This window comes from Spermophilus citellus, assembly GCF_964194105.1.
Source record: "Spermophilus citellus genome assembly, chromosome: 13".
Taxonomy (NCBI): Eukaryota; Metazoa; Chordata; class Mammalia; order Rodentia; family Sciuridae; genus Spermophilus; species Spermophilus citellus.
In genome coordinates, this window is record NC_138193.1 from 2,400,696 (window position 1) to 2,544,874 (window position 144,179).

At 41.6% G+C, this 144,179-nt stretch overlaps 1 protein-coding gene across 1 annotated transcript; it reads left to right on the forward strand.

Moving 5' to 3' along the window:
• The first annotated feature begins 8,009 nt into the window (after positions 1–8,009).
• On the forward strand, positions 8,010–108,564 carry UXS1 (UDP-glucuronate decarboxylase 1). The gene is made up of 15 exons (XM_081265176.1): positions 8,010–8,206; positions 37,751–37,778; positions 39,405–39,453; positions 40,519–40,562; positions 46,417–46,477; positions 59,524–59,704; positions 69,526–69,630; positions 74,183–74,242; positions 79,619–79,740; positions 88,541–88,660; positions 99,041–99,084; positions 102,549–102,609; positions 103,732–103,789; positions 104,956–105,059; positions 107,596–108,564. The coding sequence occupies exons 1-15, from the start codon at positions 8,113–8,115 to the stop codon at positions 107,725–107,727; spliced, it is 1,263 nt and encodes a 420-aa protein (XP_081121302.1). The 5' UTR covers positions 8,010–8,112; the 3' UTR covers positions 107,728–108,564.
• Positions 108,565–144,179: the final 35,615 nt, after the last annotated feature.

The following is a 144,179-nucleotide window of genomic DNA, read 5'->3' on the forward strand; positions in this document are numbered from 1 at the left end:
ATAGGTATGTGCCACCATGGCTATCCCAAGTTGGTTTTGGGGACTCATGTTAATGGGTTTTAACCCTCCTTTGACTATTTTAGTCCATAATACAAGACTGGCCTTAGATTAGCTATGGCCAAAATTTGCCTCCAAAATTCGATGTGAAGACTTTTGATTAAAATTATTTCTTCCATTGGTAGTTGTTAGTACTTAAAATTCAATGTTATGGTTTGGATATGAGGTGTCCCCTAAGCTCTACAGGAATGTTCAGAGGTAGAGGGATTGGATCGTGAGAGCTGTCACCTAATCAGTCCCTCCTAATTTTTGAATGGACTGACTGGTAACTGTAGATGGAGGAGGTGTGTCACTGGGGACATAACCTGGAGAGGTTGTTCTTCCTGTGGCCCCATGCCCCCCACTTCTTGCTCTTTGTTTTCTGACTCCACCGTGAGTTGAGTACCTTTCCTCCCCTGGGTCCTTTTTCCATGATGTGCTGCCTCATCTTGGGACTAGAGCAATGGAGTTGGCCATCTATGGCCTGAGACTCTAAAACCATGAGCCTCCAATAAATTTTCCTCATCTAAGTTGTTCTTGTTGGGTATTTTCGTCACGGTGAAGCAAAAGCTTACTAAAACATTCATCATAAAATTTCTGAATTAGACAGACCTTTAGATGAAATCAGAAATACCCAAAACAGTCATAGTCCTCCAGTCCTGACCCTCCTTGCCTCAACTATGCAGGTATTACCAAATCACTACACTTTCCCACCATCTATATGATGGAGATTTTCCTACCTCTGAGCTTCAGGTATCCTCTATGTTTCTAAAGAAAATGGCATGCATTTGAAATTTATTTGTCTACTTTGGATTCTAGTCCAGGAGTCTCATTAAAATGCAAACACTAGAAAGGAAAAGTACCTTTATTGTTCGTTGAATAATACCTCCAACTGTCACCCCAGCATGAAATATGAGAATCCTATTTGATTAATCTTTGCCCCTTTTGATCTCTACAATCAACCAGAACTTCTAGTGTTCTGCTTCTGAAATAACTCTCCAATTTATTTCCATGCCCTTTCCACCATGGCTAGGAGCTTATCCCTGCTCCTGTCCACCTGCCCTGTTGTACCAGCCTTCTATGCCAGGGTCCTGTCCTATCCTGCCTTGCCCTGTCCAACAACTTGCCTGCACAGTGGGAGTTTGGGACCTGTGATTGATAGTCATACCCCACTATCTTAGAAGACCAGACTCTTATCCTGATAAATCTTATGACCCTATTTTAAGGTTGACAAGCAAGGACTTTTAAGGGAGGAAGCTAGATATGCTTAGAAAGATGCTTTAGTTCGAAAGTTAGGTGAGAACAATAAGTTATTTGGGAATGGACTAAACAAGGAGAGACAAAATGACCCAGAGAAATAAACAGGAATTCCAGGATTGGGATGGGATGGGAGGTCGGGGGAGGAGCAGAGAAGAAAGGAGAGGAAAGGTCTGTGTGTGTATGTAGGAAGAGGGATGGAAACCTGCACAGATGCCATTCCAAGTGGTGATGTAGCCAAACACTCAGGTGACACTGGTATGCATGTGTACTAGAACTGGACAATTTGGTAAATGGATGGCAGATGGTAGGAGCCAAGTTTCTAACCACTGAAATGAGAAGTTGTGGGTATGCAAGGAGAAGGCCAGAATGATGCCTGTGGTGATAGAATTGTATTAGAAACAACAGCAAGAATTCCTGTGTATAGATACAAATGGTTACCTATAGAAATATCTATCGAGATGTGTATCAATGTATGTTTGTACACACATAGATATTACTCTGCTCTATTAGCCAACAAGGCCAAGAAGCAATGACACCCCGTAGTGCCAGCACACCTCACTTCAGATCATGGGTGCTAATAGCACTTTTCAGAAAAATGGAACCAGGGATTCTTAGGGAAATGGCTGGTTCTAGGACTGGGGCAGAAAATATATAAGATAAGCTTGGAGTATTTTATAGTACTAAAAAATAAAAGAATACCTAAAAACAAAGAAAAGGAAAAAAGAAAAAAAATCCCACAATGATTAGCAGTTTTTCAAAGGGAAAAGGAGCCAACTGAAAAAACTCCCAATAAGAAAAGCTGAAACAATCTGAACAGAATAATAAATATATTACTATATTTTAACTTGAAAGTATAAAGTAAATATTCATGAGTTCATATTGACACAAATGACTAATTAATAAAGGGAGAGAAGAACTAAACCCCTGGGCGATAGAATTCCAAGTAATTTATGTACATTTCTCGCCCATGAGGAGAGCATCCCTCCCTACCCTACAGACATGGGGGCTGCAGAGTGAGTGTCCTTCTAAAGAGTACAGCATGGAAGAAGGGAGAGTGACTTTGCAGTGGAGAAACCTAAAGTGGGTCAAGGTCACTTCAAGGGCAACATCAAAATCACAGATCATGTTGATAATGTGAACCCTGGATAGGAAGTGATGAAAATCCCATAAATGCAAGATGTTGATAATAGAGGAAAGAGAGAGCGGGGTATATGGCAACTCTCTGTACCATCTTTTCAATTTTTATGTAAATATAAAATTGTTCTTAAAAATCAATTTTAATGACAGCAACTCGGGAGAAGCCCTGGCCCAAGCCTTCTTTATCAAATTTCCTAGAGGAAGATATATTAGGTCTAGTCAGGAAAATTATTCTAAGTACTTCACATAGAAAAATTAATATAAGGATTTGGTTCCAAAGATGTTCACAGGGTCAACAAAACCAAAAGAAAGAGGAGGTATTAGGGGGAGCAAAACAGAAAGAAGCAATCTCCAGAAACCTAAAGCTGCAAAGGTTTGTGAGCTGGCAGCTCTAATCAACCCAGAAAAGAGGCCTTGATTATGGGGAGTGGACCTCTGAGAGGAAGCGGCCTCCCACGGGGCTGCTCGAGTCCAGAATCACCCCCACCCTTTCTGCAAATGCCAGCAAAGGCCTGCAGCCACTAGCATCAGGCAGAAGCATCTCTCTTCTACCCACTGATCTTCCACCAAAGCATCCTGTTGGCAGAACCTAACAGGAAGCCAGAAGACACAGTGTGCACCTCCTTAGCCTCAGCAGAGCTCAGAACATGGTACAGAAGAGCAGGTGGATGCCAAGAGATACTGGTGAATAGTTAGCAAACAAAGTAACCCTTGACAGGGCATGAATGATTCCTAGTTGATAATTAACACACAAGGTCTTTCAGGATCTTACCTTTTTAACTTTTTTTTTAATACCTTTGCTTCTTGTTCTTCTGTTCCTCTACCCAAAGGTGCCCATCATTCCTTATGGAGCCTTTCCTTCCCAGGCTATTTCCTGAGGATGTCTGTGCCCAAATATGATACATCCGAATCCTACACATCCTTTCAAATTCAGCTCAAAGAGCTCCTGCTCTGCAAAGCTTTCCCTCACTCACTGTTCTCACCTGGAAGCAAACATGTGATATATTTTTTTAAAAGTAAACACTGCCCATTTTCACAGTATGAATACTTTCACAAGAATGTTGCTAATAGCAAGTGCTTGTGAGCCTGTACCACCTGGTCTCTGCATGACAAGTGACATTCTACAGCCTGGAAGCATGTTTCCTTCTTGCAAAGTTCCTTAGCCATTTATTCAGCTCTATCCCAGTGTGAGCACTCAACACATCCCACCATTGAGGGAGATGTAGCAGGGTGTAGGCAGCCAGGGCAAGATGGCCAGTAAGGAAGTCGGGGGGCAGGGCCAGACCAAAGGAGCATGGAGAGAGTCTTTCAATGAGGTCAACTTCTTGGGTGATGAAAGTGTTTGTGTATACAAGCAGGAGACCCAATCAGACAGATACTTCCATACTGTATTCCTAAGCAGGGGATCCAACAGAAAAACTAAAATAGATATATGGAGAGGAACAGGAGCACCATTGAACAATAATCAGGAGAGGGTAGATCAGGGGAGGAGATAAGGAAAGAAGGAAATTTCAGCGACCAGAAAAAGGCCCCTTCTCTTTAAAGAAGTCTGTGACTGTCACTTTGGCAATATGCCTCTCTCATAGAAAGGGTCCTCACATAGGGAAAGCTGTGGCTTAGAACCCCAGCCCTGAAATCCCAGCTATGTGAATGGTAACAAACTATACATTTACCAGTTGCTTAGAGGCTCAGTTTCTCCATCTAATAAAAGCAGCAGTAAAGTAAATTAAAACAGCCATTAAGAAAAATAGTATGGGGGCTGGGGATGTGGCTCAAGCGGTAGCTCGCTCTCCTGGCATGCGTGCGGCCCTGGTTCGATCCTCAGCACCACATACAAACAAAGATGTTGTATCCGCCGAAAACTAAAAAATAAATATTAAAATTCTCTCTCTCTCTCTCTCTCTCTCTCTCTCTCTCTCTCTCTCTAAAAAAAGAAAAGAAAAGAAAGAAAGAAAGAAAAAAGAAAAATAGTATGGAGATTCCTCAAAAAATTAAACAGAACTATCACATGATCCAGCAATTCCAATTTTGGTATATGCCCCAAAGGATTAAAAGTAGGGTCTTGAAGAGATATTTGTACAAATATCTCTTCAAGACCCATACTCTTGGCAGTATTATTTGCAGTAGTCAAAATATAGAAGCAACACAAGTATCCAGTGACACATGAATAGGTAAGGAAATTGTGGTGTTTACATACAATAAAATACAATACTATTATTTCTTTAAAAGAAAGCATACCATTTGGCACAATGTAGATAAACCTGGAAGATACTAAGAGTGAAATAAGCCAGGCACAAACAGACAAACACTGCATGATACTCAGTAATCTAAAAAAGTTGAACCCATACCAGTAGAGAGGAAAATTGTGATTACCAGGTGCTGAGGGGTACAGGATTTGGGGGCTGGGAATTCAAAGGATAGAAAATTTCACTAAGACAGGAGGAGTAAATTCAAGAGATCCATTATACAACACAGTGACTATAGTTAGTAACAATATACTGTAAACTTGAAAATTGTTGAGTAGATTTTACATGTTCTCATTACAAAATTAAGTATACAGGGTACAAGAGATGTTAATTTGCTTGTTTTAGCCATTCTACATTTCATCCTGTATTCCATAAGTATATGCAATTTTTATTTATTAATTTAAAATTTAATTTAACAAAGAATGCTACTGATGAACCCAGCCTAATTCCATCTTAAGATTGGGATTCATCTCATCACAAAGTCATGAAAAGTTCATTTCTGTTTTACTATAAAATACTAAGATTTCTATTTGGTCTGACCATAATTTGATGTTTTAAAAATTTGTTTGAAATTCCTGCCCATGCTCTGAACTCACCCATGCCTGGCTCTCCTTGACCAGATAACAACCCTCCCTAAAAGCTTAGTGGCCCCTCATAAATTCTCCTTGACCAGATAACAACCCTCCATAAAACCTTAGCAGTCCCTTATAAATTCTGATATTGGAATCTCAATTTACTCCCTACCTTAAAATGTTAAGCTATGTAGATCATTAACTTGCTATCTACCTTTGTATTTTGCTTGCCAGAACCCTGTTAGCTGTAAGTTCCCAAGACACCCCTCTTTGTAACTTTTTGTGCTATAAAAACTTTTTTCCCAGTGAGCTGTCCCTGTTCTCTAGACAGGCTTCGGGTGAGACAGTCACTGGCCAGCTCTCTTGTGTACACAACATAGGCTTGCTTTAATTTGATTTAAAATTGGAGTTGGTGGTCTTTTCTTTGCATGGGTTCAACAGCTACTATCTAAAAAAGGATAGTGGCAACAAAGAAACTCTATCCCATAGAGAGTTACAAGAATTAAATGTGATAAATTGCAAAAGTTCCGGATGTAATAGTCCCTGGAACATTGTTAAAGTTTAATAAATGTTAGTTTTACTCTTTTCCTTTGATTTTTAACACTTCAGAAGAAGAGCCATATTATGATTCATTTTTTAATTAGCATGAGTGTGAAGAGCACTGCCTTTTAACTAGTAATTGCTTTAAAATATTGTTGTTAACAGATCCATGGGAAGAATGGAGAGGGTTGACAGCAAGAGCAACGTGGGGGTAGGGATGTGAACCCAGAATCTGTTCCAGAATGTGGAGGGCTAGGATGAGACAGGGAAGCTCAGGGGTATCGATGGGGTGCTGTCTAAGGCCAAGGAGAGCTTGGAGGGTCTCTTTGGCAGCTGTTTCCTCAGGCCTTCTGATCTTACCGGGGCCACACTTAGTATTGCTTATGCCTGAACTCTGGCTGAGTTCCTTGGGATACCAACAGTCTTTCAGATGGCAATGACAATAGCAGCTACTTTAGTAGCAGCCCGTAATGGGATTTCCACAGGATTCATCCAAGAAGGCAGAAGTTGGTAATAGTGTCTGACAGCATGAAAAACACTCAACTAGGAAGGTTGGATTTAAAGAGTTTTGTGCAGAAATAAAATGTATTTCAATTTCTGGTCTACCTGAACTAATACATACCTATAAATTAAACCCCACTTACAAACTATATGCTTAAAATTTGCTGGAATCTTCAGTCTAATTTTTCTGGCAGGACAGGTGTCAATAAAGTCTTTTCTCCCATCTCTGCTCCTCAGTTGTAATATAAAAACCACCAGATCATAGAATGGGAGGTGATCAGGACACCACCTATTCTAGATACTCCTCTTTTCAAAAACCATAGATTTAACAAACCCCAAATGTCCAGTGATGAGGAAAGGAAGATTCACAGACAAAAACTAATTTGTTCCAAAAAGGTCTGCTCTGGGACCTGATCACTGTGGGACCCAGGCCTCTGGCTCCCATGCCAAGTGTTGTTTCACCTGGCAGCCTCTTTGGACACCTCAGACACAGGGAACTGGGCTTCTGGCAAGGAGGCAGCATGGATAATAGCAGGGTGGTTCTGCCCTGATGGGAATTTGCTCAGCTTCTTTCCTCAATCCCATGATTCTCAACAGTTCATGGGGAGGGATCCAATGGGGGAATGTTGCATCAGAATCCCAGAAGGACAGGATTTGTGCTCTGTAGTTTGAATGATGGGCCACATTGCTGCTTTGATTTATTGCTAGTTGGGCTATTTATTTTTGTTGGAGTTTCCTAATAAAGTCAAAGGAGGTTATTCAATGACTGAGTACAGCAAAATGGTCCGGAGGTGGCAGGAGGTCAGAGCTGTAGCAGTCTCCTGGCAGAAACTTCTTCCTATGGTCAAAGATTAGCAGCTCCCAATTACCTTGGGAGCGTGGTGTCACACAGGCCTGTGCAACTGTCTTTTCTTCTCTACCACCCAGCTCTCTGTGAATCTGACCATGAACTTCTGATTACAGTAGACCCTTTGACTCACCGTGTTTATGGTCCCCATCACAATAAATGCTTATCCAAGACATAACTTCAGGTCCTCATGAAATCATTGCAGCACAGCTATTCACCCCGTAGCTACACGGAACAGGTAAACTCCACAAAAAGGTGGGGATGAAACGCACACGATGAAATGTTTTATTTTCCCCTCTCCCTGATTTATCCTAAATCCATGTGATCAGCATTACTTTTTAATAATCATTGTTTTTAAAAGAACGACCTCCCAGTGGCTCACAACAGAAAACGTGCTGTGGTTTGGACGCTGGCCGCTGCCCTGATCACAGAACAGCCAGAGAACCCTTCAGTCCACTTTCTGGGAGAAGCATTCCAAGAACTTCAAAGACACGTCAAATTCGGCATAAATATGTGTTTCCTTTCATGTCAACCCTCCAGCGCCCACGGCGTGCCACCCGCGGGGCTGGGCTCGGAAACTCGGAGCCCGCGGTCGAGCCTTCAGTCAGGGAGACACACCTTTCTGACTGCGAGCCTTCCCCACCTCGGCTCCAGCCCTCCCCGGAGCCGGGAGAAAACCCGCCAAGATGCGCATGCGCCGCGCCCTCCCTCAGCCACCTTCTGGGAAAACCCCGGCGCGAGCCTCGGCCACTGCGCCTGCGGGAAGAAGAGCCGTCGGGGCGGGGCAGCGGGGGTGGAGCCGGAGGCGGGGTCGGAGTGACGCGTGCGCAGGGGGCCCGCGGACAGGAAACCGAGCGTGGGGGCGGGGCTGCGCGGGCGAAGGGGGCGGGTTCTTCCCGGGCGGCCGCCGCCGCGCATTGTGTAGCAGGCGGCCCCCGCGCGGCAGCGTCCAGGACCCGCGCGGCTCCTGGGGATGGTGAGCCAGGCGCTGGTGCGCCTCGTGTCTGCCGTCAACCGCAGGACGATGAAGCTGCTGCTGGGCCTCGCCTTGCTCGCCTACGTCGCCTGTGAGTACCCGGCGCGGCGGCCCTGAGGACCCCATTCATTCCCCGGCTCCGCGGCGGGCGGTGTGGGGCCCCGCGGCGGGCGGTGTGGGGCCCCGGGGTGGCTCTGCATCCCGTGTCCCTCCCTTCCCCGGGAGCGACTGGTTCTACCCGTTTGCACTTTAGCCGCCTAGCAGCCGGCCCACTTGGGCGCAGACCCTGGGACGCCTCGGCCCAGGCGAGGAGACCCGGAGGCCGAGTGGAAGGGCCTTCGCCCCGGTCTCGGTGACCACGGGCTCCGCGCGGCGGAGATGCCACCGTCCTCCGCCTACCCCGCGGCCCCGCACTGGGTAGCACGGGACTCGGTGGCAGCACTGCTGTCCACGTCGCCCTGGGAGCCGGTGAGGGTCCGGCCGGCGATTCCAGAGAGTGCCGCGCGGGGACACCCTTCAGGACGCCCGCGGCCGCGCTGCGGTGTTGGTCAAAGTAGGATAAAAATACTGTGGCCATTGGCGGAGTCCCCGCTCCGACTGTTTGCTCCACAGGAAAATTACTCAGCATTTAACTCTGGGGGAGCCAAGTGCTGCCAGCCCCTGCGACCGCGCCCAGGTGTCCCAGCGCAGAGGCACCGGGTTGCCAGGTGTCCCCCCGGGGCTCCGCGCGACTTCAGCCTGGCCCAGCAGGGAGCCCCACACGAGAGACCTGGCGGGGCATTCCCACAGCTTTGGCTTGTGAGGTTCTGCTTTCTGCCTTCACTCGCATTCTCCTGCCTGGAGAGAGGACAGGAGGACCAATTTGCAGACAGGTGGTGGGTCCTCTGCTTCTCTTAAGAGAAGCAGAAGCTGTTATTTATTTATTTATTTAAAGATCTGTTTGGTGGGAAAATATTTGCTGCCATTAATACTTTACCAAGTACTAAAATTTGACTAAAAATAGCTCCCAACGTGAGGTCCGTTTGAATCGCAGCATCCAGACAGTTACATAAATGAAAATACTCGCTAACTGGTTGAGTTACTTAGATCTGATTCCCAAGTGACTCGGTACTCCGGAAAATGGCTTCAGCTGATAGGAAGGCAAGTGTGAGACCCATCCTGTCTGCTACAGCCCATCTGCTCCAGGAGGTGGAGTCCGGAAACTCCAGCAGGGCTCCTGGTTGCTAGAAGTTTCAGGGATGGGTATTAGATGTGAGTAGTTTTGCAAGGAAGTAAGAACTAGCCTGAAGTGTGCATGGTCAGTATTGAGAAAGAAATTTGAGACCCAAGAGAAAGACACCACTTATGATTGAATTATTATTAGTAATACAATAACATGACAATAATAATACCTAAGTTTGTATATGCACGGGTATAATTCTTAAGACCATTGTCTCAATTATCTTAACAACCCAAAGAAGTAAGTACTATGATTGTTCCCATTATAGGGGTGAGAAAATTAAGTTCAAGAGAGATTAGGAAATACATGATCACACAAATGCAGACTATGGAGAGCAAAGGTTTGAGCCCTCAAATGACACTGGGGCCATTGGACTGCAGATTTCAATGTTGATTTGGAGGTCAGAGGGGAATATTTTGTGCTTCACTTTTAAAGTTAGACCTGGGAGTTTAGAATTAATAAGTCAGGGAATTTATGGAGCCATAGAAAATTTTTCACCATTCACTTGTTCAGCAAATCTTACCTAGTCTTTACTCTTGTCTCTTGCTGAACTTGGTACCAGGGTACACTAGGGAGTGCAAAAACATCTAGTCTTTGCCAAGATAACACTGAATCTAGACCCAGTAGCTTAACAGCAATGGTCTCATACTTTCTGAGTATACAGAAGAATCATCTAGAAGGTGTTGCTTCTTTTTTTTTATAAATATTTTTTAGTTTAGTTGTCAATGAACCTTTATTTTATTTATATATGGTGCTAAGAATTGAACCCAGTGCCTCACACGTGTTAGGAAAGCACTTTTCCACTGAACTACAAACCCAGCCCTTGTTTTGGGTTTTTGTTTTTTGTTTTTTTGGTTTTTTTTAAACACAGATTGCTGTCTCATATCTAAAGATTCAGATTCAGTAGGCCTAGGATGTGTCCTGAAAATTTTGCATTTTTAATAGTTTCTTTGTGATTCTCTTGCTATGGAATAGGGAACCCCCATTTGCCAAGAAAGAAATGGGCATGAATCAGACAATCATCGAAAGGAAAGTTATATGAAGGAAAATTGCAAACTGATGTGAATGAAGGAAAGGAATGCATGAGAGCTTGTGAAGGGACTCCTGAATGATAGCATTAGGGGTTTTTGACTATGCATCAGAATCACCTAGAGTTTGGTTTTTCTTGTTTTGTTTTTTTAAGCACAGATTGCTGCCTCCTATGTGAAGTTTTAGGTTCCCTGGGGAATTGAGGTGTGAGCAGACAATGACAAATCTGTAGGTGTTCATGAGAAAGTATAGAAAGTATATGTTCCAGAAGAAACAGTTATGTGCAGAGTCCTGTGGCAGCCAAGAGCAGGGACTATTGTACTAATGCAAAGAAGAGTAGTGTCATTGGAGTGTGGAATTATAGCCCAGTGATGAAGTTTCTGAGGCAGATCAGGGTCAGAGTAGATAGACCTGGAGGCCTCAGTCCAGCTCACGAATTGGGTGGTCATTTTAGCCAGGATTTTAAGACTGGGATGGAGGCAATGTTAATAATGAATGATGATGGTAAATGAGAGCAGCTTTGCCAAGGAAAAATGTTACAGGGCTTCTCTGCTTGATAGTGTTTGAGGATTCTAAAGATGTAGACTGGTTACAATAACTCCTGTGATTTCTGTGTTTCTCCTTGTTAATAATATTGCTGTCCTATTATGAATAAAATCTCAACTCTGTTTAAAAAAAGAAAAAAAGAAGAAGAAAAGCGTGTACATTCTCCTAATTATACATACCTTCACTGTGAGTCTTCCTTTTAGAAACTTCCTCTCTGTTCCTCAAGCTCAAGTTCTGTGAATCTTTCTACTTTTAATTCTCTCCCAGCCTTTGTTGCTCACTGTTACCTAGAGTCTCCCTTCTTGCTGTCGTATAACTTCTGCACCAGCTAGTGGGTGAGTGTGTGAGAGAGACCATAGTCCGACTTACATTTCACTTGAATTCTTTTCCATGCACATGTTCTTTTCTCAATGAAATCCCTAATCCTTGAGGGCAGAGATTGAGTTATCTTCATTTCAGCCTGTATAGCATCTAAGGCAGTGCCGTTAATGCATCAGAAGACTTCAGTAACTACAGAATGGATTGAATCAAAATGTATGCCAACCTACTAGGAAGCTGCTAGGTGTAGATCCAGCTTAAGTTATCTTTAGGGATTTTTGTTTGTTTATTTTAAACACATATATGTAGTTTAAAAAGTCAGATGAATCTCTAGCAAGGTTTGCAGTCATATATCCTTGGCAGGCTTTGTTTAGGTTTCACAACCTCCCTGCTCCTGTTTCCGCCTACCCAGAAATAAGCCCTTCGCGTCTACCTAGCTCATTATTTGATTATTTTCATATTTATCATTGTTTTGCTGAATCAGGCTTTCTGATTTTTCAGTCATAGATAAAACATACCTGTGACTTTGTTCTTTGGGAGATGATTGAGATCAAACTTTAGTATTTATGTATGACTATTCACAGTGAAATGCTATTCACAGTGAGTCATGGTGTATATTTCTTTTTACTCTCTCTAGAGCTAATTGGCTGTTTTGGCCTTGTTTTCAATATGCTTCGCTTTCTGCATACTATAACTGATCCAACTCCACATATTTTGCCAGTTGTCCACGCCTTTGCCCAGGGGGGTTTATAATTTTTAAGCATCAGAACAACCCTTCATTGGCACACCTTTTAGAAGGAGCTGATCACTAGCATCAGGAGGTAGATTTGGGCATTTTTTTCTTTCTTTTCTTTTTTTTTTTTTTTTTTTTAGTTGTAGATGTTTAGTTGTAAAATACCTTTATTTTATTTATTTATTTTTATGTGGTGCTGAGATCGAACCCAGTGCCTCACACATACTAGGCAAGCGCTCTACCACTGAGCCATAACCCCAGCCAAGGAGGTAAGTTTTGAAGCTTTATCCATAAGTGTCTTTTCTGCCATCATACTTGATGGATTGATAATGTAGAATTCCAGAAAAAAAGTCCCTTCAGGATTTTAAGGTATTGTTGCATTACTTTCTGGCTTCTAATACTGTTGAGGATTTTTGAGTCAGTCCTTCTTTTTGGAGATTGTGGGCTCTGTGTGCCCCAGGTAGTCAGGACTCGCTACCCATTTCCAGCCTACGGCCCCTGCTTTTGATAGCACTGCCTTCCTCACCCTTCGTGCTCCAGGGCCTCGTGTAGTCGCTATGCCCAGAAGCTGAACACACCTGCCTCACCTCTCCTCTGGGCCCTTCATGGTGCTGTGGATGCAGGCAGCTGATTTTGGTTTTCTTTCCCTCTGGTCTGGTAATAACAGCATTCAGGTGATGGTACTCAGTTAAGAGAACAGCCTCTCCTTTGCTTCAGTCCACTGAAATAACCTAAAGAATAAATCTTGTGGGCTAGGGTTGTGGCTCAGGGGTAGAGTGCTTGCCTAGCACAAGTGAAGCGATGGTTTGATCCTCAGCACCATATAAAAAATTAAATAAATAAAGATACTGTGTCCATCTACAACTAAAAAAAACAAAATTTAAAGAAGAATAAATCTTGTTTTCAGCCTCTGAGGGTTCCCTGGCAGCTGATGGCTGCAGCATAACAAAGCCTGCCCTGACTGATGTATTCCTAATGTTGAGAAATGTGAAGGTAGGCCTGGGTATATCTTATCTAGCACACTAGACATTTTTGAGCCCTTGCAATTGAGAAACACATATTCAGTACTGAGACTATTCTTAAAGTATTTGGTTATTTTCTTCCCTGCCCCCATTTCTTCTTTGGAACTACTTATATTGATTGGCTTTCTGTTGCTGTGACAAAATACCTGAGAAAATCAACTTTCAAGGAGGAAAAGCTTGTTTTGATTCATGGTTTCACTGGTTTCATTCTGCGGTTTGCTTGTCCCTGTGGCTTTGGACCTGTAGTGGTATAGTGTATCATGTGCATGATGGGAAAGGCTCACCTCATTGTGACCAGAAAGCAAAGAGACAGGAAGGGACTGAGGTCCCCATATCTGCTGCAAGGGCATGTCCCAGTAAAGTTACTTACTTCCACTAGATTCTACCTCCTAAGAGTTCTACCACTCCAGTAGTGCCATAGGCTAGTGACCACACCTTTAGCACAAGGGTTTTTGGGGGACTCTCCAGATGTACAAACTACAGCACTACCATATTCTGATATAGAATTGCTTAGACCAGTTTTTTATTTCTAAGTTTTATTATCTTAAAGTGTAGCTCTACTTTCTTAAATCATCCTCATCTTTGTATTTATTTGTATTCTTCCAGGTTTTTTTTATTTTATTTTTTGCTATTGTTTATCACTTAGAATCATTCTCTTCTGTTCTCTGAATTTAAAAAAAAAAAATGTAGTCCTTGCTTCATAGTTGTATTCTCCTAATGATAGTTTTATTTGCTGACTTTTTTCTGAATAGTTTCTCTCCTCCAGGTTTCTTTCTCCCTTCCTGAGTATCCTCAGATTGTCTTTCATGTTTTAATAGTGGGAGGCCCCTAGAGATGATGAGGAACGCCCGATGACTGTGAGCTTCGCCATTTCTTGTTGAAGCCTTCCGATCTCAGTGCTGTAGTTCCTCCTGGGGTGTCATGACCAGACTCTGCCCAGCCTCTGCTGGATGGGGCGGCCTGGCTGTCCACATCCTGAAGCTCAGTGGCGAGAGGACTGCAGGCCTGTGCAGCACCCTCCTTATCCCAATTGGACTGGGGCGCCTGGATCCAGAAAGTGTTGGTCTTCTGTCAGGGCAGGACCTAGACCTGGAAGTTTGTCCTACTTCTTAGATTTATTTGAAAGTCATACTCCTTGTCTTAGCTGCCTTCTCATCTCGTGCAGATGTGCCAGGCTACACCAGTTCTTGCCCCTTTGTGGGTGTGAATTAGCTGTTCCCATTGCTCACTTGGGTCCTGTCTTCTCCTTTGCCCTTATCCATGTTCTTTCCACCCTCCAGCAACATTTGGGGGCTAGCTTTCCTTCTTCCTGTTCACAGATTTATTCCTTAAACAATAACAAAAAAATTAAAGGAAAAAGAAAGTTCTGACATTCTGTAGAGTTAAGGAGCCATTATCTTTTCACCTTCAGCTCTCGAAAGCTGGACTTGTGACATCCAGTAAAATTCTTGAACTTTTTGGTGTATCATGGGGTTTTTATTGTAATGACATCTTAGTTGGGTATCTTTCTTTCCTGTCACTGTTATTCTGCTGAAAAGAAAAGACATAAAACCCCAAAATCATATAACTTTGTGTTTATGAACACAGATTGCAGACTTCTTTGTGGTTGGGATGTTTGTTACTACATGATTTTGTCCTTTATATATATCCCTCACCCATGTGACCAGAGGCCACCCTCACAAATTCTCTCAAGAAACATTTCCTGGCTGGTTGCCGTGGAAGATAAGCAGTGAGTGAGACATTGTCATGATGCCGGCAGACTCTAGGGAGAAAATAGCTAAAAACAAACTACATCAGTGATGTGTCCAGTCTCACCTGAGTGTGAGAATCAGCCTGGGTTTGTTGGATGCAGGTTCCTGGAACCCTCCTCACACCTCTTCCATAGCAGCCTGGTGGTTGCATGTGAAACTTGGAAATGTTTTGATCCTTCAACATTTGAGTTTGGAAAATTTCATACCTATTTTCTGCCCTTTCTTTATTTTACTTTATTTTTATTTTTTTAGTTGTAGATGTACACGTACGTTTATTTTATTTATTTATTTTTCTGTGGTGCTAAGGATCGAACCCAGTGCCTCATACTTGGTAGGCAAGTGCCGAACAACTGAGCCACAACCCCAGCCCTCTGCCCTTTCTTTTGAAAAAGAATTTAGTGAAAACCCAGACACCCTCCACCTAGATTCACCAGTTATTTACATTTGCTACATTTGCTTTTTCTCTCACTCTTTTTATATATGTATTTCATGTGTACTTTTTTGGTTGAAATGATTGAAAGTTAGAGTCATAACACTTTAAAGATTTTAACATATGAACCTGAAGAATAAAGGCATTCTTCATTACCATTATAGCACCCTAAAAATCAACATAAATAATATCATCTAAGATATAGTCCATATTTCCTCCATTTATAGCATAAAAATCTTTTGTAGCCTTTCTGTGTTTTTTGTTTCATTTTTATCATTTCAAGTCTAGTGTCCAGTCAAGATTTACACATTGCATTTCATTTGGTTGCTATGTCTCTTAAGTTTCTTCAGCTATAATATTGGTTTGTTTTTTTTCCTCCAGAACATTTACTTAAAAAAACAAAAACAAACCCAATTCAGTTGTCCTAAAAATATCCTGCATTCTATATTTATCTGATTGTTTCCTTGTGATTAAATTTGGCTAAATATTTTTAATAATAATGAACATTGTACCATGGGATGTGCAATGTTGTGGTGTTTTGTTTTATAAAACTACTGTTCACAGTGCTTAATTTGAGGCCCTGGAAGGGGTGGCCTTCATGTTGCTTCCGTGTGTGTGTGTGTGTGTGTGTGTGTGTGTGTGTGTGTGTGTTTTACTGGGAATTGAAGCCGGGGCTCACTACTACTGAGCTATATCCCCAGCCTAGCCCTCTTTTAGTTTGACACAGACTCTCGCTAGGTTGCCCTGGCTGACCTCGAACTTAAGTCCTTCTGCTTCATTGTCCCTAATAGCAGGGATTACAGGTGTGCACCACCATGCCCAGCTACATTGCTTCATTTTAAAGGTATATTTTCCCAGTACTTAGTCTGCATGGTGATTCTTCAGACTATGTGTGTATCTTCTCCAGTTAGTGCCTTCTACATCCATTGACAGTCCTTGCCTGGGCCACTTTCTATATCGGACATTGCAACTGGTGATTTTCAAATCCTTTGACGTTTACTGTCATTCTTCTGAAAAGAACTTTCTTTCCCTCCCTTTTCTCTCACTTTCTATATTAGTTTCTTGTGGCTGCCATGGTTTATCCCAAACCTGGGGGCTTTAGAACAAGAGAAATTTGTTCTCACAGTTCTAGAGGTCAGAGTCCAGTCAAAGCTGGCAGGACTGCATGTACTCCCTGTAAGGCTCTTTATGGCTCCAGGTGATCCTTCCATTGTGCCTACATCACTTCAGTCCCTGTCCCTGTGTTGTTCACATGGCCTCCTCATCCTCCCTCTATGAGATCTTTACAAATTCCAGTAGAAACCAGGCTTGGAATTTTGATTTTGGATCTCTCCTAGGCTAATGATATGCAGTTCCATCCTTTTTTTGTGAGGTTGGGCAGTGGCAGAGAGCTCGGCTCCCAGTCAGCCTCATAGACTCCTGCAGCATGCAATGTGACTGATTAGCATGTGCCAGAAATAAGTTGGATCAAATGCATCTTCGCTTTATGATCGTCTATCATGATGTAACACCACTAGAAGTTGAGGAGCACTTGTAGTTTCAGAATCACTTCATCAATGTCACTGTCAATAACAAATTTGAGAAAATTTAGGATTTCTTTGTCATTCTTTTTGTCCTTAGGCTACATTGCTTTAAGGAGATGCAGTTAGATATTGTGTCCAAAAGTTAACTGAAATGTTCTTTCTATGCCTGATACAAGTTAGGTTCATTTTAGTTTTTTGTTTGCGTTCAGTTTTAGGGTTTGCTTTGTTGTTTCTCATTGTTTAAAATATGTAAACCGTTGGTTCAAAAGTTAATACTCAGATGTCTCTCACTGCAGTCTCTTGCCTCCCTGCTTTTTTTCTTTGTTTTAAACAACCCATATTTTACTTTGCAAATGTAGGCATGCGTCTGTATCTGTGCATCTTTTATCCAGAAGAAAATAAAGTGCTGTATAGACAATTTTGCATCTCTTTTTTTTCCTGCTCATTATGTCCTGGAAAGAACTGAGTATGAAGTTGTAGACATCGCCTTCCTTCTTTTCTCACCTGGATCAAAATCCTGTGAGTGTGGACTGAATTTTACTGGACACGTCTTCTAAGAAAGGACATTCAAGTATTTCCAAACATTTTGCTATGATAAATACTGTTACAGTAGAGACTTCTGCTCAGGCTCCCATCAACCATGTTTAAGATCCTCTTTTTCCTCCCTCCCCAACAAAATGTAGTGACAAATTTTACATTTTCACCTGTGTGAAAAATAGTATCCCTTGTGTTTTGATTTGTGTTTTGCTTACTGTGAATGAACTTAATCATCTTTTTAAATATTTAAGGGTTATTAGTAGATCTTTTTTTCTGAACTGCTCATATTTTTGTCCTTTTTTTTTTTTTTTTTTGAGTCTTTGGTCTTAATTTTTAAGAACTCTTTACACTGGGGATGTGAAGTGTCCATTGTGATGTCAATTGCAATGATTTTCTTAAACCTGGTGTGGTCAAATATTAGAAAAAAAAAAGTTTGGTCTTGTTGTCTTCTGTATTCATGAAAGGTGCCCATTTTGATCACACCTGAGTTAAAGCAAATGAGGTGCCTTAGCCTGAGGCTCTAGACAGCCCCAGGATGGGGTTGGTCATTACAGTGATTACATTATCAGAAGGTTGGAACATCAGCTTCAATACCAAACTCCAGGGAAGGGTGTGTAGTGCTGAAGACTGAGCTCTTAAAACCTGAACAGTAAGTTTTGAGGAACTTCTGGTTTGGATGAACCTGCTGGAAGATGTCATGCCCAGAGAGGGCCTGAAAGCTCTGCACCCTTCCTCCAGCCTCATCCTAGGCTTCTCTCCCGTCATCCTAGGCATGGCATCCATTGAGTTTTCTCCAGAGTTGTAGTCTTTATTTTAAAAACCTAATAATTATAAATAAAGTGTTTTCTTAAATCCTGTGAATTATTCTAGCAAATTTTTGAACCCAAGAATGATGAGAATTCCTGATTTGTATCTGGTTGGTCAGAAGTGCATGAAGCCTGGGACTAGTAGTTGGCCATAGTGGGGGCTGTCCTATGGGATGGAGCCCTTAGCTTGAGCCTGCACTCCATATGGTTGATATCAGAATTGAATCAGATTGTGGGTGTGGGAAAAGCCCACACATTTGGTAAAAGGAGTGTTCTGTGGTAGAAGCAGGACTTAGGACCTGGGAATCTTCATTTTCAACAATTTTCCTATTTCCCCATGTAGTTCTTAAGAACTGGTCAAAGTAAATTGCCAAATACTGTGACAGAAAGGAGATCCTGAACTTTGAAGGAAGGGGATACTCTTGAGGCAGCTGGCATTGAGTGGGCATTTTGTGGCTCAATAGGGATTGGACAATGGGGTTGACAGTGAAGGGGAGTCAAGGGCAGGCAGCAGGATGCAAAGAACAGGAATCCTTGGGGCCTATAAAGTACAATGTGAAGTCTGACTCAGTACTTGATTGAGTGAGGTGAATAGATATTCAGTGAGAATTCATGTGTGAGAAAGGAAAGTCTGATGGACATACATACCCTAGGGATTAGGGCAGGACAAAATATAATGGATTGTGCATTTGGGGGTGTCCCATTTAACTTGAGTACTATGCTTTCCTCTGTACATTTATCTGTTTGAGATATGCTGGTGGCTTTTAGCTCTGGCATAGGATGCTGCTGTATAGGTCAGTGCTGTGGTCTGAAGGTTTTTGTTCCCATCCAAACTCATATGTTCAAATCCTCATCCTCAAGGTGATGGATTAGGAAGATGGGGCATTGCGAGGTGATCAGGTCAAAGTGTGGAGCCCCTAGGAATGGGACTAATACCCAAAGAGCTCCTTGCTCTTTCTATCATGTGAGGACCAAGCAAGAAGATGTCCTCTATGAACCAGTATGCAGGCCCTCATAGGACACCTAATCTGCTGCTGCCTTGTTTTTGGACTTCCCTGCCTCCAGAGCTAGGAGAAATTAATTTCTGTTGTGTATAAGCCACACAGTCTATAATATTTTGTTACAGTGGCCTAAACCAAGAAGTCGAGAGCATGTCTGTTGTGAAGATGCGGGACTTTCATGAAGAGGTGTTCATTCATAGGTGAAGCCAGTTCCCCAGTTCTCCCTGCATATTGAACCCACATTGCATGCCTCCTTCAATTGTCTTTTCTTGCTTTATATACTACAGATGTGATGATTTGTAGAATCACCTGAGGAAAAAAATGCTCAGGTTTAGCTCTTTTTTGAAAAGGGTGGTTTCACTTGTCCTGATTGAGCTGCCCAGTAACTTAGGGCGAGCCATCTGCCTTGCTGGGGCTTCTAGGTTTTCTTAGGCCTTGCAAGCAAGAATAACTTTTAAAAAATACTATGCAGAACTGAAAGAATTTATGTAAAGACATGATAGCTCTGACGGACTGCCACATGGGAAAAGAAGACACATGGGTCTTATAAAGTAACCTGTGAGAGGAAGGAACTCCAGGCAGGGAGCATGCTGACAGCCACTGAATGGGAGTGGTTCTGACGTGGCCCATTGCTTTAAAAGGGTGAGCAGTGAAATTAATCTGTCAGCTTCTTTTGACTTCCTGACTAAACTTTTTAGAGTTGTTCTAACCAAGATAAATAACTGAAGTAAAGCAGCAACAACAACAACAAAAACATTTGAACTTCTTCAAAGTAGTCTTTTTTCAGAGGGAGTCTAAATGTGCTAAAAAAATGAAAATCATTTTCAGGGTGGTGAGATCTTAGAGTGTTATCCATGGTGTCTTTGAATGTTTTTGTAGCAGTTTCAGAAATTGGAAACAAAGCATGGGGGTTCTAAGTCGACTGTACATACTGCAGTACATAGTGCCCGACTTTCACTTATTTGTTTAAAGGTATCTACAGGCAGCTGGGTTATATCAGCAGCAGGAGATTAGAGGTGTCGGACAGCAGAGTTGTGATAAATAAAAGAATCTGAATAATCTGATTCTCATCCAGGGAGCCAGTGGTAGTTCTTGTGGAAATGTTGTGGGATGTGGATAAAGGATCCTCATGGTGGGACTCTCAGCAATTCTGCTAAGGGGACAGATCAGAATCTTTCTTCCTCTTAGTTTCTTTTGCTGTTGTTTAGAATTTGACTAGAATTCATCTTAATTACCTAAAAGACAAAAATTTCTCTCCCTAGTTTTCAGTGCAGTGATACTCCCCCACCCACTCCAGGCCTTTTCTGTCCTCCTTAGATTGACTTCTCCTTGCCTGTGTCCCTAACCCCAACCCCCGCTACCCTTGTAGATGATGAATGCTGCTCTGTCCTTGGGCAGAGGAATGACCTGCTGCAGTCACCTTGATGTCCTGCAGTGAGGGGTTGCAGGGGGGTGCCTTCTGCATTTTTTAGATGGGAAGACTGAGGCACAGCACATTTAAATCCCTGCCCCAGGTCTCAGTCTGACTGCAGTGATTTTGTGATGGCATAGAGGGACCTAAGGAACCCCAAGACTGTTCCTATCCCATTTGTTGCATGGATTAGGCTTTTTCTTTTAATTGTGGCAAAATGCACACAATATAAAATTTACAATTTTAATAACTTTTTCTAAAACTGGGAATCGAACTCAGGACCTTGCTCATGCTAAGCATGTACTTTATTACTAACCCTATACCCCAGTCTTTATTTTAACCACTTTTTAAATGTATGGTTCCGTAGTGCTAAGTACATTCACACTGTTTTACAATCAATCTCCAGAACTATTTTACCTTCCCCAGCTGGTGAGCTGCTGGTACTTCTCTCCCCTAGCCCAGGCAACCATTTTACTTTCTATGAATTCACCACTGTAGGGACCTCATATTAATATTAGTGGAATTATGCATATTTGTTCCTTTTGTGGCTGGCTTATTTCACTTAGCATAATGTCTTCAGAGTTCCTCCATGTTGTGGTATGTATCAGAATTTTCTTCTTAAGGCTAACTAACGTTCCACTGTATGTACATACCACATTTCTACTCACTCATCTGACCATGGATATTTCAGTTACTTCCACCTTTCGGCTATTGAGAATAATGCTGCATGGGTGCACAAATACCTCTTCAAAACCCTGCTTCCAGTTCTGTTGGGTACAAACCCAGAAGTGGAATTACTGGAGCACATGGTAATTCTGTGTTTAATTTTCTGAATTAACTGTCATAGTGTTTTACACAGCACCTGCCCACCTGCCTCCCACCTCCTTTGTATCTCTCCACCCTTATGTGCCCTCCGTTCTCTCTCTTACCTATAACCCACCCACCTCTTCAGTCTCCTCACTCCCCACTCACACCCTCTTCTCTTCTCCACTTACCCCCTTAGTCTCACTCTGTCCCTTTTTTCTAACTCTCTGATTTCTACATACTTGTAGACTCTCCCTTCGTCCTCTGAGAACCTGGCGATAGGCAGGCAGGGCACATTAGGCTGACCTCCAGGAACAGCATGTCACAAGGTCTGACCATGTGGATGACCACACCACCATGGAGAATAAGCCTAGAGCACCATCTCAGTTGGAGTGCAGAATGCCTGCCAACAGTCACGCCCATGGTCTCAGGTCACGACTGTATACCCAGGTCATGCCCCTGAGCACTGTGGATAGAAGGTAGACCTCCTAGATCCCTCCCCTTTTTCTTTCCCTCTCTGCCACTTTTGAATACAAAATGAAAAGGCTGACCTCAACCATCATTAAACATTTTAAAGCTCCATTTTAAAAAAATTACAAAATAATGTGCAAATAGGAAAGTAAGGTGCTTGCTCAGCGTGGAAAGACTAGATTGAAGTGCAAAGAAGAATTTTAAAATCACAGTAGTCGTAATCTGTGCATATTAAAATGTCTTTCAACTCCAGAATAGTGCATTTCTTTATTTAGGCAGATCTTTCTCTTTGATACTCAGGAAGGTTTTGTAATTTCTTTCATGTAAGTTTGTACCTTTTTGTGTGATGTTTATTTCCATCAACCTTTTGCATGAGTGTTCTACTTAAAGATTCAGTATCAGTTACTAAGAAAACTTCAGTAGTAAGCAACAAAATTATGTCCCAAGCCATAATCTGTTTTTTAAGCAAATTTCTCCTTCACCTTTTATTCTCATCTTTAATGTATCTACATTTTTTCCATCTTACTCATAAATATAGTGTTATTTTTAAATGAAATGAATGCAACTTTACATGTCAGGTCATATGGGAGCATTCTGGCTGTGGTTCCAGGGTAGGTGGTAACCCATTCCTCTCTTAGTGATACAAAGTTGTGATGTGAGATCTGACTTGACTTTTTCCTCCTGACTGGCACGTCCTGTGCCCCCTCAGAATAGATTCATCAATGGTTATTCTTAGACTTGGCAGTTGTATTCATGAGAAGCCAGTGGAGGAGGAGAAGGCAGCATTTGCAGTAGGACCTGCGTGGGCAGCAGTTTTCTGCAGGGCTGTCACTGACTTGGCAGCTGGTGCTTGAATGGGTCCCTCTGCACAAAGGCTTGGCATGCACCCACATGCTGCCCTCTCACTGGGAAGTGAATGGTCAGGGGGACAAGAACAGGGTGCATTTCGGTATGTACCTGTGAAAAATGAGGTTTCTGATGCCATTGGAGCTTTGCTGGGGAAGGTGAAGCTCTACTTAACTGTCATTACTCTTGCAGCTCTTCTTGTCTGATGCTGGGTGGGGGAAGCTTCTCCCTTCTTCGCTTTTTCTTTAATGATTCTATTTCCATCAAAAATCTGAAAGATATATTCATTTGGTAGCTTCAGGGAGGTCTGTTTCATTTTCTATTGTTTAGAGAAAATATTGCTACATTTCCCTAGGTTGACCTTACATCTGGGTTTAAGTAGGAAAAAAAAAAAGCAAAAGAAACAATGTGGCAACATGTCTTTTACCACATCAGGCACCTATTGGTAATTTGAGAAGTCTAGGGGAGGGTAGAAAGGAGATTTCTTAGTTGCTTAACCTGTAGCTCTTTGCAGAATTAGAGTACAGCTTTGCTTTTCTGAGTTGAGAAGTGGAACTGGCTGGGTTTTTGTTTGTTTGTTTGTTTGGGGATTTTTTTTTAAACTCTTTTTTCCTCCCCAGATTTGATTCTGTCCTGTGGTATTCAGATGGAGATTTTTAAAAGAATATTTGTTTATATTTTTCTATAGTGATACCATAAGCTAGAACCTTGAGTGGTGTGTATGAATGAAACTTGTTTATAGACTTATTGTTGTCCTGTGCCATGGTAGGAAAAAACATGATTTTTCTCAGGTAAAGATTTATGGACAGAATGAATCATTCCAGCTCCAAGAATTAGTCATGTAATTGTTATTAATGCATGTTACACAGGAAGCTTGCTTTCTATGGGGTTGTTGCTGCCAAGTACTAAGTTAAGTTGAGTGACTTGGGAACCAGGACACTTAGTGGTTAAGTCATTTACAGTTTGTTTAGACAGCGAGGTGCAAGAGTTATTGAGATTGTATGTGTGTGTGTGTGCGCGCGCGCATGGGTGCGTGGGTGTGCTGGGCATTGGAACCCAAGCCTCCTACATACTAGGCAAGTGCTCTACCACAGAACTACAACCCCAGGCTTGAAGGAAGTCTTTCAGTGAGAGAGCTACCTCATTCATCTGAATGGTTGCATCGAGCTTAGGTAGGTTTAGGTTATATGGTATCCTCCTGTAGATGAAAAGAGGTCTCCACACAGATAAGGCTTTCTTTGAGAGAGTTTTCTTCCTTCAAATTTATTCTTACAGTTTTCCTCAGTGAGGACAGAACTCAGTATTTAGAGCTTTCAAGTTTTACCTTAAAGCCAGCCTGTCTTGAGGTTGTAAGGTCAGTTGTGTTAAAGTTGCTTCCTTATTGCAGTTTCCACTCTCTCTAATGTTCAGTGTGCACAGTAACAGACAGAATGGTTAGAACTGGGACCCTGGCCTCTTTATGAAGGCAAATAGAGTACTCACATCGTTGAGGTTCTCTGGAGGTGAGTAAGGGTGCATCTTTCCTAGGTATAAGGTCTGTTTTTGGTTCGATGGGGCAGCAGTCATGCCAGGGGTGGGGCATGTCAGGATTTCCCCAGCACTACAGATTTGACTCTCTCCATGCGAAGCTAAGCCTCTGTCTTGAGGGGTGCCAGTGCACTTGGTAGGAAATGCTTTGGGTGACTTGATTTAGGATGGATCTGAAAAGAGGACTAAAGACCCAGCTCTGTTGTTCCAGTTCTGGTTATGTTTCACTGCTGAACCAACCACTTCTAAATTCCTTGTTTAAAATCTGCTCTGTTGTATTATGCTCATTGGGTCAGAAGCTTGAAGGTGGGATGGCTCTTTGTGTTTCCTGATGTCGAGATCCTCCATTGGGATGAATCAGCCAGCCAGGATGGAGGATTCACCTGTACATGATTTCTTCACTGCCCCAAGAACAGACTTGCTAAGTACTGGCTGTTAGAATGTCCATTTGGGAAAAGGGAAATTGCATGGAAATGGAGGGAGACCCTCATTGTTATACAAAATTACATATAAGAGGTTGTGAGGGGAATGGGAAAATAAATAAGGAGAGAAATGAATTACAGTAGATGGGGTAGAGAGAGAAGATGGGAGGGGAGGGGAGGGGGGATAGTAGGGGATAGGAAAGGTAGCAGAATACAACAGTTACTAATATGGCATTATGTAAAAATGTGGATGTGTAACCGATGTGATTCTGCAATCTGTATTTGGGGTAAAAATGGGAGTTCATAACCCACTTGAATCTAATGTATGAAATATGATATGTCAAGAGCTTTATGATGTTTTGAACAACCAATTAAAAAAAAAAAAGAATGTACATTTGGCACCTGTCCACATTTGGTGTGGTCAGACTTTTTCCATGTTGACCGAGGGTACTAAGATAGAGTGTCCCAGCGAATGAGACAGCAACCACAGCTCCTGGCTGTCTGTGACAGCTTTGAGAGTCACAGTGTCATCTCTGATCTTCCCTGCGGTCCAGGCAGCACAAGCCCACGGGATTCAAAGGGACAACACAGAGACCTCATCCCATGGAAAGTGTGTCAGCTAATTTTTGAACAGGTTTTCAAAGCACCATGTTTGAGGCTCCTCTGTAAAAAAACAAGATGACACTGCAGAGCTTTGTAGGAACACGTGCAGATAGACCGAGTTACAGGTAGGTGAGGCACTGTGGTGCTGTTGAACACCCTCTGAAGAGCTCAAGGGGAACAGTAAACAGTCCAGCAGCACAATGCACAGCAGCATTGTTCTGGAACTTTGTCTACTGATCTTACTCACTTTAAATGTGCTCAAGGTACCATCTGTTTGTACAGGGTTTCTATTTCTCTAAATTAAAGTGTTCTTGCCCTGAGCAGTGGAAGGTTAGGTCAGTATTCGTTCTCCTGAAATGCAAGTGTCTACCATCTGGAATAGCTTTGTTGCCCACCTAAGGATTTCAAGAAGGTTAGTATCACTCCATTTTAGTTTGAGCACATGCCATGTGGCATCAGAGGTTGGGGGTTAGCTTAGAGGACAAGTTTGGAAATGAACAAGATACTTTTCTTCCATGCAGGTGGGGGCAGCTCTGGAGCCCTCAACAGATCACACAGGACTAGGGATGAGGCCTCACTCATGGAAGGATGGCATGAGGGTAGGGGGTCATTGGCTCTCATACCTTGAGCAAGTCACGGGACATCTGTCTGCCACTGGCTGTGAAATGGCACAAAGCTGTGACATGGCCTTGTAATTAGACATCGAGCATGACAGCCCTGTGTGGAGCAGGTGTGTGGTGAGCCTCAGAGATGCTGGCACTGCAGATGCTCGCCTTGGTGTTGTCACCAGATCCCCCAGAGCTGTGGCCACCACCAGGTGGCAGGTAGCAGTCACTGTCACATTACCTTCACTGCATTCAGCACACAGAGGACCCCAGCCCACAACACTGGCTGACGCTGGCCTTCTGGGTTCCAGGCCTCAGTTTCTCTGTGCCTGTTGACACTTTGTGGATCACTGTAGGGTGCCTCCAGCTGAGCTTATTCCAGACCATGATCCCTTCCCTTTCCAACTCTGCCCTCCTGTGCCATCTCCTGACCTCAGAGTCCTCGCCCCTGAGCCTCTGTCCCCTCAGTCCACCTTTTCCCTGGCTTCTGCTGCTCCCAGCTATGCTGAGATACAGGCTGGAGCATCTTACTGGCCTTCATCACACTCTGAACATTTGTGCCTGCTCCTCCTAACTGGAGCCCAGCTTTCTGGGAATAAAATAAAACATGGTGGTGCCCATGTTTGGTTCATTAGCAGAGTCTCCAGGGAAGCCGCATGAGAAAATTCTGGCTCATCTTGATGTTGAAGCCTCTCCTACCATTGCCCCTTGTATCCTCTTTCTCCAGGAGCAGGTCCTGAGCCTAGAAGTCCTCCCACCCACCTGTGTGTATACTCCCCACCACCAACCCCCATGGTCTTCACAGTTCAGTGACCTGCCTCCTCCCTGCTCCTAGGAGTCTGCTGACTGCAGCCATTACTTCTCTGTATTTTATGTAGGTGGCTGATAGCTGTTTTCTCCTCAAGAACACAAAGTCCTATGGACCACAGGCCAGGTCCAACCACTGCTAGTTTTTGTGGGACCTAGGAACTGAGAAAGTTTTAATAATTTTTAAGTGGTTGAAAAAATGTTAAAAAGAATAATATCTCATGGCTCTTGGAAATTACATGAAATTGAAATTTCTGTGTCCTTGATGTGGCCTGGGAACACTGCCATGATTTTCCAAAATTATCAGTGTCTGTGGTCACCCTACAGAGGCAGAGTTAAGCAGTTGAGATAGGGATCATGTGTGCTTTTAAAGCCTTAAATATTATTATCCAGCCCTTTATTTTAAAAAAGGGTTTGGACTCTTGCCTTGGTGCAGCTATTCTTAATCATTTGAGGGAGCTGTTTATTCACTCATTCATTCATTTATTCTTTCAGCAAATGTTTAATGAGTATGTATTATGTTCATCTGTCTTGGTGTTCTAGAAAATAGTGCTATATGAAAATTAGAAGATCGTTGCTACTTTGGAGCTTAATATTTTATTGGGGAAAGGGAATTAGCAATAACTTGAGATCACAGATAAATAGATATACAGGTTGAGCATCCCATCTGAAAATGAGAAATCTGAAATGTGCCAAAATCTTGAACTTTTTTGGTACCAACATGACACTTGGTTATGCTGAACCCGCTATTTTTCACTGTATAAATGCTATGTCGTGTTTTTACTGTCAAGTCTGTAAGTGTAAGAAAACGATTGCTCATCAGCAGCCTGTGTATTTAGACTTAGAAATGATGGAGGTGCCACACAACCCTGTCCTCCCTCTGTGGGTGACTGAAATAGTGGCACCTTAGCTTCCTAAGGATTCAGCATGCAGAAGTTTTGTTTCATGCACAAACTTATTAAAATGTTGTGTAAAATTACCTTCAGGTTGTGTTGATAAGGTAGATCTGAAACATAAATGAATCTCATGTATAGATTTGAGTCCCATCCCCAAGATTTCTAATTATTTGCACATTCTCTAAGTATTTGCACATATTCCAAAATCTGTACATTTCCAGTCTCAAACATTTATGCAGCCTGTACAGATGTATACAGAAAGAGCAGGCTTAATGGGGATGGGGTGTGGAGTGGGTGGCCGTGGGGGTGTTCTCACTGATAGAACCCCAGAAGACCTTTTTTGACTAGATAACTTCTGAGTTGAGACCTGGATGAACCGAGAGACAGGCAGAGGAGGCAGTTGAGAGAAGTACAAATTCCCTGAGGCCAGGTGAGGGGAGCAGGCTCAACAAGTGGGAGTAATTACAAGGGCTGAGTAGCTTGAGCCTGGAAGTGGGCAGTAAGTGAGGTGTTGGAGTGGCTGGTTCCCAGATTGCTAGGGATGAGTGTCACCTAGGGCACTTAAAAACTGTATCTGCCAGAGCCCTCTGCAGAGATTGATTCAGTAGGTCTAAGTAAGTACACACTGGGTAGGGCCTGGTAGACCATGTGAAGCTTTGGTTTTTTTGATTGAGTTGGAGATCAGATTCCCACTATTCCATTCCAGTCCCATTCTGAGCCAGCATCAGTCTGGAGAGCCTTTAAATGCTGAGGGGCAGCCTGGATTAGGAACCTTGGCTGTCCCACTTCACACATATCTTGGCTCCTAGCAGGGGCTCATTAAATAAATGTCTGAGTTTTTAAGGACACCTGCATTTATGCCTCTTGACTACCCTCTCTTACTTTCTATTTGAGGGGAATGCCATCTCTCGCTGTTCATCCAGTAACCTGGCAAGTTCCCCTGCTTCCAGCTGGTGGTGGTTGCTCACCCTTTCACTGAAGGACATTCACAGCATCACACCCCCACACCCCTTCCAGATGCGAAGGAGGCAGGGTTTTCCTCCTGGAGTTTCAGGCACTGAGTTTGTTGAATCAGTGGCTGGTGGGTTGTTACAGGGCTGGGGCATTCTGGGAAACCCAGGAGAGACCTCCCTTTCCCTTCAAACCCTGATTCTTATGATCAATTCAGAAAGATTTCATTCATGTCTCAGAGTAAGAAGCATGAGTTTATTGAAGGGATAGAAAAAGAAAGGGGACACTCTCCAGGGAGACAGTGGGTCCTCAGAGAGGAAAGGGACCGTGTGCCTGTCCTGCACTCTGCTTTTATGGGGGATCCCAGAGAAGTTTCCAGACAGTCCTGCCCAAGTCCACCTCTTGACTTTTGACTGAGGAGGATGACATCAGACTGTCATAGCAACTTTGGTCACTTTCTCCATGATGACTGGTTCTCATTGGATTCTAAACCATAAATTCTCACAGATTTTTATGGTTAGGAGGAATTGTCCTTATCTCCCTGAGTTTTAGAATTTGTTGTATGAAAAGGGAGACAAAAGTTCCCCCCTTCAGGGTAACTTGGGTTCCCCTTATCAACATTATTTTGGGCTTGCATTTCTCTTGTAGATAACAGGTAGCTTGCTGAGGAATGTTACATAACCACTTATGCCAGACAAGGCTACAGTAATTGCTCCTTGGAAAAGAATGCATGTGGGAGGGTGAGCATTGCACACCCATTTTATAGAATTATTCTTTTAAGCTCCACCATTTGCATCTGTCTGTCCCCTGTCAGCATGAGCGAGGAAGTTAGGAAAGATCATGAAAAGAAGGCAAAACCTTCACGGACGGAGTCCCTCTGTGGTATGTGCTATCTAAAAATTAGTCAGTTGACTTAAGCGCCCAGCATGCTGGTTTATGGGATGGGTTGTTGTGTGAGAACATGCCTCAGCCAGAACACTGTTTCCTTAAGCCACACTTAGTGTAAAAGTACATAACACTTTCTGGCTTAAAAAATGACCAGAATGCCTAACAAAAAACATCCTGAAACATCTTGCAGCATTTTTTTAAATAGATATATTCTATTTTTTTTTTATGTACTTGTTGATTGATTGTATGTCCTCCTCTGAGAAGTGTCTGTTCAGGTCCTTGGCCCATTTGTTGATTGGGTTATTTGTTATCTTATTGTCTATTTTTTTGAGTTCTTTGTATACTCTGGATATTAGGGCTCTATCTGAAGTGTGAGGAGTAAAAATTTGTTCCCAGGATGTAGGCTCCCTATTTACCTCTCTTATTGTTTCTCTTGCTGAGAAAAAGCTTTTAAGTTTAATTAAGTCCCATTTGTTGATTCTTGTTGTTAACTCTTGTGCTATGGGTGTCCTATTAAGGAATTTGGAGCCCGACCCCACAATCTGTAGATCGGAGCCAACTTTTTCTTCTATCAGACGCAGAGTCTCTGGTTTGATATCAAGCTCCTTGATCCATTTTGAGTTAACTTTTGTGCATGGTGAGAGAAAGGGATTCAGTTTCATTTTGTTGCATATGGATTTCCAGTTTTCCCAACACCATTTGTTGAAGATGCTATCCTTCCTCCATTGCATGCTTTTAGCCCCTTTATCAAATATAAGATAGTTGTAACTTTGTGGATTAGTCTCTGTGTCCTCTATTCTGTACCATTGGTCCACCCGCCTGTTTTGGTACCAGTACCATGCTGTTTTTGTCACTATTGCTCTGTAATATAGTTTGAAATCTGGTATCGCTTTACCGCCTGATTCACACTTCCTGTTTAGAATTGCTTTTGCTATTCTGGGTCTTTTATTTTTCCATATGAATTTCATGATTGCTTTATCTATTTCTACAAGAAATGCCGTTGGGATTTTGATTGGCATTGCATTGAACCTATAGAGAACTTTTGGTAATATCGCCATTTTGATGATGTTAGTTCTGCCTATCCATGAACAGGGTATATTTTTCCATCTTCTAAGATCTTCTTCTACTTCTCTCTTTAGGGTTCTGTAGTTTTCATTGTATAAATCTTTCACCTCTTTTGTTAGGTTGATTCCCAAGTATTTTATTATTTTTGAGGATATTGTGAATGGAGTGTTTTTCCTCATTTCCGTTTCAGAAGATTTGTCGCTGATATACAGAAAAGCCTTTGATTTATGTGTGTTGATTTTATATCCTGCCACTTTGCTGAATTCATTTATTAGTTCTAGTAGTTTCTTTGTAGACCCTTTTGGGTCTTCTAGGTATAGAATCATGTCATCTGCAAATAGTGATAATTTAAGTTCTTCTTTTCCTATTTTTATGCCTTTAATTTCTTTCGTCTGTCTAATTGCTCTGGCCAGTGTTTCGAGAACTATATTGAATAGAAGTGGTGATAGAGGGCATCCCTGTCTTGTTCCAGATTTTAGAGGGAATGCCTTTAACTTTTGTCCATTCAGAATGATGCTAGCCTGAGGCTTAGCATAGATAGCTTTTACAATGTCAAGGTAAGTTCCTGTTATCTCTAGTTTTTCTAATGTTTTGAACATAAAGGGATGCTGTACTTTGTCGAATGCTTTCTCTGCGTCTATCGAGATGATCATATGGTTTTTATCTTTAAGTCTATTGATGTGGTGAATAACATTTATTGATTTCCGTATATTGAACCATCCTTGCATCCCAGGGATGAATCCTACTTGATCATGGTGCACAATTTTTTTGATGTGTTTTTGTATTCGATTCACCAGAATTTTATTGAGGATTTTTGCATCTAGGTTCATTAGAGATATTGGTCTGTAGTTTTCTTTCTTTGAGGTGTCTTTGTCTGGTTTTGGAATCAGGGTGATGTTGGCCTCATAGAATGAATTTGGAAGAGCTCCCTCTTTTTCTATTTCCTGAAATAACTTGAGAATTATTGGTATTAATTCTTCTTTAAAGGTTTTGTAAAACTCCACTGTATACCCATCCGGTCCTGGGCTTTTCTTGGTTGGTAGTCTTTTGATGGCTTCTTCAATTTCATCCATTGATATTGGTCTGTTCAAATTGTGTGTATCCTCCTGACTCAGTCTGGGCAAATCATATGACTTAAGAAATTTATCGATGTCTTCACTATCTTCTATTTTATTGGAATATAGGTTTTCAAAATAATTTCTAATTGTCTTCTCTATTTCTGTAGCATCTGTTGTGATATTGCCTTTTTCATCCCGTATGTTAGTAATGTTAGTAATTTGAGTTCTCTCTCTTCTTCTCTTCGTTAGCATGGACCTTTATTTTATTTATTTACTTATATGTGGTGGTGAGAATGGAACCAGTGCCTCATATGTGCCAGGCAAGTGCTCTACCACTGAGCTACAACTCCATCCCCCATCTTGCAGCCTTTTAAAATGGACAGGTGTTAAATGGAAATGGTCACTGTGTCCAGTCCAGCCTTGTGAAGGTTCTTCAACAGGGCAAGGGAAATGGCTTACCCCAGACCTGGATTCCCAGAGAGGAGTCTGAGCCTTCAGTGGCCTTATTCCAGAACTCTGATTCATCCCCATTCTAAAACAAATGTACCTCTTAAAATTTGAAGCTTTTGTGACTTTGAATTGGTGGTTTATAATTTGTTTTGAGTCTTGAACTCATCAGAGGACTTTTGAAAGCTGTGAACGCATGATTTTGCAACTTTTTCAAAAGTTTTTCTCCCCTTCCTCAAAATTCCTGAAAAATTTTCAGGAATCCATGTAGACCACAGACTTCAAATTGAGAAATCATGTTCTAAAGGGATTTATCTCACAATAGCTGATTAATATTTAAGAAACCCAAGTTAGACTAAGAGAGACTACAAAGGTGTTATGTTAGCATTTTAATTTTGTCCTGTGTTGGAAAAGGATGCTCGTTTCTAATTATACATGTAAAGATAACTCAGGTGTTTGCCCCAATGAAATTGTATGTGATAAGATTTTCTTGAAGCAAATTTTCCTGGACACCACAAAGTTTATATACAAACATAATAAGAACTGTGAAAACCAGTTTCTTTATTTGTATTTTTGTGGCAAGGGCCTTACCACTAACCTTCAGCCCTGGTGTCAAGAATTGTGAAAATTGATGTGCCTTAATTTGCATGTGTAGTATTTTTAAAATTTATATTAAAATTAAAATCAATTATAATATCTAGAAATCTATGCAAGGAAATTTGGATTTAAGCCCTTTATCAATAACAGTCAGTAATTAGCTCTCTCTTTTTTAAAGCCACATGTTGCTTAATGATGGGGACATGTTCTGAGAAGTGTATCATTAGATGGTTTTTGTCTTTGTTTGACCATCATAGCATGTACTTATAGAAAACTGGATGGGGTTACTCAGTCACTCCATGTAACCTTTTGAAGCAGTCAAGAGACTTGGTAAACATGAGATGGATGAGGCTGTTGCCATTGTAAGAAACATACCATAGTAATAAATAAACCAGAAACTTAGTTGTTTGTCACTGTGAAATATTATGTTCTGTACATAATTGTATGTGCTGTACTTAGATGTGTCTGTCAGTGCAGTAGGTGTGTTAACACCAGCATTACCAAAAAAAGGTCAGGAATGCCTAGAGTACAACATTACAATGGCCTTGATGTCACTGGGCGATAGAACCTTTCAGCTCCATTATAATTCTACAGGACCACCATTGGTAGGTGCCATCTGCCATTGACCACGGTGTTGCAGTGCAACCCTTGACTGTACTGACTTTTCATGATGTTGACTCCTGGTATTATGTGTAATGGATTCAGTTCATTTCAGCTTAGTTCAGATATTTATATTTATAGAGTATATTTCTTAGCAATTCTCAGCTGTCCCTCTGAGACACTATAAGGTGGGTCAAAATAACTCAAACAGATTGCAAAGTTCTACAAGCAAGATTAATTTTTTACCATTTTAACTTTTAAAGTCTGTGATGAGCTACTTAAAACCACCAGAGCCAGGCTTTGGAACTACAGGAAACTGCTGTGTCTTCCCTCAGACCAAGTGCACTGTGTCAGGAGGCTTTGTCCTGCCTGTGTGTGCCTCTCTTCTTTTGTCTGTGCTGGGTGCCGAGTTCCTTTCTGCTCTCCAGTGAGAAGCAGGCACAGCTTTTGATCATTTAAAAAGAGGTCCAAAACCCTTGACATGAAAATATTGTAAAAACAAATTGGTTATAACACTCTTGAAAGTACACAATAATAAGCAGAAAATAAATATTTGTAAGAAAAGGAACAAAATTCTGTGACATACACAACTAATTTTAGTGCTTGAATGGCATGTGCCTGGTGTTGCAAATGTGAGTAAGAAAATACCTCATCTTGAAGAGGGACCTCCTGCAAACCACCAGTTAGAGCAAATGGAAAGTGGGCAGTGTGGTGACACGGGGCCATCAGTGTCACTACGCAGGAGATGAGAGTAAGGACGCTTTCCTGAGGATGGAGTGCTCCCATGAGCTTGGCAGCGCTTGGTGGTGGCCGCTTCTGGCCCAGACATCACCTGCAGAAGAGCCAAGAGGGTTGAGAGTGGTGAGTGGCTTAGAGAGGGCAGAGAGTGGGCTGCTGTGAGGTCTGATTGGGGAGGAGCGGAAGAACACCCAGGAAGGAGGGAGTACCTCTAGATGAGAGCTGCAGAAACAGATCTAGTCCGTATTCATTCACCATTTATAAAGGTTGGTAAAGCTGGAGAGTCGGGGCTAAGGAGGACCAGTGGGACAGGAAAGAGGGCTCAGGGAATAGGTGTGTGGGAGGGGAGGCAGCTTTTGATTCTCTGAATGGGACTAAGTGGTGATAGGACTGAGGGTGTCTGAGAAACCTACATTTTAAACTGATTCGAGCAAAGGTTGAAAGAAAAAAAGCTAAATCAACCAGGAACCATAGAATGATTTGAAAAGTCATCCAAAGGTGCTTCCCACCCAGAAGGCACATTAAAGAATGATTTTCCCTTGTACACACAGTGCCGTAGCAGAGCCAGAAAAGGCCTCTCCTAGTCTGCTTGGATAAGGAGCTTGATCCTAAAGCCAGAATGAGCCCATTTACTTGAAATGTACCCATTTATTTAAGAAAAGTCCCTGTGAGTTGACAACAGGCGCCTCCCCTGTGACCTCTGCAGGCTCCGTCAGGTGGTGACAGTGCCTTGTGCCTGAGGTGAGGGCTGACCCAGGTGTTCACAGGGGTCTAGGAGGAGACAGAACAGGGTAACAGGTACATGGGGATTGGCAAAAGAATCTCTCCCCTCCTTTTTTAAAAGCAAGGCAAATTCCTAAATCCAAGAAGAAACAAACAATTTCTCCTGTCAGCATTTAAACTCAGTTTTTTGAGAATTTCTGTTTTTTCAGGGTATTTTGACAGTGCAAGTTAGGCTGTGTTAAAGGGTTGGTCACCAGCCAGTGATGTTGTTGGGAGGTGAATCCTCATTCCTGGGGGGAGGGATGTTTGGTCATTGGGGATATTAGGACCCCACCCCTTTCCTCTCTCCTTTGCTTCCTGTTGGCCATGAGGTGAACAGCTTTGCCAAGTGCTTCCTGCCACGGTGTCCTTCCTTATCACAGGCCCAAAGAAGCAGAGTCCAGCGACCACGGACTGAAACTATGAACCAAAATAAACCTTTTCTCCTCTTACGTTGTTTATCTCAGGCATTTTATTAGAATAATGGGAAACTTACTAACATATTGTATACATATATTTTCATCATATATATTCATGCTGTCATAAGAGCATTAATATGTGTAGAGGCTCAGAAAATGATACCCCAGAGTATAGTGCTTTGGTATGCTATGCTAAGTATTTTGAATACTGGACATTGGAAGGCCTTAGAAGCAGACTTAAAACCAAGATCTCTCTGAGACCCTCCTATCTCTTGCTTCCACAGAACCAAGTCATAGAAACCAGAATTCCTCTTCTCCAGGACAAGCCATAGAAACTAGAGTTTCTAAAGTCAGCCATAGAGTCTAAAAATAGTCCTCTCACCTTCCCAGACTTTTCTGTCTCAGAACTGGCTATTAAGAGATTCTCTGATCTACCTTGTCTAATAGTAGGTCATCAGACCTCCATTTCAGAAGGGGTCCTGCTGCATTCCCAGGAAGAAGGAATCCCACACAGAGGGGCCAAGAAGAATCTGGCCAGACAGGCCTTGCTGGACTCCCTGGCATCATCCCTGTTAGCCACACCCTTTGTCCAGTCACATCTTTACAGAGTTGTTTCTGCTTCCTTCAACTGAAGCATAAAATAGACATTTTCCTTTATGTCTTTGGGTCTCTGTTTTGAAGGCTTTCGTGTCTTATAAAACTGTGGTTAAATACGCGTGCTTTGCTTTTCTCTGTGAACCTGTTGTAAGAGTGCTGACTGAGACCCTGTGATGGGGAGGAAAGGGACCAGCCCCTTCCCCTGCACAGGTTGCCATATCGTCGAATGTGCTTGCCCTTTCAGGTTGCCTTGAATGACTCTACTGCCATTTGTATGGGAGGTTCCACTTGTGGGACTTTGGGATGTATTCCTTTTTTTGTGTGGGTAAGTTTATATTTTTGTGAAGATGACTTTCCTGCTTCTATACTTATTTCCTGAAAATAGTACATCATCCAAAAAAATACTTTTTTAATGAATAATAAATCTAGTATAGCTTTTTAATTTTCTCCCAGTTCTTCTTTACCACTTGTTTAGTTATTTATTGCTATCTTTTCTAGTAATAGTTCCTCCTCTAAAAAAGATGTGCTTTTATGGAATCAATTACATTCCCCTCTTGACAATGGGAATTTCTTATTGGGGATGACTTTGAACACTGAATTCTATTCAGTAAACATTTACTAACCCATACTAAGTGCCAGAGATGGTAATGTGACAGTGCCTAGGGTTATTAGATACTAGTCTCAAGGCCTTCCCAAATACAAAAACTTCCCATCCCTATGGCATCTGTATTTGCTGTCTATTCAGCTCCTGCACCTGGAATCATCTAAGAATACCAGATACGTTGTAGGCATGCAGTATATGGTCAGAGACCAAATTGGAATGCATATAAAGTATTAAGACAGGGCTGGGATTGTGGCTCAGCGGTAGAGTGCTCGCCTTGCATGGGCGGGACCCGGGTTCGATCCTCAGCACCACATAAAAATAAAGGCATTGTGTTGTGTCCATCTACACCTAGAAAATAAATATTTTTTTTAAAGTATTAAGACAGACCATGTATGTATTCATGGCAAAAAGTGTCTATGAAATAATGTTCTGCTCACTAATTTAAGGTGATTTCTTATGGTCTAGTATGGTTCAGTATCCCTTATTTCAAATAATTAGGACCAGCACTGTTTCATATTTGGGATTTTGAGGGATGTTATTTTGGATATTTGCATATACATAATGGAATGGGACCCAACTCCAAACATGAAATTCATGGTTCCCTAGACATGTAACCTGAAGGTAATTTTATGTAGTATCTAATGATTTTGTGGATAAAACAATATTTCATGGTAATGGAATTTCCCACTTGTATCATATCAGGATAATTTGGGGACATTTCAGATTTTGTATTTTCAGATTCAGAATGCTCCTTCGCATTTTATTTATTTTTTAAATTTTATTTATTTATTTAGTTAGTTAGTTCTAGATGGACACAATATCTTTTTTTTTTTTTTTTTTTTTTTAAGTTGTAGTTGGCACAGCACCTTTATTTCACTTATTTTTGTATGTGGTGCTGAGGATCAAACCCAGGGCCTCTCACATGTGAGGCAGGCAGGCAAGGCAGGCACTCTACCTCCGAGCTACAGCTCCAACTCCCCTATTGTGTTTTAAAATCATCCAAGGTCCGGTTTCACTGTTGGGTCTGAAGACATGGGGTGTCTGTAGCCAATGGCAGAGACCTGCAGAGAAGTCATTGAATGAGGTGGATTAAGTGCTGAGAAATGTTGGCCACCTAGTGGTGGTCAGCCTCAACTGCAGGCCATTATTTAGCTTCTGTGGTTTGTTTTCCTTAATGTTTAAAGGGAGAGTTTGGATTGAACGCTGGGTTCTCGTTGAGGCATACAGTTCTTTAATTTTTGTGACTGACTCTTCCAGAAATGCTATGTTGAGGACATACTGTCATTCAAAACACATGCACCTTTGAACTCTAAATGCCAAAACTGTGAACCTGGGAGCAGGGATAAATAGGATCGTTTTTTTCTATTTTGCAGGACTTAATTTTTCTGAAAACAAAGTGTACATTTATTGTCTGCATGAGCTGTAGTCCAGATTCTCAGTGGTTAAAAATCAAAATTTTGGGGCTTGGGTTGTGGCTCAGTGGTAGAGTGCTTGCCTAGCACATGTAAAAAAAAATAAATTAAATTAAAATTTTGTTAGTTGGAATAGCAGAATGTTGCAAACTTAAATATTGACTTTTTTTTCTCTCTCCCTCTCTCACAGCTGTTTGGGGCAACTTTGTTAATATGAGGTAATTGTTTTTAATTACTTGGGTATTGTGGTTGGGTTTTATAGACACGTTTTAGTAGTTACCTACATCCTATTGTTTTCATGGGTTAGTCGAATAATTTTAGTATTTTGCTAATTACACATTTGGGCTGTTTCTTTTCTGCTGTGGATATTTTCAAGGAACACAACTGATTTGAATGTTACCCAGGGAAATTCCATGTAAACAATGGTCAACTCCTCTCTTCACCTCTTCACTACCCCTTCTTCTGTAGGTGATATAGGTGTGACCCTAACTTTTGCACTACTGAAGTATAAACTGTATTTCTGGGTGGCAAGAGCATGGCACAGGGGCAAAGCCTTTGAGAAAGGATTTGTTCCAGGGAAATGATAGTCTTTTGGTCCCAGAGCAAACTACAACTTGTGTAACCCTTATCCAAAATACTAGGGACCAGAATATTTGGATTTTGAATTTTTTTCTTTGGAATACACACACACACACACACACACACACAGAGAGAGAGAGAGAGATTCACACACATATATGTACACAATAGAATAGGATGAAGGCGATGGAAAACTATTCTTTAATTTTAAACCTGATCTTAGTTGTTATTTTTGTGTGTGTGACCTATCACATGAAGTTAGGTGTAGAATTTCCCATTTGTGTTATGTTATCTTGTCAGCTCTCAAATAATTTTAGATTTTGGAGTATTTTGGATTTTATGCTTTTAAATCTTCAGATTAGGGATGTTTAGCTCACACTAGATGTGGATGCTGAGACCACCTGTCAATCCCAGGGTTAGGCTTGAGGAACCCTCTGACTTGAGTATGCATTATTTGTGCCAGTTAACAGGGCAGGAGGGACACTTGCAAAATCCTTATGTTAATTATCTCTACAAAATTAAAAAGTAGCCCTTTTTAAAAAGTCAGCAAAAAAGTAATGAGTATTCACTGTGAAGCAAATTTGGCACCATTAATACAGATTTCCATTTAAAGAAAAGTTGCTTCACTTTGTTATTGCATGGTGTTAAGAAATGTAAGAATGACACGTTTGTGTTGGTGAAGCTGGCACGAGAAGCTCAGTCCTGCTGCACAAGGGTACAGGGTAGAAGGTTACTGGGCCCCCAGCAGGCTTTCCATGTGGAGTTGGTTTTGCAAGGTGGGTGGGGCCATGTTGGTCTGATTCCTACTGCTGGGTTGTGTGTTTCCTGACAAAGGCTGCTGTGTGTGGCTAGGTGGGGTGCTCAGATCCCATTTAAAGGAGCTTTGTTTTTACTTGGAGAAACTCCATTTTGTGTTAATTCCCTGAGAAAGCCCTGCAGAGAAGCATATACTTTTATATAAGACATGGCTTCCTGCTTCTAATTTAAAATCCCATGTTGTAATGCAGAGATGAAATTAGTTTGGTTTGATACAAACAACCAGTTGGGTAAAACTGAGAATGTTTGCATATGCACTTAAGATTTCCTCCTCCTGGTGTCCTACTTTCCCCTGGCACGCCCCCTGTCGGAGGGAGTCGGCACAGATCACTGTGTCAGGGAGGATACAGCTGCAGCCTTGGGTTTGTTGTGGCAATTTGTGCAGAAACAAATCTTGAAGTCACAAGTTCTTTCAACTGATTTCAGTGTTATAACTTTCTGCTCAACAGGTCTATACAGGAAAATGGCGAATTAAAAATTGAAAGCAAGATTGAAGAGGTTGGTTTCTTTTCCATATTTTCTTTTGTCTTAACTATATATTTGTCAGTTTCACTTCCTTTGCTTATTCTGAGCTCTTTATTTTGGCAGCTTTATGTCATTCAGTGATTTTGAAATTATCTCTCAAACAGTCATTCACTTCTTTAAGATACAATGTCTCTGTCACCATTTGCCCATTTTTATAAAGGTCTGGCATATTAAAACAAATTTTGCCCTGAAGGAAAAATATATTTAAGACTTTTATGTGACTTCAGATGACCCTTTCTTAGAGGAAGGGAAGTGATAACCTGTGAGAGGTGGAGGCAAATGCCAATACCCAGTCCCTGAGCAGATGCTCAGAGGAAAGCTACCCCAAACCACATGCAAGGACTTGAGAAATAAAAACAGCATCCATATGCACACACCCACCTAGCTGAAGGCAAGCACCTCTACTTGATCATATACTTTCTAGTTTAAGACAATTGCCTATAGCAGATAAGTAAATAGAGATACAGCTAGACTATTACAGCATGGGCTGTGGAAGGGGCTAGAGAGTTATCCACTTTGGATTTGAAGCCAAATGCCAATGTCCCAGGGAAGGCCTTGGAATGCTCTCTTTTCGCCTGAGCTCCTGGTGGATGGTGACACACACGAATGTGGTTTGACTCGCAGTCTGCGATTTATTTGCAAGAGCTGATAACACAAATATAATCACAAAAACAAAATGTTAGGATTGTGGGGGCCACACTTTGGGGATTCTTTGGTTCCTGAAAAGATGGAAAGTGTTGATCTGCTCGTTTTTATGAACCTGAAACACCTTTCACATTCTTCCTAGTAAGGTGGGTGAGTAAAGAGGTCGATTTGCTCAGATGAAGACCTATGGAGTTAGTGCCAACATAGAGTTTATCTGCTTGATTCTAGCATTGTGGCTCGAGTGGTTTATTTTAATTTCAAACTGGAAGTGAATTTGTAGATGGAATTAAAATCTATTTTGCACTATTTCATGCTTGTATGAATCATCAGAATGGAGTGAGAATAGTGGAAGACTGCTTTTGTTTTAAATCTGATTTTGGTTGATTTTTCTAGATTGTTGAACCACTCAGAGAGAAAATCAGAGATTTGGAGAAAAGGTAAGAGCACTTTTTGTTTTGACTTGAGGAAAATGCTTGTATCTTAGTTACATGACAGGAAAGGTCAATATCAAATACAAGTTTTTCTCAGTTGAACTTATATATGAAACTTTTATAATAAGAAAGATGTTAGGCATCCTCAAGAGAAATCCGTTTCCATAAGAACATAAGTTTTTACTTTAAAATCTAAATGCAGGCCTAGGCATACAGCTTATTTGGTAGAGTGCTTGCCTTGCATTACAATGCCCTGGGTTTGATCCCCAGCACCACATACACACAAAAAAATTAAATGCAGTTTTTAAACTATTTTTCCACCTTTTGTCTTTAAGGACCTTTTCTAATGAAAGCACTAGATACTCTCCATTAAGAAAGATTTATATCTATTTAATTCATTTTAAATTTATTTTTCCAGAGGTCTTGCTGAAGTGCAACCACAAATGCTAAGCTAAAAATCCTAAAATCACTTTGCTTTGCATAAACTACAGCAACTTAACTAAATTACAACATAAAGCTTTTTTGGTTTTGCTTCCATTTGAGTGTGATATTCCAGCAGTCAACACATGAGAAGAAGAAAGGATCTGGGTGTGCTGAAGTCCTTGCTCTAACCCTGTGAATTCCTGGATTCTGTAGATTTATGACAAGTTGAAGCCAAATAAGCTTTCACCTCCTTTGTATTTCTGCAAGGTGGTCAGATGGCTTCTGACATGTGTTCATTAGTCCAACAGTTCCAACCCAAGAGAGCTACCTTGAGAGTGTAAATCAAAGCACACCCGGTGATCACACTTAAGAAACTGGACACAGAGTCAGTTATTTGTCAGGTTTAGTCATGTATCTGCTTTTGCCACCAGAGTACATCAGGAGATTTGCAGAATTTAGTCCAGGTGAAGTGGCTGGGAGAGAAAGCTTGAATAGTATGGCAAAGATTTCATTTGAATTAGATTTTGGCAAAATATCCTTCTCCTCCCTTAATCTTCGGGCTTTCCCTCTTGAATGTGTGAAGCTGTTGTGCCTGTGTCCTCTATCACTTGCATTTCCAGTTGATGAAGTCCTAAGCACTGGTGCTTTTTCCTTGGGTGTACATATGTGAAGGCATTATGTGATAGTTGAGAAATTTTAAAAAGAAAATGGAAAATTAATTAAAGTTATGCAATTTTTTTCTTTCCTTGGGATGAGTTGGTGATTCATGTCAGCATCCTATGCCAAGCTCAGAACAAAAAGGAAGAAGTGAAGAGTGGTTTTTCTTTGGTTTCCATTAAGTGATCAAAGAGAAGTAGGGATCAAGAATTTTCATCAAATGTGTTCATTCATTTTCGTTATTTTCTTCTTATCCTCTTATCCTGAGCAGTCAGGCAAACTATTTTCAACTCTTACCGAGGTAGAGGTGTTTTTTAACAAATTCCCTTAGGAATGTAAAGCAGAATGAATGAATCAGAAGCAGAATGAAGTATGAAACAAATAATTCATCTTTTCTTAGTCCCCAATTAATTATTTATTATTTGGGCTTTAAATTTTCCTTTCCAAAATTTTGTGCTGAAATTCTGTTGCATGTATCAATTTCATTGGATGGGAGCCAGAAATTCTGCCCTCAATAAATCTGCATAATTTCAAAGTATTTTCTTTTTTCAGTACTGGGGATTGAATCCAGGCATGCTGAACCACTGAGCTACATCCGCAGCCCTTTTTATTTATTTATTTTTAATTTTGAGACAAATTCGCACTAAGTTGTTTAGGGTCTCACTAAGTTGCTGAGGCTGGCCTCAAACTTTTGATCCTCCTTCCTCAGCCTTCTAAGATGCTGGGATTACAGGTACACACCACCATGCCTGGCTACTTTGAGAGATTTTAATTGAAGATTTTTTTTTAAATAAAATGTAAGAAATATTGCACTAAATTTTTTTTTTGGTTCAAGAAAAAGTCTGTCTACTGGTCTTTTTCTTGAGACAAAAACATTCATTTATTTTTGAGGAAAATAAGCTATTGATAGCTTACAGATAATATCTCTTAAAATCTGAGAATCCATGATTTCTTTTGATATTTTTGTGATGCTTTTTGTGCCTTTGAACCAGAAAAAGAAGTATAAGTCCAAACTCAATCTTAAGGATTTGCCAGTAACGTATTCTTGTCACACTGGGAGAACTGTCTCTAATTAGGGACGGAGAGTAAACATTTGCCTCTTGGATCTGCTTTTTGGTTTCTCATCTAAAACTATTTTGTTTTTCAAGTTCGTGAACAAGTCAAATGATAAAAAAGAAAAAGCCCGAGTTTTGTTTCAGTTGAAAAGCCAAGTGCAGATGTGATTGAAAAGGTTTGTGCTTATTAATGGATTTCTGTCTAGTTTTATTTTTCCTGACTGCAATAAGAATCAAACAGCCACCTCGATACTGGCAATACATGAATGTTTCTGGAGCCAGGCACTGAGGTGCACTCCTGTAATCCCAGCGACTTAGGAGGCTGAGGCAGGAGGATCACAGTTTGACATTACCCTCAGTAACTTAGCAAGGCCCTATCTCAAAATAAAAATTAAAAAGAGCTGTGATATGGTAAGAGCACTCCTGGGTTCAATCCCTAGTACCAAAAAGAATATGTACACTCAGAAAAATGAGAAATTATACCCATTTGATTCAAATGTATGCTATGTCAAGATCATTGTATTGTCATGTCCAACTAATAAAAAAAATGAAAAAAAAAGAAAAGAAAAAGAATATATCTAGAAATGTTTTCTTGAAACGCTTGTCACTTTGAGCAGAGTGGCCTCTAAGAAGTAAGGATATTTTTCAAGGTTGAGGGTTATATTTATAGAGAGAGATAGGAGGACAGTGCCATTGCAGAAGCCTGAGTAAGTGGATTATATATGTTCCTTATCGAATTCCCACTTAATGCTTTGATTATACATTTGTCCCTTGGAGTCCATAGGGGATTAGTTCCAGGGCCTCCCTGTAGATATTAAAAATCACAGATGCCTTATATAAAATGGTGCAGTATTCGCATAGAACTTACAAAATGCCCTCGTTTATACTTTAAATCCTCTCTAAATAACTTATAATGCCTATTTAGTGCCAGTGGCATGTAAATAGTTGTTACACTGTATTGTTTAAGGACTAATGACAAAAAAATAAGCCTATACATGTTCAGTAGATACACTTGTAAAATATTTTTTGATCCATAATTGAATTCATGAATGCTAAACCTGCAGATATGCCTGCACATCTCTGTCTCTTTAAATGTTCTTTGAATAGGTAGCTAGTAATGTTAACTGAAATTCCAAGCAGGAGTACTTCTTGCAGGCTGTCCAGTAAGCAGTAAGATCTGAAAATAACATAAAGCACTTATGATCTGAAATGGCCTAAAACCGTTATGAAAGGATTAATTTGGGCAGGTGTAAGAGAAGACCCATCATTTGCTTCATACTTCTGCCTCTTCTTGCTGGCTGGTCTCCCACACTCAAGGATGCAGACCTTGTATGGTTAGGGACCGACCTGTTCCCATATTTACTGCCGTATCCCCATGCCTAGCATGGAACCAGTGTTCCACTAAGGTTCTAAATTAAAAGATGAGCCAATACACTGGGTGAGATTTCTACCCGCTGCCCCAATTCAGGCTTTGCCCCGATTCAGGCACTGCCCCTCTGCTGCCCACTGTCCAGCACTGAGTGCAGCAGATGCTGGGGAGTGCTGAGCTACTGGCTGAGAGAGTGGCCCAGCCATGGGCACCCAGCAGCTGCACCCTGATCATCTTGCCTACAAGAAGGCAAACGTACAGGGGAGGACCCTGACGGCTCTCCCATCCTGTCACTGCTTCTTGTGTGTGATTTCTCCAAGGAAGAAACGAGGGTATAAAAAGGTTTTTAAGAGTTGAATGACTTGGTACTGTGTTCAAGCTCTGGAACACAGTTGCTGCATACTGAAGAAAACCAAAGCAGGAGACCCAAACTATTTTTTGTTTATTAAATTACAGGTTTCAGCACACAGTGTTGGAAATATATTTTAGTCCATCCTACATACACTAACTGACTGCATGGTGGATAACTGTGCTTCTCCCTCAGATTTTTGAAAAATGAACATAAAAGTTGTATATATTTATGGGGTACTATGTAATGGTACATGTGTGTATTGTGCAGTGTTCATATCTGCTTCACTTTTATTTAAGTACATTTCCTATAAGAAAACACATTTTCTTCCTGGTATAAGTATTATACTGTTTCATTTTAAGCTTTCAAATAGGGGCTGTAGTTGTCCTTCCATTCCTCAGGTTCTGCATCAGATTCCACCAACCAACCATGAACCAAAATATTTCAAGGGAACCGGGTGTGATGGCACACACCTATAATCACAGCAACTTGGGATCCTGAGGCAGGAGGATTACAAATTCAAAGCCAACATCAACAATTTAGAGAGGCCCTAGAAACTTAAAATAAAAAAGGGCTGGAGATGTGCTCAATGGTTAAAAAAAAAAAACACCACACACCCTTAGGTTCAATCTCCAGTACCCAAAAAAAAGAAACCAATATATATGGATGTGGGTGGGTGGATGGGTATGTGAGTGAGGGGGAGGAGAGAGAGAGAGAGAGAGAGAGAGAGAGAGAGAAATGTGCCCATACTGTGTACCTGAACGGACTCTTCTTTTTGTTATTTCCTAAACAATGAAATGAAATGACTGTTTGCATAGCATTCACATTGTATAAGGCATTGTAAGTAACCTAGAGATGAATTAAGAATATGGGAGGATGTACACAAGTAAAATGCAAAGGTTTTACCACTTTATTTTAGAGGCTTGAGCATCCTCAGTCCCGAGGAGAGGTTCTCTCTGCAGCCTTCTGCCACTGGCTCTCACTGAGTGGAATTCTCTGTCCTTCTGCTTCATTTGCCGGGGCGCAGCTCCACCTCATTCTGCTCAGGCTCTTACTCTAAAGTCATGGGGAGGTAGAGAATGAACCTCTGAGCTGGAGGATAGCTCCTGGTGGATTTCTTGCCTAGCAGGTTCTGGCCCAGGTTCTGTCCCCATCACCAGGTGGTGGGGGAGGTAAACTGTCACAGCAGGTAAATACCCAGGCCTGAGGCGGAGCACATTATGGATTCCAGCAGTCTGAGAGCTACGGCCAGGCACAATGCTGCTGCGGGAAAGAGTGCTTTTCCTTGATGCCATGCCACTAAGTGTGGGATGCCAGGGTGCTGTTGCTTAGTGAAGATGAGGGAGAGTGCAGCTGGTATGAGGGGTGCCCTGGACCACCAGAGGTTTACGTTGCTAGCCCCACATGAGAAACAGAGGAAGGAGATGGAATGACTCAAAGTTTTATTTGACAGTCATCTGTCTAGCTCCCTCAAGTCCTGCAGTGTGGTCCCAGACCTAAGGCAGAAGGACCCTGTCCCCAAGAAGTGTTGATGACAGAAAGGGGCTGCAAGAAGTTAAGACTGCTTGTAACGGAAGCCAGTTTTGTTAATATCTCCTGTTTTCAGCTTGTTTGGCAACCTCCTGCCTGGGGCCTGACCTCATGCAGCAGCCACCCTCCATCTAGATTCCGACGGACTTCCCCCAGATGCCTCTTGCTCCCACATTTTGTGTGTTTACAGGTCTGGTAGAGGTAGGGCTGCCTCTTCTTTCATGGCTACTTGCAGCTTCTTAGTTTTCACCTCCCAGGGATAGAAACTTATGTTGTGTCTTTAGCTCGATTCTAAACTAGACCAGGTGAGATATTTCTTTAACTGAAGCTGGCTAGGGCCTCAGGCTCTCCTAATGGTGGTGAAGAGAGTTGGAGCAAATTGCAAGAACTTGAGAATCTGGTGTTTGTTCTGATTGTCAATGGAGAAAATGCGGGAGATATTTGACTTTTCTTTTTTAATCTCTTCATATTATACAGCTTTACCCAGAAATACCCACCAGTAAAGTTCTTATCAGAAAAGGATCGAAAAAGAATTTTGGTAAGTTTGCACATCTGATTAATATTTGTAATATTAAGACGCTTTTTTTTAATGGAGAGATAATTCATATGCCACAAAATCCAACCTTCTCAAGTACCAGTTCAGTGGTTTGTAGATTGTATAGCTGCAACAGCACCACATAAAATTCCACAGTATGTTCATCACTCCAAAAAGAAACTCTGTACCCGTGAGCACTTACTTTTTCTCACCTCTCCCCCAGCTCCTGGTGACTAAAACTACTTAGTCTCTGTGGATTTTCCTTTTATAAACATTTCATACAAATGAAGTGATAACATATGTGGTCTTTTGTGACTAGTTTCTTTCACTGATAATAATGGTTCTCAGGCTCATCCATACTGTTTTATGAAGCAGTACTTAGTTCCTTTTTATGGCTGAAGAATATTCCATTTTGTGGATGGACCTCATTTGTTTATCCATTTCTCAATTGTTGGACATTGAGAGTTGTTTCTGCTTGAAGGGTGTTATGAACAATGCTACAACAAAACATCTGTGTGTGTAGGTTTTCAGTTTTAGGGTATACTTAAGAGTAGAACTACTGAATCACGTAATCCTATGTTTAGCTTTTTGAGGAAGTGTGAAACTTCTGGACATTTTCAACTTTTTCTGGTTCAAAGACCACTTTGGTAAATACAGTGATGGCTTCCTTGGCTAATAGTCTTCTTGTTAAACATCAAAACAGGGCTGGGGCTATAGCTCAGTGGTAGAACACCTGCCTCGCATGTGTGAGGCATGGGCTTAATCCTCAGCACCACATAAAAATAAATAAATAAATAAACAAACATCGATACAAATTTCACCAGTAAAGAAGCCCTATTTTACTATCCTATAGAAAACTGAAGACATTATGCCTTTACACTTTTTTAACTAACAGCTTTATTAAGATATAATTTGCTTTTTAAAGTGTACAGTTCCATGATTTTTCATATAATCCCAGAGTTGTGCAACCTTCATGTATCCAACTTAGAACCCCCAGAAACCCTGAAGCCAGCTCTACGGTCACTTGTTCTCCCCCCAGGTCCTACCACGCCTCAAGCCCTAGGCAGCTATCAGTTTACTTTCTGTCCTATAGATTTACCAATTCTGGATTTATTATAGATGAAATAATGTCATATTTATCCTTTTGTGACTGGTATCTCTCACTTAGCATAATGTTTTCATGCTTTATTCATATTGTAGCTTGTCTCAGTATTTTATGTGAATAAAACATGTTATTTATACGTACATATTATAAGTCAAATGATGATTCTATGTTTAACCTTTTGAGAAACTGCCAGACTGTCAAAACAGCTGCACCATTTCACATTTCCACCAGCAATGTGTGATATTCTGGTTTTTCCACATTGTTGTCTGGTTTTCTTGATTGTAGGTGTGAAGTGATTTCTGTTTGTGGTTTGGATTTGCATTGGGGGGCGGGGGCATGTACTGGAGATTGAACTCAGGGACATTTAACCACTGAGCCAGATCCCCAGCCCTATTTTATATATATATATTTTTTAGAGACAGGGTCTCACTGAGTTGTTTAGCTTCTGGCCAGTGCTGAGCCTGGCTTTGAATTCTTGATCCTCCTGCCTCAGCCTCCTGAGCCACTGGGATTACAGATGTGCGACACTGCGCCCGGCTGATGCTGGCTTCTTATCATGTGCTCATTGGCCATTTCTTATCTTTGGAGAAATTTATTTTCAGATACTTTTATTTTTTATTTTTTTTTATTTTTTAGGTGTAGATAGACACAACACAATGCCTTTATTTTTATGTGGTGCTGAGGATTGAACCCAGGTCCCACCCGTGCTAGGCGAGCTCTCTATCGCTGAGCCACAATCCCAGCCCCTTTCAGATACTTTTATATTGGATTATTTTCCTTTCTATTATTGACTTATAAGAGTGCATTAGATAATCCAGATGTAGATTTTTTATCAGGTATTTAATACACAAATTTTCTCCCACTCCATGAACTGTCTTCACTTTCTTGATAGTGTTGTTTAAAGCACCAAAGTTTTTAATGCTTGTACTTTGGTGTTATATTTAAGTCATTGCTTACCCTAAAGTCATAAAACTTTACTATGTCTTCTACTAAAAGTTTTATAGATTTAGTTCTTAAATTTAGGTTTATATCCTGTTTTGAGTTAATTTCTGAATATGGAGTTACATGAGGTTCCTTCATTCTTTTGCATCTGGCTGCCCAGTTGCCTAACATAGTATGTTGAAAAGATTCATAACTGCCCATCAGATTATCCTGGCACCCTTGTTGAAAACAGTTGATCATAAATGTAAGTATTTCTTTCTAGAGGTTCATCTCCATAGATTTCCTTGGCTGTCCTTTGCCAGTATCACATCGTCTTGATTACCATAGGTTTACAGTAAGTTTTGAAGTCAGGAAGTGTGATTCCTTTAACTTCATTCTTTTTCCAAGATAGTTTTGGCTATTTTGGATCTGTATTAGTCATATTTTCATAGCTATGACCAAAATGCCTGACAAGAACAACTTAGAGGAGGAAGACTATATTTTGGCTCACGGTTTCAGAGATTCAGTCCATCATCAGCCAGTTCCATTGCTCTGGGCCCATGGTGAGGCAGAGCATCATGGCAGAAGGGTGAGGTGGAGGAGCACTGTTCCATTCACGAGGCCAGGAAGGAGAAAAAGAAAAAGGAAGGGTCTGTAGGAGATGAACCCTTCCATGGTGTGCCCCCAGGGACCCACCTGCCCCAGCTACAGACCACCTGCCTACAATTTCCACCCAGTTAATCCATTCAAACTCGGAGGCACTAATTAGGTTACAGCTCCCACAATCCAGTCATTTTACCTCAACATTTTTGCATTCACACAGGAGCTTTTGGGGAATATCTTATATCCAAACCATAATGGGATTCCTTGCAATTCCTTATGATTTTAGGATTGGCTTGTCAATTCCTCTAGACAAGTCATCCGAGAATTTTTTTAAAAACCACTGAACCTACAGATCATTATGGACAATATGGCCATCTTAATAGTAAGCTTTGTAATTCTTTTTTTTTTAATATTTATTTTTGTAGTTAGACACCATACCTTTATTTCACTTATTTATTTGTATGTGGTGCTGAGAATCAAACCCAGGGTCCCGCACGTGCGAGGTGAGTGCTCTACCACTTAGCCACAACCCCAGCCCCGTAAGCTTTGTAAGTCTTTCCATTGTTTTAGGTCTCCTTTCTTTCAACATTTTATTATTTTTTAAATTTTCGAGTACAAGTTCTATACTCCTTTTGTTAAATTTAAAGTGTTTAATTGTTTTTGTTGCTATTTTAGATGGAATTGTTTTATTAGCTTTATTGTAAGTGGAAAGTATATTGAGACCAGTTGATTATTTTGCTGTATCCTGCAATCTTGTTGAATTCATTGGTTGGCTTTAGTAATTTTAATTGGATTTCTCCATGTTTTCTAAATGCAAGATAATGTCACCTGCAATTATAAGTAGATTTATCACTGGAGAATGTTCCAAAGAGAAGGACTTCAGAATTAGTAGGGTTCTTGACAAATGTCACAGAAAAGACTTAAGGATACACCAGGTAGAAGCACAAGCAGAGAATTATTTAAGAAAACAAGGATTACACCCTGGGAGGGCAAGAGAGAGGGTGCAGACTATCTGGCATTGCATTGGTCTGAGGTTTTAATATTCATAGAGGGATGGTGGCCAGAGGCTAAACTAGAGGTGAAATTGGTTACATAGCTTCGCCTCAGTTGCCTCAGTTGTGCTGTTCTGTGGAAGGGAGAGGGCTGGTTTGCTCGTGCTTTGCATGTTTTCATCAGTGTTTCTTATATGCTGACAGGTGCTTCTTTATTCCAGTGGGATTTATGGGTCTCTTTGAGACTTGGTTTTAATCCCCAAATTTCTGCCTCAGTTTAACTTCTGCCTTTTCAATATGAATATCTTTTATTTCATTTCCTTGCCTAATTGCTTTGCCCAGAACTTCCAGTACAATGTTGACTGTATGTGGAAACAACAGATGTTCTTGCCTTGTTTCTGATCCTGAAGGGTGGGAAACCTTTCAGTCTTTCACAGTTAAATATCATGTTAGGTGTGGCTTTTTTGTGGATGCCCTTTGTCAAGTTGAGGAAGTTACCTCCTAATTTGCTCAGTTTACAACCAATATTGCATATGTGAAATAAATCTCAATTGGTTATGGTGAATCTATATTCAAAAGGAATATTGGTCTGTGACTTCTTTTTTTTTAATAAAGTAATACTGGTCTCATAAGATAGATTGGGAAGTATTCCCCTCATGCTTTTATTGATTGATTGATTGATTGATTGATGCGTGTGTGAAGACTTGGTTTTGATTGTTCTTTACTTGTGTACTGAAATTAACCAAAGAAGCCCTCTGGGCTTGGACTTTCTTAGTAATTTTTTGTGGGTTTTTTTTCTTTCAGTTATTAATTCAGTCTTAGATTTTCTGTATCTTAAATCAGCCCTTATAACCTTGTATATTTCTAGGAGTTTCTCCATTTTACTTAAGTTGTCTAATTTGTTGGCAAATAGTTGGTCACACTATTGCTTCGCTATAATTTATTTCTGAGTTCGGTAATATTTTCCCTTTTCACTTCTGATTTAAATAGTTTGAATATTTTCTCTTTATTCCTTAGTCTAGTTAAAAATTTGCCAATATTGTTTTTTGTTTTTTTTTTGTTGTTGTTGTTGTTGTTTTTTAAGGAATTATCTATTGGTTTTCTTGGGTTTTCCTAGTCTGTTTTTATGAATTTATGTTCAAATTTTTCTTTCTTCTGTTGAAGGGTTAGTTTGCTTTTCTTTTTCCAGTATCTTAAGATAGACGTTTAGATTATTGATTTAAGATCCTTCTTTATTCAGTATAGGCACATGCAGCTATAAATCTGACTTTAAACACCACTGTAGCTGCATGCCATAAGTTTGGGTATATTCTTCTTCATTGTCATTCATCTCAAAAGTATTTTCCAATTTTTCTTGTGATTTCTTCTTTGATCCCTTCTATTCAGGAGTGTGTTATTTAATTTCTACAAACTTGTGACTATCTCAGCTTTCTGTGTTTTAGTCAACTTTATGTTGCTGTGACCAAAAAAGCCTGACCAGAACGAAATAGAGGAGGAAAAGTTTATTTTGACCCACTGTTTCAGAGATTCAGTTTATTTTGACCCACTGTTTCAGAGATTCAGTTTATTTTGACCCACTGTTTCAGAGATTCAGTTAATGGTTGGCCAACTCCAGAGCTGTGGAGGATATGCGATGTAGGACATCTGTGATGTAGGATATCATGGCGGAAGGGTGTGATGGAAGAAAGCAGTGCAGAACATAGCAACCAGGAGGTAGAGATCTCTGCTCACCAGGGACGAAATATAAACCCCTAATGCACAACCCCAGTGACTTACTTCCTCCAGCCACACTCTATCTGCCCTACCATTACCACCCAGTTAATCCATCAGCGAATTAACCCACTGATTAGGTTGCACCTCTCATAATCTAATCATTTACCTCTGAAAATTTTTGCATTGTCTCACACCTGAACTTTTGGGGGACACCTCATATCTAAACCATAGCATACTGATAATTTGATTTCATTCTGTTGTAGTCAGAGAACACGCTTTGTATGCTTCAAATCCTTTCAAACATATTAATGCTTGTTTTATAGAATGGGATGTGGTCTAACCTGAAGAATATTTCATTTCTCTTAAAAAGAATCTGTGTTATGACAGTGTTGGTTGGAGTATTATGTAGCTGTTTTAGGTCTAACTGGTTTATAGTGTTTTCTAAGTCTTCAGTTTCCTTGCTAATCTTCTGCATAGTTCTGTTATAAGCATGGAAGATTGAAGTCTCCAATTATTCTTGTTGAATTCTCTATTTCTTCCTTCAGTTCTTCCCATTTTTTCTTCAATTATTTTGGGTTATTCTTGTTAGGTACTTAAATGATTATAAGTGTTATATCTGCCTGATTACCCTTTTGTCATTATAAAAGGCCTCTATCTATTTTAATATTTTTAAAGCATATTTATCTGACATAGTTGTAGCCACTTTTTCTGTTTCCTGATTGTATACTATGTTTTAGAACTTTTTGTGTTCAGCTCATTGTCTTTAAATGTGAAGTGTGCCTCATTTAAATATTTATATTATTGGATTTTTTTTTGCATTCTTATCATCTCTGCCTTTTGATGGATTGTTTAATCCTTTGACATTTAATGTTATTGAGATAGTTGGATTTATAACTGCCATTTAACTTTTCTATATGCTTCATGCTTCTGTTCATATTCCTCTATTACTGTTTTCTTTTGCTTTAAATATATTCTTATATAACACCTGCGTTATCTTAATGATTTTTTTAACTTTTAAAATTAATTTTATTACTGATTCTGTAGTACTTATGTATCTTATATCTAATTCATTTTTACTAATTGAATTTCACTGACATATAGAAAATTTGCTCTTATATAGTTCTGTAACACCCTCCCACTCTTGTATTATTGTTACATATATTACTTGTGTCTGTCAGTATTATAAAACCAATACTGTGTTGATGTAATTATCACTTAATGTAATTTAAAGAAGCTGAGAGTAAAGGAGAACCAGGGTAGCTTTATAGAATTGGTTAGGTGAACCTTTTTTGTTACTAAATTCCCCCATTTCTTCCTGAGAATGAATCAACTTTTGGTTTTATTTCTTGCTGCAATATGCACAACTTGGCTGTTTGTGCTGCTATTGTCACATTTATTCATATATGTTGTAGGACTAATAGTACAATTGTACATGTCATTTTGTTTTATAAACAATTAAGTTTCTTTTTTGTTTCGAAAATATATTCACATTGTTGTATTAATATGATTGCTTTTAAATCAATTAAGAACAAAAATGAAAGATATGCAATTCATGGTTTTGGATAATTATTTTATTCTCTTATTGGTCCATTTCTCCCCTCTCCTTTTTCCTGTGGATTCCCCTTACTTTCTGGGATCATTACCAGATGGTCTTACCTGAAGATCATTTGTTAGTATTTCTTGGGTGTTTGCTAGCAATGATTTCTATCACTTTTTGTTTGCTCTGGCAATGTCATTTTGTTTTTAGAATTGTTTTTGATTATATATAAAATTCTTTACTATCAGTTTTTTTCTCCTTCCCACTTTAAATATGTCATTTACTGCATTCTCCATTGTTTTTTGCAGTAAGTTAGCTATTAACTACATTGGGACTTCCTTGTATTTGATAAGTCACTGTCTTTCTTTTGCCGTCACTTCTAGGGCTGCTGTAACAATTATTACCAACTCTATGGCTTTGAAAAAAATGAAAATTTAATCTCTCACATTTCTGGAAGTTCAAAGTCTTAAAACAAGGTGGTAGCAAAGCCATACCCTCTCTGAAGGCTGTAAAGGAAGAATCATTCTGTTCCATGACTTTCTCCAGCTTCTGGTATTGTAACAATCCGTAACATTCCTGGGTTTGTGGAGAGGCATCACTCCAACCTCTGCCTCCATCATCACATAGATCCTTATGTGCCTCTCTTGTGGGATTAAGATTCCACCCTAATCTCATATGACCTTATCTTATCTGATCACATCTGCAGTTGCCAAATTTTCAAACAATGTTACCTTCTGAAGCCCTCTGAAACAAATGAATTTTGTAGTGAATTTGGTATAACTGCTTTCAAATTTTTGTCTTTATATTTGGTTTTCAACACTTTTGGTATGATTTATGTATGTGTGATTATTTTTGTTTGGCTTTATCCTACTTAAAGTTGAGCTTCTTGAATATTTAGACTGATAATGTTCATCAATCAAAGCTCAGGAAATTTCATCAATTATTTCTGTGAATATTTTTATCTGTTCCTGTCTTCCTCCTTTTTTATGTTCCATTTGCATGTATGTTGGTGCACTTAACAGTATCCCCTTTTTGTCTGAAGCTCTATTTAATTTCCTTTCTTTTTCTTTCTTTTTTTTTAAATTTATTCTGTGGGTTACAGAAGTCCTCTTAATCTGTCTTAAATTTGCTGATTCTTTTGGCAATTTTGATCAGCTATTGAATCCGTTGTTGAATTTTTCTTTTCAGTCTTGTTGCTTTTCAACTCCAGAATTTTCACTTGTTTCATTTTATATCCTCACTTCTTTAAGCATGGTTTCTATTAGTTCTTTACACATATTTGCAATGGCCACTTTGAAGTCTTTGTTACATCTGACATCTGGGCCCTCTCACAGGCAAGTTTTTTCGCCTGGTTGTTTCTCTGTGTGTGAGTCACACATTCCTGCTTCTTTATCTGTTTGGTAATTTCTTGTAAAAAAAAAAATGGATATTTTAAGCAGTATATGGTTACATTTCTGGGTGCTATTCCCCTGCTTCTCCACAACTTGTTTTTATTTTTATTTGCTCTTTTTATTTAGTGTCTTTGCTGTTCTATTTTAGTGAAGTCTGTTTTGCTATGCAACATCATGATATTTCTGCCTTTTGCTCCTCATGAGACTGTATCCTTGTCCACACCTCCTGGGATGGTGGTGGCTCTAGCAGGTTGTCATTGACAGTCTCTTTCCCTGATTTCTTGATTAAACTGTCTTGTTTGGTATCACACTCAGCTGTTAGGTTCCAGTGATTGCTGACTGGATTGCACTATTCTGTCAAAAGTGCTCTGTTATAGGAGGGGAGGAGGGATAGTAGAGGATAGGAAAGACAGCAGAATACAACAGACACTAATATGGCAATATGTAAAAAAGTGGATGTGTAACCAATGTGATTCTGAAATCTGTATACGGGGGGAAAATGGGAGTTCATAACCCACTTGAATCAAATGTATGAAATATTATATGTCAAGAGCTATGTAATGTTTTGAACAACAAATAAATAAATAAATAAATAAAACCAAAAAAAAAGTGCTCTGTTATAAATTATGCTACTATTTGATTTAATCTACCCTTTAAAGTGGTAGATTTTTAGACCAGTCTTTGGGGTTTGTTCTGATTACAGAGGGCTCTTAAGTATTTCTTTTTCTGGTTCTCTATGTTAAACTAGTTGTCCAAGACTTTGACTTTTTATTCTCAAAGCAACCACTTCTACCTTCATCCTACTACCCGTATCTCCATTGTTTGTTTGGTTTTTTTTAAACACCCTTATGCTTAAACTTCACCATTTTCTCTTTCAAATAAAGTCAGTTCCTCTGGGGATAACTTTGGCATACTCTATTTTTATTGACTAACTTTGTCCTCAGGGAGCAATCCCTGAGCTAGAACTGGGAGTAAAATAACACCTCTACTCTATAATCAGGGTTCTGGGTAGGAGCAATCGACTTTGATCTTTCCTGCCTCTCTCACCATGAAATTACCAAAGGTGACCAGAATCCATTATTCTTGGCCTTTTCTGTTTGGAAAGTGCCAGTGATCTGTCCTGTCTAATGAGATATCATCTCTTTTGATTGGTGCCCAGGTCTGGCATTGTTGTTAAAAACTTATATACCTTTTCAATAATTGTTTAAGCCTTATAACAAAGAAGAGATTTATTTGGAAATATAATTTTCTTTGCTAATTTGCTGAGCAGCCTGAGATAGAATGCTGACCTTGAACTGGACAATTTTAATTGCCTATTAGCACTCACTAGGACAAAAAGTATAAGCACATTGAGATGAGCTCATATATTCAGAGTCATGCAAAGCTGTCGAAGTTCTAATCTACTTCCATGTAAGAAGTCTTGCATTTTGCTTTCATTTGAAACACTTCCCTAAGGGATTAAAAAATTACAACTATAACTATTCATCTGTTACATAAATTCTTAAGTATTTATGTTAGAAGTTACTTTAAAACAATACAGAATTCTAGTGCATTTTAATCAAGACTAAGGTGCTTCCAAGGATTTTGTATATTACTTATGAAATATTAGAGGAATCATGTAATGTAATATACTATATTTGTGTTTTTGCAAGCTCAGGCTTTCAGCCAGGTATTTTGAATGCAGAGATAATGTTAGGGTGCCACAGAATATCTTCCTTTCAGAAACACTTGCATATGACTATACAGAGTTGCATTAAAAGGGGTTAAGGAGCTGGGGTTGTGGCTCACTGGTAGAGCACTTCCCAGCATGTGTGAGGCACTGGGTTTGATTCTCAGCACTGCATATGAATAAGTGAATAAAACAAAGATTCATCAACAACTAAATATATAAATATGTGTGTGTATGTGTGTAATTGTGTAATTTTTTTAAAAGGGTTAAGTTTTTTGTTAAATTTTTTTTATTTTTTTTCTGATTTAAAAACTAGAGAGAGATTGTAAAGAGGTACAGAATAAAGTTAAAATGAAATGAAATCTCATCCCATGAGTTAAACAGTAATGGTATATCAAATTTTAATATAGGATATTTTCCAAGAAAATAATCATTATGCAGGTACATAAGTAAAATGTAAGTGTGTTTTTGTAACGTATCTGAAGATCAGGACTTCATAAAGAAAAAAGGCTTACTTAGCTTTCAGTTTTGTATACTGAAGATCCAAGGTGGGACTGCCCCATTTCTTGGCCCCTGGTGAGGACCTCCTGGTAGATGGTATCATGGCAGCTGTCTGTGAGGAAGAAGATATCATAAGACCAGGTAGGAAGCCAGAGAGTAGGCAGAGGCCAGGTTCGATCTTTTATGATAACCCTCTTGTGAGGGCTAACTGGAATCCCATGAGAACTATATTAATATATTCCAGGGGCTTCCCTAGTGGCCTAAACTTTATCTCTAAAAGTCCCATCTTCCCAGCATCACCACACAGGGGACCAGGTTTCTACCACAGGGACCCTTGGGGGACATAACATATCCAAGCTATAGCAGCAGGGGTGCTATAGGTTTAAAAAAAAAAAAAAGCACAAACTAGACAAATTGACAGGTAGTGTAGAAAGCCTGTAATTAGGAAGAGTGTAGGTCTATTTTGCCATGACTTGATCATCTGAGGATCTTAATAAAAAAATTAAACTTCTCTGCATCATCAGCTTCTTATCTCTAAAGCAAAGGGGGTTCAGAAAATGATGCTCTCAAGCTAGTTGAAAACTATTGAAAATCAGAGTTTCTTTATCAACCATTCTGTCTTAAACCATTTTGTCAGTATTTTCATCAGAACAAATGGAAATATCTAGTTAGTGGTTAGGAATTGGTTCTCCTTGGAATCTGCCCAATACTGCCTCCTTGTGTTAGTCAGTTTTATATCACTGTGACCAAAACACCTGACAGGAACAACTTAAAAGAGGAAAAGCTTATTTTGGCTCACAGTTTCAGAGCTCTCAGTACATGATTGATCAAGTCCATTTCTCTGGGCCTGAGGTGAGACCAAACATTGTGACAGAAAGTCATGGTAGAAGAAAGTTGCTCAGCTCATGGAAACCAGGAAGCAGAGACAGAAAGGAGCTGGAATCAGTGGATTAAACTGGCTAATGGATTAATCTACTAGCAAGGTCAGAGCTATCATGATCCAATCATTGCCTGAAAGCCCCTCTTCTTAACCATGCTGCATTGGGGATCATGCAGGGGGACCTTCCAGATATAAACCATAATATTCTCCCTTCCTGCCCATCTTTTTTCTTTGCTTGGGTTTACCTTCTCTCGCCTATGGCTAATATCACATTGTGAGATTTCAGTTGAGCAGGTGATTCTTGGAAAATAGAAGTTTTACACTATAGACCTAGGAACTTAGGTTTGTAAGTTGAACTTGAAGTAAGGAGACATGTTTCTTGCAGCTTGAAGCAAGAAGGGAACTAGAATCATGATGAAATGGCATCTAGACAGAACATGACAGGAACGTGGCTCAATCGCAAATCTATTTCCCCAGCTGGTGCTTTGCACTCGTACTTCTCCTATCCCTCTGGGAGAGGAAGCCCTTCTCTCTTTGGTCACCTCCAGTTACACAGTTCAGTTTGAATAAAATCTTCCTATTCATTTTTAAGAACTTTTTTCAAACAAAATTGACATTTGAGATGGTTTCGGGTTTAGGACACATTGTTGCTTAGCTCCTGTCCTGATCCCTCATGGCTGACATTTTGCTTTGGGCTGTTAGTTGACACTGTGCAGTGATCATGTTCTCCCTCAGACATTAACCCAACAGGGAAACTTCACTTTTATCTTTGGTTCTCAAATGGCATCAATTACCTGTTCTCACAAACAGTTTGAAAGATAACATTTTTCTTGACATGCTTAGTCCAATTTAAATATAATTCTTTTTTTTTTTTTTTTTTTTTTTTACATTTTGCTGATTACTCTTTTTAGTTGTAGTATTGGAACCAAATGTACTTGTCCCTATTATCCCTGGGGTATTGGTTCTAGACTCCCTGAGGATAAAGGAATCTTGAGAGTACTTAAGTCACTTATATAAACAGCTTAGTATTTCAATAGAACCTATTTACATCCTTCTGTATACTTTAACTCAACTCTACATTACTTATCAAAGCCCACTGTAAATGCTATATAAATAGTTGTACTGTATTGTTAAGGAATTAATGACAACAACAAAAAGTCTGTAAATGTCTACTATGGACATAACCATCACAGGCCTACCTAGATTTTCAGTCCATGGCCAGTTAGATGGGTGGATGTGGCACCCCAGATATGGAGGGCCAACTGTAAGGGATGTTAATCATTTCATCTGTGGTAAAACAAGAAACATTTAATGTAAAAAGATTCCTATGAAGACATTTTGAAACATGTAACTGATTTTTCTGTGTCATTCACTGAGTGGTAATTCAACATTTTATGCTTTTTGGCAATTCACAGTGTCACTTCTTTGTTTTGGAGTGAGTGTAGAGATCCTGCCTTAAAAACTTTTTCCTCCTCTTCCCTCTTTTTTGCTTTTTTAAGTTGTAGTTGAACACAATAACTTCATTTTGTTTATTTTTTATGTGGTGCTGAGGATCGAACCTAGTGCCTCATGTGCGAGGCCAGCGCTCTGCCACTGAGCCACAACCCCAGCCCCTCTTCCCTCATCTTAAAAAATTTTAAGTTGGGGTGCACCAAAGATGTGCCTCCATGATGTCAGTCATCACAGTGTTATCATGCGCCTTTCTCGGGGGATCTCACACGCTGTGTCCCAATGCAGATTACCGGAGGTGCAGGGTTCGTGGGCTCCCATCTAACTGACAAACTCATGATGGATGGCCATGAGGTGACCGTGGTGGACAACTTCTTCACAGGCAGAAAGAGAAATGTGGAACACTGGATTGGCCATGAGAACTTCGAGCTGATTAACCATGATGTGGTGGAGCCCCTCTACATAGAAGGTGAGAGAAAACTGCACATGAGCATCATTGACAGTTTGACAGCCATTCTCCCCAGAGCAGCCAGATCCCCATGGGTTTGCCTGATTTGGCCACATTGAATGTAGTGTTATGTTTTGTTTTTGAAATGGTCTCAATGTGCACAAGGCACCATCCTTGTTCCTGTGGTAAAGAAGGGTTTTCACAGTGTGAATGTCTGTCTCCTCCATCACATGGCCTCCTCTGGTTTTGAACTTCTTGGATTTGGTGAGTAATGTTTGTGTAATGTACATCTGTTGTGGTCTGAGTGCATATACCCCAGGTTCATATGTTGAAATCGAAACCCCCAGGTGCTAGCATTAGGAGTTGGCATCTTTGGGAGGTGATCAAGTCATGAGCATCTTTGGGAGATGGCAGGTCATGAGCATGGAGCCCCGCCCGTGTGACTGGGATTAGTGTCTGTAGAAAAAGCCCAGAGAGCTCCCTCACCCTGTACCAAGGGCGGACACAGTGAGAAGCCGCCATCTGTGGACCAGGAAGTGATGTTCACCAGACAGTTTGCCAGCACCTTGATCTTGGACTGTGAGAGAGACATTTCTGCTGTGTATAAGCCACCAGTTTATGATACTTCATTATAGCGGACTGAGTCAACTAAGGTAGCATCCCTATTGCCTAACAAGTCAAATTCCTGAGCTACTTGCATCTAATTACTTCTAGCTTCCTGTAGAAAGTTGGTGATGTAGAATACTGCTATAAGTTTGAATCTTGAATGTCCCCCAAGAGTCTGTGTATTGAAAGCTTGGTCCCTGGGGTTGTGTTATTGGGAGTTGTTAGGGCCTTATGGGGATCCTTAGGATATTGGGGGACATGCCTTTTAAGGGTGTTGTGAGACCCCAACTTTTCTCTTTTCCTTTCCTTCCTGGCTTGTGGTATAATTGATTCTGCTTCACCACAAATTCCTGCCATGATGCATTCCCTTATCAGAGGCCCAAAATCATGGCATCACTTGATTTTGAGCTGAAACCTCCAGAACTATGAGCCAAAATAAACCTTTCCTCTTTATAAGTTAATTGCCTCAGGCCTTTCATTATAATAACAGAGAGCTGACTAATATAAATATTGAATTAATAATAAAATCTCAGTTATTAGTGTTTAGAGCCCTTTAGTAACTTTGCCATTTTAAAGGGATCATGGTTTGAGCCAATAATAGGTAATATAGTGACTTCAAAATGATTCAACCACATATTAACCTCCAGAACCTGTGAATATACCCTCTGTGGAAAACTGATATATTAAGGATTTCCTATGAATCTAATGAAGATTACCTGAATAGACCATACTTCAAATGGCAAGTGTCCTTATAAAAGAATTGGAGAAAACTCAGACTCACAGGGAGAAAAGGAGAAGGTGGTGTGAAGAATGAGAGAGCATAGTCATGCAGCCCCAGGCCAAAGAGTACATGGAAGAGGCAGGGAAGGCTTTACCTGGAGCCTTTGGAGGAAGTATGGCCTGACCCCTGCTGTGTTGCCAGACTTCCAATGTCTAGAGCCGTACAAAAAACACATTTTAATTTTTGTGGTTTTTTAGTTAAAGCAACCTTAAGAAGCTGATTCAGGGGCCTTAGGTGCACTTTGAAAGGTCTCCTTCCTCTAAAATCCTCTAAGGTATGCTGAGGTGAGCCATCACGAGCTGGTAGGAGCTCTGAGCTCACAGACTTAAGGTATTCTCGTTTGCATCTGATGGCAACCCTGTGAACTGAATGGTATAAGACTGGAGTTGGACTGGAACCTGCCCAAAGCCATGGGGTTATTAGTGGCAGACCCAGAATTCATCCTGGTTCTGTGACTCCAGGGCTTCTACAGTTACCCATACCCCACCCCCACTGCATGTAGGGTGCAGCATTCTGCCTTCCCCAGTGTTGCCGCGCTGTGAGATTTCCCATGTCCAGCAAACTGTCTTGAGCAGCCAGTGTAATCACTGAGGAGTACTGCCCCAAAGTTTATTTCATCTTATTTAACATTCTGCAGGGTTTTGTTATAAATACATTTGTTGCTCCTCAGTAAATATCAAAAAGCGAGTTGTTTGGCTGGGGTTGTAGCTAAGTGGCAGAGCGCTTGCCTTGCACATGTGAGGCACTGGGTTCAATCCTTAACACCACATAAAAATAAAATAAAGGCAGGTTGTCCATCTACAACTACCAAAAAAAAAAAAAAAACAAGTTGTACCAAATATTTCCATGTCTTCTTCATTTTGAGGGGGTGTCCATCTTACTTTGACATTAGTAGCACTAAGTGTTATATGTTAACCATTTGGCTATATTTATCATCTTCCCCCAGTCTGGCTTTTTGGCCTTTTTGTTTCATCAAAACTTTGTAATTTTAATATACTCTCATCTGTTCATTTCCCCTTTGCTATTTTTTCTGTTTATTTTATGTTGTAACCATTTCAAGATTAGATGAACGTTTAATCTTTTAAAAATAGCCTTGGTGGGGTTTTTTGGTTGATTGGTTTTTACCTTATTTTAAACATTTAATTATTGAATCTGCTTTGGTTTGACTTTTGGACTGGGCTTTGGTTTTTGTAGAGTGAACCAAATTTGGGATAACATGGGTCAGACGTTCCACCTTCTGCCCCCGAACTTACTCCTGAAGTGCTAAGGGTCAGCTGGGTGTTACATGTGACAGGGCTCTGCCAGGCTTCTTCCAGGAATCACTCAGAGACCCAGCTAGAGACTGCTGTAAAGGGACTCTGACTAGCATTTAAGAACCACTTGTTATAAAATGGAGACTATGTTGGATTATCTGGGAGAGCAACAGGATAAGGAGAAGAGGCAGATATATCCTGTGGAAGAGAGGCCCTGGGGAGTCCCAGCAGAATGGAAACCATGAGATTTGTGTGGGAGAGGCACAGCACTGAGAGCAACTCTTGGCCAGCAGGCGGGACCTCCATCCACAGCCTCAAGGCATATCCTGACTCACCCTCTGAAGAAACGACACAGCCCCAAGAAAGCAGAGCTGAGCACTGACTGAGTCACACTGTGCTGACCTCGGACCTCATGGCTGGGTAGTTTTTAAGCCTCTAAATCTGTTGAGACAGGGTCTCAGCACTGCACCTGGCCCACAGCTGCTGCTCCCCAAAGGATAACTATTTTTCTTCTTATTACTCTTTGTGTTCTACACTTGGCAATAACATTTAGAATAGCATGAAGCAGTTGATTAGATGATTTTAGTACTACTGAGAAATGGTAAAAATTTTGTTAGTAAGTATGTGTTTAACTGTAAGATTTGACCCAAAGCCACTGTAGGCCATTTCCACCACTGCTGCCCATAAATCTAGCCTAGAACACATCATACACACAGGCATGCTCCTGCACTGGTGGGATCATGATCAATGAGGAATGTTTTGTCCTGTGCTCAGAGTATTAAATCCCTCAGTTGACATGTATCTTGAGGCACAAGACGTTTCCCCTCGTAGTTAAAGCCCGCTTTTCACTTCCTCCTTCCAAGGTTCCCAGCCTTGGCCCAGGGTTCTTCCACATGCTTGATGGTTCCCTCCCTGTCCTGCAGCAGCCCCCACACCATCGCTTCTTCTCTGCCCACCATACCTGCTTCATTGAGCAGCAGCTGAGCACGGCTTCTCAAGCTCACAAGGAACACTCTACAAAACTGACCACTTTCTGGGTCACAAAACACACCTCAACAAACCTGAAAGAATAGAAGCCAGATAGAGTATACTGTCAAGCCACAGGAAAATTAAACTAGAAATCAATAGCAGAAAGACAGCTGGAAAACCACAAAATACTTGGATGACATACTTGTATGTGACACTTGGGTCAAAGAAGAAGTCTCAATAGAGATTAAAAAGTACTTTGACCTAAATAAGAGAATTAGGTTTTTCATTTAGCATTTGATAAAGATTGAGATGGGAGAGAATCTTAAGTGTGTATGTGTGACCTAGCTAATACAAATAGGTATTCATAATCTCCCTTACAGAGACAGCAGCCTGTTACATATTGCCCTGCACCTCGTTTTCTTCTCATACTGTATCCTGGTGATCTTTTCATAGTCAGCTGCTTAGCATTCTGTTGTGTGGCTATTTTGGATCTCTTGACAAAGATACATTTTTTTCCCCTCAATATTATTTATTGAAAAGCCTCCATTGTGTAAATATACAACAATTTTATTACTTCTTGTTATTGAGTCTTTAGGTTCTTTGCAACTTGGGGCCATCATAAACCATTCTTCAGAGAGCCACCAGTATACACTTGTATGTCCCTTTCATCATTATCTAAATATACCTAGTCAGAGCCTTGTTCAGGCTTCCACTAGATACATGGAGCCTGTGTTTTCCTGAAAAGCTGTTCTGATTTGCTTTTCAATTAACTGCATGAACAGGAATCTTGACCAGCATTCCTGTAGAGAACTGAAAAAGCAATAATGCCCATCATGTCCTGGGGAGACTGATACCTGGAAATTGCAGTAAGAAAGTTCAGGAAAATAAAAGAATCTGACCTCAGGTAACACTCACTGCACACATCCTGTATTTGAAGCAGCGTTCTGATCATAGTCTGCGTAGTAAATTCAGTGCCCTCAGCACTACATGAAGTAGGCAGTAGTTGTACTCACTGTGCTGGTGAGGAAAGCAAGGCGCAGAGTTCTGTTACCCCTCTTCTACCCAGATACTGAACTCCTGTGAAAGGCCATAAGGAGAGGTGTAATCAGAGGGAAAAGAGCAGAAATTGGGCTATCAACCCTGATGTCCACTGAGGAAAGGTATGTGGAGGGAAATAGGGTTTGCCAAGGGGATTGAGTCCATAGTTATGTGCTGGAACACTGGGGCTTCCTCCAGAGCAGCTCAGGATACTGGAAGTCTCCCTTACTGTGGTGGCATCTTGAGGCAAGCGAACCCTCTATATCTTGCCAGTAGCACTGATGGGCAACCCCAGGACTGGGGCTGAGCCAGATGTCTGGCATGTGCGGCCTTTTCATTATGTAAATACTGTTTGACAAGAATCAAGGCAAAATCCCACTCTTCTTTATGGTGAAAGAAATTTTAGAAGTTCTGCATCCTCTGAAATCCTTTTTTCCCTTATAAATGCTGGGGACAAGGGTTAGGGCCATGCTGTGGGATGCCATGTTGCAGAATGACCTCTCCTTGAGCAGTACAGTCATCCCTCCATACCCAATGGGGACTGGTTCCAGGACCCCTGAGGGTACCAAAATCCACAGATGCTCAGGTCTTTCATATACAGTGGTGTGGTTTTTGCACAGAATATACGCATATCCTTCTATGTACTTAAATTCCTTTCTAAATGACCTGGAATGCCTAATAGAAAGTAAATGTTATGTAAACACTTATTAATACTGTGTTGCTTAGTGAACAGTGATGAGACAAAAAGTCCACACATGTTCAGTACAGACACAGACTTTTGGGGATATTTTTGACCCATGATTGATGGACTCTGTGGGTGTAGTGCCGTGGATATGGAGACCTGACTGTATTTCTGCCAGGCCTCTGACTTGAAGTGTAGAAAGAAAATCCTGTAGCAAGTGTATCTTTGTGATGGGATTTCATTATATGCTGAATAATCACAGGCATTCACAGAAAGAGCTAACCCTTTTTAGCTGTTTCATTGTCCATAGTCTTCAGTTTTGAGGTACAAATTCCTTACTGGCACTCCACAGTGCTGTTGAGCATGGTGGGAGAAGTTGACACCAGGTACCATGGAAGTTCTGCAGAAGTGATCAGCAGAGGCGTGTATACGTGCAGTCTGTTTTTATGGGGATTTTCCTCTGGTAGAAGTTAACGCTTGATTTCTCTGAAAAGTGTTTTTGGGTTCTCCCAGGAGTTGTTCTGTTTCTACTGTGTTCTTTTCTTCCCCGGTATGACCATTAGAAAAGTCCATTTGAAGAATATAGAAAGTTCATTTGTGGCAAAAGATGGGGTTTTGCATCATCAGGATTCATGGGAGGGCCGAGCAGGCTGTGGCTTCCTCTCACCTGCCTCTTCCCTTCTGGCGGGGCTGCTATTGATAATTAATCAGAGCTATTTATTTCTTGAGGCTCCTTCTTTTTCTACCTGAAATCATGGCCCCTGTGACCTGGTAATGAGAAGGGCCATGGCAGGGTCACATGGCAGTCACCACATGTCCAACAAATAGGTGGACATCCCTTTCTTTCCCCACTTTAGCGCCTTTCCACTCGCAGCAGGGGTGTTTTTTGGTTTTGTTTTGTGGTACTGGGGATTGAGCTCAGGCACTCCACCACTGAGCCACATCCCTAGCACTATTTTATTAGACACAGGGTCTCACTGAGTTGCTGAGCGCCTTGCTAAATTGCTGAAGCTGGCTTTGAACTCGAGATCCTCATGCCTCCACCTCCTGAGCTATTGAGATTACAGGCGCACGCCCCCGGCCCCCAGAAGGGGCTTTTGAATGCCACACTCATTTTTTATATGCTTTGATGCTTCATGGTTCACATGTCTGGGGGACTCTTTCCCTTTACATTCCAGAGCTGGTTGTATTATGTGGCTTCTCATCCCTGTGTGTTTATCTCTACTCTGAAGTTTCCCTCTTCTCTCCCCTTCATGATTCCTTACCAGATTAATTAAATCAACAGACTGGTGCAGTGTCCTTTTTAGGACAGGAACTGGAGTTACTGTCATCAGTGTTACAGGCCAAATACTTCCTCACAGGGAAGAGGAGCTGTAGAGGACTTGGCTTTTCACAGGGCTCTTAGGTTTCTAAGTGGGATGCTGCACCAGTGTTCTACTTAAATAAGATCATGACACAGTTTTATGGGGCATCCTTAACTTTTCAGGAACAGTACATTGGCAAAACTGTCAAATGATGGGGTGGGGGGAGAACGGATGGAATACCCTTTTTGAATGAAAAAATTCCAAATTATGGCTTCACTCAGCTAACTCGGAGCACTGTTCCCATAGCACCTGGGCCCGAAGGGCTATTTGTCTTCCACTGAAGGTTTCCAGGTCCATCTACATACAGTTTATGTTCGTAAGCCCTGCAGTGGGCTCAGAATCTGTGTTTGCACATACCAGTGGGCCACCAAGGAGGGCTGCCTTCCCTGAGACCAAAGCTGTGTGGAGATAGGAAGGGGAGAAGGCATTTTAGTGCTCACTGAGGCTGCTGAAGACCAGTGTAGCCACTTGAAGTACCTGAAGCCATTGTGAGCCAGCCTTATAGCCCCCCGGCAGCAAGAGGGTGCTTTCTAATGGGGCTGCAGGAGGCTTCCCAGAAACTGATGGAGACTTCACAGAAACTGGTGTCTGAGTTAGCCTTGAAGAAGAAGGCCTGGCCTGGAGCCATGAGGGGGAGAGAGTACAGGTTGATGGTTTCTGTTTGATGTCAAGGAAGTATCCTGGGCTCTTCAGGCATTTTGTTTTTTAAGATGAAATGCATTTATTTAATTTTGTGAGTGCGTGTTGTGTGGTGGTGTTGGGATCAAACCCAGAGCCTTGCCCGTGGTCGTCAAGTGCTTTGCTGCTGAACTGCCATATCCCCAGCCCTGTCAAGGCTTTCTTCCCCTTCATTTTTAGTGCAGTTTTCTGTCTTTCCCCACAGATGTTGTCTCCACAGGAGTAAAGATGGTTCTGAACAGCTTGCTCTGTAAGATCACAACCCACGCACACTGGCGTGCACTCTCTGCGTGAGAGCAGAAATGCCAGTGGCCTGTGAGGTGTGTAGCAAGATCCAGTTCTTGGCCTACCTCCACGTGCTCTGGGGTCACTCTCAGCTCTGGCTCTGAACGTCTGTTTGACACATTCAGTTTTCGATGACCTGGTCTTGCCCTAGAGTGACAGTGAGTATTGAGGGCATGTTTTAGGGAAAGTCTCAGTGCCCCTATCTAGGGTTAACCATCTGCCACTTACAGCTAGAGCCCCAGAATCTTTAAGCACATACACAGGAACTATGCAGTATGTTAGTCACCTTTCTGTTACTGTGACAAATACCTGAGATAATCAACTTACAAAGAAGAAAGGTTTATTGTGGTTTATAATTTTAAAGATTTCTGTCCATATTCAGTTTGCCTTATGGCTTTGGGGTTTGTGGTAGGGCAGCACATGGTAAGCGTACCTGGTGGAACAGAACTTCTCACCCCATACAGGGAAAGCGAAAGGCGGGAGGGGAGGGACTAGAGTCCCATTATCCCCTTCAGGGGCACACCTCCAGTGACCATAAAACCTCCCACAAGTTCCCACCTCTTACGGTCGCATTTCCTTCCACTAATGCTAAGCCGAGGACCAAGCTTTTGCCACAGGACCTTTGGGGGACATTCCAGATCCAAACTGCACCACACAGGACATGCTGGTCCTCTCTGTAAGCTGGAAAAGACAGGAGACCCAGGGTTATTTCCAGTTCATGTAATAGATTTTTTTTTTTTTGCTTGCTTTTTATTTTTAGCAACTTATCAGGTTAGAATGATTTGTGGGAGTGAGAATGATAAGATTTTCTTGTCATTTGGACACATCCTTTCAATGAATTTGCATATTGGCAGGTGCTCAACCATTTTTAAATGTTTTGTGATTTATTAGTTCTCTTGAAAAAAAGATTATTGTTTTATCAAGCGTTAGTTCTGTTTTTAAATTAGGTTGATATTTTTTGAACTTTGCTTTAAATACGTGTGTGTGTGAATACACACACACACACACACACACAATACAAACACACAAAAAAAGTTCCAAAGTGTACCCACTTGCAATTCCTATATCAGAGTGTTATCAAAGCATGGCCCCATTGGTAGCTCTGCGAGTGTGTTTGTGTTACTGTAACAATACCTTAGGCAGGATAATGCATACTAAAAAGAGGTTTATTTAGTAACAGTTCTGAAGGTCCAAAAGTATGGCATTAACAGTAGCACATACAAGGATGAGAGAGAGAAGAGGAAGAAGAAATCACATGCCAGACAGGAAGCAAGAGAGTAGGGAGTGGCCAGGCCCACTCTTTTATAACAGTTCTCTCTCTTGAGTATTAATATAGCCCACAAGAGCTGGAACTCGAGAGATAGCATTAGTTCACATTAATCTCTTCTGCGAACAATCTGTGGAACCCCCTATGAGGCCCCACCTCTTATGGGATCCACCCCTTCTCGACACTGCCATACTGGGAACCAAGCCTCCAGCACACCATCAAACTATAGCACTCAGCCAGGGTCAGGTATGGGAGTGAACAGTGATCCCCTGGTCAGGAGGTGGGCCGGAAACCATGGGGAGGAGCTGGTGTGTCAGGGTAGAGGTATGCCCTGCAAGCCTCTTCTCCAGGATGAACCCATGTGCAAAGGATGATTGGTTGCTGCAGTTGGGCTTTCTGATCCCATCCTCAACTTCTCTGTGAGCGATGGGTGTTTCCTTACAGAGCTTAAGAACCACCCTCTTCACCTGTCATCTCAGGGTCTAGTTTTACATGTTTAGGATGCAATTTTCTTCCCTAGTTTTGTATTAAATTTGCTCTACAAGCTAAAAACATTCATTTTAGATATACATGCTTAATTCTGTGTCTAAAAATCAGTCTTCCTTCTGATATCATTACTGTATCTGGGACACAAATCAGAAAATGTTCAACTCCGTCATCAGACTTCAGTCAGAGGAGGACAGACTCCACTTACTGGCCTTGCACAGAGGTTTTTTCCAGATAACTAGACTTTCTATTTTTGTTCAAAGTTCTTCTAATTACAAATGTAAATTAGTTTCTACAAAGAATAATGTGCTAACAACTAGAATTTCAGTGAAAGATACACTAACACCTTTATTTCACAGTGTAATCAATAGAAGTTTGAAACTTTCTAACGTGTTTTACTTGGAAATAACATGCTTCCCCTTTTCTCCTTCAGTTGACCAAATATACCATCTGGCGTCCCCAGCCTCCCCTCCAAATTATATGTATAACCCTATCAAGACACTGAAGACCAATACAATTGGGACATTGAACATGTTGGGTAAGTGGTCATTTTCTCATTTTGCTGCCTTTGCTGGGAATATTTTGGGCAATTCCAAGCATAGATACAGTTGTCCTTCCTTGTCTGCAGTGGGTACATTCCAAGACCACCAGAGGATTCCTGAAACACCTTTTCTCTTAACAGAACATTTATGGCTGTAATTTTGCAGAGATGCAACTACAAAAATAGCTCAAAGATTTTTTTTTTCCTTTTTTGCAGTTTTAGCTTATGATTAGTTTTTTCTTATTCAAGGACTATCACCTTTCTCTTAAAGGAAATGCTTTATTGCTTCTCTTTGGCATATCTAAATTTCATTCATCTCTACTCTTAGGCCCTGGGAATATTATTAAATAAGGTAAGAGTTTCTTAAACATAAACGCTGCCTTATCAGAACAGTTGGTCATTGAGATGGCCACCGAATGGCTGGCAGGTGGGTGGCAAATACAGTGTGGATACACCAGAAAATAGGATGTTTCACATACTGAGCAGAATAGAGTGGCACAGCACAAGAGTTTGTTCTCTATTTAGAGCAGTGCATAGTTGAAAACTAATGAATTGCTTATTTCTGAAATTTCCTATTTAATATTTTCAGATTGAGGTTGACCACAGGTAGCTAAAACCATGAAAAACAAAGCAGGCTATGGGGATCCTCATCATTGAAAGTTAATTAGTTTGACTTTGGTATTTATATACCTTCTTCATCACCTTGCCCCTGTTACTTGACAGTTTCACAGTATGTAGCATTTATGTCATCAGAATTTGTCATGGGGGACAAATTTCAGCATAACTTTTTTGTGCTATAATCACTGGTATTTGATGCCTCAGGCTAAATCCCCTGGGAGTGACCACAGGTGACCAGCATTCCTCTTTCAGTTGGCCAGTGCCTAGGATTAATGGCACATCTTGTCCTGGAAGGCTCTCGTCCCAAGATTTTGTGGAGTGGCCTTGCCCAAAGAGGTAGTTCAGCAGCACTCCTGGTAGATTGGGGCCAAGAGGCTGCCCTATGTGGGTGATGTGGAAACTGAACTCCTGCTCTAGGCTAACCTTAGGATTCACATTAGAAGTGGAAGATGAAAGGGTTGGTGACATTAAAAATGGTCACGTGTATTCACAAACAGCATGCCTTAGATTATGGCTGTGGGTAATATGTACTTGTTAACATTTAAAATTAGAGGCATACTTAAGTTTGGTACTTTTTTTTAAGTAGGTGTTTTGATTATTTGCAAAGTGGAAGAAAGGAACCACTTTTTAAAATGTCAAGTGAAAAACGGATTTAATTATAAGAACATTTAAAGCAGGTTCTAAAAATGGATTTAGGAAAGACAGTTCTAAATATTAATTTGAGTGGAGCATGGAAACAAGGGTCTACAAGGGCAGCCAGAGACTGGATTTTAAGTCTCTAAGGCTGAACATTTTGGAGGATTGTGTTAGGGTACTCAAGAGGAACAGAGTAGGAATATAATTAGATACGTAGAAAGGGTGTTATTCGGGTCTGAGGACACAGCTCAGTGATAAGCACTTGCCCAACATGCATAGGGCCCTGGGTTCAATCCCTAGCACGGCAATTTAAAAAAATAAATAAAAAAGGAAGAATAGGACTTATGATGGATTGGCTCCTGTGATTATAGAAGCTGAAAATTCCCACCTTCCCTCTGCAGGCCGGAGACCCAGGGAAGTGAATAGGGTAGTTCAGAGGCCTGAGAACTGGAGAGCACAGGACAGATCAGTGTTCTACTTTTTTATTCTATTAGACCCTAAAGGGATTAGATGATGCCCATCTCATTTACTTAATCTATAGGTTAAATGCTAATTTCTTCCAGAAATACCTTCACAGACACACCCCCCCAAAAAATCTTCAACTAGATATTTGTTGGGGTATGTCCTTTAACCTATCTAGTTGATACATGAAATCAACCTTCATACGGGTCAAGTTCCGAGTGAAGTAAGATGATCTATTCTTTTAACCTAGAAAGAACATTTGCCCTCTGTTATTGTCCCCTGCCCTGATCACCAGGCAGGAAAGGATGTCTATCTTCCTACTTAGAAACATGGTGTGCTGTACCCAGGTCTTGCCACCACAATCTCCCAGTCACTCTTTTGGCCCACCATCCCCCTCCATCATACCATAACCAGACACCATGGAGGAAAAACTCCCTGTGATATCTGATCTTCTATTTAGGGAATTCAGCTACTATACCTATGGCACTGTACCTTGCACTGTGAGGGGATTTGGAGACATTTACCCAGGCTCCTCTGCCAAGGACCTTGGCATCCCCTGAGAGGATGCTCTGCAGGCACAGGCATTGGTGATGCAGATGAGGAAGCGGAATGTTCCAGGAGAAAGGCCCCAACAAGATGCTGTTAGAGTTCAAGGCAAAAGGACTCCTGAGCTGCGGCTTGAGTCAGGAGTAAGAGTGGATGTGGAAGTGTTGCAGGAAGGATGGGGGATCTTCCAGGAACGACATGGACAAAAGTCAAAGGAGACCATCACTAGAATGGGGAGAACTCCACATGGAACTCTGCTGTCTGAACCGAGACATTTTGCACTTGAGACAAGATGCACTGCACTTTACCGACACTTCAGGGGAGGGCCCTTCCCTCCACTGCTTCACCACCTCTCAGGTCCTGTGTTGACTTCATCTGATGAACCTCTTTGTTCTTTGTCCAGTCTCAGCATAAACACCTTAGCTCTGCTGCAGCTGGGTTAGCTCCTCTGACTTCACCCTGGACGGTTGCCTCTGTTTCAGAATCTTTAAGCTCAGTTTCTCTTACATCAACACATTGCATATGTGATGTATATATTTTACCAAAGTTTAGAGAAAACTAAAAGCTAGTTTATTCCCCCATAGTGGAAATATGAAATGGTACAGTTACTCTAGAGAACAGTTTGATAGGTTTAAAAAAAAAAATGAATAGATGGGCTGAAATTGTGGCTCAGTGGCAGAGCACTTGCCTAGAATGTGTGAGGCACAGGGTTTGATTCTCGGTATCAATAAATAAAATAAAGGTCCATTGACAAATTATATATATAAACTGAATAGAGCAGGAAGGCATAGTGGCACACATGTGTAAGTTCATCTACTCTGGAAGCAAAGGCAAGAGAATCACTCCATTTTTTTATTATGAGACCCTGTAGCTCAGTGGTAGAGCACCCCTGGTTTAAAAAAATAAATAAATATGATAAGTAAGTTAGTATGTAGCTGCCATAATACCCAGTAATTGTCATCTTGGGCATTTATCTCTGAGAAATAAAAACTTATGCCACATGAAAAACCTGTAGTAAATGTTCATAGCAGCTTCAGTCATGTGGTGAAAAACTGAATACAACTAAAATGTTCAGTAATGGATAAATGATTAGATTATATACCCATTTTTTTCTAGCAGAGTCCTCAGGACAAAACAGGTAGGAACTGTTGACACATACAATAACTTGGTAGACTTCCAGGGAAATGTGATCAGTGAAGAAATTTAGTTCTAAAAGGTAATATTGTATGATTCCATTTATGTGTCGTATTTGACATGACAAAGTTACAGGAATAGAGAGTGGATTTGGGGTCACAGGCGTGGGAAGGAGAGAGGAGGTGAGGTGAGGTAGGGCCTTGTAGAGATGGAATGTTCTGAGTCAGTTACATCAGTGGCGGACTCTAGCAGTGGGGATGGTCATTGCGTCAATGTCACCATGACATTGTGAGATCTGATACTTCAGTGTTGCAAGTTTTTACATTGAAGAAAACTGTGAAGAGGTATGTGGGATCTTTCTGTGTTATTTCATATAGCCGGATTGTACAAATATCTCAAAAAGTTAACTTTAAAAATAAAAAGACCTCAGGATCCTTATTGAAGCTACTACTTCTGTCTCTGCCATAACACTCTGTGGTGATCCACCTTACAGGTTCCGTGGGCCCATGGAGTTGTTAGCCTATGGATATGATCTGATGCAAACCTCCCTTTTAACATTTTTCCTTCCTCCTGCACACTGTGGAGTTGGCAGAATCCATCTCCAAATTCTCACCTTTTTAGCAACTATATTCTCTTATTCTTATATATTCGTGGCTCTCTGCTCTCCTCTAGATCCTCAGATACTCAGACCCCTGGCTTCCTCTCACTTTAGCCTTCAGCCTCCCCACACTGCCCCTGGGTCCTGCCTGCACACCTCACCTGGTGGCTCCCTCCTGGCAGTGCTTCCTGGACAACAGAGGCCATTTTGGAGACTAAGGTGAAAAGAGCCTTGCCTTCTGCCTACCAGGGTGAGGTCAGAAAATATGGGGCAATATTTTAAGCAAAATAATTCCTGAAATCACGCCTTAGCAAACCAACAGAGTCTGCATCTGGTCTTCCTTACAACTCTAAGAATCCAACTAATACTGTTTTTCTAAGAATCTATCTGATTTTTCTTACTGCTTTTGTTTGGTCCAAGGCATATGCCATCAGAGTGGATAATTTGTTGGATCATCAGATATCTTTTATATTAAAATATGCTTAAATTAGCCACATAAAGTGTGCCTATCCATGAAAGTAGATAGTTTCTCTGATCATGACTCTCTTTTTGCAGGATTGGCAAAACGCGTGGGCGCCCGTCTGCTCCTGGCCTCCACCTCGGAGGTGTATGGAGGTGAGTGGGTGGAGCCCTGGCCACAGTTGCTTCCACTAAACCTTGGTGCTGTTTGCCTCCTGTCCTGGGTGAAGAAGGAATCAAGCCCAGGACGTGGTTCTGAGAAGGCCTAGCCTGCTCAAGCTCTTCTTGTGTGTGGTGGCCCCGAGGCTTTCCATCCCAGCCTCTGGGGTCACCAGGCTTGTCCTCTGAGTGAGATTAACTCTCTTATTGTATATTCTTGGAGGGCTGGATCGTGTCACCTGGCCAATAAGACTCCACTGTTTTTGGTTGCATACCAGTGTTTTTTACATTCTGCTCTTAAAGTATAACAAAATTGCATTCCATGGGGATTGTTTGGCCTGTTCAGCTGGCACATGTTAGTCTTCCCTGTGAGCAATGTGTGCTTCATGTCTGATCCACCAGCAGCCCACAGGTTGGCCTGCCTTACCTTTTATAGAACAGTCTCTGGAAGAACTGTAAGTGGATAGTGCCAGAAAACTCCAGAGCCTGATTTAACAGCTATAGCCTTCATCATCCCTCCCAGGCCCACCAATGCCTGGGAATTCATGTTGGTGGTAGGAGGAGGATTTTGTTTTCAATCCACCTTGGCTTCTATTCAGCCCAAAACTACCTGGGTGCAAGGTTTGGGAGAACTGTTTAGTCAATGCAGTGGGAGCCAGACCCTGGCTCCCCCCTCATTTTGTATTATTGTTCTGGATGAGAGAAATGAGGAAGCCAAAGGGTAAATTGGAAGACAATTTTTTTAATGTAAGGGAAGCAAATGGAAAAAAAAATGCACAGAAATTCTAATTAATGCAGTTATAATCTTTGTAACCCCATGAAAATGTAGCACATCATCATCTTTGAAGTCCTGCCTCATCTATGTTTCTGTCCAAAAAATGGAGTGACGTGTTTTTCCTTTATCCTCACCGCCCCATTTATTATCTGCATTTTTGATAAGAGCTGGTGTCCTTTAGTTCTTAAATTAACTTTAGGGCGTAATCCTTGCAATTAGTTTGCCAGTTGCTCTACTCTGACATTTGATAAATGAACCACTTAAGTTTTGTGGAGCATTTGCTTAGTCCATTAACCTTGCAAAATATCAATAAAGTGGGAAGCAATTAGAAATCATTTCTGACTAGGCCTTTACTTTTCTAATAACAAAGTGGTTTGTCCCAGTTTTTCTCCAAAGTGAAGTTGTGAAGGGACTTTTTCAGAATCTTGGTGCCTTGGGCATTTCAGCCCAGACTGTGCCAGTGCATGGTTGAATGGGTATGCCCAGCCCTCTCTTTCTTCTACTTTGTCAGAAATTTATGACCATCTAATTTGTTGTCTGGCTTGCCCAGCCCTTGTCAAAAATCCCTGGAAAAGGTTCTAGTATCAGTCGTCTGTGAATGTAAGTCTTTGGTTTTCCTCTCTGGGAGTCTTTGCATCAATCTTTTCTACCAATGTGCAGTGAAAGCTTCACCTTTTCTTAAGGGAACAGTAAGCCACAGCCCCAGACAGAGAGACCTTACTCTGTGCTGCGCAGCGGCTTCGTGGGGGCTGCAGGGGTGGTAAGGAATCAGAGGTTTTTGCCAGATGTGTGCATGGACCCTTCCCAGCACTCACTCAAGGCCATCCTGAAGAGCCTGAAGTCAAACTTCAGGAGCAAGATTAACAAGATGTAAATTAGTAACACAGAGTCCCCGTATCTTTTTGTCTAGATTTCTTAACAAAGATTTATAGGTTTTCTACCCTGATTGTACTCAGAGAGTATAAAGTTCTTGATGTACTGGATAAACTAGGTCGTAATTCACATTCCAGAAATATACTTGTACTTAAAAAGGAATTTGTTACTTGGTTTCTTTATATTATCTATTTCTCTGGTAGATCTTAAGGTGTGATTGATTTATACACTAGAGAAACAGGAATTGGGAATTCCATTTGCTGGTAGACACTGTATCCCTGTGTTTACCCAACAGAGGGCATCCAGCTTGTCTCATCACGGGTCTTAGATTTGTTCTGGTGACAGCAAATGTGAAAATTGTATGTTCCAGAGATGATGTTTGTTTGCTCTTTATTGGTACATTATAATTATATATGATAGTGGGATTCGTTATGCCATATTTATACATGCACATAATTTGATCAGTCTCCTTCCCCAGTACCTTTCCTTTCCTTCCTTCCCCACCCTTCCTGATACTCCACTCCACTGATTTCCTTTCTATTATATATTAGTATATTGTCATTAACACACATACACATGATAGCTTGTGTAACAACCTAAAAGTTAAGGACAATTTATGGAAGAGAAGGGAGATTTGAGAGACTTTGATATTTTATTTTTTTCTTCTAAAATGCTATCATTAGGTCTGGGGCTGTGACTCAGTAGTTAGAGCGCTCGCCTAGCATGTTCGAAGCCCTGGGTTCAATCCTCGGCACCACATAAAAAGAAATAAATATATGTTCAAACATTAGAAAAATTAGGGATAACAGGAACTTACCTTGACATTGTAAAAGCTATCTATGCTAAGCCTCAGGCTAGCATCATTCTGAATGGACAAAAGTTGAAGGCATTCCCTCTAAAATCCGGAACAAGACAGGGATGCCCTCTATCTCCACTTCTATTCAATATAGTTCTCGAAACACTGGCCAGAGCAATTAGACAGACGAAAGAAATTAAAGGCATAAAAATTGGAAAAGAAGAACTTAAATTATCACTATTTGCAGATGACATGATCCTATACCTAGAAGACCCAAAAGGGTCTACAAAGAAACTACTAGAACTAATAAATGAATTCAGCAAAGTGGCAGGATATAAAATCAACACACATAAATCAAAGGCATTTCTGTATATCAGCGACAAAACTTCTGAAACGGAAATGAGGAAAAACACTCCATTCACGATATCCTCAAAAAAAATAAAATACTTGGGAATCAACCTAACAAAAGAGGTGAAAGATTTATATAATGAAAACTACAGAACCCTAAAGAGAGAAGTTGATGAAGATCTTAGAAGATGGAAAAACATACCCTGTTCATGGATAGGCAGAACTAACATCATCAAAATGGCGATATTACCAAAAGTTCTCTATAGGTTTAATGCAATGCCAATCAAAATCCCAACAGCATTTCTTGTAGAAATTGACAAAGCAATCATGAAATTCATATGGAAAAATAAAAGACCCAGAATAGCAAAAGCAATTCTAAGCAGGAAGTGTGAATCAGGTGGTATAGCGATACCAGATTTCAAACTATATTACAAAGCAATAGTGACAAAAACAGCATGGTACTGGTACCAAAACAGGCGGGCGGACCAATGGTTTAGAATAGAGGACATAGAGACTAATCCACAAAGTTACAACTATCTTATATTTGATAAAGGGGCTAAAAGCATGCAATGGAGGAAGGATAGCATCTTCAACAAATGGTGTTGGGAAAACTGGAAATCCATATGCAACAAAATGAAACTGAATCCCTTTCTCTCGCCATGCACAAAAGTTAACTCAAAATGGATCAAGGAGCTTGATATCAAACCAGAGACTCTGCGTCTGATAGAAGAAAAAGTTGGCTCCGATCTACAGATTGTGGGGTCGGGCTCCAAATTCCTTAATAGGACACCCATAGCACAAGAGTTAACAACAAGAATCAACAAATGGGACTTAATTAAACTTAAAAGTTTTTTCTCAGCAAGAGAAACAATAAGAGAGGTAAATAGGGAGCCTACATCCTGGGAACAAATTTTTACTCCTCACACTTCAGATAGAGCCCTAATATCCAGAGTATACAAAGAACTCAAAAAATTAGACAATAAGATAACAAATAACCCAATCAACAAATGGGCCAAGGACCTGAACAGACACTTCTCAGAGGAGGATATACAATCAATCAACAAGTACATGAAAAAATGCTCACCATCTCTAGCAGTCAGAGAAATGCAAATCAAAACCACCCTAAGATACCATTTCACTCCAGTAAGATTGGCAGCCACTATGAAGTCAAACAACAACAAGTGCTGGAGAGGTTGTGGAGAAAAGGGTACACTTGTACATTGCTGGTGGGACTGCAAATTGGTGCGGCCAATTTGGAAAGCAGTTTGGAGATTCCTGGGAAAGATGGGAATGGAACCACCATTTGACCCTGCTATTGCCCTTCTCGGACTATTCCCTGAAGACCTTAAAAGAGCATGCTACAGGGATACTGCCACATCGATGTTCATAGCAGCACAATTCACAATAGCTAGACTGTGGAACCAACCCAGATGCCCCTCAGTAGATGAATGGATAAAAAAAATGTGGCATCTATACACAATGGAGTACTATGCAGCAATAAAAAATGACAAAATCATAGAATTTGCAGGGAAATGGACGGCACTAGAGCAGATTATGCTTAGTGAAGCTAGCCAATCCCTAAAAAACAAATGCCAAATGTCTTCTTTGATATAATGAGAGCAAATATGAACAGAGCAGGGAGGAAGAGTAGGAAGAAAAGAGTAACATTAATCAGTGACATGAGATGGGAGGGAAAGGGAGAGATGAGGAAAATTGCATGGAAATGAAGGGAGACCCTCATTGCTATACAAAATTACATATAAGAGGTTGGGAGGGGAATGGGAAAATAAACAAGGAGAGAAATGAATTACAGTAGATGGGGTAGAGAGAGAAGATGGGAGGGGAGGGGAGGGGAGGGGGATAGTAGGGGATAGGAAAGGTAGCAGAATACAACAATTACTATTAGGGCATTATGTAAAATTGTGGATGTGTAACCGACATGATTCTGCAATCTGCATTTGGGGTAAAATTGGGGGTTCATAACCCACTTCAATCTAATGTATGAAATATGATATGTCAAGAGCTTTGTAAAGTTGTGAACAACCAATAAAAAAATAAATAAATAAATAAATAACTCATACAAGTGGGAAATAGAAAAAAAAGAAATAAATAAATAAAGGTATTGTGTCCAGCTACAACTAAAAAATAAAATATTTTTTAGAATAAATAATTAAATAAATAAAATGCTATCATTAGCCAGGCACAGTGGTACACGCCTATAATCCCAGTGTCTTGAGAGGCTGGGGCAGGAGGATCACAAGTTCAAAGCCAACCTCAGCAACTTAGCAAGGCCCTGAGCAACTTAGTGAGATCCCATCTCGAAAAAGAAGGGAGTAGGGGATGTAGCTCAGTGGTTAAGAACCCCTGATATCAAAAAAAAATTAAATGCTATCATTACTTAATCAGTAGTAAGAATGCTAATCCAACTTAGGAGAGTAGTATATAGAACACTGTTTCCTCCCCTCTTTGATGTTTCTCTCCATTTGAAGATGTTTGTACATCAAAGATGCTCTATTCCTAGTGCAGATGAACTGGTTAAAAAGGAAAGATGAAAACAGTCTCATTTTCCCCTGACCTATAGATCCTGAAGTCCATCCTCAAAGTGAGGAGTACTGGGGCCACGTGAATCCAATAGGACCTCGGGCCTGCTACGACGAAGGCAAACGTGTCGCAGAGACCATGTGCTACGCCTACATGAAGCAGGTACTTAACCAGGTTCTGGGGCTTACGTTCTAGCACACAGAGCATCAGCATATCAGAGGTAAAGTGTCATAAAAGCATTAAATGCTGCCATTAATTATGCCTGGGGGCAAGTGTAGGGAAGTCCAGTTGCCCATTATTACTAAGGAGCAGTGTTGTGCACAGCTTTTTTCATGTTTCCTTATTTTAAAAATAATTTCCCAGAGATGAATTCTTAGGGTTTGGAATACCATGGAACAGTATGCTTCTGTATTGCCAGTTGCCTACCAGTGGCTCATGAGTGCCTCTTTTTCCTGAAGCCTCCAAATGGATGGATTACCTTTCTTTTTTCCTTTTTTAATTTTTCTTTTGGTTTTCTCAATAGTAAAAAAATTGATTCACTATTGCTTTAACCTGTACTTCTCTAAGAATTGTTCTTCATATTTGCTGTCATTTCCTGCTTTCTCGTTGTTTATTGTTGCTCTCAGTGCTTCTGCCATGGATATCTCATAATGTCCACATGACGTAGCAGAAGTTGCCCACAGACTGAGAGGCTGAGGTTCCCACACAGGTTCTGCTGCTGTGTACTTGCTGTGCCTGCCAGTGAGCTGTGCAAAGGGGTCCCCACAGGCTCAGGCGGCAGCCCAGGCTCTTCCATGCATTTTCAAAGGGAGTACGACCATATTCTCTCAGATCCTTGGCATAATGTCCTTTATTAAGTGGAACATGCAGGGAAGTACCTGCAGGCATGGAATGTTGTTCCAGGACAGGTTGTTAAAAGATGCAGTGTCAGTGGGAACAGTATTCTCAGGCCCAGGGTCCAGCCTGCAGGCAAGCTCCGGGCCTTGAGAGAGAGGAGAGTGGCGTATGGGTGCTCAGTGTTCAGGGAATCTTCCTTATTGCCTATCTGAGGCACTAGGGGGCTGGGCAGTGTGGACATATGCCACATGGGGACTGTCGTGGCCTTTCATTACATGGTGTTGCACAGATGGCGTAGCTGAAGCCAAGCAGAAACATGCTGCCTCTTTTTGTGGCACGAAGGGCTTGTCAGGGTCTCTCTTGGTCCTCATACTTTAATAAAATACCATTAAAAGTAAAAGAACCTGTGCTGGTTTCAGTATTTAGGCCTGTCTGCTTTATTTCTCTACCAGCAGTAGACATAATGCTTTCTAGCCCACTTTGGGCCATTGCCTTCCTTGTATTATCCATTTATTCTAAGAAATGTTACCAGTTTTAAAAGAATGTGCCTTTGTCATTTCTGAGCCCAGAACATCTAGACCCCAAAATTTAAGGTGTTTTAAATATGTAGAACAACCTGTGTCCCTATAAAAACTGGCTAGGGTATGAAGGCACATAAATGCATTTAATCTAGTAATACATTTCAGGAATAATATGTTCTCAGCTTTTTTTCTTTTGCTTTCAGCCTTACAGCTGTGGTGGAGAAGGGGTATGAGGAATTGAACCCAGGTTACTCTACCACTGGCTATATCCCTAGGCCTTTTTATTTATTGTTTTGAAACAAAATCTCTCAAAGTTGCCCAGGTTGGCCTCTCATTTGTGATTCTCCTGCCTCAGCCTCCCAAGTCTTATAGGTGTGTGCCATTGTGCCCAGTGTTTGGTTGTATTTTTTACTTAGTGAATTTTTATGTAAGTAAAACTGGTAGGTAGATGGGAAATGTTAAACTTTTAGTTTTTATTAAATAATTAATAAAATAGCCTCAAACATTCAGTGAGTATGTAGACATGATAATGATAGAATTTAATAACCATGGAGCCAGCATTTGTTGAGCACGGTCTATATGCTGAAGCCCTGTTCTTGGCACCTGGACGCTAGCTGATTCTGCATGTTACACCACTGAACCATGGATCCATGTATGTCATGTATGCAGGAAGGTGGCTTCTAGATAGATCTGAACTGTCAGCATTTCAGTTTGTGCTTGCACTGTCTCAGTTTAGTGGCACGAATGGCATGGGCTGAGAACTGTAGAGGGCGTGCCTGTTAAAACTCCCCGTGTGGATAGCTGTCCCGCACCTCTGTGGCTGAGCACCCCTGCCAAGAGCTCTGCCAGGTGTCCCCACACGGCCAGGGATGTCCTTGTAAAGAACCTCTGTTGCTCGTTTGGCACAGTGCCTCCTCTGTGCATTTACCAGGCACATACCTCACCCGCAGGAGGCGCCACAGACAATCGTGGGATGTATGCAAGAGTCATGCCCCAGCCAGCCTCCGAGTACAATTCTTACCAGGGAACAAAGCCTCAGTTACCTCCTGGCACCTTCTGAGCAGGAGACGGTGGAGTCGTCCTCTCGGCTGACAAGTAGCCTGTAGCTTGTCAGTGCTCCTCCCTGTGCTTAGCACATCTGGCCAAGGTGCACATCTGCCCAGGGGAGTGCTGCCGTCTGTGTCATTCCAGAGATAATTCTGAGGAGAGCCTGCCCCTGGTGACAGTTTCTTGTGAGCAGGTGTAATGTAGCTGCCTGTCCCTAGAACCCCTCACCTGTTCCACAGAATGACCATGTGCCTTGCCCTGGGTATGCCAGAATCCTGACCAGCTGTGGTAGCTGCAAAGCAGAAAGGTAGAGGTTGTAGCTTTGAGAAGGGACAACATGGCCAAGAGTAGAAGTCACTGTGATGTCACCTGAATTCTGACAAGCCTGTGAAAAGGGCCTGTGGTAAACTCCCAGTCCCCTGCCCCCATTTTTCCCCCCAGTTAGAGGAGCTGGTACTAAGGATTGAACCCAGGAGTGCTCTATTGCTGAGCTACATCTCCAGCCCTGGTTTTATATTTTGAAACAGGGTTTCACTGACTTACTGAGGCCAGCCTTGCATTTGAGATTCTCCTGCCTCAGCCTCCTGAGTAATTGAGATTATTGGCCTATACTGTCATCTCCTGTCCTCATTTTTTGGGTTACGAATGTTTTGCTCCCTCTTTCTGAATTAGTGCCAAGTAGGAAGAACAGTGAGACACGTTTCTGTTCCTGCTGTGGCAGGATGCTTTGCAAGGTGTAGAATCATAAGAAATCAAGGATAAACCAGAAGGAAGTTTTCTTCCTCATAATACCATAATAGTACTCATAATCCCATCTAGAAACAAATTTAAAAATGGAAAATAAATGAACCAAAAACTATCATGTAAACAGTGAAAAGGCTGTAAAACATTCAAGGCACAAAGACCCATCTTTAGCTTGGGATGTCATGTTAGCATCCAGCTAAGGTGGGTGGGAGCACCTGCTGCCCCTACTGGGTTGGTCCACTGGGTGTGGCCTGGTCTGGGGCAAGTTACTGTCCTTCTTCAGGCCCTGACTCCAAAGTGACATATTTTCTGGGGCTATGACTGCTGCTTCTTATTTTCTTCATTTCAGCATATGTACTCCTGTGGGTCCTACATACTGAGCCCACTGCTCTGCAAGGTGCCATGATATTGTACCATCTGTGCCACTTTCTGGAAGTGACATTATTCAGTGATGCCCTTCATACTTGCACGGTGGTGCTAAGGAGCAGGGAACCAGGGCTAGAGTACCAGCCATGCACTTGGCCTCTATTAGTGCTGAGTCTATTTCATCTTCCCTCATTTCCCACAGCCTTTTTTGCGGTGGGTGGTTAATTCATTTTACAGATGGGAGGGGGTCCCAAGACTTGTCTCCAGCTCTCTGGACCGTAAGTAGGACTCAAGTCCTTGGCAGACTCCCTGCAGGGGGTGCCCCTTCCCCTGTCTGGCTGTCCCGTCAGGTTGCTGCAGGTCAGAAAGCGTTGCTGAGCAAGAAAGCAACTCCTGGTTCAAAGGCACGAAGGCCCAGAGCAGTGTGTGCAGTTGTGTGGCACTACCCAGAGCAGGCAGCCCATGTGGCATTGCTTTGGAATTGCCTCTCCTTCCTCTGCAGGTAGAGGAAGCCACAGTTGTCAGTTCATAGTTCTAAATGTGCAGCCTTTTGAGATAAAAAGATTTAGGAAAGACTTTTAATATTTTAGTGGTGAGGACTTATGCTCTCTACAGACAAGTGGGGATAAAAAGATCAGAAATGATAAAAAGATCGGAAATGAAGAGCCAGGTGGAATGGTGTACCCTTCACGCATTTTTATTTCATTATTTTAATAACTTAAATTTTTTATATATAAGGACATATCCCCTCCTTGGTGTAAATTATCATTTTTTCAAGATGCTTTATGGTATGTAGCTGTGTCTTACTCTAACTAAACCTAATACATAAAGACTGAAAATATATAAACAAGTGAGTAGAGGTATGGATGATCTCTTTATAAAACTTTCCCCATTTCTAGAGGATTCACATCTGAGTTTCTTTCAATGAACGAAATATCCTCTGATGTATTCAAAATAAAGTTTGATTTCCCAGGAAAAGCTTTTGTACATCCCTTACAGAAAGAGAGGCCTCTTTGAGTTTCTTTTGGAATGGAATGAAGTGGAAGTTGGGGTGAAAGGGCATAGCATCCTTCATGAATAATTCAAACTTGTCAAGAATTAAATTGCACCTTCTGCATGCTTGACATCCCAGTGGTTTACAAATATGGGGCCTTACCCTGTAAGCTGTGGTCAGGGTTTAGTGTACATTTGAGCTCACTGCCCCTTGTGAGTCTGCCTTGGAGATCATGGTCCACCCACCAGCTGCACTGGGTCTGCAAAACAGGCCACCATTCATAAAATCATAGACCAGCACAGCAAAAAGAAATCGCCTAGTTCAGTGGCCTTCAGGGTGTCTTTGTTTTATTTTTTGACCTCGGATACTTTATTAAAAAAAAAGAAATCAACAAGTTGGAATGTACATTATGCTTATTGGGAAAAGAAATCAACCATATCAAGTCCAGTGTCCCTCAGTAAGCCTCACACTCTAGGCTTCCCTGCCCGAAATCAGCCTTGTTTCCTGGCCCTGCAACTTGCCATTAGGTGCCTGCCCTCCGTATTCTGCTGTCCTGTCTAAACTTTGGATGGTGAAATTTGCTCTTGCCTGCCCTTGCAGTGATTGCCTACTGCATAGTGGATGTTAATAACCTACTGGTTATTAATGTAGTACCCCTTATCCTTGGGGCTCAAGGGCAAATGGCTGTCCCTCCTCATCTGTGGGTTCATTCTCCAGAGATTCAACTAATCACAAATTGAAAATATTTGGGGGGAAAAATTGTACCTGTACAGACTTTTTTCTTGTCATTATTCCCTACACAATACAGGGTAAGGGATACTAATATTGCATTTACATTGTACTAGTTATTGTTAGTAATCTAGAGATGCGTTAAATTATATAAGAGACTGTGCCTAGGTTGTTAGCTCATACTGCACCATCCTCAGATTTTGGTGTCCAAGGGATCCTGGAACCAATCCTCTGCAGATACCAAGACACATTAGTACTGGGTTTTAAACCATGATGGAGAGATAGATAATAGCAAGGACATGTTTTCAAAGCAGTTTCGCCTTTTCTTTTAATCCCTGTGACATGGGCAGAGTGGATATATTTCAAAGATTAGGCTCTTCAGCCTTAGAAAATGAAATGACTTCCCCAGAAATGTACAGCTAGCGAGTGCCAGGATGAGAGTGCAGTATTGCTGTCACACCCCCATGTGCTCACATGTGCCATGTGCATTCAGATACGTTCTCCCCATGTGGATTTCTATACATCACCTTTTTTTAAGTTTCTGTTCATTTTATATTGATCTAATTCAAACTCCCAGGAGTTGCTCTTGTCATTCTTGATGCTTGGAGTCAGATGTAAATGATTCACAGTTCACCACAGGGGTAGAGCCACAGAGCACAAAGTGACACACAGCTGTGACTAAGAACAAATTGGCAGTTTTGTGAAATCCCATCATGAGGATGGGCGATGGTGTCAAGAGGACTGTGCATGTTGAACAGGGGTTTCCTCTGTGTCAAGGCAGAGGTTTGCTGATGCTGTCTGGAAAGAGACAGGTCAGTACACACAATCTAGAAGACACCAATATCCAAAAAGAGAACAAGTCTTAACTGGAGCCAGCCTTGGGTTTATCTATTTTACTTAAGAAGCTTAGACTTAAATATAGCAAATCTAATAAGGTAAGGTGTAAGTATGCCTGAGAGCCCAAGTTCATGGAAATTGCTATGTTCACTCCTAAAAAATAGATGAGGCTGCTACAGGCAGAGGTTGTAGCCAGGGGACTCCAGCAACTACATGGGCCCACAGGGGCCCTTGGGAAATCTACAGCTCATCCCGTTTAACTTGCTGTCATGTGTTGCCTCATATCTACAATTCCAAATGGAGAAACCAGAACAGCAAGCTTGTTTATGTGACCAAGCAATGTCTACAAACTCAGCTCTTAATGAGGCCATGTTCTGGAACGTTGTTCTGAGGGAAGGGAACAGCAAGAGGATAAAAGCATTTGATTTGTTACAAACTTGGCAGAGCACATTAAGCTTTCTTTGGACAGGCACACTGGTTTATAAATTTACTTAGGTTTTTCCAGTCTTTTTCCTAGAATAAAGCCATATTCACCCACTTATGTTTTTTCCCCCCTCTTCTTTCCTCATCTTAACAGTTAAATGCAAGTTTTAGTTCTTTTCTTTTGAAAACAATATCTCTGGCCCTACTTTTTCTACTCCTTACATATATTACACCCATTATCCATGGGGGAAATGTTCCAAGACCCCCATTAGATACCTGAAATCATGAATTATGCTGCACCCTATAATTTAATGTATTACCATCTTAACTAAAGCACTTACCATGCACTGTGGCTATAACTTTTGCAGTTTGAGGTCCAACAGCAAAGCTAACATAAATTTCTCTTTTCTTTCTTCACAGTTTCACAGGTAGCTAAGATTCATTCTTACTATAAATGTTAGCAGCCTCAGCATGTGATTTTTTTTTTCTTCAAGTGTAGAACTTCCATTTTTTTATTTAAAGGACACACTTTACAACTCTTCTTTTGCTTATTGCAGTTGCCAGCATACGACTCTCAGGCTTTGAGAGAGAGAGAGAGTGTGTATGTGTATATAATTTTAGTTGTAGGTGAACGCAATACCTTTATTTTGTTTTTATATGGTGCTGAAGATCAAACCCAGTGCTTCACGCACACTAGGCGAGCACTCTACCACTGAGCCACAACCCCAGCCCCTCAAGAATATTATTAAAGTAAAATAAAGGTGACTTGAACCCTAGCATGTGATGTCTCAACAGTTGATCTGATAACAGGGACAGCTAAGTGACTAATGAGGAAATAGAATGTACAACGTGGATACTCTGCACAGGAGATGATTCACATTCTGAATAGGACATAGTGAGATCATGAGAAATCTCATCATGCTACTCAGAATAACATACAATTTAAAACATGAATTGTTTATTTCTGGAATTTTCAATTTTATTTTTCTGGACTTAGGCAACTGAAACCACAGAATGTGAAACAATGGATAAGGCGGGTGACTGTATACTCTAGTTAGTTCACTAGAGAAAAGTGTTGATTTATTCCTAAGAATAAGAATTTACATCTTGGTCTTAAGAATCTGAGTATTTCATCTAAAAGCATTATAGCACTACGATGATTTCTGGAAGTTAGCTTTGTGATAAATCTGTGTATCCCAACCCTCTTCATATCAAAGCACATGTGGAAAGCTCCTGTGTTTGTCCAGTATGCTGGGAAGATAGATGAAGTTTCTGTGGGCAGAGGCAGTGACTGGATATCTCATGTGGGCCCTGGAGACTCTGCAGTTCATCCTGTTTAACCTGCTATGCATGTGGATACATTTTGTGTTAAATAAGCCCCATTAAGTAAGAGTCTGTTAGATTCCCAGCCCATGTCAGATCTGAGGTGGTAGAATTAGAAATGAAAAGATTTGATCAACTGTAGTGACAGCAGTAGCAACTAAAATATACCATCGTTACTTCTGGCCCTATGCTAAGGGTGTACAGGGACTTATTCCAGTCTTATAGAACTCCTGGGAAGTAAGTACTGTTTCTTTCCCAGTTTTACTGTGAATGGGAAAAGGTGAGTGGGAGGCCTGGCAAGAAGCAGTGAGGCTGGAAGAGCTTGGGACAGTGAGAGAGAAGAGCCCCAGGTGGTCACACCTCCTACCAGCCCTCAGACTCCCCGAATATGCATGTCCATAGCATAACTAGTCACACACTGTGAAAGACCACTAACAGTTTATCATAAGGACATTTAACCTTTTCATCCATGGCAAAGCACTCTGCGAAATTTTATAATTAAACAGGTTCATTTGGGAAAGGCTTTGGTAGTTGAAAAAATAACACCTTCCTGAAGACATATTTGAAAATAAGCTTTTCTGGATTGTATAAGTCATTCATGTTTTGTGTAATGGTGAATTTTTTTATAAAATGTGTAGAAGAAAATGAACAGGGATGAAAATGAATAGTAGAGAAAAACATGTTAAACAGTGTTAGGATGTGTCTTTCCTGGCCATCAGCTGAGCCTTTATGGAGCACTAAGTTGTATTTTAAGTTTTGTCTAGAACAGAGATTGAGTTGCAAGGCAACTCTTTAAAAATTTTTATTTCCGACTTTCTCCAAGATAAAGTACTTTCTGGTTGTTGTTTTTTTCTAACCAGCTGTCAAATATTCATTGACTTTTATATCTCTAATGTATGATAAACTTGCACAATATATTATATGATCCCATTTGGAAAATAGATGTTTACCAGAGAAAAATTTATCTGAACACATTCCCCTTGTGCTGTCTCATAGATTCTCTACCAGAATGTTGGTGCTAGTTGCCTTTTGTTGGAGAGACCTAGTACCCTTGTCATAGGTGAACCTCTGTAGGTCACTGGAAATGTACATATAAACTAGGAAGGGGAGAACACCTTACTTCCTCTTCTCTTTGTTCCAGGAAGGCGTGGAAGTGCGAGTAGCAAGAATCTTCAACACCTTCGGCCCACGCATGCACATGAATGATGGGCGGGTGGTCAGCAACTTCATCCTGCAGGCACTCCAAGGGGAACCACTCACGGTAGGTGCTGGCCTCGATAGGCCCAGGGGCACTTGCAACCCAAATCAGGAATCAGCCTAAAGTGATGAGGACAAATGGGTCTTGATTCAGGGAATAGCATTTCCAGCATTGCCATTTAGGATTCATTTATATCTCTGCTATGCTTAGTGAAGGGAAAGGAAGGTAAATAGGCAGAACCTAGATAAGGGACACAGTATGAGGCCCTTCCATGTCAGTCTTTCCACACTGCCTACATCTTTGCTTCACCGTCCTATGCCAACAGGCCTGTTTATCCCTGTCATTTTTTTACCTAGGGCTATTACCAGAGTTGTAGCTGAACTCAGTGGCCTTCAGGAGGCCAGGAAGCATCCACAGGTCAGAGTAGGAAGAAAGTGAGCCGTGTCTCGGTCAGTCTGGGAACTTACCTTGAGAGGCTGACAGGTGCCCAGCTTCCTCCTCCCTGCAGGCTCCTGGAGCTCCGTGCAGCCAGTGGACTAGGGCCAGTGGTTCCAGGGAGCTTTGAGGATGAGAATGCTGACCCTTGTTGCCCTGGGTGCCACCTGTGGGTGTTGGAGGGCTTGCTCATTCCTCGTCCATCTCCCCCTCACTTACCTAGGGAGGATCACCTGGCTTCTCTTAAGTTCGGTTGGGTTTCTTGGCTTTGCTGACACCTCTTGGCTCTCCTCCTCCCTCTTCGGCCTTTCCCACCCTCTTTTTGGTCGACTCTCGTGATCTCTTTGCTCTTCACATCTAGAGTCTTCTAGAGTCCTTTTCAGCTTGAAGTTTGGGAACCCAAAGGAGATAAGTATCCTATTCCTCAGAAAATTCTGAAGGTGGGTTCCTTACTGATTATATTCCAGGGGAAAAAATCATGAGTACGTATGCGCTCCTCAGTTTACACGGGCACTACGTCCTGATAGACCCATTGTGAGTTGGAGATCATATGTGACCACCACAGGTCCAGGTGCTCCTCCACTTAAGAGGGAGTGTGTACAGGTGAGTCCATTATGAAGTAACTCCATCACTAGTCGGGGACTGTCTGTATGTACTTATGTTTCTACCCATTCCCGGCCACTCCAGCAATAAAACTAGCTTATTTTTCTGTGGTCTTTATACCTGTTAACTCATTTCATGTTCACAATAGATCTCTGAGCTCCAGGTGACCTTAGTACCCTTTATTACACCTATTTTCCAGGCTTCCTTGGCCAAATGGTTACTCCCTGTTTTCGAACCCAGTAACCCTTCTGAATCCCTCTTCATGTTTTGTCTCCATTGTATGTGTTAACTACTCCATGGCCAATGTAGAACAAAAGGCTTAGCCTGTTACCAAGTAGAATGGCCTCCCACAGGCAGGTGCATCACGTAGGTGACTTTTGCTGAAAACATTTCAAGGCAGAGGTGAGTCCAAACTTCAGCTCTAGGTTCCAGTGGTCTGAGCCAACTCTCTTCTCCTCCTCCTCTTGTAAGTGGCATCTCAGTGCCCCAAGATGAAGGTGCCATGTTCACACATGTCTCTTCTTCCCACACCACACATGGGACCCACTAGCCTATCCCTGAGCCTGGCCCTGGGTAGCCCCAGAGGTCAGCCCTCATCTACACTGCCAACATTCCATCCTGATGTATTGTTCTCCATGTTCAGCGTGTTATTGGCTCAGCAGTGAGCTGGGGGGTAGGGTGGGGGGTGGATTTGGGGGGGGGGGGGTACCTTGGATGGAGCCCAGGACCTTGTGCATGCTAGGCAAGTGCTCTGACACTGAACTATACCTCCATTCCCAGAGCAAACCTTTTAAAGAGATGTCAGAAACTCAAGTGACTTTCATCTCACAGCAAGTGTAGTCCACAGTCCTCTTTCCTCAAAGCGCCTTGCTCTGCACTCCAGGTTGAGTCCACAGCTCCTTCAGTCTTACACATCCTAGGAGTGTACTTCTTCTGCCTGTTCTACCTATTTGCTGTCGCTTTAGGGAAGCCTTCTGGAATGCTTTTTCTACATAATGACACCATTTTGGTTTCTAGTAACTATTGTTTCATTGCACTTGTCTCCAACTGCAGTGTAAATTTTCCAGCCCCTCCTCCCTGTCAGTACAGTGTTAATCCTTTGAAACCAGTAATTCTGTTTAATTCGCAGCTGTGTCCCTGGCCCTGGCACTTAGGCCAGCATGAGATCAATATTGGTCAAATTAATACTTGGTTTTATAGTGACTGCTTTCTGTTATGAGTGAAAGTGGCTCAGTGACCTTTTTTGGAAGCCAGCCATTGTAATTGTTACTAGTAGGCCAAACTTACTGTGTCACTCCATGTTCCTTTCCTGCTGCTACAGTCTCTATATTAGCAGATTTAGCCAACTTTGGATGGAAAATGTTGGGAAAAAATTGTGTCTGTGTTAAACATGTGCAGACAATTTTTCCTGTTATTGCTCCCTAAACAGTATAGTATAACAACAATTTATAAGGCTTTAACATTGTCTTAGGTTCTAGAGTTAATCTAGGGGTGATTTAAAGGACATGGGAGGTTGTGTGTAGGTACCACACTATTTTATATAAGGGACTTGAGCATCCATGCATTTTGCTATCTGTGAAGTGTCCTGGAACTGGTCCCCACAGATACCAAGGGATGACTGTGCCACAGGATCCCCTCCACCCTTCTGCTCTGTTGAGAATTCTACCTCTTAGGGACAGCCCTGGAGCCTTTTTAGCCACTGTGCTCAATAGCTCTTCCTTATACCAGATCAGAGCCACCTTTTTGGCATAGTAAACTATTAACAGTCTTCCCAGGAACAACTTCCTGATTTATGGCCTCCTTGGCAGCAAACTGGGCCCCAGTGTTAGGTAGGGGAGCCGGCTCCTGGCTGGCCCCACAAGTGCACACATTGTTGGCAGAGAGTAATGATTCATGTGTTGTCTTTAGGTCCTTCAAGCTTCTGGGCCAGAGGCAGGAAGGGAAAGATGGCTGGTGCCATTGTGAGGGCCATTAATCCAAAATACCCAGGCTCTTGTCTCTTCTGGACGCCTTCTGGGCCAGAGGCAGGAAGGGAAAGATGGCTGGTGCCATTGTGAGGGCCATTAATCCAAAATACCCCAGGCTCCTGTCTCTTCTGGACGCCTTCTGGGCCAGAGGCAGGAAGGGAAAGATGGCTGGTGCCATTGTGAGGGCCATTGATCCAAAATACCCCAGGCTCTTGTCTCTTCTAGACGCCTTCTTGGCCAGAGGCAGGAAGGGAAAGATGGCTGGTGCCATTGTGAGGGCCATTAATCCAAAATACCCCAGGCTCTTGTCTCTTCTAGACGCCTTCTTGGCCAGAGGCAGGAAGGGAAAGATGGCTGGTGCCATTGTGAGGGCCATTAATCCAAAATACCCCAGGCTCTTGTCTCTTCTGGACGCCTTCTGGGCCAGAGGCAGGAAGGGAAAGATGGCTGGTGCCATTGTGAGGGCCATTAATCCAAAATACCCAGGCTCTTGTCTCTTCTAGACGCCTTCTGGGGGCAGAGGCAGGAAGGGAAAGATGGCTGGTGCCATTGTGAGGGCCATTAATCCAAAATACCCAGGCTCTTGTCTCTTCTGGACGCCTTCTGGGGGCAGAGGCAGGAAGGGAAAGATGGCTGGTGCCATTGTGAGGGCCACTAATCCAAAATACCCAGGCTCTTGTCTCTTCTGGATGCCTTCTGGGCCAGAGGCAGGAAGGGAAAGATGGCTGGTGCCATTGTGAGGGCCATTAATCCAAAATACCCAGGCTCTTGTCTCTTCTAGACGCCTTCTGGGCCAGAGGCAGGAAGGGAAAGATGGCTGGTGCCATTGTGAGGGCCATTAATCCAAAATACCCAGGCTCTTGTCTCTTCTGGACGCCTTCTGGGGCCAGAGGCAGGAAGGGAAAGATGGCTGGTGCCATTGTGAGGGCCATTAATCCAAAATACCCAGGCTCTTGTCTCTTCTGGACGCCTTCTGGGCCAGAGGCAGGAAGGGAAAGATGGCTGGTGCCATTGTGAGGGCCATTAATCCAAAATACCCAGGCTCTTGTCTCTTCTGGACGCCTTCTGGGGCCAGAGGCAGGAAGGGAAAGATGGCTGGTGCCATTGTGAGGGCCATTAATCCAAAATACCCAGGCTCTTGTCTCTTCTAGACGCCTTCTGGGCCAGAGGCAGGAAGGGAAAGATGGCTGGTGCCATTGTGAGGGCCATTAATCCAAAATACCCAGGCTCTTGTCTCTTCTGGACGCCTTCTGGGGCCAGAGGCAGGAAGGGAAAGATGGCTGGTGCCATTGTGAGGGCCATTAATCCAAAATACCCAGGCTCTTGTCTCTTCTGGACGCCTTCTGGGCCAGAGGCAGGAAGGGAAAGATGGCTGGTGCCATTGTGAGGGCCATTAATCCAAAATACCCAGGCTCTTGTCTCTTCTGGACGCCTTCTGGGGCCAGAGGCAGGAAGGGAAAGATGGCTGGTGCCATTGTGAGGGCCATTAATCCAAAATACCCAGGCTCTTGTCTCTTCTGGACGCCTTCTGGGGCCAGAGGCAGGAAGGGAAAGATGGCTGGTGCCATTGTGAGGGCCATTAATCCAAAATACCCAGGCTCTTGTCTCTTCTAGACGCCTTCTGGGCCAGAGGCAGGAAGGGAAAGATGGCTGGTGCCATTGTGAGGGCCATTAATCCAAAATACCCAGGCTCTTGTCTCTTCTGGACGCCTTCTGGGGCCAGAGGCAGGAAGGGAAAGATGGCTGGTGCCATTGTGAGGGCCATTAATCCAAAATACCCAGGCTCTTGTCTCTTCTGGACGCCTTCTGGGGGCAGAGGCAGGAAGGGAAAGATGGCTGGTGCCATTGTGAGGGCCATTAATCCAAAATACCCAGGCTCTTGTCTCTTCTAGACGCCTTCTGGGCCAGAGGCAGGAAGGGAAAGATGGCTGGTGCCATTGTGAGGGCCATTAATCCAAAATACCCAGGCTCTTGTCTCTTCTGGACGCCTTCTGGGCCAGAGGCAGGAAGGGAAAGATGGCTGGTGCCATTGTGAGGGCCATTAATCCAAAATACCCAGGCTCTTGTCTCTTCTAGACGCCTTCTGGGGCCAGAGGCAGGAGTCCTGAGGGAGGCCTTTCAGAAGGGAACTGATGTTCCTTTGTCACACAGAATTCTGTTTCTCATGAAGAATTTGTCTTCTCTGCACAATTGAGATGTCATTTATGGCTCTCGTAGAGGACTCTGTGGAAGTTGTCTGAGGACACACTCAACTTTTTCAACTTAGGCTCTTCTTTTTTTTTTTTTTTTTTTGAATATTTTTTTCAGTTGTAGATGACACGATACCTTTATTTTATTTTTATGTGGTGCTGAGGATCGAACCCAGCACCCTCCACATGCGAGGCGAGCACTCTACCCCAGCCCCTATTTATTGATTTTTATGTGGTGCTAAGGATTGAATCCAGTGCCTCCCACATGCCCTAGGCTGCTCTTGAGAAGGCTTCACTAAGGAGGGGAAATAAGGAGATAATCTGTCTCCCCTTGTTACCATGATTCCAACAAGTCTTTCTAAGACAAAAGACATCCTCAGGTTGATGGCACCAGCTCAGTCCTTTCCCTTCCCCTTGCTGAGCTGGCTTAATGCAAGCACTTATCTTCCAGGCACCCCCCAAGTAGCCCTCTTTGCCTTGGGGCGCGCCCGAGGGTCTTACTGGCAGTCATATCAGATGCCTGCCATGAGAATGAAGTGAGGGCACAGACTAGTACATTGAACATTAAAGCTGCATTTTAAATCACATAGAAGTTCAGAAGATACCTTGTCCAGTCTAGGTATAGAAAATAAATGAGGGGCTCGGGATGTGGCTCAAGTGGTAGCGCACTTACTTAGCATGCGTGAGGCACTGGGTTTGATCCTCAGCACCACATAAACATAAAAATAAAGATATTGTGTCCATCTAAAACTAAAAAATAAATATTAAAAAAAGAAAGAAAAAAGAAAAGAAATGAGTATGGTTCAGGTTTAAGTTTATTTTTGAAGAGGCTTTGGCTCACAATTCAATTAAAGCATACACACTCACAGTTGGATTTCTGTTTTTCCATTGATTTATTTCAGTTTACAGATAAGAAAACATCTTCATTAAAATGAATTTACCCAGGTCATCCCAGATGTGGCAGAATTGGGGTCTGAAGCGAGTTCTATTTCAATTTAAAAGGCTTAATGTTTTTCCAGAGGACAATTTTAGACAACTGTATTTCTAAGACCCAATTCAGAGTTGGTGTGGTAATTCCCCTTACTGATGCTGTAGTGTTTTGAGGGCTCCTGACATGGGACCTTCATTCATGAAGTGCAGCCATAGGATCTATTAAAGAAACATTTCTTCAGTGCAGCTTGTTAAGTTTATTCAGAACTGTGATGGTAGATAGGGGAACATGGCAATGGGATTTTGTATCAATGGAGACAGGTTGAGCTCAGCTCCAAGCACACCATGGGCAAGTGGGAATTTGTAGCAGGGAACAGTTTGGGGATTGGTAGGTGGAAAATTAATAAGAGGAAGCCCTGGGGGTCAGGGGAATTCTGGCTAAACCAATCTAATACGATTCTTGCTGAAGACAGGCCAGAGTGAGCAGACATTTCCTGAGGGAAAATGGAGGGTGAGGAACCTGATCAAATATGGAAGGCAATCAGATATGGAGGTGGAATTTCTAGCTAAACTGACTTAGCTGGGTTCTTGCTAAAACTAGATCTTAGAAAAAGTGAACAGACAAACCTAGGAGAAGTTTTGGAGCCTGACTAAAGTTTGGTTTAGCAGAGAATCTTTTGGTATCTTGAGCTTGTAAGGCGCAGCGGTAGAGAACAGTGGCATGTGGTCAGCAGACAGTTCTCTCTCACCTGGCCCCTCCCTTCTTGGGGACTCCTAAGACACCATGCTCCTTTGAGCTACACACAGCCCTGGCACTGACTCTTTCCTTGTCTCCCAGTTCCATGAAACGAAGTCAGAAGACTGAGTCGCCCACTCACTGTGCACAGAGGCCTTGGCTTGTGCAGATGCTCCCTAATGGCACCAGACCCCTGTGTTACTCATATGCTGGCCTTTGCTTTGCACCCACTTTGTGCCAGATCAGTAAAAAAGATATGGCCTCTGCCCTTGCAGACAAATATACCAGAAGTGTCAGTGAGGCCAGAGAGCTGGGTGTGTTAGTCGGGAGCTGGGATCTGCCTCTAAGAGTCCCACTCATTTTTCCTCACTGTCCCTTTACTGAGGTCTGCTGCTGCTGTTTCTCAGTCTTGTCAGCCTTTTCTTACTGGGGAGCCATCTACCCTAGAACAGAACCTAAATAGAGCTAAAACTGATGGGATCAGCAAGTATAAAAGTGTATTAAGATAAGGAGGACAACCTTTAAACCTGCTTTAAAAAACATGACATTCAGGAACATTGAGGCCTTCTTTTCTTCCCTACCTGTTCCTCGCCCTTCTCCCACCTGCTCAAATCTGATGGGATGAGCTCCTGAACGCAGTACTGGGGGAGGTTGCTGGGGTTGGGGCTGTCTGCAGAGCTGCTGGCTTTCTCCTCTTTGAGATCAGACCGTATGATGGGAGGTCAGGCCAAATTGACGGGGAGGGGTAGTGGGGTATGAGAGTCAGGCTTACTCGCAAACAGTTGCTCTCGCAGCCACCTTATTGCCACCACAAGCTTGCAAGCAGATAGAAACTCTGGTGACTTGTTGTTCTCTGTGACTATAAGATTAGGAGATCTCTCAAAGAGCCTTCTGTTTTAGTCTCTTCATTCTCAGTAATGGTACAGGTTGAGTATCCTCAATCTGAAAATCCAGAACTTTTTGAGTGCCAGCACGGCACTGCAGATGGAAAGATCAACATCTGATCTTGTGCACTAGGTCACCATCAAAAGACAGACACACTAAAAGTGTCACATAAAATTATCTTTAGGCTCTGTGTCTAAGATGTATATGAAAAGTGAATGAATTTTGTGTTTAGACTTGGGTCCTATCCCTAAGATGTCTTATGATGTATATGCAGATGTTCTAAAATCTGAAAAAATTGAAACCTGAAACAGGTGTGTTCCCATGCATTTCAAATAAAGAAAACTCAACCTTTGTAAACTACAGAATTCACAGGTTATTGTTTAGCAAGTATTCATCCTGCACTTGCACTATGCCAAGCATTGTGAGCCCACAGTTGGGGGAAACTGGCATGTAGAGTAGACATTCCTGGGGAATGAGCTTAGATGAATCTTGCCGAGAGTGGCATCAGAGCTGGTCCCTAAAAGATTATTGCTTAAGCCTATAATCCTTGCCCCTCTGCCAGGTGGGAAGCAGACAACTCATAGCTAGCAGGGCAAAGAACGTGAGACATGGCATAGTGGTGTAGAAATGCATCGTGGAAAGAGAACCTGTGTACTGTGTGTTTGTGTTGCAGATTTCCCCACTTGTAAAATGGAATAATAAAGTAATTACCTCATAGGGTTGGCATGAGGATGAAAGGAAAGAATGACCCTATAGTCTTAGCTGGTGCCAGACATATAGTAAGTGTACAGTATGTTAGCCACTGCTATTGTTTTTGTGCAATACAGTGGCATATGTGTAAAGGCCATGGGATTGTGTATTTGCTATTTGCATTTTTCTTTTTTTGGTTTTCCTTGTTCAGTAAGTAAAAATCAACACAAAAATTATCTCTGTAACAATCTAAACACATTTCCATTATAATTGAATTTTTGTTTGTTTGTGAGACTGGGAATCTTGTGAGTAAACCCATAGTTTAGATACATCAATTTACAAAGATTCATGTCCTTCTGTTGCTACTTCCTTAGCCATGATTAATGTTAAATTAAAGCACATGCACAAAGTAAAACTATCTAGTGTTTCTTAAAATTTCCTTTTCTTAACAGTTCCAGCATGTTTAGGAGTACAAAATTTTAGTCAGACTTTGGAAATCTCTGCAAAAGACATTCCCAGAGTAGAAACTGTGAAACCCATCATATAGGGTGCAGTGACTGAGTATAAGACACGCATTTCACTACCAGCCCACCACTAACATCACAGTGAGGCAGCCTGAGGCACTGCAACACACTGAACTTCAATTTCACATCTCCAAAAGAGGAATGGTTGCAACTTTTCCAAGAAAGGGGGCAAGGATTATAGGCTTAAGCAAGAGGGATTGTTACTCAATGCCTAGTCCAAACTCCCATTCAATTCCTATACCCCTATATCCCCTCCTTGACAAGTAGGTTTCCATAGATCTGCTCAGAGTTTACATTTCATTGACAGGGACTTTGCTACTATGGTACTTAGAGTATTCAAAACATAAAACAATGAAAACTTGCTCAGTTGAAATATCCCACTCCTTCTGCCTCACTGCTTTCTTGTACATGAAAGGCAGGAGAGCAAAGTGTATAATTGAATTTTTATGGTCATCATAGTCCTCTGCTCAGTTAGAGCAGTGGTTCTCCAAGCATGGTCCCAGGCCCAGTAGTGTCACCATCACGTGCAGAATTATTAGAATGTGAATTTCTAATCTGGCTCTCCTCCAGATCTTCTGGGTCAAAAACTCGGGGATATAGTCCAGAAACCCATGTTTTAATAATCTCTCCTGGCAGGGGTTGGTGCATACTAAGTGGTTTTAAGCCTTGGCTGCACATGGGAATCATTTACGACCTTAAAAAGTAATGATGCACGGTCCCACCCAGATCAGTTAAATCTGTCTGCCAGTGGTGCTTAAGCTTTGGTAATGCAGAAGGCTACCAGGGGACACTACTGTGCAGCCAAGACTGAGAACCCTTGATATGGAGATGCCAAGTGAGATAGGAGGAGCCCGTGGCCTTATGGGCAACCTTCTAACCACATTCCACCATGCTTGGTTTCTACAGGAACCTCCTGTACTTATTAATTGATTCTAAGTTCAGGAGAAAAGAGGCGGATTAATAAGATGGCACTTTGGTCTCGCGTCCATTCCCCTGGGTGGCTCTCTTGACTTTGGAATCACGTGGGGAGCTAGGTATAGAAATACTGAAAGATGCCTGCCTCACCTCAGAGTCTGTGGACCTGGGCAGCAGAGGAGTACCAGCTGTTCTGATAGACAGCCAGAGTGAAGAACCCCCATGGAACCCACTTTATTCTTTGGGTTTGGGTCTGTTACTCAGGTGGACTCTGGGATCACAGTCCCCAGAAACTCATGAGACCCTGGGGAAGTAGGTTCCTTCAGAACCATAATGTGAGGAAGAACTTTATACACATAAACATGCATGCATTAATTATTTCTGCTGCCTTCTCACCATTGGGCATAATTGAAGTACAAAATGTGAGATGTGGCTCAAGACTCTTTGAACAGTGTCACTGTCCACCTTTGGGGATCAGTTTTGAGGTTGTTCCCAGAATTCCAAGGAGCCCCATTTTCCGGTGCCATTGTGGTTTTTCTCAGGAGTCTTAACTGTTGCTTTCCTTCTAGGTGTATGGATCTGGATCTCAAACAAGGGCATTCCAGTATGTCAGGTATGGCTCTTAGCACTGATTTGAAAGAGGGGGAATGCAGAGTGGACAATTCTGTATCTATTCTATGTGCTAACTACTTCAATGACCCTGTATATATTGATTAAATTTAATTTTAAAATCATGATGGGAAAACTTTTGCCATTCTCTGTTGAAGATTGACTTTCCTCTTCATGTCTATAGCTGCTCAGCTGATCTTTTACTGCCACCTAGTGTTGTGTAGGTGAAGTTGCCCAGTGCTGGGTGTGGCTTACATGACTTCGCTGCAGGCTTAGTTAAGAGAGGGCGTTACTGGGCATGGTGGCACATGTCTGTAATCCCAGCAACTTGAGAGGCTGAGGCAGGAGGATCACAAGTTCACAGCCAGGCTCCACAACTTAGCAGGGCTCTAAGCAACATAGCAAGACCCTGTCTCAAAATAAAAAATAGAAAGAGCTGGGAATGTAGCTCAGTGATTAACCCTCCCTGGGTTCTATACCTGGTACCAAAAAAAAAAAAAAAAAGAGAGGGGACCTTATTCACTCAACCTGCAGATTCCAAAATCTGGCTCATTTTAAACATGCCTTTCTAGGGTGGAGGTGGGGGGTCTTCATTAAAGATATGTGGTAAATAGTGTCCTAACTTCAAATTTTATGGTGAAACTAAATGCAGATAGAAGTAATTTTTTAATAGCTTCACATGATAGCTTTTTTTTTTTTTTTTTTTTGGCAGTCCTGATAATCTAGGTTTTTGTTGGTCAGTTCAGTTGGTGACTAACTGTAGAAAGTGGTGTGGATTCTGAGTTACTGTGTTAAGCCATTAATAGTCCAAAGAATCATTCACCATTGTATAGCTATTATAATTTTTGTAAAAGTTTCTGGTATCCTGAATCATTGTAAAACCCTGTTCTATATTTGGACACCATGTATTTTTGCTGTTTAATGCAAATACCCCAGAATGCCTGTCAATCCAAAAATACTGTTCCTGGTGCCATGGGGCACTAGAGTGGAGAGGGGGTAGCTATGGGGTATACGTCTGGGCAGCCCCATCTCAGCCAGCACAAGCACATCAGTCCATGTGCAGTTTAATGGGAAATGGCAGCTGCCCCTCCTTCAGGGCTGTTTCCATTTCAAAGCACTTAACTCAGGAGGAGATTATTTGGTTACATTTCTGTAGCGGGACCATATCAGTCAGACTCCTGTGTATTGAGTATCATCTTTTCACAGTAGTACATCTTCATCCCATCCTCCTTTGCCCACCCCCAGTCATGCACTCTCCCGGGGAGGTCTTAATGTTTTTAGTTATAGAAACTCATCTTGGACTACCTAATCAGTGGCCCCAAATTTCCCCAGTGCCCACCCACACCAGATGGAGTGTAATAAAAAGGAAACCAGTTAGAACTCTTGCTTCTTACTGGTCACGTGACTTCAAAGATATTATGTCGACATTCATTTAAGTAGCTTCAGATGTTCTCTTTTTTTGAAGAGGGGTAGTGATTCAAATATTGTAATCATCAGTGCTTGTACTGCATACTCTCCCACTCTGCCCTGACACTCTGCTGTCACACACATGGTGATCTCCCTGCCAACTTAGAGGGTTGGTTTTCCTAGAAATGTGGGTGCAAAGCATCTTAGAAAACCCTCTCCATAATACTGCAGTGTCATCTCGGGTTAGTGTTGTCCCAGATGACAAGATTTCAGGAACTTTGCCACACTTGGGGACAGAATTTCCAGCATACACAGTGTAGTTATTCAAGTGCCATCTGAGATCATTAACTTACCAAAGTTTTGCTATTTTTAACAAGTTACTTTTTAAAAAGTGAGATATTTTACTTCATGGTAAAAACTGTACATCTGAATCCATAGTTAGCTGTACTAAATTTAACTGTTCCCAAATCTACAGTTGCTGCAACAATATCGCAGGAATTCAGTCTAGGTGGTCATCTACATTGACATTTGGCATGACTATGTCTGATAGTTTCATGATCAACTTATATCCTCATTCACATAACAAAGGCATGCTATATTTTTTTAAAAAGTCACTTTGTCAAAATGACACTTTTAAAGAGCTTCAGGTTAAATGAGTGTGATCTATGCGATTTTGACCTTAAAAGTTGCCAGCTTGTTATATAAACGGTGCATGGCCCTCCCTCCCCCTTCTCCCAATGAGGAACTTAGTATGATTCCCCAACCCCAGTTTCAATATTAAAACCTATTGTGGATGCTACTGAATGGCAGCTTTTAATGTCTCTTTACAAATATGCACAGATGGAAGCCATAAGAGAATGAATTGCCATGTAATGATCACTGCCATAGTGATGAAGTGACTTTTTGCCAGTTTCTTCAAAAAGAAAAATCATCCAAGGTCAACAGTGATTTGCATTTGCACTCGATCTGTGAGAATAGAATGTTAAGCGTATTCATATAAAATACCCATTTGTTGAAAATGAAAAAAAAAAAACAGAAATAACTTGTTTACTAAATATCTCACACACAAAAAAAAAAAAAAATCCCCCAAACAAAAGGAAAGAAAAAAAAAGATCTGGGGTTTTCTTTTGGGAGTTGATCATGACCCATAGTGACCTGCTTCTTGCTGGTAATAATGGAGGAAGCGGAGGGACAGGTTTTAAAACAGACTTGGTTTGAACCACCAGGATGGAACTTTAAAAGTCTTCTTAGAAACATAGCTAATGAATGGCATTAAAGAAAGTGCTTGTGTTTAGCAGTGAGGTGTCATTTTTACGAAGTAACTTTTTTTTAACAGAGCCACACTTTAAAGCTTCTGAAAATAAGAACCAAACCTTGGTAAGCGAAAATTTGCTTACTTATCTTCACCTTCATGGCCCAATCACAATTCATTTGAAACATTCAGATATCCCTGACAGTTTCATATGAGATGTTTTGGGAGGGGGCAGGTTGAAGGTTGTGGGGGGACTGGTAGAAAACAATGTTCCAGTTGACTCCAATTCTCAGCATTGTTTGGCTTTATCTGTGATTTGCCAGTATGGGGAGACATACTGGAGTTCATTCATTTTGGTGTATCTTCTCTTATAAAATAACCATATGCTTTCATATAGGTTAACAAATGTGAGTTCACATTAAACATAGGCTTCCATTGAAAACTGCAGATTCCATTTTTTTGGAGGGGTGTCTATTTTAAGTGTTTTTGGTTTTGAATTGTTAAGAGGGTTTCAGAAATACACAAAAGTGGCAAACTCGGCCCCATCACCCAGCTACCATCACGTTTTAACCACCCCTATCTGCCCCCTGAGAGCAAATCCCAGATGCCATAGATGTCATTCCATTCATGAATGTGCTAATGTTGTAAACACCATCTTAATTTGCAGGATTTCCTTTTAACATTGTCTTCCATTTGGATTTTTGTTTTCTGAGAGGTGGTAAATTTTCTTCTGGGAGGGCTCATACATGACACTTAGCGCTGGTGCACCTTGGCAGGCAGCACCTGACCCAGCTCCCCTTCTTTTCCAGTGATCTGGTGAATGGCCTGGTGGCTCTCATGAACAGCAACGTCAGCAGCCCTGTCAACCTGGTAAGTACAGCTGTGCTAGTGCTATGCTGGAGACGGACGTGATTCAGATTTTAGGAAGACAAGTTTCCTTAACATTCTTGTGCAAAGACCTGGGTCATCCACACCCCTTTATTTTTATTACACACAGTTTAAAAAGACCCAGGTACCATGTTCCTTCTTTCCTGTTTTTTTTTTTTTTTTTTTTTTTTTTTTTTTTTTTTTTTGGAGGATCGTTTAGGAATGCCCACCTCATTTTAGAAACCTGTCTTTCAAAAATCTGAATCACATGTCTACCAGAAAGCCCAAGAAACACAGAGCCACTTTCTCCAAAATTCCCATTGCTCTGTTTTCCAGTTTAGCCTTTCTTTATCCTCGTAAGTAGGCCCAAGTCCCTTCCTGCCCCTTTTACCATCTGGTTTCAGACCAGCCTAAGAAATGGGAAATGAGGAGTATTGAGGTTATATAGTTACCAGCCTTTACTGTGGTGTCCTATAATTGGGGGTGCTGGGGATAGAATAAGAGTCACAGGACTGGGGGGGAAGTGGGATCACCTATTAAAATGTGTGATGGAAAGAAGAAAAGCGGAAAATGGTTTTCCTGGAAGCCCCCCCAAAATAAATTCCTTTACAAAACTAGCAGACTGCTTTTCCAGCTTGTCCAGAACACTTGTCTGTGAGTGCATCCATTTCTGTTACTGTTTTCCCCACAGGTTTGCTAGTCCTTTATGATCGCAGTTGTTTAACGTAGTTACACCCAAGGGGAATAAATATATTGGCTTCAGAAAGCTGATTTTATAATCCAAACCTTCATAGTAAGTGGCACCAAACATTTAGGAATGTTAGGTAAAAAAGTGTCTGCCCCAGAAAGTCAACCAGTGGACGTGCAGCCTCATTAGATACCCTTGACTATTCTTGTGCATGGACATTCTGGAGGATGCCAGTAAAGGTGGGTGCAGTTAGCACTTGGCAAGGTTGAGCAATTGTTGTCTTAGCAAGTTGAAGTTATTCAGGGTGGCAAGCAAGGCTGGCACCTTGTGGGATGTGGTGGGCACCAGACATTTCTGAAAATGTGGGTGACTTGGAAGAGTTGGAGTGGAGGTCACTGCTTCATTACGCTCATAACCAGAAACCATTTCTTCCTTAGGGGAACCCAGAAGAACACACAATCCTAGAATTTGCTCAGTTAATTAAAAACCTTGTTGGTAAGTAGAATAAACCACTTCTTAAGTGACGTTTTCTGTGCTTACCCTATCCATTAATAACACCTTGACTAGAAAAATGGATAAGTAATATAAACCCATTGAATTGGATCAAAGCAGAACTTTTTATCAAGAGCACCTACTTGTTTTCTAATTCTTGAAGTAATAGAGAAAGGAGGTGGGGTTGGTTTTATTCAGTTTTAATTGGAGATCTACATGGAGTTAGGAGCAAGAGATTTGTTTTCAGTGTTCTACATGTGATTTGTGTTAGGTGGTCCTACATGGATGATAGTTTGAGAGACTCAGATCTACAGCCTGAGGAGCCACAGGATCTCCCCATTGTTGCTCCATGTGGCTGTGCATCACACCACACCACCCACACTGGCTTAAGTCAACCACCATTTCATTTGCTCGAGATTCTACACTGGGGCCAGCCTCCACTAGGGATTACTTCTGAAGGTCTGGCTGATGGTCACTATTGTGGTCTTACTCTTCTGGTCCCTGGGGTCTAGGCCAACTCAGATGCTGGACCAAGGCATTTCTGTCCTCCATGTCATCCCTCCAGCAAGGTAGCTGGACATCTTATGTGTCAGCTTGGGACATGCTGTGGCCAGAGCATCGGTGATCAGGTCTTGGTGAGCCATAGACCTGGAACTGGCCGTGGTGATCCCCCATCATTCTGCTGGTTAAGGTGAAAGCCACCTAATTCCAGGGGAGGGTGCAGACGCCCCAGTGTGGCCCACGGGGAGTGTCCACCTCAGAGTTGGCCCCATCCCACAGTTGTGGTTTTCATGTACCTGGGGGTCCTTCCCAGGGAATGTGTCTGCATTTGGGACCTGTGTGGGTGGTCTTCCTGGAACCAGGCCTCACTGTCCTGGGAGGGGACTTGGGCCTGGAGAGGAGGGTGACCTTCCCTTCCTTACCAAGCTCTTTGGGATCCAGAAGGAAGCCTTTGCGTGTCAGCTCAGCCACACCTATGCCCTAGATTCCCAAGGACAGTCCCCTAGGCAGCTGGGTGACTTGTAGGAGCTATTTTCACATGGCCTGCACCCCTGTTTACTCGACAGTTAGGATTTTACTCAGAGGTGGGTAATAAAAGAACATCTTAGTGGTTTAGGATTCTCTCTTACCTTATCTTTTTTTTTTCTTTTCTTTTTTTTTTAACTCAGGTAGTGGCAGTGAAATTCAGTTTCTCTCTGAAGCCCAAGATGACCCACAGAAAAGAAAACCAGACATCAAAAAAGCAAAGCTGATGCTGGGGTGGGAGCCTGTGGTGAGTGTGGGGGCGAAACACGGGCTGCAGAGGGTTTCTCTCTTGTGGGGTCCTATGTCCTCGTGGGATGGGTGGCCCCCGTGGAGTGAGGTGGGCTCTACATCCATGCAGAGGGAGGGTTTCCTCCAGGCTGTTAAATGGTGTTATGTGTCTCCTTCGTAGCCGTGGAAGTGGCTTGGGCCTGGTGGGCTTTGTTCTCATAAAGTCTCACAGTTGGCCCAATCATGAAGACCGTGTTCAAGAGCACAGTGGCAGTGTGGTCGGCCTCTTAAAGATCCCTGCTTGTCCCATGCAGCATTGGGCAGGGTTATAGTGTGAAGAGGAGCGAGCCGGTCTATGTCAGCCCCATGCCATCATAGTGCTCTCAGACTGAGTCACAGCCGTCTTTGGCCTGTAAGATGCTGTCAAGTGGGGCTGGCCCCCTCCCTCACCTGCACATTGGAATCATTTTAGGAGTTTAAAAAATAATGATGCAGGGCTGGGATGTAGCTCAGTGGTGGAGTGCTTAACTAGCATATGTGGGGCACTGGGTTTGATTCTCAGCACCCCATACAAATAAATAAAATAAAGGCCATTGACAACTAAAAAAATATTTTTAAAAAGTAATGATGCATGGTCCCGGCTGCCTTCTGCTCCTTCCCACTGCAGATGATTGGATGTTCCTCGTTTGCCAATGAATGCCCTCCCCCAGAGCTGGGCGCAGCTACTCATTCTTGTCTTGTAAGTCTCTGTCCTTCAGAGAACACCTTTTGGCCACACACTCTCTGCTGTGTCTGACCATTCACCTTTTGCTTACTGCACATGTGCCAGTGGAGCAGGGGAAGGACACATGGCCTCGTGCACAGGAGCAGTCCCAGCAGCTGTCACATCCAGACACACATTCTGTGCTGGGTAAAGGTAGGGCCGTCCTAGGTATGGCCCAGCAGGTGAGGCTGCCTCACCATCAGGCAAAGTCAGAGACAGATGCAGCTCAGACCTCATTTTACCTTTTAAAAATGCATGTCCTAGCAAGCTGAGTAAATAGAATCCTAGAATGTTAAGCCCTGAAGGGACGTGAGAGTTCAGTGTGACCCTTATCCTGTGATGTCTACATCTAAGTTGTCTGTTGAAGGCCATAGAAATTTGACGAATGAAATAAAAACTTGCAACTAAATAAAAATTCATTTAACAAAACCTGATAATCCCAGCTGGGCATAACAAGTCACATCAAGCATGCCGGGTCTTTGTTTTTGAAGGAATTTGCCATTAGTCTAGTAGAACCTATATTTTAAGGAAAAAAATTTATTTTAAGTTACAACACTACATTTGAAAATGTCGCATTGTGTGAGGTGTGTACAGTCAGTATTTTTACTTATCTGTAGTTTAGATGTACAATATTCTGACTCTTCAAATATGAGTTTATCATTAGCTTCTGTTCTTTGTAGTAGTTTTATTTCAGAAGAAATTTTGAGTGAGTCTGCTAAGGGAACATCTCCAACTTAATTTAGACATTAGTCATCTCCAACTTAATTGTCCTTGTGGGGTAGGGGCAACTTGTAGAGGTATAGTAGCCATTCTAGGGTGAGGTGGTATCTCCTTGTGGTTTTGATTTGCATTTCCCTAATGATTAGTGATGAACATTTTTTTGTGTACCTGTTCTCCATTTCTATATTTTGTTTTGAAAATGTCTGTTTAGATCTATGACCCATCTTTTAGATTTTTCTTTTTTAAAAAATTTTTTGAGTTCCTTGTGTATTCTTGTACTAACTCCTTGTCAGAGGTTATAGTTTGCCAGTGTAGCCCCTCATTCTGCATTATTGTCTTCACTCTTTTGGTTGTTTCCTTTGCTGTCTGGTGAAATCCTATTTGTCTATTTTGTGCTTTTGTTTCCTGTGCTTTTAGAATCTCAGCCAGGCCTGTGGTATAATGGGCACCCAGCAAATGGCTCATATTTAAAATGTACAATGTGATAAGTTTTCATATATTTAGCCACTTGTGAAACCATCACTACAAATTAAGGTTGCTTTACATGATGTGGTGTTGTCATGGTTCCTCTCAGATTGCCAAGTCAGAGTGGGTACAAGTGGACCATCTGCCAGAAAGTGCAAAGGATTAACGTCACATGGGAGGATGTGGGTCAGTCTGTGGGTCAATGCAGATGGTCTTCTCAAAGCATTCTCCTTCCACTCCATTGTAGATTTCTTCTGAACAAATGGACTGTGTACATTATTTTTAAAACAGTTGCTGTGACTAATTCACACCGGAAGAGAGATCACGCCAGCAAGAGGTGGTTCTGGGTCTTATGGGGGTTGGATCTTACTGTGCATCAGCAGAGTATCACATGTTCAGTTACACAGTGCACTCTGGCTTTGGAGGGACCTTTACTTTTCCAGGGTGGGTCTGATTGTTTTCATGACCAGTGAATGGTTTTGTGAGTGTCCTCAGAAAGAAGCCAGCTAGCCACACATCAGCATTTCTGAGACAGTCTGCTGCTGTTATTTTCAACCAAGTCCTTCTGTGAATGTGACCTTCTCTCTCTCACTTGCTCTGTCAACAGGTCCCATTGGAAGAAGGTTTAAATAAAGCAATTCACTACTTCCGTAAAGAACTGGAGTACCAGGCAAATAATCAGTACATCCCCAAACCAAAGCCTGCCAGAATAAAAAAGGGCCGGACGCGCCACCACTGAGCCCTCACTCTTAGGACACAAGACTCCCTGTTTTACACTTGATGAGATGTATTTTTTGGTTTTTTTAAAAAAAAAAGACTTAAACAGGTGTCATGAAGAACAAACTGGAATTTCATTCTGAAGCTTGCTTTAAAGACATGGATGTGCCTAAAAGCTCCCCTCAAAACCTGCAGACTTTGCTTGCACTTTTTGAATCTGTCTTTTTGTAAAATAGCCTAGATGCATCTCTGCATATTTTCAAGTTTTTTATCTTGCTGTGAGAGCGTATGTTGTGACTGTCGTTGACAGTTTTATTTACTGGTTTCTTTGTGAAGCTGAAAAGGAACATTAAATAAGATGAAAAAATCCTAATTTTATTTATAAAGTAAATAAAATGAGATGTTATACTATGCATAAAGAAAACAAAAACCTAGCAGTATTGTCAGGTGGGTGGTGCACTGGCATTTATTTTTGGACAGATAATTCTGTTTCAGAGTTTTATGTTTCTTTTTTAATACAGAATTTTTCCACAGTCTAGTTTTTAGTTGCAAACTTGACTTTGAGATATTTTCTGTTGGTTATCATGATCAAGGATATTTGAAATCACTACTGTGTTGCGCTGCATATTTGGGGGTGGGGGGACAAAATCAAGGTATTCTTGGTAATTGTGGTTAAATTGCTATTTTAATAAAATATTGAGATTCATCAGTCAAACTTTCAGTTTCTAAAGATTGCTTTCTGATCTGCATAAAACATTGGATTGCTAAAAACGTATCGGAGAACTTGACTTAGAAGACGATGCTGAAAACATTCAGGTTTACATGATGTATAATCGGATTTGTAGACATTAAAAGCGTTTCTGTGCTGTTTGGGCTGAATCTATGCGTGTAATAGAGATTGTGTGTCCTCATCTTGGGACCAGAAGTGATTCAAATTTCAGAGTTTTTTGAATTTGTGAATATTTACATAGACTTTATTTGTTACATTCTTAATCCCCAAAAGCAATCAAATTCTCCAAAGTTTGCCAGGCACAGTGGTGCACACCTGTAATCCTAGTGGATCTGGAGACGTGAGACAGGAAACTCACAAGTTCAACGCCAGCCTCAGCAATAAGAGAGGCACTAGCAACTCAGTGAGACTCTGTCTCTAAATAAAATACAAAATGGGGCTGGGGAGGTGGCTCAGTGGTCAAGTCCCCCTAAGTTCAATCTTCAGTACCAAAAAGAAAAAAAAAAAAGAAATTCTCCAAAATCTGAAACTTTAAGCATCATGTTAGTATGGGGAGCCACACTGACACGTGACTGGGCGGCTCCCGGTTAGGGCCTGAGGCTCTCTGGCTGTGTGGGAGCTTTCCCGGCCCTCTCCTGATGAGAGAGCCCATCCGTGTGGGGGTGTGACTGACCACTGACCCCGGGGCCCAATCACTGACCCTGACCTTGGAGTGCGGCCCCCCCTCAACCTTCATTGGATGGAATTCTCCCCTGAATCTCTTGTCCCCCAATAAAAGGCTACTCCCTGGCATGCCCTCTCTCTCTCTCTCTCTCTCTCTCCTGCTAGCCCTGAGTAATCCTTGCTGCCCTGCCGGGCGGTTAGAGATGGGAACCAGAGAGGGGAGCCGACTCAGACCTGGCAATAGAAATAAGGTAACTGAGTCTGTGTGTTTTATTTCGATCTCGCTAGCTAACTTTTATGCCAAGAACCTCATTAATGAAACCATTGCACTGGCCGCATGGTGGATGTTAGCACTCAAAGATTTTCAGATTTGGGACTTTTAGGTTAGGGACACTCAGCCTGTATTAACTGTGTGAAATCTCAGATCTCGCCTAGTGTTAGAATTGTTTTTGTGTCCTCTGGCAGACCAAATGTAGCAAAAGAAGTGCCATTTGTCTTAGGTAGAGAGATTTGCAAACTGGGATCATTGAATGAACACTTGGAGAGCTTTTGTTTTTATTCAGAACTCTTTCAGTCCTAATGTTAGGATTTTGTATATCCTCTTAAAATCAATGGAAGAACAAGACAATAAGTTAAAGCAATACATCTTCCAAGTAGGTTAATTCTGCAAGATAGCAACAAAGCCGGGCACCATGGTGTATGCCTATAATCCCAGCAACTTGGGAGGCTGAGACAGGAGGATCGCAAGTTCAAAGCCAGCCTCAGCAAAAGTGAGGCACTAAGCAACTCAGTGAGACCCTGTCTCTAAATAAAATACAAAACAGGGCTGGGGATGTGGCTCAGTGGTTGAGTGCCACTGAGTTCAATCCCTGGTACCCAAAAAAAAAAAAAAAAGCAACAAAATCCTGAACAGGTGGCGGGACAGAAATGAAAAGCATCTAAAAAATGGGCAGCCTGTGATACCTCAGAGACTTACCTGTCCTTCAGATCATCTTATGATTTGTTTTTAAGTGAGTGTGTTTTTCTTATCAGAGTCTCTGGGACGTGGTCAAGGATGTAATGATTTTCTTTTTTTTTTTTTTTAAGAGAGAATTTTTTTAATATTTATTTTGTAGTTTTCGACGGACACAACATCTTTGTATGTGGTGCTGAGGATCGAACCCAGGCTGCACGCATGCCAGGCGAGCACGCTACCGCTTGAGCCACATCCCCAGCCCCATGATTTTCTTTATCATGGTAAATTTGCCAGAAGATTCTGGAACTAAGACTGGTATAGATTGAATGTGGTGTGAGAGAGAAAGAGGAATCAAGGATGATATAACATCTTGTGCTTCAGCCCCTCACAGCCTTTTGTTGTTGTTGTTGATGGGGAAAGACCTCAAGGTCTTCTGTATGCTAAGGATGAGCTACATCCCAGTCTCTTATTTTTTTTTTATTGGTTGTTCACAACATTACAAATCTCTTGACATATCATATTTCATACATTAGATTCAAGTGGGTTATGAACCCCCAATTTTACCCCAAATGCAGATTGCAGAATCATCGGTTACACATCCACAATTTTACATAATGCCCTATTAGTAATTGTTGTATTCTGCTGCCTTTCCTATCCCCTACTATCCCCCCTCCCCTCCCCCCCATCTTCTCTCTCTACCCCATCTACTGTAATTCATTTCTCTCCTTGTTTATTTTCCCATTCCCCTCACAACCTCTTATATGTAATTTTGTATAGCAATGAGGGTCTCCCTTCATTTCCATGCAATTTCCCTTTTCTCTCCCTTTCCCTCCCATCTCATGTCTCTGTTTAATGTTAATCTTTTCTTCCTGCTCTTCCTCCCTGCTCTGTTCATAGTTGCTCTCATTATGTCAAAGAAGACATTTGGTATTTGTTTTTTAGGGATTGGCTAGCTTCACTAAGCATAATCTGCTCTAGTGCCGTCCATTTCCCTGCAAATTCTATGATTTTGTCATTTTTATTGCTGCATAGTACTCCATTGTGTATAAATGCCACATTTTTTTTATCCATTCATCTATTGAAGGGCATCTGGGTTGGTTCCACAGTCTAGCTATTGTGAATTGTGCTGCTATGAACATCGATGTGGCAGTATCCCTGTAGCATGCTCTTTTAAGGTCTTCAGGGAATAGTCCGAGAAGGGCAATAGCAGGGTCAAATGGTGGCTTCATTCCCAGCTTTCCCAGGAATCTCCAAACTGCTTTCCAAATTGGCCACACCAATTTGCAGTCCCACCAGCAATGTACAAGTGTACCCTTTTCTCCGCATCCTCGCCAGCACTTGTTGTTGTTTGACTTCATAGTGGCTGCCAATCTTACTGGAGTGAGATGGTATCTTAGGGTGGTTTTGATTTGCATTTCTCTGACTGCTAGAGATGGAGAGCATTTTTCCGTGTACTTGTTGATTGATTGTATATCCTCCTCTGAGAAGTGTCTGTTCAGGTCCTTGGCCCATTTGTTGATTGGGTTATTTGTTATCTTATTGTCTAATTTGTTGAGTTCTTTGTATACTCTGGATATTAGGGCTCTATCTGAAGTGTGAGGAGTAAAAATTTGTTCCCAGGATGTAGGCTCCCTATTTACCTCTCTTATTGTTTCTCTTGCTGGGAAAAAACTTTTTAGTTTAAGTAAGTCCCATTTGTTGATTCTTGTTATTAACTCTTGTGCTATGGGTGTCCTATTAAGGAATTTGGAGCCCGACCCCACAATCTGTAGATCGGAGCCAACTTTTTCTTCTATCAGACGCAGAGTCTCTGATTTGATATCAAGCTCCTTGATCCATTTTGAGTTAACTTTTGTGCATGGCGAGAGAAAGGGATTCAGTTTCATTTTGTTGCATATGGATTTCCAGTTTTCCCAACACCATTTGTTGAAGATGCTATCCTTCCTCCATTGCATGCTTTTAGCCCCTTTATCAAATATAAGATAGTTGTAACTTTGTGGATTAGTCTCTGTGTCCTCTATTCTGTACCATTGGTCCACCCGCCTGTTTTGGTACCAGTACCATGCTGTTTTGGTTACTATTGCTCTGTAATATAGTTTGAAATCTGGTATCGCTATACCGCCTGATACACACTTCCTGCTTAGAATTGCTTTTGCTATTCTGGGTCTTTTATTTTTCCATATGAATTTCATGATTGCTTTATCTATTTCTACAAGAAATGCCGTTGGGATTTTGATTGGCATTGCATTGAACCTATAGAGAACTTTTGGTAATATCGCCATTTTGATGATGTTAGTTCTGCCTATCCATGAACAGGGTATATTTTTCCATCTTCTAAGATCTTCTTCTCTCTTTAGGGTTCTGTAGTTTTCATTGTATAAATCTTTCACCTCTTTTGTTAGGTTGATTCCCAAGTATTTTATTTTTTTGGAGGATATTGTGAATGGAGTGTTTTTCCTCATTTCTGTTTCAGAAGATTTGTCGCTGATATACAGAAATGCCTTTGATTTATGCGTGTTGATTTTATATCCTGCCACTTTGCTGAATTCATTTATTAGTTCTAGTAGTTTCTTTGTAGACCCTTTTGGGTCTTCTAGGTATAGAATCATGTCATCTGCAAATAGAGATAATTTAAGTTCTTCTTTTCCAATTTTTATGCCTTTAATTTCTTTCGTCTAATTGCTCTGGCCAGTGTTTCGAGAACTATATTGAATAGAAGTGGTGATAGAGGGCATCCCTGTCTTGTTCCGGATTTTAGAGGGAATGCCTTTAACTTTTGTCCATTCAGAATGATGCTAGCCTGAGGCTTAGCATAGATAGCTTTTACAATGTCAAGGTAAGTTCCTGTTATCCCTAGTTTTTCTAATGTTTTGAACATAAAGGGATGCTGTACTTTGTCGAATGCTTTCTCTGCGTCTATCGAGATGATCATATGGTTCTTATCTTTAAGTCTATTGATGTGGTGAATAACATTTATTGATTTCCGTATATTGAACCATCCTTGCATCCCAGGGATGAATCCTACTTGATCATGGTGCACAATTTTTTTGATGTGTTTTTGTATTCGATTCGCCAGAATTTTATTGAGGATTTTTGCATCTAGGTTCATTAGAGATATTGGTCTGTAGTTTTCTTTCTTTGAGGTGTCTTTGTCTGGTTTCGGAATCAGGGTGATGTTGGCCTCATAGAATGAATTTGGAAGAGCTCCCTCTTTTTCTATTTCCTGAAATAACTTGAAAAGTATTGGTATTAATTCTTCTTTAAAGGTTTTGTAAAACTCCGCTGTATACCCATCCGGTCCTGGGCTTTTCTTGGTTGGTAGTCTTTTGATGGCTTCTTCAATTTCATCCATTGATATTGGTCAGTTCAGATTGTGTGTATCCTCCTGACTCAGTCTGGGCAAATCATATGACTTAAGAAATTTATCGATGTCTTCACTATCTTCTATTTTATTGGAATATAGGTTTTCAAAATAATTGCTAATTGTCTTCTGTATTTCTGTAGCATCTGTTGTAATATTGCCTTTTTCATCCCGTATGTTAGTAATTTGAGTTCTCTCTCTTCTTCTCTTCGTTAGCATGGCTAAAGGTCTGTCAATCTTATGTATTTTTTTGAAGAACCAACTTTTAGTTTTGTTAATTTTTTCAGTAGTTTCTTTTGTTTCAATTTCATTGATTTCCGCTCTGATTTTAATTATTTCTTGCCTTCTGCTACATTTGCTGTTGTTTTGCTCTTCCTTTTCTAGGGCTTTGAGATGAAGTGTGAGCTCATTTATTTGTTGGTTTTTTCTTTTTTTGAGGATTCTTGAACTTGAGGAGAATTTGTTTTATGAATGTCGCAGCACCATTATTTGGTGCATAAATATTGATAATTGTTATGTCTTGTTGGTGAATGGTTCCTTTTAACAGTATATAATGTCCTTCTTTATCCCTTTTGATTAACTTAGTCTTGAAGTCGATTTTATTCGATATGAGGATGGCCACCCCTGCTTGCTTACGAGGACCGTGTGTGTGGTATATTTTTTCCCATCCTTTCACCTTCAGCCTGTGTATGTCTTTTCCAATCAGATGTGTCTCCTGGAGGCAGCATATTGTTGGATTTGTTTTTTTAATCCATGATACCAGCCTATGTTGCTTTATTGGAGAGTTTAAGCCATTAACATTCAGAGTTACTATTGATATATGGTTTGTACTTCCAGCCATGTTTGATTATTTATCCTTTTTTTAAAAAAATTTAGTTTGTTTCTCCATGATTATCTTTCCCCTCGCCCTCTGTCTTTACCGAGGCACTTCCTACTGATGGTTTTGGTTATTGTTTTTCATTTCTTCCTCGTGTAGTGTTTTGCTCAAAATGCTTTGCAATGCTGGTTTTCTGGCTGCAAATTCTTTTAACTTTTGTTTATCATGAAAGATTTTTATTTCGTTGTCATACCTGAAGCTTAATTTTGCTGGATACAGAATTCTTGGTTGGCATCCATTGTCTTTCAGTGTTTGAAATACATTGTTCCATGACCTTCTTGCTTTCAGCGTCTGTGATGAAAAATCTGTTGTTAACCGTATTGGTTTACCCCTGAATGTAGCTTTTAATATTTTCTCTTTGTTCTGTATATTGGATATCTTCATAACAATGTGTCTTGGCATTGGTCTACTGTGATTTTGTGTGCTCGGTGTCCTGTATGCATCTTCAATTTGTATATCTGTTTCCTTTTTTATTTCTGGAAAGTTTTCTGTAATTATTTCATTCAGCAGGTTACTCATTCCGTTGGTTTGAATCTCTGTACCTTCTTCTATCCCGATGACTCATAAGTTTTTTTTTTTATGTTATCCCATAACTCTTGGATGTTTTTCTCGTGATTTTTTTACCAGCCTTTCTGAGTTGGCTAGACTGTTTTCAAGATGATATATTTTGTCTTCATTATCTGACGTTCTGGCTTCTACTTGCTCCACTCTGTTAGTGATACTCTCAATTGAGTTTTTAATTTGGTTTATCGTTTCCTTCATTTCTAGAATTATTGTTTGATTATTTTTTATAATCTATCTCCTGATAAAGATGCTTAACTTCTTCTTTTATCTGTTTATGTAATTCATTCTCAATGTGTTCTTTCGCTGCTTGAATTTGCTGTCTTGTATCCTCTTTAAGGTTCCATTCCATCTGTCTAAGGTGTTCCTTGAGTTCTTTATATGACCATTTTTCTGATGATTCTAGGTCCTCCTGAATATTTAGGCTATCCTGCATTGTTTGTACTCCTTTTCTTCCTTGCTTTTTAAAGCTGCTCATGTTACTTCTTGTTCTGTTTGACTGATGAGTTACTGTTTACTCCTATAAATTTATTAGATGCTTGGGAGGAAAGGTATTAGAAGGGAAGGGAAGAAGTCACTAAAGAGAATGAGAGTAAGCAGGTAGAATTCAAGGAAGGGGGGATAAGATAATTGAAAAGAAATGAAAAGACAAAAGAAGGAAATAAATAGGAAATAAAAAAAATTTTTAAAAATAATAAAAAAATTAAAATTAGAAGAAAAAAAATTTTTTAAAAATTGTAAAAAAAAATTTAAAAAAACAAGAAAGAAAAATGAAAATGAAAGAAAAACCCAAATCAAAAAAAAGAGAGAAAAGGAAAAAAAAACTAATAAATGCAGTCTTAGAGTTTGATTAACTTCTCTTCCAGTAGGTGGTGCTGTGCCCCCCAGGCCAAGTTTCTCCTGTCAATACGCGGGAACCAATCACTGTGCAGCAGCTCCTCCCAGACTGGGCGAGTCTCCAGTCCTGAGTGTCTAGGGCCTCCTCTTGTGTCTAGTCACTTCCCACTTTTTCTCTAGCCAGGCCCCTCTCACGGGTGCCGCTCACCACAATACTGGCTACACGCCAGGTCTGCTGCTCCCAGGAGCCCTGTTTTCATGAACGACTGGGCACACTCTTCCAGTTTGCCATTCCCTCAGACCCTAAGTTTGTAGAGCTTGGGGCTGAGAATCCTCAGCGAATTTTACTTGCCCTCCAGTAGCCACGCCCCCGGTAGCTGGTGCAAGAGACCTCAGCAGTCAGCCCTGGTGGGAGCAGTAGTCCCGCGCCTCGGGTCCCGTGCCACCTCTGATTCCCTCGGTCTGGCTATCGCACTCACGGGAGAGCTGGGAGGGGCCCTTAAGGTTTCCCCGATGTGTGGAGAGGGAAGGCTAGGGAATTACACACCTGTAGCCGCAGGTTTCAATGAAGTTATCTCCTCCGCCGCAGTCTGGTGACGTCAGTTCTCTGCCATGGTGGTATCTCTTGCAAATGGCGACAGTTCGTTTCCCTTTGCCGGGCGACCAATGCAGCAGGTGGGTCCTTACTGTCTCTCCCAAGCCCCGTTTCAAACCTGTGGCCACTACCTATGAAGGCTCGGTAGGCATTTACCTCCGTAGGATGAGAAGGGCCGACCAGTTGTTTCAGCCGAATGGATTAGTGCTGAGTCACAGCTGTTTGTCTGCGGGAAGCAGGCGAACGGGAGCTTGAATTCAGCCGATCCGGGCTCAGTGTGTGTTCTGAGAGGCCCAGACTGTTCGCCCCAGATCCACGTCAGCTCAGCATTGCCTAGTGATCCTGAGCAAACAGATTTAGGTTGTTTACAACTCCCTATGCCTGCACAGCTGAAGAGGTTAGGGACTTGATCTCTCTGCGCCCGCCGCCATGTTGGCCCCCCAGTCTCTGATTTTTGATTCCCATTATTTTGACCCAAACTTAAGTGAGACACCATTTATGGAGGTAGGATGAACAGAGTTGTGAAACTTACTGGAACATCCAGTGGTGAACCCAGAGTTTATACAGGGTTGGCTCACATTTTTGTGGTGTTAAGCTGGGCAGTGTGACCTGGAAGTACCCAAAGGCCCCAGCGTCCAGAATTCTCTTAACCTTGTTACTTGCTAAGACATGGGATTCATTTATTTGGTTTTCTTCCCTAAAATTCTCATAAAATATTTTCAGGCTGGGGAAAAGAAGTGAAAGAGGATTTTTCTGTAATTCACCTTAAGGAAACGTGTAGTGTGAGCTTACTTAGATAATGTGAGCTTTGAGTTGAGCAGTGCATACCCTGGGAAGAGAGGAGAGTGGAATCGGGAGGCCTGGAAAGGAATGAATACGTGGGCAGGTGATGGCTGCCATGGTCCAAATATTTGTTCCCTAAAATTCACATGTTGACCTAATCCCCAGTGCAATAGTACCAAGAGGTGAGGTGTTCATGAGGCAGTTAGGTCAGGAGGGTGGAGCTTTCATGAATAGGATTAGTGATGTTATAAAAGAAGCGCAACAGAGCTTGTTTACTCCCTCTGCCAAGTGGGATAGAATGAGGAAGTGTCACCTGTGAACCAGGAAATGAGCCCTCACCAGACTCCAAGTCTGTCATTACCCTTATCTTGAACTTTTCAGCCCAGAACTATGAGCAGTAAATTCCTGTTGCTTATAAAGTACCCAGTTTTTGTATTTTGTTACTGCATCCCAGACAAACAGTGCTGCCCTCACGTTTGGAAAGTGGATCCTGATTAAAGGCGTCGTTTATGGCTGGCAGGGAGGAGAGACTGGTGTGAGTTGATCTGTCACTTCAGAGGCAATCATGGTAGCTCAAGCAAGGTCCAAATCACTCTGAATATACTGGATTTCGAGTGTTCCCTTCTGGATAATGAACACAGCCCACCAGCTCCAGCTGTAACCTCACAGCCTTGGCTGGATGGACCGTCATGCTGGTTAAGGATTCTTGGTTATGTGTGAGCTTGACTTTATCCTTAACCCAGCAGCTGTGTTGAGTGAAATGGTGTTCTGATCACTGCTAGTAGTTAGTTTGCCCTCAAAAGACTGTCGGGATTGTGGAAATCCTCATTTGTTTCCTAGGACAGAATAATTGTGAGTTTTGATATTTCTATATGTCTGTACTCTCTCATGGTTGATTGTTACCTTTGATAGATAGGAAGCTGAGATACTGCATTTTCCTGAGAACTATTACCACAGTAGCATGATGCGCTATGCTTCAAAGATAGCAGTGGGCTTCATTGCTTTAACCACCAAGATTGATACACATGGCTCTTGGTAATGTCCTATTTGAAGCTTAGTCACCTTGGGGAACAAGGGACATTTTTATCTACATCTATGGGAAGGGAAAAAAGTAGAAGCTGAGGCAGGAGGATTGCAAATTCAAAGCCAGCCTCAGCAATTTAGCAAGACCTTGTCTCAAAATAAAAAACAGTCTGAGAGGGCTGAGGATATAGCTCAGTTGGTAGAGTACTTGCTTTGTGTGCACATGGGTTCAATCCCCAGCACCACCAAAAAAAAAACAAAAGTCTGGGAATGTGGCTTAGTGGGTAAGCACCCCCTGGGTTCAATCTCTGGTACCAAAAAGAAAGAAAGAAACTTCTTACAGTTCAGATGTGGTTTGAGCATGTCTTCCAAATGTTTATGTGATGAAATGTTATCCCCATTGTGAGATATTAAGAGGGTCAAAACTTAATCCAACTGTGATGTTTAGAGTGGCTCCTAGGAGGTGATGGGGGTTAGATCTGGACCTCAAGTGGAACTCCCAGGATCGAATGCTGGTGGTTTTATAAGAGAGATCAGAAGAGGCACATGTGATATCTGGGACTACAACTCTGCCTACAAGAAGCTATCACCAGAAATGGCACCTCAACTATGAGCCAAAATAACTCTTCATTAAAACTTACCCAGCCCATGATGATGTTATTTGCAACATAAAATGGACTCATGCAAAAAAATTGTACCAAGGAGTGGGCCTTACTATAACTACCTGAAAACGTGAAAGCAGCTTTAGAATTGGGTGCCAAGCAGAGGCTGGAAGAATTTGGAGGAGCAGACCAGGAAAAACCCAGAAGACTTAGCAAAACATTACAGCAGATCTGACAAAGGGCTCAGACAGTGAAGAGACTCAGGAAGTGGTCTTGGTAATGGAGATGCTGTTAGGAATGGGGGAAGGGCCATCTTTGTTGCACAGTTGCAAAGAATTTGAATGTATTTATGCCCTGAAAATTTGTAGGAGGATGAACTTAAAAGTGGTGGAGTGGTTTATCTAGTAGAAGAAACTTCTAAACCAAATATAGAAAGGGCTGCATAAGTGTTTTGGGCTGCTTTCAGTTGATTTGGAGCAAAGGGAAACAGCTGAAAGATTTAGAAAATTCACTGCCTTATCAGGGACGGAACAAAGAAAAAGTGTGTAAAGATGTAGCTGAGCACCTGCTTTCTAAACAGATCAACTGGAGAAAAATGAGCCAGTTGCTTCCATTTGGGACAATTGGAAAAAAATCCTCCAGAGCAAATCAGAAATCTTCAAAACTGCCCTTCTCATCACAAGTCCAGCGGTTTGGAAAGGGCAGACTGTTTCCTGGAGCCCTGAGGCCCCTGCACCTGCTGGCCTTGCAGGGCCGTCCCTAGATTCTGACCTGGCATCATGTCACTGTGGCTGCTGCAGCCATGCCTGCAGCAGGTCCAGGCACCGCTTGTCCCAGCAGCAGACTTTCATGAGCTGTACGTGTGACTGGGTCTGCCAGCACACAGAATGCAAGAGTCATGCGGCCATGGCAGGCTCCACTGGGATTTCGAAGGAAGGCCTAGGAGGCCAGGTGGAAGTCCTTACAGGGGAGCATCAAGTGGGACATGCTTCGTGGACTCCCCAGAGATGTAAAGCCATCAGCAATATGCCACCCTCACCCATGAAACTCCCCAAGAATGTGCAGCCCTAAAGAGAAACCGTGTGGCCTGTGACCAGTAAAGCCATAGGTGTGGGGCTGCCTGGGGCCTTGCGGGCACCTCCCGGCTTGGCCACAGAATGCAGAGATGCCCGAGTTGAAGGTTTAGGATTTAATGTCTGCCTTGCTGAGTTTCAGCTACTCTTTTCTACTTCCTTGTTTCTTATTTTTGGAATAGCAGTGTTTGTCCTGTCCCTGACTTGGTCTTGGAATAGGTAACTTGGCTTTGTCTTTTAGATGTTCAATAGATGGAAAAAAAATGTCCTTGAGACTTGGACCTGGGCCTTTTTTTTTTTTTTTTTTTTTTTTTTGGTATTGTGCATTGAACCCAGGAGTACTAGACCCCTGAGCCACATGCCCCTTTTATTTTTTTTATTTTGAGACAGGGTCTTGCTGAGTTGCTTAGGGCCTCGATAAGTTGCTGAGGCTGGCTTTGAACTTGAAATCCTCCAGCCTCAGCCTCCCAAGCCACTGGGATTAGAGGCATGCACCACTAGAGCCCAGCAGACTCAGGCTTTTGAGTGCTACTGGAATAGTTTAGACTTTGTAGGACAACTGAGAACAGAATGAAGGCATTTTGCCTCATGACAATGCCGTGAACCTTGTGAGTCAGGGACAGAGTGTCAGGGTTTGCATGTGGTTTGTCCCTCAAAGGTTCATGTGTTGGAGGCTTGGAGTGGTGGTATTGGGAAATGGTAGAACCTTTATGAGGTGGGTCCTGGTTGGAGAGGCTTAGGTCATTTGGAAAGCTGTCCTCAAAAAGAATTAAGGTAATTCTTGTGAGGCCCCAGAATTGTCTCTGATTTCCTGTTTCAAGATGTGATTTCTTGAGGCTGGGGTCATATAGCTCATTGGTAGAGCACTTGCCTAGCACATGTGAGGCCCTGGCTCGATCTTCAGCCCCACATAAAGATAAATAAAATAAAGGTATTGTGTCCATCTACAACTACAAAAAAACAAAATTAAAAACATTAAGAAGATGTGATTTCTTCCTTCTACATGCATTCTGTCATTGTGATGCCATGATGTCATTAGGCCCTCACAAGAGGTTGAACTTATGAGACTGCCTAATCATAGGCTTTAGTCACCAAAACTGTGAACTAAATGAACCTCTTTTCCTTATATAGTCAGTTTTCCTCAGGTATTTTGTTATAGAAATAGAAAACAGGCTAATAATATTTTTAAAAGTCAATATTTTGGTACTTGTTGAATTGTGAGTTTCTATATTTCATATACATTTTATTTGAAGTGAAACTAATGTGAACTGGTATAGAGACCCATGATGAAAGAGTCAAAATATTTGGCTCTGTCATTTCCTAGCCAGAGATTAGTAAATGAGTTTTACTAACCAGTCAATTTTTAAGAAAACAAATCTAAAGAAAAATGCAAAGAGACTTTCATTTTCAAGAAAATGAGATGGACATACTTTTCCTAATCTTCCAATTAAGTACTATACAAATGTTGGACATTATATATAAACATAAGATTCTGAAGGTGAATAGAAGAAGGTTGACTGCCTAGGGACCTCAGGACCTGAGGAAAGACAATGGTATTACGGGATGAATTACATTGCCCCAAATTTCTTTTTTTTTTTAATATCTTTTTAGTTGTAGATGGACACAATATCTTTATTTTATTTACTTATTTTTTATGTGGTGCTGAGGATCGAATCCAGTGCCTCACATATGTGAGGCAAGCGCTCTGCCATTGAGCTACAACCCCAGCCCACATTGCCCCAAAATTCTATGTTTAAGTCTTAATCCCCAGAATTTTGGAATGCAACCATATTCAGAGAAAAAGTTTTTAAAGGTGACTAAAATGAAATCTTCACGGTGGACCCGAATTCAATATGACTTGTGTCCTTTTAAGAAGAGGAAATTTAGATATCAGAGATGTACACAGATGAAAACCATGTGAGGACACACAAGGAAATGGACATCTCCAAGCAGGACAGAGGCCTCCAGAGAAACCTACCCTGCTGACATTTTGATCTTAAGACTTTGAAACTGCAGAATGTGAGAAAATAAATTTCTCTTGTCTCCTAGTTTCTGGTATTTTGTTATAGCAACTAGGGTTGCTAATATAAGTGGTAAGTTCCCTGAGTTTTCTTTTTTATTTCCTACATACTAAATTTGGAACTGGAAAAATCAGCGATCCAGGATGTAAACGAACACAGTAAAAAACAAAATTTAACAAAATTTTATTTTTTGTAGCCAAAAGCAAAACTTAAACAATAATGACTCCGTTCCAACCAAATATCATGTATAAAATCTTAAGTGCTATTACCCCCAAACTGCCAGCAAAGTGGGGCCTGGTGGCCCTTGCCCAGTTATAAGACGCCTCAGCCTCTCCCATGCCCCACCATGGTGGTATCAGAAAGGCCAAGAGAAGCAGAGATTAGAAGACCTGAGCTGGATATTCCCTGTGTTATCCACCTGGAGAGCCTGGACTTCTACCGCCAGCCAACAGCCCTGGGATGCCCCTTTCACCTTTTAGGGTGGTTTCAGAGCAGGCCTCAGGGGGAGGTGCTTTTGATAGTCAGCACCTGCAGTGCTCAGCAGTGCTAACCAGGGTATCTGCCCATGCAAGCCACCTGGAAGGTACCCTTCCCTTCTGCCAGGTCTCCAGTGTCCCCAAACACTGCCCATGGCACTGTTGGGAAGTGGCAGAACCCCTAGTAGGTGGAGCCGCCGAGGGGAAGGGCACTAAGGTTGCGCCCTTAAAGCGACTGTTAGGATCCAGGTCCCTTCTCTTCCTCTCTTTTTGCTTCCCAGCCTCCCTTAGATGAGCAGCTGTGCTCCACGATATGCTCCCTGCCATGACGTGCTGCTTTTCCACAGGCCTAAAAGCCATGGAACCAACCCGCTATTGAGAGGAGCAGGAAGCTGACTAACAACACATCATCCCAACCTTAATATCTTCTGTGGAGGCCTGGTACAGACTTCCACCCACACCTGCCAATAAGGAGGTACCACTCCCTCGAGCTGTGTCAGAGGAAGCTGCTGAAACACAAGATTTAATCAGACCTAGACACAAAATTGGAGTTTCATTCAAGTTACTGCAGAATGTCTCAAACTAAATGAGATGAGAGATGTGAGCTCAGAGATGACGTGGGTTAAGGATTACCTGACAGATATTTTAAAGGGGTAGGGGTCTGCCGAGGCTCAGAAGCTGGTAAGTGCTGATTGAAAAGATGTGCCCACATTTCTTACGGAAACCCTAGCTCGTTATGACCTGTGGAAACACCTCATTAATTTTCTTTACTTAGTTTATGTTTGCAAAGTTCCTGGTCTTCCTTATGGTCACTGGTACCACCCCAGTAACTGTTCTGTAATAAAGATGTGCAAGATAAGGCACACCTAACCCTGTAGCTCTGCCAGACAGGCCCAGGACACTGCCTACTGACCACAGCCCTTTGCAGGCCCAGCCTGTATCCTACACCTACCCCTAAAGTAGAGGAGGACAAATGTAGCCTTATGACTACTGGCCAGGAAGGGGCTGATGAAATGATGAAGACAAAAAGTCCCCCATGCCTTGAAAATGTAACAAGCAACAATTCAGAAGGAAAAGAAAGATGGGGGAAACACGGGAGGTGTGCTTGAATTGAGCTGGGGACTTGGGCAGAAATCTTACATGTTCAAGGGTCCAGAGGCCAAGGGGAACAAAACCAACCTAAACACAGGAATTAGAGAGGCAAGGGGACAGCTCAGTGCCAGTTTGCCAGTTCTCTCTCTCTCTCTCTCTCTCTCTCTCTCTCTCTCTCTCTCTCTCTCTCTCTCTCTCCCCGCAAATGCACAAACCTATGTAAAAACTCTTAATATTACGTAAGTATCTTCTGAGGAGGCAGCAGGTCACTGGAGCTGGATCCCAGACCAAGGCCCCACTACTGATTGTGGTGTGATGCGTTCCGCCTGTCAGGCTGTGAGCTCTGAAGGCAGGGGATGCATCAGGGATTCATCACTGTATCCCAGGGGCCTGCACCCGCCAGGGAGCAGACACAGGTGCTGAATGCATGCAGGAATGAACAAACCCAAGATTTTGGGTTGTTTCTCAGGCTTCTCATTTGCAGAACAAGGGCACTTACTTCCTAGGGCTGGTGATTCCTTCATTGATTTACTCAGTAAACAGTAAGTGCCCTCGGTGAGCCAGGCTCTTTGCTGAAGGCCTGGAAATATAAACTCAGTGCAAACCAGCCCTGTGGGGATTGAGGGGGGACATGCACATCACAGGCATGTGGCCTGAGCTCAGTTCAGAGCAGCTGCATGGATGGGCCAGTCATGCACAAGTTCTTGTCCTGTGTTCCAGGGCAAACCAGAGTAAGGTCTGTGGTTGAGGGGATGTGGGATCCATAATGCTGTGCTTTGGATAAGTGTCCCCAAAGACCCATCTGTTAAAGTCCTATCCCCCAATAGATGTCACCGGGAGTTGGTAGAAATGAAGAGGTGGGGCCTAGTGGAAAGTCTTTGACCATTGGGACAAGCCCTTAAAGGGAACTGTGGGACCTCAGCCCCTTCCTCTCCCTGTGTCTCTCTTGTACACTGGCCATGAGGCTAAAAGGCTTCCTCCACCATGAAGTCCTGCCATGATATGCTGCCTTGCCACAGCCCCAAAAGGAACAGGGCCACTGGCTGATTCACACTTGATATTAATAGGCATTCTACCCTATGTCCCTGTGTGGTGGGTTCCTTTGTCTAGTTCCTCTGTCTGCTTTTTCATTTGTAAAACGGACATGGGAGGAAATCCATCCCTAGTTCCCATGATGAAGATAGACAAGATGGACAAAGGAGTTCTTTCCCACCAGCAGCCTCAGAGAGCTGAAGTGTGGGTCAATGGAGGGAACAACGGTGATGTTCTTTCAGAGCACTGCCTGAGGTCCCCCTTCTGCTTAGTGGCAGAGCGGGGCTGGGAGCCATGGATTCCAAGCCCCATGCTTGGGCTTCTAAACCATGCCATACCCTCCACAGTTGGTCCCCAACTGTGGCCTTCCCTGGATGCCAGAGAATGCCTGAGCATTTTACAACAGTCAGGGACTCCATGGTCAGGCAAGTCTGGACACCTTGGATGATCAAGGTGGCAGGACTCCTCAGGCCTCTCATCTGCATGCGGAGGGGAGCGTGTGGAGCTCTCCCAACCATGGAACTGAGGTAGAGGGGCTGGGCAGGGTGGAGGCAGGCCCTGCAGCTCAGTGTGTGGGCCTCACTTTCCTGTCCTAGGAAGAAACTTCTATTTGGATAAAGAACCAGCATCCTCCTGGTTGACATGCAGATCTCTGTGCAAATCTCAACTCAGACCCAGACACTGATTTTTGGAACATCAGTATGGGCAGTGACAGACCCTCAGTTTAGGTAGCAAAGATAGACCCCAAGTCTCTGTCCATTTGCCCAGGGCTCTGTCCCTGGTTTGCTAGATGACCCTGAACAAAACCTCAGTTTCCACACTATGAAAAGAGGAGATGGGATCCTTAAGTACAAGTCAAGCTTGGCTCCTGAGCCCCTGGTGGGGGACTCTTGGTCTCTCCTGGCTTCCCCTAAGCTACATATCCTGTGTTTGATGTACTGGGGTTAGGTGGTATGTGTCAGAACAGAACATTGAAGAACTTCCCTACAGAGTGGTCTTTCTTTTTTTTTTTTTTTTTTTTTTTTTTTTAGTTTTAGGTGGACACAATATCTTTATTTTACTTTTTTATGTGGTGCTGAGAATCAATCCTAGTGCCTCACGCATGCTAGGCGAGCCACCTCCCCAGCCCCCATAGTGCTCTTTTAAAAAGACAGGTTTCATCAATAAAATAATGTGGGGGAAAAAGACAGGACTTGGAGGGCTCCAGGACAGCCCAGCTCCTCTGTGAGTCCTGTGCCTTCCCGTGCTTCCTTTTGCCCTGGTTATTCAGGAAGCCGCGTGGGTTCACAGACCACAGCCCACCCACACAGAACCCACCATGATCCAGGAGTCATCCTAAGCAGAGCCCTGCACAAGCCAAGATATTTTTTATGCCTTTATTTCATTTTGCATGATAAAGTGCCAAGCAAGCCTTTTTTCCCTTATTTCTTTCAAATACAGACAAGTTCTAATGAAGTGGCTGATTATCCTGGAGCCCCTCATCCCTAGAGCCAGGCCCTTTCAGGTCACACAGTGGATGTGAGCTCCACAGGGCCAAGACCAGGGGGCGTCAGGCTCACTGAGGAAGCCGCAGTGCTGGGCACATGGTGGGGGCCAGCGAGTGCTTGCTGCATAGGGGAATGAATGAGTGCATGAATGGATGAATAATTGAATGTCTGGAACCCAGGAGTAGAATTCCTCAGCTAGGACCCATACAGCAGGCACATTGCGTGTCCACCTGCCCTTCCCTGAGTCCTTCACCTGTGACATGGTGTCATGCTGGGTCTTCATCACTCCTCCCTAAATACTGCTGAATGTCCTGGGATCACCCAGAAGAAAGGGCCATCCGTGGAGGGACTTCAAGATCCTGGGCCCTTATGACCACCTGGCAGGTGGCTCCATACAGAGGCCTGACATAGAGCAAGTGTCTCACAAGTCATTTCTTAGTTATTTGCACAACAGCCCATCAGACCAACCAGTTGTTTGTTTGTTTCACTTAACAGATCGGAAATCCAAAGTCTAGAGCAATTCTGGGGTCCCAGATAAAAAGGCTGAGCAGGACAAAGACCCTCATCTCTCATTTTGGAGATAGGGGCCTTCTTAAATGCCTCTCTTCATTGAGGTCTCTCTGGATCTCAGGGGTTCTGGCTGGCCCTTAGGCCTAAACCTCCTAGCTGGGAGCTCTCACTGAACTTGGGGGACAGAGCCACCCCTGCTACCTGGGCTGGGTGTGGAATAGGGAAGGGGTGTATGCTCTCAACTCTCCCAGTTCTGGGACTAGCCTCCAAGCAGAAAGAATGGGGCTTCTGTCCGCTCAAAAGTTCTCAGAACTGCAGAGCCCAGAAGTCCCTCCTCTGGCAGCTGGGTGTAGCCTTCTTGTCCATGAGGCCCCAAGGGGTCTCGCAGGCTTTAGGTTCAAATCCTGGCTCTGCCCCTCTGCCAAGCAGCGGGGGCATGTTCTCAAGACCTCGGTCTCCCCATCAGTGCAATGTGAATGCTTTCCCACCCCTCCTGGAGTCTTCCCGGGAAGCAGTGACTCTAGGCTACCCCTGCTGACATCGTCCTGTTGCCAGCACACTGCTGCCATTGGACCCCTATCTTTGGTACTGGACATTACCTGCAGCTGCTCACCTCCTTAGGCTAGACACAGGGTCCCCTCCCTTCCTCTGCCATCTCTGATTCTTAACACCTGATGGATGAGGGCTGCTACAGAATGACGGACGAATCCAGAGCAGAGGCTTAAGATATTGAGATAGCCTCTATGTGAAAACAACTTCTGGTTATTTGGGGAGTTTTTCTTTTTCTCTCTATAGTTTCTTTTACCAGTATTACCAAAGCATTATCAATATAAAAAAATAATGATCCAAGAACATTTCTTTTCTCTCTAGAACTCCTTCATTTACTTCTATTGTAAATTGACAAGTTAAAGTTGCATATTTTTTAAGATAACAAAGAATGATTTATGAATATAATGTAGAACAATTTAATCAAGCTAATTAATACATCTCAAATATTTATCTTGTGGTAAGAGTTTTTGAAATTTACTCTCATAAATGTCTCAAATGACAAAATTTCTTTTTTTTAAGGCTGACTAGTATTCCATGGTTTTATTTACCACATTTGCTTTATATATTCATCCACTGACAGTCACTTAGGTTGATTATAAGTCTTGGCTATTTGAGTAATGGTACAACAAACAGGGGCATGCAAACATCGGATTGACATACTAATTTCAAATAATTTGGGTAAATACCCAGAAGAGGTGCTGCTGGATCTTATGGCAATTCTATTTTTAGTTCTTTGAGGAACCTCTGTACAGTTTTCTATAATGGCTTATTAATTTTATACTCCCACCAGCAATAAACAAGGGTTTCCTTTGGTCCACATCTTTGTCAGTACTTAGTTTTCTTTTTTTTTTTTAAGTTGTAGTTGGACACAATACCTTTATTTTATTTATTTATTTTTATGTGGTGCTGAGGATCGAACCCAGGGCCTTGCCCATGCTAAGTGAGTGCTCTGCTGCTGAGAGCGCTGTAGAGTTGTTTGAGTTTGTAATGTATTCATCAGATGTATGACTTCCAAATACTTCCTCCCAATCCATAGGTGTCTCTTTTCTCAGAGAATCTAAAAAAATGTTTGACCAGGCCAATATCATATATTTTTTTCCATTATGTTTGTTCCAACAGTTTTTCAGTTTCAGGTCTTAGATTTAAATATATATATAGTAGATGGACACAATATCTTTTTATTTTTATTTATTTATTTTTATGTGGTGCTGAGGATGGAACCCAGGGCCTCACACATACAAGGCAAGTGCTCTACCACTGAGCTACAACCACAGCCCTAGATTTAAGTCTTTAATTCATTTTGAGTGGGCTTTTGTGTAAGGTGTGAGTGAGTCTAATTTCATTCTTCTGCATATTGATAATCAGAAACTTGCCCAGTGCTAGAGTTGCTCCCTATGGGTCATTTGTCCAACATTTATGAGTGAATATTTTAGCCACTGATGCCTGAGGCAATGGACAATAGTAGGGGCAAATATTAGGCTAACCAAAAATTGCCAGGAAAAACTAGGGAATCAGATGTACTTAAGATACACATAGGGCCAGGGACTCAGAAAGATTCTGAAAAGACTCTAAGCTCTGGTTGATCTTAAAGCTTTACAGAAGCAGAAGTAAGGCCAAGAGAAAGTTAAACTGTTGAAGGTGTGCCCCAACATAAAGAGGCCCTCTGCAAAGACTGGGGATTGTTGTGGTTCCAGGCATTTTAGGAAATCTCTGCCCAGTTATTAGCTGACCATTAAGCTATTAGACTTCCCAGACATGAAAAAGAACACAGACTTCACAAAATTAGTTCAGAAAAGTCATTAAAGAAATACCAATTACAGCCAGGCACAGTGGCACATGCCTATAATCCCAGCAGCTCAGGAGGCTGAAGCAGGAGAATTACAAGTTCAAAGCCAGCCTTAGTGACGCCCTACACAATTCAGCAAGACCCTTTCTCAAAATTAAAAAAATAATAATAATAGTTAAAAGGCTGGGAATGGGGGTTGAGGCTGTGGCTCAGTGGTAGCGCACTTGCTTGGCATGGGTGAGGCACTGGGTTCAATTCTCAGCACCACATATAAATAAATAAAATAAAGGTCTATCAACAACTAAAAAATATATACATATAAAAAAAAAGGCTGGGGATGTGGTTCAGTGGTTAAGCCTTCCTAGGTTCAATTCCTAGCACCAAAAGAAAAGAAAAAGAAACATCAACTACAGAGTCAACTACAATTCCTGGGGAAAAGGGAGAGCCTGGTTTGCACACATCAACATACAACATACAAAATGTTCAATTTTCAACAAAAATTGCCAAGTATGCAGAGAAACTATGGCTAAAAGTAATCAATAGAAACTGCCCTGAAAAAAACACAAGAGCATTATGTTAAGTAAAAGAAGCCAAACTCACAAATTCAGAGTGTATGTTCTCTCTCATATATGAAAGCTAGAGACAGGGGAAAAACACTGCAGGGAAGGATCTTCTGAAAACAGAAGCAAGACTAGTAGAGGAAGGGGACCAGAAGAAGGGAGGAGGGGAGCGAAAGGGGAGCAATAAAATTAATTTATTAAATCTATTAATTTATTTATTATGTTGTGTTCATGCATAACAGTAAATCTCACTATTATGTATAATGATAATGCACTGAAATTTTTTAAAACTAAAATAGAAAAGGAAAAAATAAACTGTCCTTGAGGAAACCCAGATGTTGGACTTACTAGACAAAGACGTGAAATAATTGATTTTATACATGTTCAAAGATCTAAAATAAAGCATGCATAAAGGAATAAAGGTGACGATTTTGGAGGACATTAGTAAAAACAAAGTATAAAAAAGAATCAAGCAGAAATTCTGAAAGTTGAACCATATAGTAACTAAAATGAAAAATTCACCAGAGGAGCTCAAAAGCAGATTTGAGCAAGCAGAAGGGGAAGAAACAGTGAAGTTTAAGATAGTTTAATACAATGTTAATATGTATATAGTATAATAAGTAGTGATACATATTGCTGTATATAATGTAACAATATACATTATGTATTATATAGTACATTTTACTATATATGTAGTAAAAGAAATGACAAGGGAAAGAAAATGATACATTAGAAAATATTGACAACACAAAAGAGGACAGTAACAGAAACTGAACAAAAAAAAAAAAATTACTCCATGCTAATAAACAGCCAAAGGAAAGCTAGAGTGACTATGTTGATATCAAAGTCTAGCCAAAAGTTGCTGTTTTAACCCTTTTTAAATGTACAGTTCAGCAGCATTAATTACATTCGTAATATTGTACAACTACCTCCTGTATTTCTAAAACTTTTCTTCACCCCAAAGAGAAATTCTGCAATGATTAAAAAATAGTTCCCCATTTCCCTCTCCCCTCTGTCCCTGGTAACCTCTAATCTACTCTGTCTCTATGAATTGGTCTCTTATAAATATTTCATATAAATGATACTACAGTAAAAATAGAATTTAAGCCAAAATTTATTCATGACAAAGGAGGGCACTATACAATGATAAAAGATGAATAAAATAATTTATAAACATGAATACACCTAAAAACAGAGCCCCAACATACATGGAGCAAAACCTGATAGAATCAAAGAGAAATGAACTATAGTAGTTGGAGACTTCAGTCCCTTTTCAATAATGAATACAAGATCAGCAAAGATACTGTTGATTTGAGCAAATTTGTAAACCAACTAGACCTAACATTCCATACCTAATGATTGAAAGACTTGTTAAGATGCCACTGGTTCCTAGATTAATCTATAGATTCAATGCAACCCCTGTAACAAATCCCAACTATCTTTTTTTTTTCTTTCTGTGCAGAAATTGAGAAATCATTCCCAAAATTCATATGGGAATGCAAGGGAAACATAATAGCTAAAACAATTTTGTAAAGAATGAAGTTCAAGGTTATTTCCTGATTTCTAAACTTACTTTTTCAAGGCTACAGTAGTCAAGACAGTGTGGTATGACATGAGGATTAATAGAGAGGAATCTTGCATCCAGACATAAACTTATATGACTATGGTTAGTTCGTATTTGACAAAAGTGCCAAGATCAAGGATGCCCCCATGATAACTTCTGGGACAACCATGTGGCCTTCAAGCCACCAGTGATTCTCAGGCCTCTCAGAGATTGTTCCATGCTCTGTGAAAGCCCCTCCAAACTCTAATCCCAGGAGTTCTCAGGGCATCTCAGCATGTCAGTTAAATCATACTAAAATAAACACTTGCTTCATGTGAGGTGGACATGCACAGTCCTTCACCTTGAGAAGGGCGGCTGGTCCTTTCCACTAGTGTACAAAATAAATTGAGAATCCTGTGAGTTCTCTAATTGAAACAAGGGGAAAAAAACCACAATGAGTATGCTATAGTAGAAACAGGATTTTAATATAATAATCAAGTCTAGCATTTACTATTTACAACAAATATTGCCCCATGCATATCAGTAAACATTTATTTTGCTTTTCATGCAAATATTTAGTTGCTCTCTAAATCCTCCTTCCCTCTGAAACCCTCGTCTCCTGTGGGTAAAGCCCATCTGCATAAAGCCTAGGATGCAGTGGTGAATGGCACTTTCTATGGCATGAGATTCAACATTGGTGCTGTCCTCAAGGGCAGTTAAGGAGTATGGTTCCTAAAAAAGGTTTCTCTCTCTGCTCCTGGGGAAGTCTGGGCATAAATGGGTGAGACATTCATGAGGAGGGAATCTTTGGTGGAGACGGAGAAAGCAGTCCATAGTAGTAAGAGGAGGGGAAAAGAGCCAGGGAAGTTCCCAGGCCAGTGTCTGAGGGCACCAGGAGAGAACTGCAGGAGTCAGAGCTGCTGGGTGGGGTACTCTGGGTTGCCCATGGGCAGTAAACTACACCTGGAAAGGTCATCCCAGGGCAGTGACTGTCGCCTAGGGAGGTATTAGAAATGTGTAGGGAGGCCAGTACTTGAGGCAGGCAGGATGTCATGCCCATTGGCAGCACTTCTTGACAACAAGCAGCTAGTCCTCTGGTTCCAGAGGGCAGAAGGCACCTAAGGCAGTGAGTGGTCCAGGGAGGCCAGTTCAGCCTGCTGAATAGCAGTGTTAGTTAAAACCAGCATCAGGGGAGGATATATATGGGTCAAACTATATTCTGGGCTGCCATGTGGACAAAAGAAGCCTGCTTAACCTTGGCACTCTAGTCTGAAAGTGGTCATTGGCCAGGCAGACCCCAAGTAGATGTTCTTAGAAGATGCCTTGGCTATCTTGAGCCATCTTTGCCTCAAGCTGGCTCTGTGCTGAACATTTAGCCACTTAGTGAAGGTCTACTTTTTCAAGATGAAATCACAGGTGGCGATAGAGTTCATGGCATAGAACATATTGGTGTCTTCAGGGATCTTAAGCTCTGGTGGGACAGAGACAGAGGGATAGTCAGTGATATTCACAAGAACCCAGTAGGACAACCCCCACTACCCAGAACAGGCCTGGGCAACAGACCTGAAATTTCTTCAATCCAGCTCCAGGACTATCAGGGACCACTCTCAATGGCTCCTGCCTGAGGACAGACTGTGCTGGGATCCTAGACACACCTAACACCTCTTCTTTAACAAAGGTCTTAAACTTCAGCATGTCCCAGCTCAGCCTGGAGCTGACAAGGGCACACTACTACAATTTGGATCTGTAGTGTCCCACCAAGGCTCATGTGTTCACAGGAGGGGCTTTGGAGAAGGGATTAGACAGTAAAGGGTCTGACTTCATCAGTGGATTAATCCATTGACAGCCGATGTACTACTAAGTGGTGGTGGAAACTGAAGGCAGGTGGGGCATGATTGGAGGAAGTATGTTGGGGAGGTGGCATGCCCTTGAGACTATATCTTGTTTTGGACCCTTCCCTGCCCCTCCTCGCTCACTTGCACGCACTCTCTCACTTGCTCTCTCTCTCTCTCTCTCTCTCTCTCTCTCTCGCTCTCGCTCTGTTTTCTGGCTACTATGAGTTGAATAGAAATTTAAAAATAAAATAAAGATTTTCAATATGTGAAACTACAAAAGCCCTGAATACTGAAAGCCCAAGAAAATATGTCATCTGAGAAATAGTTAAGGTATAAATGAACACAGCTCCCCAGGTTTTAGCCCTAGAGTAAGGCTCTCCAAAAATAAAAAATAAATTGACCAAGAGATCCAAACTCCTGTACCCAAGTTCCCCTTTTCCTATAAGGATTCCTCACTCTCCTTCTCACTGCCACTCCCTTCTCAGAAGTGGCTCAGTTACCAAAACTTGTCCATTGTGTCTCCTAATTACAGCTAAGGAAAAATCTCCAAAAAAAAAATTTTTTAATAAATAAGGAAAACACACAAAACAGAAAAGAAAGGCCAGCCTACACAGATGTTTGTTCCTACAGTATTCATTCTGAAGTTCCCAGCCCACTCTAGTAGCAACATTGTAGTCCCAGATTCCTTCAGCTCCCAGCTCCCTGTCTGTTCACCAGCTGAGCAATCTCTTTTCTATCAAAAGAGGTGCTGCTTTCCTCCATTCAAGGCCATGAAGGTATTGCTCACCTACTTACACCTCATGCCACTACTTTCCACTCTAGCCTACTATTGATTTAGTTCAGTCAACAAATATTTACTGAATTCTATTTTATGCCACGCATTGTCCTAGGCACTGGAGATATTACCATGGACAAAAAAATGACAGGAATACTTTCTCTTATTGATCTATTTTACGTCATAGAAGACACCAAGTGCTGAACTAGGGAATATCATGCTAAGTGAAATAAGCCAATCCCAAAAAACCAAAGGCCAAATGTTTTCTCTGATAAGCAGATGCTGATCCATAGTAGGGGGGTGGGTAGGGAAGAGTGAAGGAACTTTGGATTCTGAGGGGAGTGAGAGGTGGGAATGGGAAGGACGGTAGAATGAGACAGACATTATTATAGACATTATTATCCTATACACTTGTATAATTTCACTACTGGTGTGACTCAGTACCATGTAGGGCCAGAGGAATGAGAAGTTATACTCAATTTGTGTATAGTGTGTCACAATGCATTCTACTGTCATGTAAAACTAATTCGAATACATTTTTAAAAAGAAAACATCAAGTGCTTGCACATGGCAATAGTAAGCTTTGTTTTGGAATTTTTTGCTTCAGATTTTTAAATATGTGTGTATATTTGTACTTGAGTAATGATGTCAAATAAATGTATTTAATATTGTGGACCAAAGCTTAAAAATACACAAACCATGGAGCTGGGGTTACAGCTCAGTGGTAGAGTGCTTGCTTAGCATATGTGAGACACTGATTTTGATTCTCGGCACCACATATAAATAAATGAACAAAATAAAGGCCCATCAATGTCTAAAAAATATTTTTAAAAATATACAAACCAGTGAAATAGAGAATGCAAGGAGTAAGGTAGTATTGAAATACTAAGTAGGATGGCCAAGGAAAGCCTTGAGGAGATGACATTTCAGGAAAGCGCTGAAGGAGGTGTGGGGTGAGCAAGGAAAGCACCTGAGGAAAAGTCATCCAGCAGAAAGAACAGCAAGGGAGGATGGGCAGGAGAAGAGGTAAGAGTTAAATCTGGAGAGGTAACTGGGAGGTAGACCATGTAGGGCCTTGTAAACCACCACTAGGACTTTGGATGATATAGCACATTGGTGGGACAGTGGGTGGCATTTTAGTAGTCTGTAGATTGAATACTAATAGTATCAATGTTGATTTTCTGATTTTAATTATTATGATCATGTAAAATATTTTCTTATTTTGAGGAAATGTACTGAAGTATTTAGGGATCAATGAACATGATGTCTACAATTTGCTCTCCATATTTTAGGGGAAAAAGTATGTTATTCAGACACTGAGCAAGAAGGATAAAGCATATTGTTAATTTGGGTAAAAGGTGTGCAGTCCTTTTTTGTTCTTGCAACTTTTCTCTTAAATCTGAGGACTAAGTGGATCATAGAGTGGGAAGAAAGACCTTCCCCTGGGGTCAACAAGCAGCAGCTTGCTCCTGGTCCTGCCTCTGACAGCTTCTTATTTTGCCCCCAACCACTGAGGCATCATCAGCTCTGTTTGCTTAGAGGCATATTTTTCTGAATCTTAGCCTTAGAATTGGTTTTATATGCCTTTTTAGGATAAAATTTCTATGGGGTACATTATGTTAATCTCTAACTCACAGCATATGCTGAACATGACCTAATTTGGAAATGGAGTCTTTACAGAGGGAAGTTACTATATGTGTTCAACAGATGGACCCTGATCCAATATAACTAGGAGAAAAGGGGAGAGATTTGGCTACAGAAATACAGAAATTTGGCATAGGGGAAGATACCCATTTCTAAGCCAAGAACAGATCCTTCCCTCAGAGTCTCTGAACAAACCCTGTCTGCCAAGTGGTTTGGGGTTTTGGTCTCCAGAACAATAATGTCTGTGATCTAAACCACTAGTGACTTAAGTCTATGGTGATGTCTTATAGAAGCCTTAGAAAACTAATAATCCTTTAACCTGATACAATGAACACAAAGAAGCCCATCCTGACTGAAAGTAGAAATCAGAATTTACCACTATGAACATACAAGAATCATAGACATTGGGCTGGGGTGGTAGCTCAGTGGTAGAGTGCTTGCCTAGCATGCATGAGGCACTGGGTTCGATCTTTAGCACCTCATAAAAATAAATAAATAAAAGTATTGCGTCCATGTACAACTAAAAAAAATTTTTTAAAGAATCATGGACATTTGTGTTCAAAATTGTTATACTATTTTACTTAAGAAATTAAAACATAATGTGTGTTGGCAGGAGCATGTTCATGTGACTCTATAATATAATACCGGATAGCTAATTTTTTTTTTTTGTCATGAAAAAGATAGCATTGTACTGAGGGTCAGAAATCCTTAGTTCTGGTACTATCTCTGCTACTGACTACTTTAGGACCTTTAGCAAGTACCATAAATTCTGGCCTTAGTTTCTTATGAGGTATAAAGAGCAAAGGGTTATAGCAGAATAACTATACCCACTTCTATTCTAAGCATTATATGTATTAAAAGTAAATTGAGCTAGGCATGGTGGCAAAATAAAAATAAAAAGGGCTGGGATGTGAGTATTAAAGCACCTCTGGGTTCAATCTCCTACCAAAAAAAAAAAAATCAACTGAAATATGTGATGTGGTTTTTAGCCACACTGGTCATTTATAATGTACTTCTTCCACGCCAATGTTGAGTTATAACTGAAATTGAAAAGAGCCAAGGATTGGATTTTCTAAATAAAGTTTACCACTGTACTAACAATAAAGAAAAAAGATCGGGTGTCTCTCTGGCCCCTCACTAAGCAAAAATTTATACTACAGATTGAACCCAGGGGCTCTTAACCAATGAGCCACATCACCAGTCCTTTTTATTCTTTATTTTGAGACATGGTCTTACTAAACTGCTTAGGGCCTCACTAAGTTGTTGAAGCTGGCTTTGAAATTGTGATTCTTCTGCCTCTGCCTCCAAAGTTGCTGGGATTACAGGTTGCGTCACTGTGTCCAGCAACAGGTGCATTTCAATGGAATGGTGGCACCACGCCCAACTGGTAGTTTTACATGGGCAGGGCCTTGTAATGTCCTCAATTTATATTATGGGAGGAGTGAGTGATAGTTAACATAAAGCAGTCTCCATCTGGTATACAATGTATGCAGTAACACAGCACATAATATTGACAAACTCATTGTCCCTATTTTCTGCTTCTATAACAAGTTCAAGGTGATTTTTATTTTCTTTTTGAGATTTTCCTGATATTCTTTAATGAACCTGTGTTACTTTTAAAATTGGAAAAGAACATACTCATTGAAAAAGTCATGAATTGACTCATCAAGCTACCATACATTCTAAAAACATGAATTAATCTGCAGTCCACAGGATGTGAAATATAAAGATTTTTTTCTAAAACCAAAATAAGCTCTTTGCAATTGGTTTAAGAATATTGGGACATCTCAGAATGCTCACAATTTGTAAATATTCTTTAAAGTACAAAAGATAATAAATACTTTTAGGAGATTTCTGCACTCACTATAAACTAGTAAGGTAAGAAATACAAGATTTTTAAAATATTTTTTTAGTTGTAGAGGGACATAATAGCTTTGTTTTATTTATTTATTTATTTTTTAATGTGGTGCTGAGGATTGAACCCAGTGCCTCACATGTGCTAGGCAAGTACTCTACCACTGAGCTACAACCTAGTCCCAAGATTTTTTTTCCTTAAGAATAACAACAGGGGGCTGTAGTTGTGGCTCAGTAGTAGATCGCTCGCCTAGCATGTGTGAAGCACTGGCTTCGATCCTCAACACCACATAAAAATAAATAAATAAATAAAATATATTGTGTCCATCTACAACTAAAAGACTCTCTTAAAAATAAAAAAAGAACAAAGAGGCCATCACGTGGTCAAGGACATTATGTCTGCCTCCACCATTTCAGAGGAAAAAAAATCCTTGTGCATTAACAACTTGAAAAGCAGACAGACGGTGGTGAGATGGAGTGGTTGTGAGGCAGTTGGGGTGTGAGGAGTACATGGACCCTCATCTTCCAGGGACCCCCAGAAGGTGCTGCTCTGCCTGCCCCAGCAACTAACGGACAGCTTTCCTCAAGCCAGTTCGAGGGAGGAGTGGAGGAGGGGGGAAGGACAAAAGAAAAAAGGCTCTCCTTGGCTTCAAGTGTGAAAAAGAGTTCTGTGAGAACATCAGTTCTGGAGTAATTCATGGAGCTGCAATCCTAGAATATAGTTGCTTCTGACTGTGTTTAAGAAACTTTTACAGGTTTGGGATGAACACAGAATCTACTTAACTGGCTCTTTTATTGCAAGTGATTTCAAGTTGCTCAACAAAATAGGAATCTACCCTAAGTTTCTTTGGCAGTAGAGTGAAATAATTTGGGCCATAAAAAGTAGCATATACTTGGGATTTCTTAGAGATCTTTTGTATGAATATATTTTATACACATACATGCTAAAACACATTATAGATACACACACACACACACACACACACACACACACACACTCGTGCACGCTGTTTACTCCAACTTCATTGTGCTCCTTGGTCCACTGTAGAGAAACTTCAAAAAAATCAAAGCATTTTGATTTTTCCTATCACCACTCACCTCAGAAGCAGTGAACAGAAGAGCTAAGTTGGGAGGCAGCAACAATGATTTTCTTCTTCAGTCTTACAGATGATGCTGCTTCCCCTCAATTATAAGGAATAAAATTGGAAGGGACTGAGAAATTAAAGTTGAAAACAGTGGGATGATATGCTGAATAACTTTCCAGTTCAGCCCAGTCTGTATATATGTGCTTTAATTACTTTATCTGAACCTGTCAGGTTAAAGCAAAAATGTTTAAAAATATTCTAAACCCAGTCAAGGATTGCTAATGTTGGGACAACATGATGAATCATTTCAATTAGCACAATAAGGAAGCTAGTTGTAAATACATAATTAGGGCTCTTTGATGAGCAGAAATGAGCTTCAGTAGAAAAGGATGGAGGTTAAAGAAGCAATGTCTAAGGTTCCATCTAATCTTAGGAGTTACAGGTCTATGTGAAAGAACACAGTCAACTCCAGAACCAAAGTAAAGAGGATCTTTCCTAAAAGCCAAGAATGGGACATCTGAACAATGGGAAAGGTAAGAGCTATAATGAACTGAAATTCTTCAAATATTTTTAGATCCATGGCTGATTCTGGGAAAAAAATAACTGGTCACTTTAGGAGGATTGCTTTGAAATCCACTGCTTTGAAAACTAGTAAGTATAGTGAAACTCAAACATTGAACTTATGAGACTAAAAGTGTTAGATGAAGGAAAATTTCTTCTTAAAGAAGTACATCTGGGCTGGGGCAGTTGCTCAGTTGTACAGCTCTTGCCTCTAACATGTGAGGCACTGGATTCGATCCTCAGCACCACATTAAAAAAAAAAAAAAAGAAAGAAAGAAAGAAAGAAAGATATTGTGTCCATCTACAACTAAAAAAATATATTTTTTTAAAAAAGTACCTCAGCTTGGGCTGAGGTTGTGGCTCAGCAGTAGAGTACTCGCCTAGCAAGTGTGGGGCCCTGGATTCAATCCTTAGCACTACATAAAAATAAATAAGTAAAAGGTATTGTGTCCAAACACAACTAAAAAAATATTTAAAAAATACCTCACAAACAACAATAAGTGTTGGTGAGAATGTAAGGAAAAAGGTACACTCATACATTGCTGGTGCAACTGCAAATTGGTGCAGCCAATATGGAAAGCAGTATGGAGATTCCTTGGAAATCTGGGAATGGAACCACCATTCAACCCGGCTATCCCTCTCCTTGGACTATACCCAAAGGATTTAAAAACAGCATACTACAGGGACACAGACACATCAATGTTTATAGCAGCACAATTCACAATAGCTAAACTGTGGAACCAACCTAGATGCCCTTCAGTAGATGAATGGATTAAAAAAGTAGCATATATACTTGATAGAATTTTACTCAGCAATAAAGAGAATAAAATGATGGCATTTGCAGGTAAATGGATGGCATTGGAGAAGATAATGCTAAGTGAAGTTAGCCAATCCCAAAAAAACAAATGCCAAATGTTTTCTCTGATATAAGGAGGCTGACTCATAGTGGGGTAGGGAGAGGGAGCATGGGAGGAATAGATGAATTCTAGATAGGAAAGAGGGGTGGGAGGGAAAGGGAGTGGGCAGGGGACTAGTAAGGATGGTGGAATGTGATAGACATCATTATCCAAAGAACATATATGAATTGTCAACATATTTTATATACAACCAGAGATATGAAAAATTGAGTTGTATATATGTAATAAGAATTGTAATGCATTCTGCCATCATTTACTTTTTAAAAATCAATTTAAAATAAAGAATAAATAAATAAACAAAAAAAGTACCTCAGCTAATAAACAACAATAGAATCATAATATCACCATTTTGTAATTCCTAATGAATTAATGGATCCAAGAAATGATCATCAATCACTGCCACCATCACAAGATGACAGATTTTGTACATCTCTTAAATGACTCAATGGCTTTAAGAACTGCATGGAAAAGTAGATAGAGGGGGAACCTTCTGATTGAAGACTTAGGTGAATTCAATTGCAATGTTCAGGCCTTCTTAAAATCTGAATCAAACAACCAACTCTGCCAGGCACTCATAATACACGACTGTAATCCCAGTGGCTTGAGAGGCTGAGGCAGAAGGATTGTGAGTTCAAAGCCAACCTCAGCAACTTAGCAAGATCTTGTCTCTAAATAAAATATAAAAAGGGCTGGGGATGTGGCTCAGTGGTTAAATGCCCCTGAGTTCAGTCTCCAGTATCAAAAAAAAAATCAACTCTAAAAATGTGTTAAGAAAATCTGGCAAATATAAACACTGAATTGGTATGTAGTAATATTAAGAATTCGCTGTATTTGCTACTCCGAGGCTGAAGAATGAGGATTACAAGTTCAAAGCAAAAATGGCAATTTATTGAAATCATGTCTCAAAATTTTAAAAAGGGCTGCAGATGTAGTTCAGGGATAAAATGCTTACCTGGCATAGCCCTGACTTCAATCAATCCCAGTACTGAAGAACAACAATGAAAAAACCTTACCATTATTTGTGTGACAATGCTGTTGTTCTACTTTTCTATGTGTATGTGAATAATGTCTTAGGATTATTTCAAAATAATATGGAAAATTAGAGGAGTAGTAGATATGGATAGAAGCAAAACAAGCATGGTCACATGTTGTCAATTATTGAAGTTATATGATGAATACACATGGGTGTACATGTTTGTAACTCCTAATGAATTAATGGATCCAAGAAATGATCATCAATCACTGCCAACATCATAAGATGACAGATTTTGTACATCTCTTAATGGAATTCTACCTATGAACTATTCACATGTGTGTATGAATATAAAAACACAAACCAGATAGATAGCTATGGCTGGATGAATGGGTAGACAGACAGATAAATGAAAGGATATGGCCATCTCCCTGGCCATGTTACCACAATGGAGCAAAGGGTCTATATATAAGAGCAAACTTTTAGAGTGACACTTAAAAGACTCATGTGTAGATGGGCATGGTGGCTCATTCTGTAATACCAATGGCTCAGGAGGCTGAGGCAAGAGAACTGCAAGTTCAAAGCCAGCCTCAATAACTTAGTGAGGCCCTAAGCAACTTAACAAGACCCTGTATCAAAATTTAAAAGGAGGGGGCTGGAGATATGGTTCGGTGGTTTAATCCCTGATACCAAAAAAAAAAAAAAAAAAAGACATATATAATGAGAACATCACCTAAGAGTACAAAAAGTAGGAGTTAGTCACATAGTGCATCAAAGGAAGTATGATAAAAATAGAAGCATTTTCAGGAGTGTAGACTGAGCAAAACATTTTTCACTATTCCTGCACTTAATTTTCATGAAAGGCATAAGGGTGCTTAAATTGAAGATTCATGGGGTTCATAAAAGGGCACGCGCACACACACACACACACACACACACACACACACACAAAACCCTACAACTAACATAATCAACGGTGAAAGAAAGACTGCTTTTCTCCAGAGATTAGATCAAGGCAAGAATGTATGCTTACCCTCCCATTCAACACAGTACTGGAAGTCTAAGCCTATGCTATAAAAAAAGACATCCCTATTGAAAAGGAATAAGTACAATTGTCCCTCTTCACAGATTACATGATTAACAATAATAACCTTCAGAAACAGGAAAATCTACAAAGCAACAGGACACTGAGTCAACCGATAGGGCCCTCCCACAAGATCACTTTGGCTTCCTTCCTCCATTCTGACCCTTTCTGATCTGTCAGTTGCATCAGTTTTTGATCTCCACAAGAAACCAGGTATGATGGTAAAAAAAGAAAATCCAAGAGAAAAATCTCCAACAAAAATGTCCTACAACTAATAAGTGAGTTTAGCAAGGTCACAGGATACACGTTGTTAAAACCAATTCTGCCCGGAATTCTCACATTTTTGTACATTTTTTCAAGCAGAGAAACCTTCAGATTTTTATGTGAACTATTCAGGATGTTGTACAACTAAAATATATGGTGTTACCAATGAGGGTAATAGAGATTTTGACAGGTCATGGACATTAGAAATTTATTTGGTTGGTCCCCAAACAGTCACCACTCAGCTCTAAACAAAATGTAACATGTCTTGTTTACTGATATGAAGCCACTCTTTCTGGGCTGGGGATGTGGCTCAAGCGGTAGCGCGCTCGCCTGGCATGCGTGCGGCCCGGGTTCGATCCTCAGCACCACATACCAACAAAGATGTGTGTCCGCCGAGAACTAAAAAATAAATATTAAAAATTCTCTCACTCTCTCTCCTCTCTCACTTCTCTCTCACTCTCTTTAAAAAAAAAAAAAGCCACTCTTTCTTTCTGCCCCATGGATTCCTCCTTCCTCCTCTATTCTCTCTGTTCTTCTGCTTTAAAAAGTGATTTAAGGAGCTGGGGTTGTGGCTCAGTGGTAGAGTGCTTGCCTAGCACATGCAAGGTGCTGGGTTCGAACCTCAGCACTACATAAAAATAAATAAATAAAATAAAGATACAAAAAAAGTGATTTAGTTTTGGGCAGAGGTCTATCTGAAAAGGGAATATAAGCCCATTTGCACCAATATGCAGGAGAACTTGACAAGTAAGGGACTCAAATTTTTATGACTCTGTTGGAAAGACATCTAAGTGACCATCCTACCTGGTTTCTTTTGGGAATGGAAAACTCAAACTCACCTAAGAGGTCAGGAAGGATTCATAGGCAGGAGGGAAGGTAAGTGACCTTGTGGGAAGGCCCTTTGACTCTAGGTACTGCTGTTTTGTTGTTTTTCCTATGTCTGGATATAGGAACCTCTAGGTTATATACTTGTACTTCTTATCCCATAAGTGTCAATGGAAGAGTCAGGATTTAGTGCAAATGCCTCTCTCCTCTGATGTCCAAAGCATTACCAATAGAGTTAATGAGCTGTACACTGGCAAGTCAGAAGCCTCGTGAATTTCAACTTTGATATTCCCATTATTGGGTGGCTCAATGCAGACTCTATGACTGACAGAAAAGAAAATGGTATATTCAAGATCGTAGCTGGGCTGGTGCCATATACATATGACTTAACACTAAAGAGTGGTATCAATCTGCTGAAAATTTTACCCCCAATCAGCCATGTGAGCCATTTCACTAGCACAAAGCCTGGTTTGACTAAGCTGACACTTGATGATTTCTACTGCACTGCAGTGACTTTTCAACCTCCGTACCAGATCTGCAGAACCAAAAACATGTGGTACCTCCTCCACTCAGCAGATAGAATTCAAGGCCCTTCACAGAGCTCTGCCAATACTCCCCTTGATGAACTGTCTTACATGTTTACTGACCCCTGGGCTGTTGCCAATGGCCTAGCTATTTGGTCCGCTACTTTGCAAACTGAAGTCTGGCAGACATCCCTCCAGGTCTGGGGTTGTGGTTCAAAGGGAAAATGCTCACCTACCACATGCAAGGCCCTGGGTTCAATACTCAGCACCACATAAAATAAAATAAAGGTATTGTGTCCAACTACAACTAAAAAAATAAATATTAAAAAAAGACATCCCTCAAGCATCCCTGTGAAATGCAAAAATGGGGATGCTGATTAAATGAAATGCAAAAGTCACAGCTGCTGATTAAACTTTCAGAGACTCACATGTGTAACCCACAGGAAGGGCACATTCTCTGATGAGACGAACCAGAATCAAGCTGCCCACTGAACCTGCACTGTTCTAGATGCTACTCTATTACTGCCTGGATCCGTCATCACAGGAGACATGACAACACATCTATCAGCACTATCTGCTTCTGCAGAGGCTGCCACTGAATGCCAGACTATGGGTCCTACTCAAAGTTGCTATAATGCTCTCCTGGCAGGCTGACAACATTGGACTTCGGGCCCCTCCCGGGCTACTGGTGGTGTTTCATCATCATTGACACTTTCAGGCCATGATAATAATTTCAGTTCAGTCTACCAACTGCACTCACACTTCTGTGGCCTCTAAAACTAATACATGGCATGTATTTGGTTTTCTGGACAATTTGCCACCTGACCATAGCATACCTTTCACTGCAAAAGCTATTCAATAAAGAAGGAGATTGAGGGGGAGGGTGGAGGGACAGGAAAGTGAAGGAAATGCAGAATGAATTTGACAAAATTAAGCTATGTGCATGTATGAATATACCACAGTGAATTCCACCTTTATATCTACAAAGCACAATTAAAAATACATAAATGAGCTAAA

What these genes read in the sequence shown, in the direction of transcription:
- UXS1 (XM_081265176.1), top strand. Translation starts at nt 8,113, where the DNA reads ATGGTGAGCCAGGCGCTGGTGCGCCTCGTGTCTGCCGTCAACCGCAGG. An exon ending in AGGGCATTCCAGTATGTCAG is followed by an intron (nt 99,085 to 102,548) that starts GTATGGCTCTTA and finishes CTTCTTTTCCAG; the next exon opens with TGATCTGGTGAATGGCCTGG. An exon ending in TGCTGGGGTGGGAGCCTGTG is followed by an intron (nt 105,060 to 107,595) that starts GTGAGTGTGGGG and finishes CTCTGTCAACAG; the next exon opens with GTCCCATTGGAAGAAGGTTT.